The 144,179-nt window shown below is 38.2% G+C and overlaps 2 protein-coding genes across 2 annotated transcripts in view; both read right to left on the bottom strand.

Moving 5' to 3' along the window:
- The window catches only part of sec63 (SEC63 homolog, protein translocation regulator), a 131,322-nt gene extending 107,211 nt beyond the window's left edge, over positions 1–24,111 (bottom strand). The window contains exon 1 of the mRNA XM_028797624.2: positions 23,875–24,111. Within this exon, the coding sequence (XP_028653457.1) occupies positions 23,875–23,998 (124 nt within the window). The 5' untranslated portion in view covers positions 23,999–24,111. The remainder of the gene's footprint in view (positions 1–23,874) is intronic.
- Positions 24,112–81,371: 57,260 nt separating this feature from the next.
- On the bottom strand, positions 81,372–123,597 carry ostm1 (osteoclastogenesis associated transmembrane protein 1). The gene is made up of 6 exons (XM_028797623.2): positions 123,168–123,597; positions 120,158–120,272; positions 118,360–118,451; positions 102,590–102,703; positions 95,344–95,509; positions 81,372–82,547 (listed from the first exon to the last, which is right to left on the bottom strand). Exons 1-6 carry the CDS (start codon positions 123,489–123,491, stop codon positions 82,492–82,494), a joined length of 867 nt encoding a protein of 288 aa, XP_028653456.1. The 5' UTR covers positions 123,492–123,597; the 3' UTR covers positions 81,372–82,491.
- Positions 123,598–144,179: the final 20,582 nt, after the last annotated feature.

Here is a 144,179-nt window from a genome sequence, read left to right as displayed (position 1 = left end):
AGCCCTGGCGTTCCGACCCTTGGTTACCGAAACTGGCTCTTGGGACATGGAATGTTACCTCTCTGGCAGGGATGGAGCCTGAACTGTTGCGAGAGGTTGAGAGGTACCGGCTAGATATAGTCGCACTCACCTCTACGTACGGTCTGGGCTCTGGAACCATTCCTCTTGAGAGAGGCTGGACTTTGTTCCACTCTTGAGTTGCTGTGGGTGAAAGTCGTCGGGCAGGAGTGGGCTTGCTTCTGGCTCCTCGGCTCGAGGCCTGCACGTTGGGGTTCTCCCCGCTGGACGAGAGGGTTGCTTCCCTGCGGCTTCGAGATGGAAAAAGGCTCTGACTGTTGTTTGCGCTTATGCGCCGACCGGCAGTTCAGAGTACCCAGCCTTCTTGGAGTCCCTGGAGGAAGCACTGCGAAGCGCAGCTCCTGGGCACTCTATCGTCCTGCTGGGAGACTTAAATGCTCACGTCGGCAACGATAGTGAAACCTGGAGAGGTGTGATTGGGAGGAATGGCCTCCCCGATCTAAACTCGAGTGGTGTACAGTTGTTGGACTTCTGTGCTGGCCATGGACTGTCCATAATGAACACCACGTTGGAGCATAAGGGTGTCCATAAGCGCCAGGATGCCCAAGGTCGCAGCTTGATGATCGACTTTGTAATCATGTTATCGGATCTGCGACCTTATGTCTTGGACACTCGGGTGAAGAGAGAGGCTGGGCTGTCAACTGATCACCACCTGGTGGCAAGTTGGATCAGATGGCGGGAGAGGCTGCCTGACAGACCAGGCAGACCCAAACGTATAGTGAGGGTCTGCTGGGAACGTCTGGCAGAGGAACCAGTCAGAAAGCTCTTTAACTGCCACCTCCAGCAGAGCAATCTCATTCCGGGGGAGGCAAAGGACACCGAGTCTGAATGGGCCATGTTCCAAGCCTCCATTGTCGAAGCAGCAGAACGGAGCTGTGGCTGCAAGGTTGTCAGTGCCTCTCGTGGCGGCAATCCACTAACCAGGTGGTGGACACCTAAGGTTCGACAGGCCGTCAAGTTGAAGAAAGAGTCCTGTTGGGTCTGGTTGAGACTCCAGAGGCAGCTGAGTACCAACGGGCCAAGCGTGTGGCGGCATCGGCTGTTGCAGAGGCAAAAACTTGGGCATGGGAGGAGTTTGGGAAAGCCATGGAAAACGGCTTTCGGTCGGCACCAAGAAGGTTCTGGCAAACCATCAACCGCCTCAGGAGGGGAAAGCGGTGCTCCACCAACACTGTGTACAGTGGAGATGGGGCCCTGCTGACTTCAACTGCAGACGTTATTGACCGGTGGAAGGAATATTTCGAGGATCTTCTAAATCCCACCAGCATGTCTTCCTTAGTGGAAGCAGAGCTGGAGGACTCAGGGGCCGTCCATATCAGGGGCCGAGGTCACTTAGGTAGTTAAAAAGCTCCGAGGTGGCGGGGTCCCTGGGGTGGACTAGGTCCACCCTGGCTTCCTCAAGGCTCTGGATGTTGTGGGGCTGTCCTGGTTGACACGTCCCTGCAGCATCGCATGGACATCGGGGGCAGTGCCTCTGGATTGGCAAACCGGGGTGGTGGTCCCCCTTTTTAAGAAGGGTGACCGGAGGATGTGCTCCAACTATAGGGGGAATCACACTCCTCAGCCTCCCCAGTAAGGTCTATTCAGGGTTGCTGGAGAACAGAGTTCGGTCGATAGTCGAATCTCGGATTCAAGAGGAACAATGCGGATTCCGTCCTGGCTGTGGAACACTGGACCAGCTCTACACCCTGGCCAGGATCCTGGACGGGGCATGGGAGTTTGCCCAACCAGTCCACATGTGTTTTGTGGATTTGGAGAAGGCATTCGACTGTGTCCCTCGAAGCATCCTGTGGGTTGTGCTCCAAGAGTACGGGGTACAAGGCTTGTTGTTACGAGCCATTCAGTCCCTGTATAGGAGGAGCAGGAGCCTGGTCCGCATTGCCGGTAATAAGTCAAACTCATTTCCTGTTGAGGATGGACTCCGCCAGGGCTGCCCTTTGTCACCGATTCTGTTTATAAGTTTTATGGATAGAATTTCTAGGCGCAGCCAAGGAACAGTGGGGGTCTGGTTCGGGGACCTCAGAATCTCGTCTCTGCTATTTGCGGATGATGTGGTTCCGATGGCTTAATCGGACAGTGACATCCAGCTCTCACTGGAGTGGTTCGCAGCCATGTGTGAAGTGGCAGGGATGAGATTCAGCACTTCTAAATCCGAGGCCATGGTTCTCTACTGGAAAAGGGTGGAATGCTCTCTCCGGGTTGGGAACACACTACTGCCTCAAGTGGAGGAGTTCAAGTATCTCAGGGTCTTGTTCACGAGTGAGGGAAGAATGGAGCGGGAGGTTGACAGACGGACCAGTGTGGCATCTACAGTAATGCGGGCTCTGCAACGGTCCGTCGTGGTGAAGAGAGAGCTGAGCCAAAAGGCAAGGCTGTCCATTTACTAGTCAATCTACGTTCTTACCCTTACCTATGGCCACGAGCTTTGGATAGTGACCGAAAGAGCAAGATCACGGATACAAGCAGCCGAAATGAGTTTTCTCCGCAGGGTGGCTTGACTTTTCCTTAGTGATAGGGTGAGGAGTTCAGTTATCCGGGAGAGACTCGGAGTAGAGTCGCTGCTCCTTCACGTTCAGAGGAGTCAATTGAGGTGGTTTGGGCATCTGGTCAGGATGCCCCCTGGACACCTCCCCTAGGGGGTGTTCTGGGCATGTCCCACTGGGAGAAGGCCACGGGGCAGACCCAGGACCCGCTGGAAGGATTACTTCTCCTGGCTGGCCTGTAAATGCCTCGGGGTCCCCCCAGAGGAGCTGGAGGAGGTGGCCAGGGATAGGGAATTCTGGGCTTCCCTGCTTAGGATGCTGCCCCCACGACCCGACTTCGGATAAGCAGTGGGCAATGGATGGATGGATAGTTCTTCTGTTACTTTGTTTCTCAGTGTGTAGTTATATAGTGGGCTGTAGGTGTGGTCAATTTAGGCATGTTATGTTGATACTTGTGATCATGATTATTATTATTTCAGTGTACTTTGCTTTGTAGTTTAATGCTATAGCTGTGCTTGATTTGTATACATTCTCTCAATAGAGTGGAACCTCTGTTCACGAACGTTTCGGTACACGTACAAATCGGTTTACGACAAAAAGTTCGCCAAACTTTTGCCTCGGTTCACGACCACACACTCGGTATACAAACAAGCCAGGTTCCCTTTCGGTTTGTACATGTTCCTGTTCAGCGAGCAAGAGAGAGTGCGAGAGGGCGCGACACACACGCACACACACACACAGAGGCAGCACAAGAGAGAGCCGCGCACACACACACAGGCAGCGGGAGAGATAGAGCTGCGCATACACACAGGCAGAGAGAGAGAGAGAGAGAGAGAGAGAGAGAGAGAGAGAGCCGCAGAGCCATGCACACACACAGGCAGAGCCAGAGAGAGACAGACGCACGCACACGCACACACAGGCAGTGCGAGAGAGACACAGACACACACACACACTCCAGGCTCGCAAAAGAGAGAGAGAGCGAGCGAGCGAGAGCGAGAGAGAGAGAGAGAGAGAGAGAGAGAGAGAGGTAAGCATAAGGTAGAGAAGGCTTGTTTTTGTTTTCAGTTCTGTTTACAGTGATTGGTTCGTAGCCTGCATTGTTGCAATGTTACTTTTCTTGGTGGTTTATTAAATTACGGATTTTTCAAATGTTAATTTTTTCCCCTGTGCTTAAAACTCATTAAAAAAAAAAAAAAAAGTGTTTTTAGCGAGCGGTTCCTAGCACTATAGCGCGAACTATTGCAGTGTTAGTTTTCTCTGTTGTTCAAGGTTTTCTCAGTGTTATTCAATGTTTTTACATTTAATTTACTATTACACTGTGCATTCTATGGTGTAATTAACTATATTTGTGCTTAAAAATGAAAAATATATATATATTTACATACAGTTTGTACGGTCTGGAACGGATTAATTGTATTTACATACAATCCTATGGGGGAAATTGCTTCGGTTCACGACCAAATCGGTTTACGACCATAGTTTTGGAACGAATTATGGTCGTGAACCGAGGTTCCACTGTACTGTCTAAAAATCCATCAGGCACATCCCTGCACCTCCTATTTTCCAACAAATTCTATATTACTTATATATCTGCTATCTTTTTATTATACTGCCTACTTTACATATTGATACATACTGAAACCCTATTTGTCCTGTAAAACCCATTGTAATGACACATGTTGTAAAAAAAGTGCTAAATAAAGTACAAAATATGAAAGAGAGATATTAACAGAGTTTAATTTTTGTCAGCCTAACCAGAGACTAAGAAAGTAACGCCAACAGACTCTTCAAAATAAGCTCTTTAAAAAGGCCATAAGACATAAATGAAAGATGGTTATCACAGTTAAAATTATTTTTCACAAAGGGTGCTATAGATAAAGAACACAATACAAGTAGCAATTGAAATTTTACAATCCTAGTTGCTACCCTCAAGTGGGTATTACCTTGGATACATTTAGTTAAAAGGTACTTGAAATTACAATGAACAAAATGGCTTGTTTTTCCAAATCCTTGCACAACTTTCCTTTAGCTTTTGTGCTTCTTATGTGATACTTAAAACGTAAATACTAAAATTTCATAAATGTGTCTTGAAAATTAAAGTAAATTATAAGCTGATTAGTGTCTAGTTTTGTCACTGTTAAAGCCCTGTCACATTGATATTACCAGCAATTTTATTTCACACACTTCATTGACATAATAATCTTAGCAAGTCTGAACCAGCTGTAGCACACTCACATGGCCATGGTCATATAGTTTGACACCCTCAGCAACTCATTCAAACCAGTCAGTTTGTAAGAGTAGGCTTGCGTGTATAAGTGAGCAGACAACCAATTAACGCTCACTCAGAAGTTCCTGAAATATAATGCAGCTATGAGGAATAAGGAACATGGGTGTTTTAGACCTCACAAACAAAAGAGAGGCTTGACTGTCTCATGTCTCGTATGTTACACTCCTTTACAGAATGGAGTGGAAAAAAACAAAAAAAAAAAAGATGAAGAAAACAGGCCAGACTGCGGCCAAGGTTGCTGAACTTGAAAAGCATTTGTATACACTTTCCCTTTCAGGCTGCAAGTTATTGAGTGAAAGAAAACAGGGGTGAACTCCTGATACTTTGGAAATGTGAAACTGTACTGGAAAGTCATCACTGAGTCAGCCAATTTCTCATTCCCTGCAATTTCTATTACCTTATATACTCGAATATAAGCCGAGTTTTTCAGCACTCAAAATGTCCTGCAAGCGAGGGAGCGCGAGAGAGACACAGACAGACACACACAAGTGTGCGTGCCCCACGAGAGAGACACACACGCGCCGCGCGCACGAGAGAGAGAGAGAGACAGACAGACACACACACACACGTGCATGCACCATGAGAGAGAGAGAGAGAGAGAGAGAGAGAGAGAGAGAGAGAGAGGGTTGGCTGCATAAGGCAGAGAAGGCAGTTAAAGAATGCACCCGGCTTGTTTTAAAAGATTTAAATTAATGAATGGTAATTTTATTGGTATTTATTTTGATTATTGAAACTTACCAGTAGCTGCTGCATTTCCCACGCTAGGCTTATACTCGAGTCAATATGTTTTTCCAGTTTTTGTAGGTAAAATTAGGTACCTCGGCTTATATTCCAGTCGGCTTATACTCAAGTATATACGGTATCTTATTTGACCACAGGCAACCTGCAATTCCCCTGTATCTAAAGTTGTTATACAACTGCACTAATAAATTTACCTTTGTGTCATGTATCTGATATTTAATTTTTTTTTTTATTTTATTGATTTTATTGAAATCACACAACATTCCTTACAAATAGATCAATTTTTACAAAAATAGGATTGAAAACAAACCAACCCCCCACTCCTGAGAAAGAATGCATGGCCAGCAGAGTAAAACTTAAAGCTAGTAAAAATAAGTAAATAGATGAATTAATAAGTGAATAAAGATAAATGGAGAAGAAAAAGAAAAGGGGAAAGAATCTGCTTCCTCAGTGCTTTAAAAGCTTATTCTAAAAGGTTATTGATTAGATCATGCCAGGTTTTGAAAAAGTTCTGCACAGATCTAGCGTTTCTGGACACGACTCGACCCAGACCCGCAGGGTAATGACCTCAAAACCCGGACCCAAGACCCGGGCTTTAAACCCCCGGGTTCGGGAACCTAGAATTTATTTCAAGTTTTAAAATTAAATAATTTTTGTAAAAATCAAAATGTATTATTATGTTTAAATTGTACCTAACAATATTTAGAAAAAAAACAAGAATAAAATAAATAACATGAAATATTTGACCAACGAGTGCGTGTTTGAAATAGGTTTTTACTTGCTTTTGCTTGCATACCCCGGGCGAACTGCACCATAACAGAGCTATAATTAGATTCTAGAATCAATCGATTCCAGACGTACAGACGTTTGCGTTTAGTTACGGGTAACTTTAAAACGCGGTAATTCGGTAGTACTATTAACAATTGGACGAAATATTAAATAAATAATATGATAATTAATAAATATATAGGATACGTAACAGCATTTATAATTATTTAGCATTTAAACTTACCCGTAACTAAACGCACACGTCTGTAGTGCAGCAAGCACTAGATTTCAAAGCGAGAGATAACGTTGCGTGCTCGATATACCACAAAAGCAGAATGATTTATGGCTTTTTTTTTTTATTCTTGTCGGGTCCGATGTCGGGTTGGGCATGTAGCTTGGCCTTTAGTATGTCACCGACAGCGGGACTGAGAAGGCTTATCACTGCATACGATCCGTCATCGGCCACTTACAAGAAAGGTAATTATCAAATGAAATGGTCTTAAATATAAATATAATGATTTTATCCTATTTAGATTATGATCGACTAAATTATTTCTAATTATTTAAAATATTTTTAATTTTTAGTGCAACCATGTCACACAAGAAAACATCGAAAGTTTGGGACTATTTCACACCGTTGGCATCTTCATCAAAAAAACAAAACAAAGCAAGTTGCTACGTGTGCAAATCCAATATATCTATTCTCAATTCAAGTACATCAGCATTATTGAAACATCTTAAAACACATGATATTCATCCAAATAAAGAAAAACGAGGCAGAGAAACGACAGTTGATTCTGTGATTGAGGACCCTATTAAAAAACAAAAGACCGTATTAGATTTTGTTCAACGGAAAAGTTTAGAAGAAATCGTAGTGAAATTGGCCGCTGTAGATGGCATATCCATAACAGCAATCACTAGATCTGAGTTTATTCGGGAGTCTATAGCAAATCGTGGATATAAGTTGCCGAAAAATGAGAGTGACATTATGAATCTGATTCGCAAACATTATGAAGTCAAGAAATCGGTAATTATTTCAGAATTGTTGGAGAAAATATCTAATAATCAATGCTTCAGTTTAACACTAGATGAATGGACCAGCACACGAACTAAGAAATACATAAATATAAATTTTCATGGTGCCCAACAGAAGATTCGTATAATCTCGGGCTTGTACGAATCATTGGATCTTGTACAGCAACAAACTTACTCGAAGCTAAACATTTAAAATGAAATAGATTACCAGCAACATGTTGTCGGATCCACAGGAGACGGTGCTTCTGTTATGACCAAATTCGGTAAATTATGTCCTACATTTTACCAACTTTGTCTTAACCACGGTATTCACCTCGGAGTGTGTGATACTTTATATAAAACAAAACCAACTGCGATTATGGATATGGAACGCGAAGCAGAAACAAATGATGATGCGTAAGATGATGATCTCTATGATGATTTGGATGTTGAAATGTTCTGAAGAAGAAAACCTTGTGGAAGCAAACAACATTGATTAGATTATCACTGATGTTCGAAAGGTGGTAAAGTATTTTAAATCTTCTTCTATTAGAAATGGAATCCTACAAGACAAAATTAAGGCAGAGCCTGATCACACCAAAGAGCTAATTTTAGACTGCAAAACTCGGAGTTCTTTGATGAATATGGCAAGTGTTTTCGTGAAATATCAGCAATTCATTGAACAGGCTTTGTTAGAATTAAACTGTTCACATATGCTGGATTTAATAGATTTTGAAGTGCTCAAAAACTTAATAAATGTACTTGAACCTGCCAAATTAGCAGTCGAAGTCCTAAGTCGTAACGATACAACTCTATTCAGCCGACCACACTTTTGAATTATATGAAAAAAAAAGATTGCAGATTGCAAAAGTCAAATAGCGAGTGAATTGCTGCAAAACATCGAAAAATGGCTGAATGATAGAATGCATTCGAATTTGATCAATTTGTTCAAGTCACTTAAAAACGCAAATATTGTTCCTTAAAAAAAAGCCTTATGTTTAGCTACACAGCTAATGAATAGGCTTTTCTGAAATTCGGTCTCGGAAGTAAATTCCATGGACAATTTGCAAGGACCAATGTTAATCGACGAAGATGAAACAGTATTAACAATGGAGGAAGAGTTAAATTTAATTCTGAAAAATGCAGAAAAAAACTGATGATACCCAAGCTGATGATTTCGGAAATCTACGAAAGGACTTTTTACTTTTCAAAAACACCAAAAAGCGAACCATTAATCTTCAGAGGCTCTATGACGCGCTATGCACAGTGAAACCTACTTCAACAGATAACGAAAGAACATTCTCGGTGTCTGCAAATTTTTGCACCAAACTTAGATCGGCATTGGGGGATAAGTCCCTTAATGCTTTGGTGTTCCTTAAATATTATTATATTAGAGCTAATAAAAACAAATACTTGTAAACTTTATGTAGATAATAATACACCTTTTGTATCAAATGTAAAATTCTGATTTTTTTAATACAATGATTTTGGACCCGAAACCCGACCCGGACTCGCCTGTGTTTCTAAAATACTGGACCCGGAATCGTCGGGTTTTAAAAAGCCGGGTTTTCAGAAACGCTACACAGATCCTCTAAGTGAGAATTGGATTTTTTTCCAATTTCTAGTATAAAATATCGGTTACCCACCGACTTAAAAGAGGAGAGTTAGGATTCTTCCAGTTGAGAAAGATAAGTCTACATGCCAATAATTTCTTGAGCGCAGCAATCATTACCTTCAGTTCGCACAGATCGTTTCAGACTTCACGCTCCACAGGTGAAGCGGCAAGCCCCATTACAGCTAATGCTCCTGGCTCGCGAGGAGTAGATGACAACGCAGACGGCAAGGCCATTTCCAGTTTCAAGTAATCTTCTGGAATCGACGAGCTATCGTGACCTGCATCACTTGCACATTCGCTCCCACTTTCGCTCTCAACTGGAGACGATGAAGTGGCCCGGGGTCCCAGGAAATCTGTGCTTTCGCCCGTCTGCTCCGGATCAGTCTCTGTAAGGCCATATCTTGAGGTTGTACTTGGACTTGATGCCGGTCTAGACTTGGGTGTATCTTTCGGTTTCTTTTCCGTTTCTTTCTGAGCCCTTTTCTTACCGCTCATGTTTATACAGTTAGGTCCATAAATATTTGGACAGACAATTTTTTTCTAATTTTGTTTCTGTACATTACCACAATGAATTTTAAATGAAACAACTCAGATGTAGTTGAAGTGCAGACTTTCAGCTTTAATTCAGTGGGGTGAACAAAATGATTGCATAAAAATGTGAGGCAGCTAAAGCATTTTTTAATACATTCCCTTCATTTCAGGGGCTCAAAAGTAATTGGACAATTGACTCAAAGGCTATTTCATGGGCAGGTGTGGGCAAGTCCATCGTTATGTCATTATCAATTAAGAAGATAAAAGGCCTGGAGTTGATCTGAGGTATGGTGCTTGCACGTGGAAGATTTTGCTGTGAACAGACAACATGCGGTCAAAACATGCTCTCCATGCAGGTGAAAGAAGCCATCCTTAAGCTGCGAAAACAGAAAAAACCCATCTGAGAAATTGCTAGAATATTACGAGTGGCAAAATCTAGTTTGGTACATCCTGAGAAAGAAAGCAAGCACTGGTAAACTCAAAGCAACACAAAAAGACCTGGACGTCCACGGAAGACAACAGTTGTGGATGATCGCCAGAATTATTTCCATGGTGAAGAGAAACCCCTTCACAACAGCCAACCAAGTGAACAACACTCTCCAGGGGGTAGGCGTATGTATATCCAAGTCTACCATAAAGAGAAAACTGCATGAAAGTAAATACAGAGGGTGCACTGCAAGGTGCAAGCCACTCATAAGCCCGAAGAATAGAAAGGCTATGTTGGACTTTGCTAAAGAACATCTAAAAAAGCCAGCACAGTTCTGAAAAAACATTCTCTGGACAGATGAAACTAAGATCAACCTCTACCAGAATGATGGCAAGAAAAAAGTATGAAGAAGGAGTGGAACAGCTCATTATCCAAAGCACACCATATCATCTGTTAAACACGGTGGAGGCAGTGTGATGTTTTGGGTGTGCATGGCTGCCAGTGGCACTGGGACACTAGTGTTTATTGATGATGTGACACAGGACAGAAGCAGCCGAATGAATTCTGAGGTGTTCAGAGACATACTGTCTGCTCAAATCCAGCTAAGTGCAGTCAAATTGATTGGGCGGCGTTTCATTATACAGACGGACAATGACCCAAAACATACAGCCAAAGCAACCCAGGAGTTTATTAAAGCAAAGAAGTGGAAAATTCTTGAATGGCCAAGTCAGTCACCTGATTTTAACCCAATTGAGCATGCATTTCACTTGTTGAAGACTAAACTACAGACAGAAAGGCCCACAAACAAACAGTAACTGAAAGCCGCTGCAGTAAAGGCCTGGCAGAGCGTTAAAAAGGAGGAAACCCAGCATCTGGTGATGTCCAGGAGTTCAAGACTTCAGGCTGTCATTGCTAGCAAAGGGTTTTCAACCAAGTATTAGAAATGAACATTTTATTTCCAGTTATTTAATTTGTCCAATTACTTTTGAGCCCCTGAAATGAAGGGATTGTGTTAAAAAAATGCTTTAGTTGCCTCACATTTTTATGCAATCGTTTTGTTCAGCCCACTGAATTAAAGCTGAAAGTCTGCACTTCAACTGCATCTGAGTTGTTTCATTTAAAATTCATTGTGGTAATGTACAGAACCAAAATTAGAAAAAAGTTGTCTCTGTCCAAATATTTATGGACCTAACTGTATATGCTTGCATATACAATGGAACCTTGGATCACAACCATAATTCGTTCCAAAACTGTGGTCGTAACCCGATTTGGTCGTGACCCGAAGTAATTTCCCCCATAGGATTGTATGTAAATACAATTAATCCGTTCCAGACCGTACGAACTGTATGTAAAAATATTTTTTTTCAAGATTTTTAAGCACAAATATAGTTAATAATACCATAGAATGCACAGCGTAATAGTAAACTAAATGTAAAAACATTGAATAACACTGAGAAAACTAACATTGCAAGAGTTTGCGCTATAGCGCTACAAACTGCTCGCTAAAACCACTTTTTTTTTTTTTAATGAGTTTTAAGCACAGGGAAAAAAATGAACATTTGAAAAATCCGTAATTTAATAAACAACCAAGAAAAGTAACATTGCAACAATGCACGCTACCAACCGATCACTGTAAACAGAAGTGAAGGTTAAAATCCAATAGAAAAAAAAGTCTTCATTAAATACAACGAGGTTAAAACAATGCTCGAATCAGAGTCTCTCTCTCTCTCTTCCATCACCCCACCAGAAAGGAGAGACTGAACACGTGCGGAAATCATCGACGCAAACAAACCGAAAGGGAAACTGGCATGTTCGTCTACAGTGTGTGTGGTCGTGAACAGATGCAAAAGTTTGGCAAACTTTTTGGTCGTAACCCGATTTGTACGTGTTCAGAGACGTTCGTGAACAAGGTTCCACTGTACTATAATAGAACCTCCTCAAGTTGGGTAAATGCAGGATACCTCGGGATAATAAAAATAAGAGAAAAATGAACACCGCCGATAACGGGGTTCCGTTTCAGATGTCCATCTCCTGCAATGGACGAGACCAACTCCTTTTGAGTGCTAAATTATATAAAAGTTTAAGCACTTCCAACTAATGATTACGGAAGCTCTGAACTGCACATGATATGCACGTGGGTGACAGTCTTTCTCAGCAACACACAGTGAAGGCTAAGAACCAGCAAAATGCAAGCCAATTGCTTTCAACTGAACCAACTTAGACTACCAGCCCAGCCTGAACTCCTTTTGGGTATGGCTGGCTCTGTTGAGTTGTTTCTCTAGATTCTAATCTTGACTTGCACATTTTAAATGTAAACTAAAGGGGGATTTCAGACTCCAGGGGGAATGAAAGTGTGTTGGTAAAGAGGTTCTAAAGCCCAGTTTAAAAAACACTCATTTTGATATTTCAGGCATTTTTTAAATGTCAAAACTTATTTTTATGATGTTTACAGTAGTTTATAAAATAGCAGATAAGAGTTTATGTAAGTGAATGGCTGATAACTATTTCTGTTAACTTTAAACAGTTACTTTTTTTATGCAGAGATTTTCACTCAGGTTTTGGGCAAAAACACAGACATGCTGAGGAAATATTGCCTCAGTAGAATAATTTAGAAAAATAAATACAACGTAAAATAGGCTGAGAAAATTTTATTTTTTAGTTGTATTAGCATGTAATGTACAAAGCATCTATTGCAAAAGCCATATCGGCCTGTCTGTTTGACTGCCTGCCTGTCTGTATGAAGCAACTTGGGCACCTCCATGGAGCAGTTTTGTTGAAATGTGACACACCAATTCTTCAAAAAAAATTTGTTGATACAGATCAGTTTTCACGTGGGTATTTTGAAAAGATCATATTGCTTTGAAATTTCATTATATTCGGCTGAAAAGCATAAACAAATTTGCAAACTTGTCCATCTTATATAACGAAGAACTGCTCTGTGCGACTTCAATACAAATTTCACCTCGACAGCGTTTGCTTGAACGTGTATATTTTGTATATTTTCTTCTTTTACACAGACAGCTGCTAATATACCCAAGGTAAGCGTGTCAGACACCAAAAAGAGCAGTCGCATGCAAACAACTCAGACATAAGCACTTTCTCATGCTGTCACTTATCTGGAAACAAACCACACAGGTGGCACAGTGGTAGCACTACTGCCTCACATTAAGGAGATCAAGTGTTCACGTTCCGGGTCCTCCCTGTGGGGTAGTACTTTGAGTATAGCACTATATACACGTAAAGAAATATTATTATTAAATGGAAGGGAAAGCAATTATTACACAATATTGAAGACTAAATAGAACTAATATCTGCAGGTTATTATTGTAAAGAACCAACATTATCAACTTTGTGCTAAACAGAGTTTGATCTAATTAAACAACACAGATGTCTAGCGTTCCTAACAGATATAAATATGAATGGATTAAGAAATGGACAGTGTCATCGGAAGGTGGGACTTAATCCTCAGATTCCTGGCATCCAGTCCCTGATGTGTCAGTTGCAGATATACACGAACAATTGCAGCAAGCCCCTCAACTTCCTGCCCATCATACACAAAATAGCCCCCTTAACAATGGTAAATATTTTGTCAAGATACACTTACAACTCTCGCAAAACCCAAAGGACAGATCCCCACTCTCACATTTTACATTAGAACAATTTAGACAAAAACAGGCCATTCAGCCCAACAAAACTCGCCAGCCCTATCCACTTAATTCTTCTAAAAAAACCATCAACTCTAGTTTTGAAAGTCCCTAAAGTCTTACCGTCTACCACACTACTTTGCAGCTTACTCCAAGTGTCTATGGTTCTCTATGTAAAGAAAAACTTCCTAATATTTGTGCGAAATTTACTCTTAACAAGCTGCCAAATGTGTCCCCTTGTTCTCGATTAACTCATTTTAAAATAACACTCTCATTCCACTGTACTAATTCCCTTCATAATTTTAAACATTTCAATTATGTCATCTCTTAATCTTCTTTTCTTAACTGAAAAGGCTCAGCTCTTTTAATCTTTCTTCATAATTCATCCCCTGTAGCTCTTCTCTGGACTTTTTCTAAGCTGCTATGTCCTTTTTGTAGCCTGAAGACAAAAACTACACACAGTATACCAGATGCGGTCTCACCAGTGCATTATAAAGCTTGAGCATAACCTCCTTGGACTTGTACTCTGCACAACGTGTATATAACATAAGAATCTGTTAGCCTTCTTAATGGCTTCTGAACACTGTTTGGAAGTTGATAGAGTACAGTCCACTACAACTAATAAATCTTTCTCATAAAGTGTACTCTTCATTTTCAGGCCTCCCATTGTGTATTCAAACCTAACATTTTTACTTCCTATGTGTAATACTTTACATTTACTACATTTAAACTTCATTTGCCACAAATTTGTCCAAGCCTGTATGCTGTCCTAGTCCCTCTGTAATGAATTGACGGATTCCAGATTATCTGCCAATCCACCTATCTTGGTACCATCTGCAAACTTAACCAGCTTGTTACTTATATTCCTATCCAAATCATTTATATACTGTTTATTAAAAATAGAAGTAGTGATGTGGAACAACAATCTTAAAATCAGCCAGTTCTGATAAAGTTCCTCGCACCATCACTCTTCACTTCCTATGTCTGAGCAAATTATGCATCTAAAAACCTCACTCTGAACTCCCACTTTTTAGTTTGATGCCCAACCTTTCATGTGGCACCTTATCAAATACTTTCTGAAAGTCAAGATAAATATCATAAGCACCACTTTGATGATATCATTTTGTTGCTTCCTCTAGCATGTTAGTAAAACATGACTTCCCTCTTCCAAATGCTAACAGTTCAGAAAAACTCCCATACTTGCCATGTGCTGCTCAATCTTATCCTTAATAATTCCTTCCATTAATTTACCTGTGACACATGTTAAGCTTACTGGCCTATAGCTATTTGGATCTGCCCAGTCACCCTTGTTTATATAACGAGATAATATTTGCCATTTTCCAGTCCTTCAGAATTTCCCCAGTGTGCAGCAACTACCCAAAAACATGTGTGTCAAAGGTTTACATACATATTTGCTAACCTCCTTAAGAACTAGATGGTAAATATTATCTGATCCTGGAGATTTGTTTGATTTCAGCCTATTTAATATAAGAAGTACTTCTCCCTCTACAATTTCCAAATCACTCAGTACCTCCTTAGTAGTTTCATTTACTGCTGGGAGGTTATCTACTTCCTCACTTGTAAAGACTTCAGAAAAATGCTTATTTAGAGCATAAGCTATTGCACTTTCTGTATTTTTTAAATCCTCTTTACTCTTCCTGATGCACTTCACCTCCTCATTGACTGTTCTTTTACTACTAAAACACTGAAAGAATCTCTTTGGGTCGTCTTTCGCCTCATCTGCTCTACTCCTTTCCAACTTTCTTTTAGCTTCCCTAAGATCCTTCTTAATGGTTGCCCTCATGCTCTCATATCTCCTATGATTCACATTGTTAGCTATTAGCCTTACATGCCTTATACTGCTGCTTTTTCCTTTGCAGTTTCTTTTTTAGCTCCCTATTAAGCCACTGATAAATTTGGAATTAATAGGAAATTTAACAAAACTTAAGTATGTACTTATCCTGCATTACATGTAAAACATTTTGAAACCTATTCCACTGCTCCACAATTGTCTACTTAAAAGCTTATCCCAGTCTATTATCAGACATTACCACATTTGCTCAAAATCTGTCCTACCAAACCAAACGTAAACTTAACAGTTTTAGTGTTTGCAGCCACACTCTTACAAAACACTGAGAATTCTATTGTATGATAATATGGTCACGACTCCTAGTGGTTCAAACACTTCTACATCCTTAATTCTATCCAGATTACAAAAAAAATAATCCAGACAGACTTCAGCCCACATTGGTGCTTTATCATACTGTCTTAAAAAAAACAGTCACTGATTACTTCTAAAAACTCCTGCTCTTGTGCTTCACTATTTGCAAGGTTATCCACGTTAATATTTGGATAGTTAAAGTCCCTTTTTAATATTACAAAAAGGATGTATTGAAATTAGTCTTCATTTGGCGGTCTATAACACACTCCTAAAATAAAACCTCTTTCCCTAATGCTTCCCAGGCAAAGCCACAATGTCCTCACTAAGATGGGACTCGTCATCTAACTGAAGAGGACTCAAGTTTAAATTCTCTGTGATATGAACAGCAACCCCACCTCCTTTTCTGTTCTGTCTATCCTTTCCAGCAGCTCCGTGTACAACTTTATATTTCTACCTTTTTCTCTATTTCTCTGATCACCCCAACCACTTTCTTTTATGTGGACTCGTTTCCTGGACATTTCATACTACTTTTTACTACTTGGACATGGATTTTTACACGCCGAGACTCGTCTATTCAGGTAGTCAACTTCAAGCGCTGAGAACAAAGGCACGTGCCGGTGTGGTTCCCCATTTACCTGACGAGGTAAGAAGGTTGTATCGTGGCAGCAGAGCAGGCACTAAGGTAAAGGCTAAGCAGCTAGCGAGGAAGTGGTGATACAAGCCTTCGGTGCCTTCTGTGATCCTGGGAAATGTGACCTCACTACCAAATAAGATGGACGAACTGGCTGCGCTGGTGAAAAATGTCAGGACCTACAGAGAATGCAGTTTGTTGTATTTTTGTGAAACGTGGCTAACAACTAACATCCCAAATGCTAACGTGGACCTACCCGGGTTTAGCACAGTTAGAACGGAGAGAGACGCAAATACCTGCGGGAAGCAGAAAGGAGGAGGACTCACTTGCTATGTGAATACAAGGTTGTGCAACTCTGGACATGCAAACGTCATAATCTCCACTTACTGCAGGGACATCAAACTGTTGGCCATAAGTCTGCATCCCTATTACTTGCCCAGAGAGATTGGACACGTCATTGTTGTTATTGTTTACATCCCTCCTCGGGCGGACATGGAGATAGTGGGTGACGTCATCCATTCTGCTGTTGCTAAACTACAAATACAGCACCCCGAGGCGCTTGTGCTAATTGCTGGAGACTTTAACCATGTGACGCTGGACAAAACATTACCTGCCTTCTCCCAGTATGTGGATTGTAACACCGGGGGAAATAGGACTATTGACCTACTGTATGCAAACATTAAAGACGCATACAGCGCCACCCCGCTGCCTGTGCTTGGGAAAGCAGATCATAACCTGCTTCTGCTTCAGCCTCACTACAAACCAAGAGTGAGGGAGCTACCTACAACCACACGCTCATTCAGGAAGTGGTCCCCTGAGGCAGAGCAGGCTCTGAGAGACTGCTTTGGAACTACGGACTGGGATATCCTGCAGGGATCATATAGTAACATTGAGGAGGTTTTTGACTGCACTAATAATAATTCATTACATTTATATTGCGCTTTTCTCAGTACTCAAAGCACTATCGACTACATGAACTTCTGTATGGACATTGTAGTTCCAGCAAGAACAGTATGCTGCTATGCTAACAACAAGCCATGGATTACAAGTGACATCAAGGGCCTTTTGAACCAGAAGAAAATGGCTTTTAAAGGCGGTGATCAGCATCAGCTCAAGCTCATGCAGAAGGAACTCCGAGTCCAGCTCAGGGCGGCGGAGGAGCAGTACAGGAGAAGGCTGGAGCAGAAGTTGCAGAATAACAGCATGAAGGAAGTGTGAGATGGAATGAAGATCATCACTGGCTGCAGCTCGAAGCGGGGTGCCACCATCGAGAGAGATGTGGAGACGGCAAACCTGATGAACAACTTCTTTAACAGGTTTGACCACCCTAACCCACTCTCACCTCAGAGTACTGCACCCTCCACCCATCCTTCTGCTGATACCAGCATGAATCAGCTGGCATCTCCTGCAGATGTAGCTACAATACATACAAGTAGGAATCGTGCAAAACCCCACTCTTTGGATTTTAATCCATGTGTAACCGCACACGACAATCACAGTGAGGGCAAATGGAACTGCAGCTGATCTGCAGGTTGATAATTAAACCACACTGGTCACAAACACCAAGGATGGAGCAAGATTAAAGTTTGTTCAGTGCTGATTACTTAGCAGTGTAACACACAATAGTCTGAGTGTACATTACAGTTTATCTACACACTAAAGCAAAATCACCTGTATGGGTACCTTCAGATTAGGAGTAAAGTCACTATAACTACTGTCACCTTTCATATTTCCATTATTTTCCAAGTTCCTTCTTATTTTTATAATATTTATAAATTACTATGTTTTAACTAATATTAATAGTTAGATGGAGAATTTATTTCAGTTTCTTTTCTCCTTTCATAGGGTAATGTTGATACTGGTTTTATATGAGTATTGGTAATTTTGTACTAATAGGTATTTTTTCATTTGCTAAATATTGGATGCAACTCAACTGTATTAGATGCTACATTTAACAAAATTAAACAACAGCTAGTCACAGACCCTCCACCACTAACACATATCAATCCAATGCCATTTTCAAATTACTTGAGTAGAAATACTCTGTCTGTAAAAGCTATTGAGCCACAATAAGCCTATTTGTGCAATATTTTTAACTCCAATGTAAAGTGCCATTAAAAAGCATGGATTTAATATAGTCTACCAACACGTAACTGCACTATATTATCACTATTATTTATAATACATTTTTGTTTATAAAATTATTTTGTAACAATAAATCATAATAACTTACTCCTGGAAGAAGTAAATAAAAAACGTGAAATGCTTCGACTTTCATCTCAGTTAACTTAGCCACCGAACATACCTGAAAGGTACACCATGCATACCATTTTCTAACTTATTTTTTAATCCATACCCCTACTGCTTTTTCTGTTAAGAGTGTTATTTTCTGTGGTTTTAAGACATAGGGCTGTCTTAAAAATTCTCTGATTTTGGGCCACAGTACTGCAGACTGATTAGCTCTGCTAATTTACTGATTTAGCATTCTAAGATCAATCCAGCAGCTGCTGGTCTGTGTGGAGTTCACAAGTTCTTCTTGTGCCTCTTTGCTTTTTCCTGAATTGGACCAAATGGGTTTGAGAATGGCAATAACTATTATTAGTTTTCCAGTGAATATATTTGCTTTGAGATTACCATGAACTGCTTCTAAAACCAAACAACATTCCTGGAATACCATAAGAGAATGTAAAATAAAATGTAGCTTCAGAGAAGGGCTACAAGAAGAGGTCCATGGCAAAGTGCAGTTTTAAATAAATAATTGGGTCCCAGAATGTGAAGGCTCCAAACGGGTGTGGGTGTGTGCTTGCCAGCACTCATTCCAGGGTCGACTGGGGTGCTTGGCTGATCGCGCATTCATGTGCACATGAGAGTGCCTCATTCACATGTCCGAGCAGGTGGAAGACTGCACCTGCATCCAATCAGGCAGGAAAAAAAAAGCCTGCACATTAGAGAGGGGGAAAAAGAAGATCGAAAGAGTCAAAGAAAAGAGAAGAGAATGAACGTAGGTTATGGAGGAAGAAAGAGGCAGGATGGTGAGGTGCCTGTGTGGTTATGAATGATGGCAGGTGGTTGAGAATATGACCCAAGGGAGCAAGCAGTAGGCCTATGTGTGAGTGTGGGGTTAGAGAATGGGCATTCTGACTGAGCACGAAGAGGAGTAGGAATGGTCCCATTGTAAATGCCAAAGGATTGGCTGAAGGCGAGACACAAGTGGGGTTTGGTGTGGAGTCCTACAGATGCAGACAGGCAGTAGGAACCCAAACCCAGGATTACTGCACCTGGCAGAGGGTGTCTCCTCATGCTGCAAGGTCCTGATGGGATAAGCCGAGGATACGCCAGAAGGGATTTTGGACACCACTGGAGGCTGAAATTGTGCTTTGGTAGTTCAAAAACCCCAAACTTTAAAAAGCAGCTTGATATTAATATTTCAGGCATTTTTATGTCACGATTTATTATTGCTTATTTCTACAGTAGTTTATATAATTCTGAACATATTAATTGAAAGTTTCTTGTACGTAACGTTTTTTCATTGTGTGGTTCAGAACTTCCAAAAATTATAAATACAGTGATCCCTCGCTATATCGCGCTTCGCCTTTCGCGGCTTCACTCCATCGCGGATTTTATATGTAAGCATATTTAAATATATATCGCGGATTTTTTGCTGGTTCGCGGATATCTGCGGACAATGGGTCTTTTAATTTCTGGTACATGCTTCCTCAGTTGGTTTGCCCAGTTGATTTCATACAAGGGACGCTATTGGCAGATGGCTGAGAAGCTAGATTGCTTACTTTTCTCTCTCTCTCTTGCGCTGACTATCTGTGATCCTGACGTATGGGGATTGAGCAGGGGGGCTGTTCGCACACCTAGACGATACGGACGCTCATCTAAAAATGCTGAAAGATTATCTTCACGTTGCTATCTTTTGTGCAGCTGCTTCCTGAAACGACATGCTGCACAGTGCTTCGCATACTTAAAAGCTCGAAGGGCACGTATTGATTTTTGACTGAAAAACAAACTCTCTCTCTCTCTCTCTCTCTCTCCCTGCTCCTGACGGAGGGGGTGTGAGCTGCCGCCTTCAACAGCTTTGTGCCGCGGTGCTTCGCATACTTAAAAGCCAAACAGCCCTATTGATTTGTTTGCTAGAGATTGTTTTCTCTATCTATGTGACATTCTGTGCCCCTGACACGCACTCCTTTGAAGAGGAAGATATGTTTGCATTCTTTTAATTGTGAGACAGAACTGTCATCTCTGTCTTGTCATGGAGCACAGTTTAAACTTTTGAAAAAGAGACAAATGTTTGTATGCAGTGTTTGAATAACGTTCCTGTCTCTCTACAACCTCCTGTGTTTCTGCGCAAATCTGTGACTCAAGCATGACAATATAAAAATAACCATATAAACATATGGTTTCTACTTTGCGGATTTTCTAATTTCGCGGGTGGCTCTGGAACACAACCCCCGCGATGGAGGAGGGATTACTGTATGCTTTTGACATGCCATATGAAAAAGAAGACACTCACATTCAGAGTATGGGATGTCACAAAAAACAATACTCTAGTACAAATATTCCAAAAATGTAATACCACCAGCTTTTTTCCCCCCCCAATATCGGTAATACTGAGAATGATGGTATTGCACTCATATGTGACAGCAAGCAGACAAATTATTCCAAAGTAAAAACTATATAGAAAAAGGTCTCCCTGTGGTAATGATACAGCACTGCATCAACACATGTTGAAAAAAAAAAATGAGCAGGGAGCACATCCACAAAATGCTCTGGAAAATGTCAGCATGCAAATGCAGGAATTGTAAGTTATTAAAAAAAAAACAGATTAAATTAAGAAAAAGATTTGTGTGTAATTTGAGAATGAAATAAAATCAAATCGATAAAATGAGGTGTAATCACTTAACTTATTTTGTCATGCACTTTTCAAAGAGTAGATAAATAGATAACGAGATTAATCGCTTTTAAGCAGTGTCCTACACAGCTCCTGTCAATGAACAAAAGGTCTGCATTAATTCCCTTATTGTAATGAGCACTTCTACAGATGTCCATCAGTCCAAGCATCTGTCCATTTTCTAACCACTGTTAACAGGTCAGGGTCGCATTGGGATACAACATACACACACTCACAGTTGTGCATATAGGACTGTAAATGGACTGGCATCACAAACAACAGTTGCAGCAAGATTCAAATGAAGTGGCTATTTGGCTTGTCTACAGTGGTGATGACATGAGCAGCCTTATGTGTTAATAACAAAATAAAATTTTTTTAGTGGTTTAATGCTTCGAAGGACAAAGCAAATCTGCATTTGGAATTTGAAAAAAAAAAACAAGCAAATATCCTTGATACACTGTTTGAATCAGCATTTGAATGCTAGATAAAATAAATCGCAGGAGTACAATATACCACCATGATCAGTATCATATCAAGCCCCGACCTTTTCTCCAAAAACAATAAAAACATAACGAAAGGCTATTTCACAGCACAGTCTTTTAGGATTACTATACAAAGAACAAAAAACTTTTTTTTTTCAAATTATTACTATTTATTTATTTATCTATTTATAGCATTGTATAGTTGTTTACCTTTTTGTACTTATCCCGTGTTTACAATATGCATATATCGTAATATATACAATATATTGTATATATTGTAACTGCAGTCCTGGAGAATGTTATTTCTTGACAATGTATGCTGCAATACTGTGCATGGATGGTATTACGATAAAGCCACCTGACTTCCCCTGACTTTAAAAAATTTGCAGAAAAACAGATTGTCCAAATAAATTTAAAGTAGGTGCCCTATTACTCAGCAGCAAAGCAAATAAACAGCAACCAAACTGAAGTATCATTAGTTTCTTTACAAATTGATGGAAGAAATTCTTTGTGGTTTGCCAAGGTCTTTCAAAAATACATAAGCAATGTTATATATAGATATACCTATATCTATATACAGTATATATCTATATACATCTATATATCTATATCTAGATAGGATAGATACACACACACTGCATCATAATTCCGCAGATGGTACAACACTACTACCTACCAATCTTGGAGATCTTGGTTACTTTTCTACCTATATGAGGTTTTCAAAAATTTTTTTTTTTTTTTATCAAACTCTGTGGTGCAGGTTATATTGATATGTTATAAATGGCAATTTTAGGTAGTGTATCATTATAGTTTAAAAGTGAAATTCTCTCAATAATACAGAATCTTAATAAAATTACTCTGTATATTACAATATACCTTACAAAACAGACCATAAAAGTACTGCTCAAGTGACAGATCTGAAAATACTGAGGCAAGCTTAAAAATAATTTTAATTTGTGCATCTTGCAAGCAGAAGTAATAAATTAATCAGGTGCTTTTTCCAGGGTTCTAGCAACTTGGCATACAATAAGTTAATCACAACTACAGTATATAATAATTCTTATTGCAAAAATTAATAATTCTTACCTGTAAGGTAACTAGCTACCGCCATGGCCTTTTATATGTATACATTTCTCTTCACATACATGCAATGACAGTAATTATATTCAAGAGAATCAATATGCTCTTTCTTCTACGCACTCCTCTTAAACATTCTAACGTTCCAATGACTGAAAAAGTGTGAATGCTCAATAATTAACGATTGCTAGCTAGGAAGCAACAACGCGACTGTTACTTGCAAATGAGGCGAGTAAGGACTAAGGCTTCAGTAGATAACTCGTCTTGTCTATAGCGTGTGCATGGATGCTCCGTGACTCTAAGCCTGCAAATGTATGGATGCAATTATATGGCAAGCAGCTACGAACAGTGAAAGATCACCTCTGCTCTTGCATCAGGTTTTACACGATCTCATTAATACCACAGAAGCCTGCTCATTTTTTTATCTTCATTATTGCATTCTAACACTGTTCTAAGTCAGCATAGCAAACACATGATTAATGCTTAGATAAGGGAGGGAAAAACAAAACTTCCATAGATTTGGAAACGATACAAAAAGTAGGTGTAAAACATTCTTTTTACACTCAGTGGTGGACTCTCTACATTGCTACAATATATCCCTTCCATCTTACAGCAGCAATCTCTTATGAAAGACACGAAACAGTAATTCAGTCCTGTGTTTAAAGTAGAGGCAGCAGTTACTACTGTCATGTGCACACAACACCACAAAAACAGCAAAAAGTGTTCAGTGCGTTCTACAAAAAGAAATGTCAGTACGTGGGCCTCTTATATTATTAACTTTGTAAATACTGTATAAAGGATTGCTGCTTATCAACAGAAGCATCAGAGGATCTGAATCATCGCGGACTTTACGCCAGGTCGCCCAAAAATTAACCTACAGCAGAGGCGGCCAAACGAAGTAAAGTCGGTCTTCCCGTAACCTACTGTATAAAGATTAAACGCCTTATGCTACATGCTAGGCCGGTCGCATTGGAAGGCGCATCCGGCACCTGGATTACTTCGTGTCTCCACTAAGATACACACAGCTTCCCGTATTACCTGCATTCTGATCCCGGGGCCATAAGTAGTATGTCGCCGGTATAACAATAAGTCCGACGAAAGAGGTGAGGAAATAGAAGAAAGTGTTGCCGCTGTCATCGTACTGAAACTGCTGCCCTGCCATAGCGGTTTTCCTCACTCTTCAGCAGCCACTTCCTCGGACTCGGAGAACAGCGCCAGTACGCGACACGTGGCTTACGCATGCGTGCACGCCTCCGTGGCCTAACGTGCCTCTCTACAGCTTCCCTAAACAAATGATTGACGATTAACACTCCCAACTGATTAGCTCTCGCACTGCGCCCCTCGCCAGATGATTGGCTCTCTGTAAAATGATTGACTGGCGCTCTATCAACCGCTGAAGTACAGTACTATATTTATATTCTTAAAAGTCGGCCAGTATATACACTTTTAACTAGAAGAGATCATTTAAACTTGACAGAAAGAATTTATAATTCGTTGGTAAACTTATTAAACACAATATGCCAATGTACAAAGAGTTTCATATGTTATGAATGCAAGAGTACCCTGTAAGAGCAACGCAGTCAGAGTGAACCCATGATTGGAATACAGTTATTACTTTTTTTAAACGAATATAATCATTCATTAGCATTTCTTCGAAGAGAAACAGAGTGGTAATATAGTGTCTAATTTAAATATCTTTTTCTAGACATTTTTTGACAAAATACTGTACATTACAAAAAATTTTTAAAAATATGTAACGTATCATGCGCTTTAAAAATATTATAATAGAAACTTCTATTTTTAAATTAAAAAAACAGATTTTTTTAATGTGACTTAAAATTTTTGGTCACTAAATTAAAAAATGAAAAAACCTTTTTCTCCATTACATAAAATTTTTTTCACAAAGCACATTTTTTAGTTGACAGGTGTAGGTTTCTATCATTGTCGCACTATTATTAATTAACGTAATATCAGTATTTCATTTTAATGATAATTTTTTTCTAAAATTAGAGCTGATGTTTAATGCAAAACATATTAAGGTCAGAATATAACAGCATTTGAAGCCCGTTAGAGATAAAAACCTATAACATTCAGGCACACCTTTCTCTTGATACTGAAGCACAGAAGAAATGTTGAATTTTTCAAGAAAAACAGATATTCGGTTTACTGTACTGAAGTAAGTGACCTGCGCTGAAACCTGACAGAGATTACAATGCAGAAGAATGGAGTCTGTTTATAGACTCATCTGAAAGAAGCCTAAAAGGCATAATGATAATAGATAGATAGATAGATAGATACTTTATTAATCCCGAAATAAGCACACTTTCATTCTGAAAACTGCTTTGTCAACAATTCTGTGCATCGTGATAGTTTTATTACAGTTTTGACAATGGGTGCTGGATTTGGCCAAACTGTTTGGAAAAGCCTAAAGTTTCCTTTCTGCTTTACAGTTATTATTTAATGATAAAACCGTCTGCCTAAAGAAATAGATAATTTAATGTAATTATATTAATAGAATTAAACAGTTTTAGTCTATTTCATGATGTTGTTATTTCACATCATTAGTTAGTAAATTATGCTCCTGAGTGGTAGGAATAAAAAATACCATATTTTGCATTATGTATATTTATTTTACTGTTGTTATTAGCAGAATAATGATTACCATTTTACGAAGTTGGTTAATATGATGCTGCTAGGCACATAGACTTAGGCTTGATGATGTGTGTTAGTTCATAGAAGCCAATTTATTTAAGGTCAAGCTACCTGTTAGGAGTCCTAGATTTTGTTTATATAAAGGATAAACCGCAAAAATAAACTCTAGCACAAAACCATTTACAAAAAATAAAATAAAATCAGGATTTATCCACACTTTGTTTAGTGACAGACTTCTGTTTTTCTCCAGTGATTTTATTTGCCACCCTCAAATACTGTATTACTGTATTTTGACCCTAGCTATTGTTTGTGCATTCTTTGTTTGCCTTTAAAATCTGTTCCATTCAGATTTTCATTTTTATATTGATCTGTTTATGGAGAGATTGAAATGGCAGTGACACATACTACCACCATAAACAAAATACAATAAATCCAGCATTTAATAACAAACTAGAATCTTCTACTACCTTGATGATTCGCAAACAGTAGTTATTTCACTATCAGTTTGCATTACTGATTCTAATCTAGTGTGATTCTTTATTGACCTATAATTAAAATAATTTACATTTTGATAAGTAATGCATTTTTTTTGCCTGAATTGTCTTTTAGGAAAATCCCAACAAACCTGAACTGCCAGGTATTGGTATCATAAGTTCTAATTACCACAGTCATTAGGCTTACCCTACCAGAAATTAGTCTTTATATATTCCTACTATTTAGGGTATTTGAATCTATGGTGACCGGCTCCTGCGTAGTCAAAGCAGATATTTCTTGAGTCATTCATTGCCATTCATTGCTTTCACTGTTCTAACCATGTCCATAAGGTTAGCTGAATGTCGTTTGCAAGTTAAGATTTCACTGGCCTGTATTTTCTCTTAATAATCTCTTTTTCATTGTTTAGCCCCTTGCATTATAGAATCAGTTTTAATGGGTAAATAAATACACTCAAAATAATCTCATGTATTTTGAGTCACTAAAACTGGTGCCACCATACATGACTTCGAGTTGGAGGGTATTATGCATGGGTCTGTACTTTAGTATATTTTATGTTTTATTGTTATCTTTGTATTATTATTTTTACTAGCCATGTAATTTGTCAAAGACAGGTAATAGAATACATTTAAAAATATGTGACATTTCTTGACCTGTGTGCAACTTCAACACGTTTCCTCTGTACCCTCATGTGTCTGGAATTCTCTTGACCGGCACTCCATTTGTCGAGTGTGTTCCCGCAAAGCCTGCTTTTCAGATTCTGTTATTTTGAGATGCCTTGCTCGCCCCCTGTCCACTTTTATACTTCCCATATTTGAAGGTGACTCATAGAGTACCTCCTTCAAAGCCAAACTCACCATTTAGATGCTATGAGGGACTGGACACACACAGAGATCTTAGTGCTTTATTATATAGTAGATATTTTATGTTATTCTGGTTAGTGTTGTTTATAATTTCATAATTATGTCCTGTGACTTTAAATGTACCTCCATTTCTTGTATTTTATGGATAGGGCCACCTTAACATCAACACTCTTGAGATCTCCCATTGGCTATTTAGGCCAGGGTATAGAAGATTCACATCAGGAAATAATAGTGTTTGTTAGAACATGTTTCATTTTGTAGGTATTGGTATTTTTCTTTTTGAATGTATTGTGTTTTTGAGCTTTGTCGCAGTCTGTTTTGTTATTACTGTTAGCTGGATTACATATCAAAATTTGTTTTCTGTTGATTGCCTTTATATGCAAATCATTTTGCTTTTTTTGCTCTGTTGAACATTTTTGCTTTATTTTCTATTATTTTCTAATAAAATCCTTTTATTTATAAATATTCTTTGTTTGCCCCTTTGTTATGGTTAACCCTCCTCCATTTCTGGGGCTTTCTGGATGTTTTGAGGCATTTTCTATTAGACTGCTAAGCTAGAAGCCAGTAAGATGGCCTGAATGAGCCTCTTGTGGACTGGCCTGTGAAGTTCCTAGCCTGCTTGGTGGCTGTATTTTTACAGATGTTATATCTGTTTTACTATGTTTGGGACACCAGCTCACAACAGAGGAGATGTCAAACGTGGTGACTTCAGTTTCAGATCTTGTCACCTAATAACAACTAGGAATAGCATGGGGTGAAAAGCTATAAAACTCTTTATATGACTTTCTAGCACAGTTTCATATTTCCAAAGTATTATAATCTCATCCCTTTTTTCTGACAGAAAAATAATGCTTAACCCAACCACACCAGTGCTATGCAAATGCGTTCATGGTACAGTGTGTTCAGCCTCAATTTCAACCTTTCTTTTTAATTTTTTGTATGTAAATCACAAACACCATATAGGTTAGGCTGTCTTCTGTTTGCAAAGTCCAAAATATACACTTGCTCCCTTTCTTTGTGGCTGCATTGCCTGCTTTGCATATAGTGGTCTTGCATACAAAGAACACTCCCTTCAGACTTAGATTTTGTCAAGGTAAGTCATAGACTGGTCAGATTGAGTCACTGGCTATGTCATATTAAATGATTACAACTGCCCCAGAAGTCTATGACTGAAAAATGCTTGGAAAAACCATGTTCTGTGATGATGACAGAGTCTTAAATCATCTTTAAATTCATTCTACAAAACTTTTGGAAAAAAAGCCTTTTATTGGCTTTTATGGACAAACCCACGTACATAAACTATAATACTTCTACAAGAGACAATCCTCACAATGTAATCAGTATTAAATGATGATATTACATTATAAAAAATATCAGAAAGATGAAATAAGGGGGGGCGGCACGGTGGCGCAGTGGGTAGCGCTGCTGCCTCGCAGTTGGGAGACCTGCAGACCCGGGTTCGCTTCCCGGGTCCTCCCTGCGTGGAGTTTGCATGTTCTCCCCGTGTCTGCGTGGGTTTCCTCCGGGCGCTCCGGTTTCCTCCCACAATCCAAAGACATGCAGGCTAGGTGGATTGGCGATTCTAAATTGGCCCTAGTGTGTGCTTGGTGTGTGGGTGTGTTTGTGTGTGTCCTGCGGTGGGTTGGCACCCTGCCCAGGATTGGTTCCCTGCCTTGTGCCCTGTGTTGGCTGGGATGGGCTCCAGCAGACCCCCGTGACCCTGTGTTCGGATTCAGCGGGTTGGAAAATGGATGGATGGATGAAATAAGGGGGCAGCATGGTGGCACAGTGGGTAGCGCTGCTGCCCCGCAGTTGTGAGACCTGGGGACCTGGGTTTGCTTCCCGGGTCCTCCCTGCGTGGAGTTTGTATGTTCTCCCTGTGTCTGCGTGGGTTTCCTCCGGGCGCTCCGGTTTCCTCCCACAGTCCAAAGGCATGCAGGTTAGGTGGACTGACGATTCTAAATTGGCCCTAGTGTGTGCTTGGTGTGTGGGTGTGTTTGTGTGTGTTCTGCGGTGGGTTGGCACCCTGCCCGGGATTGGTTCCTGCCTTGTGCCCTGTGTTGGCTGTGATTGGCTCCAGCAGACCCCCGTGACCCTGTGTTCGGATTCAGCGGGTTGGATAATGGATGGATGGATGGATAAAATAAGGCAAATAAATGGAATAAAGCAAATAAATACTAAATTTAAACCGAAAGGGCACAATGCTCAAAAGAAAACTAACAACACAACTAAACACCAAAGAAAGAAACAAACTTCCAAAAACCTTTAGGACTATGACAAAAAGTCAAATGTGAAAGGTAACAGTAATCTAAATTTCAAACCCACAAATCAAAAACTAGAAGTTCTAAACAGATTAGTGAAACTAGAAAGGTAAATACCACCACCCTCCCAAAAAATATGAAAAAAAAAAAACAAAAAAGGGTGAAAGGAAAGAGTGGAGGCTAGCTGTATTATCATTTTTCTAACACTGCTCCCAGATTTTTAAATTCATTATAAGTTGATTAATAAATGTATTACTCCGTTTCAAATTTAGTACCCAGTTGGTTGCCACTGATTTTCTTCAGAAGCCATAGAAGGCTCTACACTCACAGAGGAAATCAAACAATTAAATCCTACCAAAAACATGAAGTGGTCTTTTTCCTGCCATTAATATTCCTTCTGCCTCCAGTTTTGAAAACATTCATTATATAACAGTTTTTTGGTATTCAGATTCTATTTACTTATACTAAATATAAATGAAAATGTTAATTTAGATTAATTATTTTTATTATTATTAATTATTTTTGTGCAATTACTGGACAATAGGTATACATGTCAAAATGTCTGAAATGTGTTTTCTTTTGAGCTGAAAATTTTAAAAGTCATGTTCATGAAATTATGAAAAATAATTCAAACTGCTAAGGCAAGATTTGGGTTTACCCAAATAAGTAATTTACCTCTTAGTATTGTGCGAATTTGGCAGTCAGACTAATTTCGTCTCATGCTACTGTATGCATGTCTTCTTTGGCCACTCTCTTGGTTTTCTCACTGCTGATGTTCTATAATTATATTTAGCCAGGGGAATAGAAATGCTATTCTATTTCTCAATCACTTAGTCTTTGTCATAACATAAAGTGGATGTCGGTACAAATCATTTTCAGATAGGAATTTTAAAAATGGCCACCTGATTGAGTCATATTTACTTATAGGAATACCACTGGAAAATGTGTAGGAATTCTCAGTAATTGATACAGTGATTTAGGTGTATATGCTTAACTATGCATTACTTTAACTTATTTCAGATATTACATACATTGTTTATTAAGCAGTACAACAACTGTAATATAGTATTTTTTGATTGATTGGATTTAAATAATATAACATTCTTAGACCCAGTTAATCCACTTCAGGGTCACGGGTGGCCAAAGCCTATCCTGGAAGCACTGGACAGTAGGCAAGAACCAGACTTGGATGGAAAGCCAGTACATTGTGGGTCTAGCTCATGCAGACACCAACGCAAGCCTAGTTTAAAATTACCAATTAACCTAATAGACACATCTTGGGGAACAAGTGGTCAGGGAGAGTGTGTGACTAATTTACCTAGAGAGGAAAAAAAACAAAAAACAGTGCAGATACTGGGAGAATATGCAGACTTTATTTGGGCTCAGGATTCAAACCCAGAATGCTAAATATGTCAGGCAGCAGCACTTACGACTGTGCCAATATGGGGCTACTCCTCTAAAATACTTCCTTTGAAAATGAGCAGGGAAGCCTGGAGAAACAGTGATCTCTGTAAAAATGTTAGTGTAAGAATTGATCTCACATTCAAATTCACTATAGCAGCTGGGTATGGGTAGGTGGAGACAATCTCAGCAGCAATGGATATGCAGTTATGCAACTTCATTGCAAAATGAAGTGTGTACTTGCATTTCTCTCAATCCATGTAGTATCACCAATCAAACTAAAAATATCTCCTTCAACTGTGAAGGGAACAGGGTTTGAATTAGGGTTCAAACACTTTCAAGTGGCAATGGTACCCACTGTATGACTAGACCATTCCAGTGGCCACAAATACACGATTATTTAGGAATTTCAGAACATTAAAAGTTATGATTATGGTCTTTGATGCTTACACTTTTTGGATATAATGCTGTGGAAAAATTAAACACTTGAATGCTAAGTAGGTTCAGTGCTTTGGGTTGATAAGTGGGAGGTACACTATTTAAAATCTAATTAAGCCAGACTTGAATTGGGATGCATGGTCTCATAGTATTTTTGAATCACAACTCCAGATTCTTAGATCCCTTCCCACCACTGGGTTCCCTAGTTTCATTGCACATACCAAAGCTGTGTATCTTACATTAGGCTTTGAAGAAGAGTCAAAAATGCAAAAATGTGATAATATTTCAGCTCACAGAATGCTCGTCCTTGACAGGTAGCTTGAGGAAGGTGCCCGTAGGTGATAGTAGACCTATAATGTTTAAGCAGAAAGTCACTGAAGAGGTTCTTGAGGAGCCTAGGAAATAGAAGAATAAAAGAGATTAAGGTGCTTTGTTTAAGGGAAGCGGCACGGTGGCGCTGCATCACAGTATGGAGACCTGGGTTCGCTTCCCGGGTTCTCCCCGTGTCTGCGTGGGTTTCATCTGGGTGCTCCGGTTTCCTCCCACAGTCCAAAGGTTAGGTGCGTTGGCGATCCTAAATTGTCCTTGGTGTGTGGGTTGGTGCCCTGCCTGGGGTTTGTTTCCTGCCTTGCGCCCTGTGTTAGCTGGGATTTGCTCCAGCAGACCCCCGTGACCCTGTAGTTAGGATATAGCGGGTTGGATAATGGATTGATGGATGTTTAAGGGAGCAGGAGCTCATTCCATTTATCATATAGGTGCAAATGAAGATATAGGTATCAAGTTGCAGACCTGGCTGCTTTTGTGTTTTTTTATTTTATTAGTTTTTTAAATTTTGTATTGCTTTCCTGGTGATCTCTGGATCCAAGATGGTCATGATATCTTGAGGTTATGGGGGTGTGGATATATAATATGCCATATTGCTTTTATGATGTCACATCGGACATTTTCCACCAGTTTAAAGGAAGGCCAGGAACAACAATAGGATTCACAGCTTTTCTGATTAATTTAGATTGATGGTTTTTCCTTTTATCAGCATTCTGGTGATGCTGTACATCTTTACTTTTCTTCTTGTCAACACCAAAATCTTTGGTGATACATTTTGTGTATGTCAACTTATATATATTGTCACACATGTGCGAATAGGAGACAGTTTAAGGGCTTTGTTGGTGGTTGTTCTCTACTGATCCAGTGATTGGCTCTGTGTAGTAACATCCTCTCTTTACCTCCTTTTGCAGACAGGAAGATCGATAGCTTTCCTCCTCCGACATCACTTTCGGTGTCCATTCTGCTGGACCTACCTCTGCTTGCCGTGTTGCCATATAACCAGAAGAATCAACAACTTGGGTAGTCCACTAAATGAGACTTGCATCTGAAGAAGACTTTCTTTAATTTCATCTTTTCAATTATACAGGGTTTGCCTAAGGGTGCCCCAGCACTTTGATGGTTTCTGACAATATTTTAAGAAAGAAAGAAAGAAAGAAAGAAAGAAAGAAAGAAAGAAAGAAAGAAAGAAAAGGAGGTAAGGTAATTTGAGAGTCTTAGAGGAATGGTTTCTTGTTAAGAATGACATGTTGAATTGAGCTTGTTTAAAATTTTGTGGGCTTATATTCCCATTTTTAGCCATCCTAAAATTACAATGAAAAGCCTTTTGAAGAAGTACTAATGATCAAAGTTCAACAGACACTCTGGAAGAAGTGACAATAATTTTAGCAATTTAAACTCTGAAATAAAGACTTTTACTTGACTTCAAAGATTCCTACAGATTCCATATGCTCAAATACATCCATCCATCCATCCATTTTCCAACCCGCTGAATCCGAACACAGGGTCACGGGGATCTGCTGGAGCCAATCCCAGCCAACACAGGGCACAAGGCAGGAACCAATCCTGGGCAGGGTGCCAACCCACCGCAGTGCTCAAATACATGGTCAAAGCAATTCCACCAGTTTTAAAAATTAAAAAGAGTAAACATACTGCAATTCACTTGTTTGTCCAACTACAGATCTAAGACATGGTGCCATTTGAAAACACTGTGAAGTTCTGAAACTGAACAAGAAAGGGGTATTCTATGGTTCTCATTTTGTAAGTGGCCAAAGATTAACCCCTGTATACACAATAAGGTGAATTACAAGTCTCTGTCAAGTGTGGTTTATAGAGTAGGTTGCTGGTTTTAGAAACAAGTCAAAATGGATGCTGGAAACATCAAAATGAAGTATCATACTATAACAGAACATCTAATACAAGAGAACAATATGCCTTTGGAGATCCATTTTTCACCTGGTGAATGTGTACCAGGACTAATCTTCTTGATATGGCAGAAGAATTCCTTTGTTCCTGGATGTCTGTCAAAGATAACACAAGATGTGGCCTTCCTTGGGCATTCATGACAGAAAATGTTGGAGTAACATGGAGTAAATCTTAAAGGAGAACTAAATGATGGTGCTTGAAATAACACGCAATATAGTGATTAGTTGCAAGTCATGTGCATCCACCCTTTCTGAAAATTGAACATTAGCAAGATCTGTGCATCTTGGTAGTACAAAATGTTGACTGCTGGGTATCAGTATAGTCAGTGGTAAACCTTTGCAACAGATAAACAATTTTACCTTTATATTAGGTAAAGCAAAAAGAACTAAAGAAAAAATTATTTCTAAAGCTATGTTTTAATATTTCTAGCAATAATCAGGGAAATGAGCAAAGCTGTTTACCAATTTCATACCAATGCCCCTTCCTACACTGCACAGGAAGCAAAAACTTCTTTGTGAAGCTGTGGATTCAAAAATATGCCTTACCCACCCTATTCTCCAGACTTGGCCATTTTCAACTACCATCTCTTCCCCAAGCTAAAGTTTTACTTCCATGTGCTATGCCAGTGATGAAAGTGTTAAGTCAGCTACCTTAGTCTTCAAACTCTTTGTAAAAGCAATTCAAGTGTAATTTTAAATTCATTTGGGTGTCTTTCCCTTTAATTGAGATACACAAACCCTGCTGCCCACGTTAATTTGATGAATGTATGAGCCCTTGCATAATGTACCACTCATGCTCAGAACATAACATACCCTTACAAAATGCGTAGTGCTCCTTTACAGACTTCTGACAGCAATCTAATTCCATACTCTTGTTACTGTCAGAGCCAGACTTGAAGTACACTCAAACAACTTTCCCATTTATGGCCAATTCTATGCTATGTATCCATTTTCAAAATCTTGTTCTTTGTTACCACCTAACAACTATTACCAAAATATGTTTAAGGCTGTCTAACAGAGATGGCCATTGAGAGGTACTTGGCGGACCAAGAAATGTTTAATTCCAGAAAAGCTGGTATTTTTTGTTACTGTTTCTAAAGTTAGCTCTTTGGTAAAGTATTACCTTTTAGGTTGGTTGGAGAATTCCCACAAGCAGAATTCCTCCCAGTTTGAAGCAGTATATGATGCTACTCATTATCTCATGGTCTTTTATTGAGCGTGAATATGCTCTCTCCACTTCTGTTTGCCCTCTGTTGGTGTGTTTTGGCTACTGCTCTTCTTTTTTACTTCCTGTGGAGAAAACAGGAAAGGACAAATATTCTTTTTAGTGGTCTTCCCCTTCTTTCTCTGTGCTGCTCATGAGTAGGAGGAGTAAGCTGTCACAAAATCACCTTTTCTTAATCTTCCTAATATTTGGGGTTTCGTTTGAAGAACTGCTGTAGCTGCAGCTTCCTTGGCACAGCAAGGATTCTATTTACTGAGAGTAAATAGTGTGGAATGTAAGATAAGTGACATTGAAAAACAATACTGTGGAAGAGCAAGCAAAAGCTCAAAAAGATCACAGCCAAATTCCCAGATGTGACTCCCTCTGGTCATATGCAAAGGCTCAGATAGGTCCCCCTGCTGGCACTGATGCAGATGTCACCTCTGGAAAAGCCCCTCCTAGGACCTCCGGGAGTTAAACTGGAAAGATTCCTCCTGGGACCTCAGGCAAGAAAACTGGAAACACCACTCTGAGGTCCTTAGTCTGCAAGTCTAGATGGGCCTCTGCTGATGTCAAAAACAACTTGATGGCTAGATAAACACCCTACTGAGACAATTGGAGCACTGGGAAAACTCCTGGGAATAACTAAGAATGGCATTTTGAATTCATTAGCACTATAAACTATAGTTGGTGGCTCTACCTGGTTAGTGGTGCAGACTGGAAATGGTAGTCCATAGATTGCAGTTAATGGCTGTACCTGGACAGTGGTGATGATTTGTGAGGACTGGAGGTTCTGGTTTGCATGTAAAGACTGGAGACTATAGGTTGGGTGTGAACACTGGTATGTCAGGCTAAGTTTTAGTTTTTTTCTTTTGTGCCTAATTATTTTTACTTTCAATGGCATTAATTGATTTTTGGTAAAGAGAGCTCCCCTATTTATTCTCCTTAATGCTAACAGTAAAATGATGAATTCATTACTTTTGCATTATGAATTAAACATCATAAGTATGTTTTCTTTCAGTCTAAATTCCTCATTGACTGATAGCACATCATTCACATTTTTAATTTTATCTAAAATTTTTTGTCAGAGTCAATAAACTTTTAGTACTACTATTTAATTTTGATTTAGGCCTAACAACTCAAGAAAAAGGCTCCAGTGGCCTAAACACTCAAAAAAACCCAAAAAAGTCAAATGGGTCTAGTGCATAAATATTTAAAAAGGCCTAATACAAAGCCCAAAAGAGGGAGAGGGGAACTACTAAAGCCAACCTGGCTCAAATAAACAAAATTTATAAAATATATATGAAATATATTATATATTATTTATATATATGCAGTGTGCTTCTTGGCATCGGAGAAGGAGAGCAAAGTTGTGTACTAACTTAGACCAATTTGTGAACAGGCTTAACGGACTTAATAAAGTGGGTAATATTTTAAAGTGAATTTCACATGTATCAGACAGACTGTTATGGACATGAAAAAGCACTTAAATGCCTTAAAATATGGAAACCATATTTTATATATATTTGGACTTCAATATAGTGTGATACTGAATTAAATATATTTAACTCAATACCACACAAAAAGAGAAGCAGTGCATCAATATGTGCAATAAAAGAAATAGAAAAATCTGGAGAAACATGTATTTAACCATTAATCTTGAGTCAATGTCCCTAATTAAGAAATTGCTCGGCTGCCGGTTTGAAAAGTGTGCATTAAAAGATGCTGTAATTTTCATCCATGCTGTACTGCTTTGCAATTTTATGGAGATATCGTTGCAGGTGTCCAGATTTGGTATGAGATCTCTCACGATATGTATTATAGAGAACTTGTTCTCTACTGTGAAGTTTGCGCTGTGATGAGAAATTCTTTACAAATGTTGTCAAGCCTCTGAATAGTTATTTTATATGCCTTGATGTCTATAGGATTATTTTGGATTTTAGGAAAACCTTTGCACATAATTAATGAGAAGTATCAAATCTTCCCTATTATCGACTTAATTGGGAAATGTTTTCCAGTAAGACCAGACTAAGACCCCTACAGGCCGCAGGGTGTCACACACATTGATTTACAGTGTATGAAGATCACATTTAAAATTGAAACAAGCCAAGGAGTGGACCTGCTCAGAGATATGAGTTCAGTGTTACATGTACATTATATTGAGCATGAGGGGTAATCCCCCTCAGAGATTTAAGCGAGCACTCACTCATACATTATATACATTCAGCCATTCAAAGTCACAATATGTGTCAATTTATCAAAGTAAAATGTTATCCAGAGGGCAGAGTAAATCTAAGTTCAAAACCCTAAATTAATTCTTTCTTTAATGGTTTGTGTTTTTTTACTTTTTTGAGTTTTCCCTTAATATTTCAAAATTCAGACATCTCATTGAGAGTACTTCCATCTTTAAAAAATGGAAATTCATTCATCTAGTCAACCATAAAAATAATAGTTTTTCATAAAATAAGTTGTTCTAAAGTAAACAATCATGATTCAAGCAGATTCTTAACAGTCAGGAGATAATGATTTAAAAACGGCATGTGTACTTGTGCCTTTACCATTTTTGTGTCACACAGTGTTACACAGTGTTAATTTACCTGTGCATCACATGTTCTGGGTGTCATCCTCGACAGTACTCTATCTTTCCAATGTCACATTAATAACATCACCCGGTCTGCTTACTTACACCTACGTAATATTAATCGCATTTGCCCCTCCCTCACTCCTCATACCACTGCCATTCTTGTTCATAGTCTTGTCACTTCTCGGCTGGACTACTGCAATTCACTCCTCTTTGGTCTCCCTAATAAATCTCTTCATAAGCTTCAGTTAGTCCAGAATTCTGCAGCACGTATCATCACTCGAACCCCATCTATTCACCATATTACTCCGGTCTTGCAGCAGCTTCATTGGCTCCTGATCAAGTTTCGTACTGATTTTAAGATTCTGCTATTAACATTTAAGGCCATCCATAACCTCGCCCCTCCATATCTGTCTGACCTTCTTCATGTTGCCATTCCATCCCGTAACCTTAGATCCTCTTCCTCCACCCATCTGTCCGTCCCTCCCGCCCGTCTAACCACCATGGGGGGCAGAGCTTTCAGCCGTTCTGCTCCCAAGCTCTAGAATTCATTACCTGCGGATCTCTGAAATATCAAATCATATTCATCCTTCAAATGTAAACTTAAAACACATCTGTTTAAAATGGCTTTTTCTTTATCCTCCTGATTATAGTGGTTTTGTTTGGTTTTAATTTTTAGATTTTCTGATGTTGTAAGTTGTTTATAATTGTGTCTTTTATTTATTTATTTATTGTTTGTTCGGTGTCCTTGAGTTCTCTGAAAGGCGCCTTGTATAAATAAAATGTATTATTATTATTATTATGTTGACTTACGTATTACAAATATGTGCACACATGTGCCATGGCAGTGATGTTGCATCCACCAAGGTGCCCCAGATGTAACACCACAATGGACATTTTAGCCTTTTGTTGGTTCATAGTTTCCATCTAAATGCACCTGGCCATGATCATTGTGCTAGTAAAAGAGACTGAGAAAAATTACTAAGATTCTAGCACTGAATCTCTGATATGGATATTACGTTATATTTTGCTGCGTTTTGCCTTTTAGATTTTTCTTCGCAGGAAGTTTTGGCAACAGGTTTCAAGTATGAATATAAGCATTGTAAAATGAAGTCTCACCTGTACCACCTAATGATTGATTGATTGATATTTTACTTGCATGTATTGTGAATATTCTGGGATTATTGTGAAAAAGAATAACTGGGAGGTGATAACTACACAAAGAACAAAGAATGAAAGATGGAAGAGTAAGTCAAAGGTAAATAAAATAAGGTAAATAATGCAGAGTGGCACATTTCAAAAAGAAACTAGAATAATCTTGCAAAACAGAATAACAGACATAAAGCAAAGGTGAACCTCTTTTTACTACTTGTAAATTTCTGGCTAAACTACTTTGAAATCACAAGAAAGATCTTTTTTATCTACTGAGGGACAAATGAATGTGCTGGCAACTTGGCGCCACCAAATTTATACACAACCAAACATTAAGTCATTGGGGTGACAACTGTGCTCACATGACATCTGTACAATGCTGCAAAAACAAAAAATAAACTAAAAGCTTATAATAAGGACAACTAAAAAATTAAACAAAGCAACACAGAAATTCTCTATGAAAAAATAATACAGCAGGTTAAATAAAAAACATATATGAATGGACCAGGAAACCCAAAAATAAAAGGACCACAATCATAACTGTATGATGGCAAATTGTTTTAACTGTAGCATGTGCATTATCTACAGTATATGGGGGTAAATCAAAATGACCACAATGAATAAAAGCTAACATGAAAAAGCACTTTTGCAGTGGCTTATGGGTAGTTTGAACACACACAACACAGTGCTCTGCCATTAGTCTAGCTAAAACCAAGCTCATATAAACATGGACACTCCACCGTGGTATTGCGCCATTGTTGGACAACAAGTCATAGTGAGATGGGCAGTGGGAGTGAAACTTGCTGAAATCCACCAAAGGATGTTGGCTTAGTATGGAAGTGAGAACAGAATGACTCAACGAAAAGTTTATGAATAGGTAGAAAGGTTTAAAGCCGGAAGAACAAGTGTAACCAACGAAGCTTGATCTGGTTGTCTATTAACATCACACACACAAGCCCACATCAACATGGTGAATGACTTCATTAGAGATGACCGATGGATTACGTTGCCCACTGTTGCTGCACATTTGGATATCAGCAATGGATCTGCACATGCCATAGAAAATGACTTGGGGTACCATAAAGTTTGCAGAAGATGGATACCCAAACAGCTTACTATTCTACATAAACCAACATCCTTTGATGAATTTCAGCAGGTTTTACTACTTCTGTTCAAAGAAATCTTACTATGGTGCACTGTAACAACTTTAACAACAGTGCAATCCTGCAGCAGAATTTCCTTGTTTATTTGACCTTGGCTTCAACTTGGCTAACAGAAAAGCGCTGCGCTGTGTGTGTTCAAGCTACCCATAAGCCATCATGAACGTGTTGTATTGTATAAGCTTCCACCTATTGCAGTTACCACGTAATTTTCATATTGGCTTTACTTTACGATTTTCCCTCATACATTTATTCCAGGTAATATTTTTTAGTTTAATGCCATGGAACTAAAACTTCACCATTCAGAACATTGAGTATCTTTAATCCATGTTATTCATATGACAATGTACCATTTTTTTCCAATTTACTAATTTTATCTGCATGTATTTAAGTAGTGCACAATGCTTGCAGTCTTGGATTAAGTGACTATATTGTCTAGCTGCAAAATTATTTTCCTATTTACATCTGAGATTTGGTGAAATTATACATATATTCATTTTATATCCCCTTGGTATAAATGGAAGTTCTAACATTTCATTTCTACTGTTTAGTTTTCTGTTAAAGTAAGGCAATATGCTCTCATTACATACTGAAAAGCCCCATAAATACTGCCAAACTTAGATACATTTAAAAATAAAATGTAGATAAAGTACAGTCTCAGCTGTTAGTTCTGACTGGGCACATTGGCTTTTTTTTTTACCAAAGTGTCTTTCAGCATTTTCAAAAGGAGCAATTATCTCTTCAGTAATACACAATATTTACCATACAAAAGCCCCGAAAAGGATAAAATGGACAACTGCACCACCTACAATTATTCTGTGTCCCTCCCTCTGTGCAGGCATGAATTGTTGAAAAGCGCTTGTCAGTAATATCATCCTCAAACCCTTGTGCACCTGGCCTAAGACAGCCTGTTGTCAAAGGACCTCACAATTTGAGATTCTCATGTAGAGCAACACAAGTAGTTTGTATTTAGACTTGTAATATTATATAGCAGCCCTCTTAGATACAATACAAGGGCATTCAAATTTCCTGACAGCATTTAGTTTTAGATTGCACATCTCTTATCAAATTTTATTTAACATTGTCCATGTACTATGATCATAGAATTTATAACAGCATTCCAGAAACAAAAGAACATTCTTTCTTAAAGATTGTCCATTTTGGTTAATTTGCAGATGCATCATAACTGGTGGGAAAAACAATCAATGTCTCTGTGAGATACATGCCTCTAGAATATGACACTTGATTAATTAAGTTATGTAAAGTAGCCCCTGAAAATTTTGCATTTATAATCTTCTAGGTCTAGTGGATATTATGGGTAAATGTCTAATTTATAAGCTTTAGTGGAACTTAGCAGAGTAAGTGGAACAGAAGTGCTTGATCCCCTGAGCAAAGACAATCATGTGTTTAAATTTGGAATACCATTTGAAAATTCACGAATGCACAACTAAACAAAGACAAAAGTTGGAAAACTTGGAAAATAAAGAATGAGAAAACACAAAAACCCTCTTTCAGTGAAAAAGAGACGGTGGTATTTATTTAAGCACAAAAATAATACATAACAAACCCAAAAGAAATAGCCTTGAATAAGTGAATGAGGAAAGCCAAAAACGTAGGAACATAAGGTTACAAAAACCAAATTACAAATTAAGCACAAACCAAGAGACACTTAAGAAAATGTAAACATTCTGAAATCCACTTAATCTTTTTCTGGATTACAAGGGACTGGACATTATCCTGGAAGAATCAGCAGGGACCAAACCTGGATGGGATTAATCATTATCATAAATCGTAGCAATTTATCATCTCTTTAAATATTACCCAATAAAGAATAAAAGACCATTTCAAAATATTCTGTGTTTTTTTAAAATTTGCAATACTGTCAAGCCCATCAATATTATCTTCCTCCTCCCTTATATATATATACAGTATATATATATATATATATACAGTATATATATATATATATACAGTATATATATATATATATATATATATATATATATATATATATATATATATATATATACAGTATATATATATATATATATATACAGTATATATATATATATATATATATATATATACAGTATATATATATATATATATATATATATATATATATATTCAATTTCAGCATTGTTACTTTTATACTTGTTGCTCAAGTTTAGGATTCTGTCCTCCATGGTAACAGCATTGTGTTTCTAATCCAGGCTTTTTATTGCTGCATCTTCCTACAACTCACATAGAAAAGTCCATCCATCCATCCATTTTCCAACCTGCTGAATCCAAACACAGGGTCACGGGGGTCTGCAAGGCAGGAACCAATCCCAGGCAGGGTGCCAACCCACTGCAGGACACACACAAACACACCCACACACCAAGCACACACTAGGGCCAATTTAGAATCGCCAATCCACCTAACCTGCATGTCTTTGGACTGTGGGAGGAAACCGGAGCACCCGGAGAAAACCCACGCAGACACGGGGAGAACATGCAAACTCCACGCAGGAAGGACCCGGAAAGCAAACCCGGGTCTCCTAACTGCGAGGCAGCAGCGCTACCACTGCGCTACCCCATAGAAAAGTCTGATTTAAAAAAAAAAATTCAGTAAAAGCCTTGGGTTGATTGGAAGACCACCCTGTAATCATAAATTGTTGTGAAAGAGGCTTTTAAATTAAATGCAGTTTATTAATTCACTTTTTCAAATTGTGAACTATTAATTTTTCTTCTGTGCTTTTTTATATATTTCCATTTGTGTTTAATCAGTTTCTACCTTGTTCTCAGTTTGTTTTAACAAGTCTGTAATTTTATGTGTACTAATTCTGTATTCAGTAATAATTAGTAAAATACTTGTATTTTAACTGAGAATTGTTCACAGAGCTTTGCACCTGCACTCAGTGAAGAGCGCTATACAGAAAAATAATGTAATGTCATTGCGATTATAATTTGGCCATTTCTATGGTATGGCTGAGTAAAGCTAGTACAGTAGCTGTTTAGGGAAGGCTTAAAGGATAAGTTAAGTGTTTTTCAAGTCAAAGTTATTTCTTTAAAAACTTGTTACAGATGCATTTGCCACATGAAATTGTTTTCTAAAGTTAAGTGTTTTCTATTGATTTAAAAAAATACTGTACCTAGCCAGCACTGGCATTTTATACTGGAACCTTATATAGCAAGAATAAAAGCCTTAAAACTTATCGAGTACATCCACTCTGAAGCAGCAAAATTTTCAAAATAAGAAAACATGCTTTCCATATTTCTGACACATTTGTGACAACAAAATGAATCTAGAAATAATCATTTTATCACATATTCCTGGTACTATTTTTCTTGAGATAAGGATATGTTTTCTATTCACATGTGTGACAGCAGTGACCCTCCTAGGAGGAGTTCTCACATAAATATGGAAATAAATCAACACGACACTAAGCACATGGCACTAACAGTTCACTGTGATTTTGTCTTTAACGGGAACACATGTTCTGAGACGAAATGTTATTTGCATGCACAGTTGGTCTTTTTTAAAAATGGCTTAATCTCATAATATTGGTGTTATTTTTTGTTTGAAAATGATATGTATGAGCTATTTTACAATGTGTGTGTAATCGCAAGATGCAAATCAATGCTCAGCAATGTCTTGACATGAAAGAATATACGTATTTGGTAAGTTATTAGGGTTTTATTTTCTGGAGTTGTTCCAGGCCCCATAGGTTACATTGTAAAACATTAGGACCGGCTGTGTATTTTTTTAAATTATAGAAAACTTACAACATTAGGACACAATTTTGCCTGGCAAATGCTTATATACCATGTTTCTGAAGAAGTAACTTAGACTTGAGAAATATTGAACAGCATATCCCTTAAGAGATAGCATAGCTGTGTGTATCTTGGTGACTTATTTTAATGTATTATATTACCTTATGGGTAAATTTATAAGATTAATGTCTTTGAAAATTTAAAAAATTGACTTAATTGATTATGATTTCTTGTTCGCCCTTCAACCAAACATTTGATCAATAATTCGTTCCTGACTACAGTTTCAGTTTAGCATCACTGCCACCCAAGAAACATTTTACTACTGATTTTCTTTTTTCAGTGAAAGGCCCTTGTGCTGTCCACAAGACATGCTCTAGTGCTGCCACTGTCTGAATGTGACTTACAGTTAGTTTCAATGATCATAATCATTTCTCTTTATGATCTAATGCACTTACATTAACCAATTGTTAGTAATAACTGAATGATTGCCTGAGATGGTCAACCTTCTTTTAATTTTGGTGGGTGTACTTTGGAATGTGAGGATGAAATCAATCCATCCATCCATCCATCCAATGCCCTAATTCCCTTACAGAATTGTGTTATATAGATTTGTCTATCAGTAGTATCAGATGCAGGGCAGGACCAACCCTAGATGGGATGCTCACCTACACACAAACTCTCTTGTTTCAGGTCACAAATTAATATGTATGTCTTTGGGTTGCGGGAAACAAAATGGATGAATATAATAAGAATATGCAATCTCCACCCAGACAGTGATTGTGCTTACACATCAAAATTTTACATTTTTGTCATCAGACATTCAAAGTTCATCATTCCATGCACCAACAGTAATCATCCATCCATCTATTTTCCAACCCGCTGAATCCGAACACAGGGTCACGGGGGTCTGCTGGAGCCAATCCCAGCCAACACAGGGCACAAGGCAGGAACCAATCCCGGGCAGGGTGCCAACCCACCGTAGGACACACACAAACACACCAAGCACACACTAGGGCCAATTTAGAATTGCCAATCCAACTAACCTGCATGTCTTTGGACTGTGGGAGGAAACCGGAGCGCCCGGAGGAAACCCACGCAGACACGGGGAGAACATGCAAACTCCACGCAGGGAGGACCCGGGAAGCGAACCCAGGTCCCCAGGTCTCCCAACTGCGAGGCAGCAGCGCTACCCACTGCGCCACCGTGCCGCCCAACAGTAATCATTATTTGATTAAATGGAAACAGAAAGCAAACAATGAAGGTAAACAAAAATCTGTTTGTACATAGAAATTAAATAAATTAATCAGTATTATACAACACAGTACATAGAATTATACACACCAAGGAACTTATATCAAACAAGGATACATTTCAAAAGAGCTAGTAAATATTAGACAACAAATATTTGGTTTGCCATGTGATCTTATACTACTTTTTGCCTTCAACAACCCAGACTGACTCCAGGAATAAAGACAATTCATGTTTGGAGTTATTTTCAGTATGACCAAGTAGAGAAAGTGGTCATGTAGTACAACATGAGATGTAGAGCTTGAGTGAAATGGGCCAATGCCACTGACAAAGGTTGAAATGGGAGAAACTGCTTTATTTGACTGCCTCAAAGCTATTCTGCTGAATTATTAGAAATGTTTGTAATTCATAATTTTTTACAAGGTATTTGTTGTTCTACAAATAAGTCTGTCATAAAGGGAAAGCCTTGAGTTCAACAACTAAAAGGTGAAGATACATTTTTGTTGGCTTTTTAATGTTTTTCACAAGATTTTAAAGATCACTATAAAATTCTTAAAATCAAGAATTAAGAAAATTAAAAAATAGAAATTAAGAAAGCAGGTCAAATAGCCACAAACACGTAGATTCATAATTACAAATCCAAAGCTCAGCCATTTTGCTTTGCTGCCTATTACACTAATGCCATTGCTGATCATGAACCACTAGGTGGAACTAAAACAACACGCCATTGGGGAAAAGTGTGAATACAGCAGAAAAAAAATGAAGACTTGGAAAACAAGCTGCCCCTCTTACCTATAACGGTTATATTACTTAGACCCTTTTTTTCAGTCGTTTTGAAATACTGGGAGATATTTCACAATTTTAAAGCCAGTTATTTACATAGATTATTCCCATCAAACTTGTTGTGATAGGTCCTGTCAAACTATGGAGCTGAGGGGCTTTAAAAAAACCACTGCTTTATTTGTCAGCTGTGTTCCTTACACTCAAGCACACACACTTACATTAAGGATAGATTAGAAGGAAATTAGCACAGCAATGCAATGTTGAATGGTGTTGCTTCCACAGGACTTAGTTCAAATTCCAGCTTGGCTGCTGTGTTTGAGGAATTGAGGAGTTATGCACATTAGATGGTATGATTGGCCAGGAAGGGGTTGGTATTGCAGACAGAAATATGTTATGAAAGTGAATAAAATGTAGTCATTACAGTTATATAAGATGAGGCTGTAGGGGTGGGTAAGGAACTAAATGGGATCTGAGAGTTAAGTGGAGGGGAAAGCACATGAAGACAACAGGATAAATGCAAGACAAACTCCAGGTTGATAGCTGGCAGTTTAGAAGCTGAAGTTTGGGTTTGCAAGGACACCTGGGACTGGTATTGCCAGTGTTAGGATGGCAGCTAAAAGAGCTCCACATGTCTCAGAAATAGTTCACAGCTGGGGTTTAAAAGCCAGTTTCGACTGACACTAAACAAACTTGGGGTCAGCAGTGAAGTGGGCAAATGTCCAACTAGAGGGTGGAAGAAAGGGCAGAGTTAGAAAGTATGGTAGATGAGGAAAACTGCTGGTTTCTTCAGGTGGGTATGCCAGCTAGATATGCCTCCCAATAGACACAGGTTTTCGTTTTCTATTTGTGTCATTTTTGTTTTGGATACATAGAAGTGCCTGAGGAACATTGTGAGCACAACTAAACTAGGAGATGATGAAGCAGATAAGCCATGGTCACAGTACCAAAAACACCAAACAAACCTGAGAAACCAGAGGATAAGAAAAAATCAAAAATCAAATGGAGAAAAGAGGTCAGAACCAGTACACAAAACCTACTGCTAAGATTGAACTTACTAAAACTAAGGATATCAAAGAGGAATCACCATCATATTTATAATATCACTTCCCGTGATGTCGTCAACATGATGATCGCAGTCAAAATGACCAAATAACCAGGGGTCATGTAAACAAAGAATAGTAACACAGAAGTGAAAATTAACATTTTACATTCACCAATCATGAAAATAAGTGTCAAAACATGTATAAATCAGACAATTCTATAGTTTTATACTTTGTTACTTCTTCCATTATCGTTCTTTGTGTTCTTCATTATTATTACTATGAACACTATTTATATCGTACTACCCAGCACCTCTTTGGCATCCATTCTGGGTCCAGAGATTGGTCAGAGAAACCTCTAACCTTCCATATTGGATAACTGACCCATTATAAATGATTCTATGCATTAGCGTGCCCTGTGGTCTAGTGGCAACCCATCTATGTTTGGGCCTTGCTTTGCATCCATTTCAGCTAAGGATGAACTCATTCAAATACATTTATAGATAATGCAGATTGTGAAGAATGGAAGTACAGAGAAGTAACATCATTTATTTTGATAAACACCTGCAGCTCATGTGTCATATAAAGGGAGAACTTTTCAGATTTTCTCATGGGACTTTTTCTTCTACCCTCTGCTGAATCTTTGCTTGTATCTATTCTTTGCTTTTCAGTAATGAGAGATTCATTCAGAATATCTTTACTACTTTTTCCACGATCTATGCATCTTCTGTGTCTTGTAAGCTTATCATGCAAAATGAAAGTAGTAAGAAGCAATGGATGCCCAGCATGGGTCGAATATCATGATTAGTCATTCACACTTTCTTTTATATAGCATCTTTTATCCTACAGAGTGTCACACATTTATTTTGGAATATAAAAATAACTTATGTGTATAATAAATACAATCATAATCTTCCCCCATCTATTAGTTTTTTTTTTAATCTACTTAATATAGTTCAGGGTTGATATGACAGGTCTTCTTTACAATTGTAATGATATAACTGAAGAGCGAGAATGAATACCATTGAGAGAAAGGCAGTGCGGCACACAGTCCATGACTGGGATGACACACCAAATGATTCTCAGCTTTGGCAGAGTAGAAGAACCACAAGAACAATGAGTTTGGAGTTAAGAGGTGTGTCTATTGCAGAGACTCATGGCTGAGTAGAAAAGGCCAAACAAATAACAATGTGTCATAATTAGAATGCTTAATTCACTTCTGCTTACATTTGTGTACTCACCTTCAAGTGGCTAATTAAATTGGAAACAATGTGAAAGAATGGTTAGCGGAAATTGTTAAGTAAACTTAAGAAAAGGTATCCATTCCTATGAATAAAACACAAAAGTCCTTACTAAAATAAAGTTAAACAAACAAAATAGACATATGGAGAACTGGCCACACATTAATAAACGTGAAGGCACTGTGGATCCATAGAAATGAGTTTGTGGAACACTGCTTTAGAATGCAAGCAAGTGTGAACCTGGTAAGAGTTTCCTAGCATCGCAGTCTCTTCAGAATCCCAGTATCTGCAGACAAGTTTCAACCAAACAAGGTCAAAAATACGGTCAGATAATGTAACACAAAATATAAATGCAGGAATATATTTGGTGCTTGTTGCTCTGGTTAGCAGCTCATTCAACAGAGAGAATAAAACTACAAATAAACTTGCATCAAAATTTGAAAAAGAAAATGATAAACAAAAATGACTATTGGCATCTTTCACATGTTTGATTAATTCAACCTTCGTTTAGCTTGTTGCAGTGTGATCCTGTGGTGTTGTGTTATGCAGGATGAAGTTCTGTTTGCTGTGATCAGTTGCTTATGCAAGCACAGGCTTATTTATTGTGAATCAAAAATAATATGCATGTTTTTGTGGTTTTCAGTGTGTGTGTCAGCTCAAGCACTTAATAGTGCCGCCTTATATGTGTTTAACCGATACAACTCACTTTTGTGTTATTCCACTGCAATTCAGTGGTGTTGTGCTGTGCTTAAAGAGGTTCTGATTGCTGTAATCTGTGTATTCTCAGACCTGTTTCTCTTAAAGCAAAAATAATATGGGTTCTCTGTATTGTACAGTCAGGTCCATGAAGTATTTGGACAGTGTTACAATTTACATAAATATAGCTGTGTACACCACCACAACGGGTTTGAAATTAAGCAATCATTATATGAGTGAAGTGTAAACTTTTCACTTTAATTTAAGGGACATACCAAAAATATCGTATGAGCTATTAAGGAATGACAGACATTTTTCTGCATAGAACCCCCCCTCAAAAGTATTTGGACATTTTACTGACAAGCTGTTCTATAGCCAGAAGGGAGCAGTTCCCTCATAATTTCATTTATTATTAAGAAGGTAAACAAATTCTCAATATGAGGTCCAAAAAGCTGTCCATACAAGTAAAAATAGTCCATCATTAGGCTAAGAAAACAAAACAAACTGTTTAGAGAGATAGTAGAAACAACGAGAAGTAGTCAAATCAACCATTTGGTACATTCTTAAAAAGAAGTAATATACTGGTGAATTCAGCAACACCAGAAGGTCTGGGAAATCATAGAAGACAGTGGTGCTAAATGATTGCAGAATCCTGTCCTTGGTGAAGAAGAACCCCATCACAACATTTAGCCAAACAAAGAACTCTCTTCGGGAGGTAGATCTGTCATTGCCAAAAGTCTACAATCAAGAGAAGACTTCATGAAAATAAAGACAGAGGGTTTACCACAAGGTACAAATCACTGGTAAACCTCAAGCATGGGAAGGACAGATTAGAGTTTGCCCAAAAAACATTTTTTTATAAGCCTTTCCATTTCTGGAACAATATTCTTTGGGCAATGTTGGAAAAAGAAGAGTATGGAGAAGAGAAGAAACAGCTCATGATCCAATGAATACCGTATCATCTGTGAAAGATGGTAAAGGCAGTGTTACACCATTATGAAAATCTTAGATGCCACAGAGAAGACGTTGAGATGGCTTTGGATCAAGCTAAGGGACTACAGAAGATATTTGGACATGAGCCGGGACCTGATCATTTCCAGCAGAGTTGCCTAGATGAGTGTCTGATGTTGAAAGACCCAAAACACCCAATGACCCCAAGTAACATCACTGATGATTTCTCCAAGATGCAACACAATGTGTGAGCCAAATCAAATCAGTAGTTCTTAATTAACCCATTGTAAGTGTGAATGTTCCCCTGTACAGGGTTGTACCCAGTGCTGCGAGGATAAGCTCTGGCTCCTCATAACCATGAGTACTGAGTACTGTGTCTTTATGAACAATTGGTGAGAACATTTCCTTTCAAATTTTAAAGAAATAAATCAGTTATAGCCCATCCATCCATCCATTTTGTAGACCGACTTAAGCAGCCATATGTAGGAAAGCAGTGATGGTACTAGTAATAGATGCACTATCTATATGGTGGGTCTAGTAGCTATGCATTATGTTTTGTTATTTTCCATCCACATTCTTTTGGATACTAAATGTGATATGTGTAATATTAAAACTGACTTATGACTGACAATTATACAGCCACTTTTTCTGTTTACTCATCTGATGTCTTGCTTCATGAATATCAGGATGATATATGACCTAGAGATTAATGTTCAAATACTGTTTGTGAGCGGATATTCTTCTATAGAAAATCAGTTTTAGCCTGTATAATAGTCAACTACCAGGACTGTGCAGAACATTTGTGTAGAAGACGGTGGTTGCTGGATAGGAATACTAACGAAAATCTGAGTAAATTGAATTGAACTCATTTATGTAAGAATCTATGCATGCAAGAATCAAATTTAAAGGCTCAGGAAAAGCTCAATTAAAATAGACAAAGCAGAATGTTGCAGTGTCCTGTTCTGATTGCCTATGAAACATCAGCATCAAAACTAAACGGCAACGTGCAAGTGTCTGAGACTTTACACGCACTGCAATAAAAAGAGCAAAAGTGACATAAATGACTGGACATGTATTTCACAAAGGAGCAATCTAAGGTTGAGGATGAAAGGAACTGAAATTTATTTTAAGGTTATATATAGTATAAAACTTTTTTCACAAATATAAAATTATATGAAACATCTAATTAAGCTGCTAAGCTTTGAAATAATATGTCTGGTAGGACAAAACGGAGGTCATAGGAAGCAAATATTGTAGCATGTCAGTACACAGAAATTGTCACTAATCTTTCAGCATATTACTAGAACAGTACTGGAATAAAAAACACAAAATGAAGCACATGCCAAAACCAGTAAATGTTTCCCTACCTGATTTTCTTTTTTGTTTTGTTTTCAAGAGTTAAGCCATTAATAAAGAGCTACTAAAATTCTAACATATGCTACCATCTTTTTTGCTACAGCCATGCTGTCATGCTCCCATACCCCACCGAAAAAACGATGAAAGATCAAACCAACCTGAAATAACAAAACAAAACAAAAAAAGCGTCATAAATGAAACATTAATGTGTTTCCAACACTGATTTTACAAAAAACATTTTTTGTCTAATTGTAATTATTATGCTTCTGCACATAGAAAGGCTGTGTAGTCTAGTGAGTTGTGATGAGATCCAGCATGTCAGTTTGCCGAAATCACAGAAGTGTTTGGGAACTTTGATGAACTCCATTAAATGCATTAAAGTGAAAGAGGAAGGAGGAGCTGAACAAGTTTTGAATGAATTATAATGGTACAGTGATGTTTTAAGTGCCCCAGAGAGCTAGAGAGGCATCTGCCAACTAAGCTGGACTGATTATTGTGGCCAAAAATGTGATTTGAGCTGTGAGGCAGCAGTGTTAACCACTGCACCACCATGTCTCAAACAACAAAAGATACAGAATCAGAATCAGAATCAGAATCAGCTTTATTGGCCAAATATATGTACACATACAAGGAATTGGACTCCGGTTTTACCTAGTATTGTCCCTGATGCTGTGAGATTGACTTAAGTGTTCATGAGAGTGATGGCCTGAGGAAAGAAACTGTTCACATGTCTGGTAGTTTTGGCGTACAGTGCTCTGTAGCGCCTACCAGAGGGAAGAAGTTAAAAAAGGTTGTAACCAGGGTGTGATGGGTCCGCAATGATGTTTTCTGCCCGTTTCCTGACTCGAGATCTGTATAAGTCTTGAATGGAGGGCAGATCAACACCAATGATTTTTTCTGCAATCCTGACTGTCCGTTGAAGTCTGTTCCTGTCCTGTTTTGTGGCTGAGCCAAACCAGACTGTGATAGATGAACAGAGAACAGACTGGATTACTGCAGAGTAAAATTGGATGAGCAGCTCCTGAGGCAGGTTGAACTTCCTGAGCTGGCGCAGGAAGTACAACCTCTGCTGGGCCTTTTTAACAATTGTGTTTATGTTTAGTTCCCACTTTAGGTCCTGGGAAATTGTGGATCCCAGAAACCTAAAGTTTTCCACAGCAGACACAATGTTGTTGAGTAGTGTGAGAGGGGGCAGCACTGGGGGGCTCCTCCTGAAGTCCACTGTCATCTCCACAGTTTTAAGCTTGTTCAGCTCCAGGTTGTTTTTACCGCACCAGAGGGCCAGCTGTTCGACCTCTCGTCTGTATACAGACTCGTCACTGTCCTTGATGAGGCCAATGACTGTCAGATCATCTGCGAACTTCAGGATTTTAACAGACGGGTCTCTTGAGGTGCAGTCAGGCAGCAGCATGAGACCGGCTCATTCCTTTGTTTGAAGTCAGCAGTTGGGTCAGCAGTCATGTCTTTTTTGTTTCCAATCTCTGTGCAGATGCTTTGCACTTCTTTCTTCTGTGAAGTAGAAAGAAACACTTTGTAAACAGTAATAAATCATTCATTATTTTTATTATTTCACAAGGTCACTATTGTTTTTTTTCTTAGGGAGGGGCTGGATTCCTTTAAGGTTTCGTTTTGGATGGTAGCTCCAGCATGTGGCTAATTATGCATTCAAATTATGCACTCTGGCTCCACACAGAGATTGTATTATATGTCCAGTGGCAGTACTCATAATATTCTTAATATGGTCAGCTATTATACCCCTCAAATTAAAATACTGGACATTTTATTTTATTTTATTATTTTGTTAGAAATTCATGCATTGTGGGAGGTAGAGTACTTATCGGGATGTGATGACATATATGCCTGAAGCAGCTACAGTACACATGAATAGAAGTTCTGCGCATAGCTGCTACAGCTCTGTGATGTCAAGCTGGCCTTGGAAAGAAGTTGCTGGGACAAAAATGATTGCCTAAGCTGGCCGCAGGATGAATTTCCAGAAAAATATTTGTCAATATTGTCAAACAGAGCATGTTTGCTATGAAAAATGCTTTGGCAAATTTCACTAATCAACACTACTAGTGAGTAACAAGTTATTGCAGATTGGATCTCACCTTTTGCTCAAACAGTGACCTTAAATAATTTATATATGTGTGAGATGTGACAGTTTAATTCCCATAACGGCCATGTGCGCAGTACTACTAAAGTACTACTAAAACGTTGGAGCTATTGAAAGTAGCATAGGGTTAGTATGGTATGAAAAAGTCAAGTGACTTTGAGTGGCAGAACAGGTTTAAGGAGGGGTGAGAAGATGTGAATGACACAAATGACGATGCCCTACAGTATTATGCAGTCACGTTTGCAACTTTCTGGCTAAGAAATCAATTACCAAACTGGATCATCTGCCCTGTTCACCTGACTTGTGATTTCTCGCTCTTCCCAAAAATAAAAGCTACTATAAAAGAATGAAAATTTTCAGACATTTCTGACATCCAACGTAACAAAACAAAGGAACTCATGGGCATTCCAGAAGCAGAGTTCCTGGCATGTTTCCAGCAATGGCAACATCCATCCATCTATCATCCATCCCGCTATATCCTAACACAGGGTCACGGGGGTCTGCTGGAGCAAATCCCAGCCAACACAGGGCGCAAGGCAGGAAACAAACCCCGGGCAGGGCACCAACCCACACACCAAGGACACACTAAGGAGAATTTAGGATTGCCAATGCACCTAACCTTTGGACAGCACAGGGCACAAGGCAGGAACAAATCCTGGGCAGGGCACCAGCCCACCGCAGGGCAGACAGACACACACACACACACACACACACACACACACACACACACACACACACACACACACACACACACACACATCCCAAGCACACACTAGGGACAATTTAGGATCGCCAATGCACCTAACCTGCATGTCTTTGGACAGTGGAAGGAAACCGGAACACCTGGAGGAAACCCACACAGACACGGGGAGAACACATCTAACTAAATGCCTACCTGCAGAAGGAGATTACTTTGAATGTGACAGTAGTTGCTGGTGCATAGATACACATTTTTCATTCTGGAAATTAAATTGTGAAAATTGTAGGCAGCAGCAAAGTTCAACCAATATTTAATACCTCAGTGTGGTGCTTGTACTTAAAAAGCTTTGCACTCTGTTAATAACCTGCTTTTGAAATGTTATTCTTTCACTTATTTTCACTTATAATTATGATACATTGCTTGTTTTTACTTTTTACTATACAGTACTTTCGTGCCTTTTGTATTTATTCAAATGTAGTATCAGTTTCTGAGAAAGATATTTATTAAGGTGTGCATGGAGAAACACTCAGAAAATTTTTCGGCCTAAGGGATTTTTAACAAAAAGAGGTGCAAAACACTGATTATTGTATAAAAAATATCTTAAGTTATAAAATGTGTTATCACACACTGGCATTTGGGAAATCACACAGTCACTGGATCCCAGACACACTGGAGCAGCTGATCTGCTCATCTCTGGGACTTTTCTGTCTCTCTAACCTTCCAACCTCCAAGTTCATGCACACTCCAACAGCACCTGGAGAAGATAACAGTCTGACAGCATTTCAGATAACTGCTGCATTTGCCACTGTTGAATTTTCAGTGCGGTTTTCTGAGCAGAGCCTAAATTATATGTTAAATGCTTGCTTAATACAAGCATAAATCATTATTTATGTCATGATTGTATTTTTTTGTTGCCTTTATTGTATTAAGGAGGCACCGTACTACTTTCCTCAACGCATTTCCCAGCATTGAACCTGGTCCAGTCATGGAGCTAATGCTTGCTCTTGGACACAAAATACTTTTGCACTTGGAATGCTGTTCCTTATTTGTTTTACTCATTATGTGCTTCATGAATAAGTCCAGAGAGTAATTTATTTAATAGACTCATTCTGAAATAAAGGTGAAGGGAACAATAATTCAAATTACTAGATTTTCTTACAGTAGATGAAAGCTGCCGACGCCTGGAAATCTCGCCAGTTTAAAGAAAGCGTGTATTGCTAATGCAGCACAAGTTATTTCTGTTAAAAAATTGCAGGCATGTTCAACTGGCTGTTAGTCTTTCACTTGATCTACAAACTAAAGGCCATTAAACAATAAATGATTTTTTCCAATAATTTTCAGTTGCAGACTTTATTTAAATGATATTAGCAAGTTGGAGGTAGTATTGGTGCGCTCCCATAACCACCTTTTGTGTAGTCTGACATCCCCAGTGACTCAATATGACCAAATCAAATGAAGGTGCAGGCTCTGTTATGGAAGAGCTGACAACCTATGTGTGCTCACCCTGAGGTATAATGCGTGCAAACAGAAGAGAGGTACGTCTCCTTGATGTATCATGTTTTATATACTACAGTAAAAAGGAAATAATCAAAAAAAGAAAAGTAATTGCACTTACTGTACCTGAAAAGCATTTGTACAGCAAGCTATTGACTGTCAAAAAAAGAAGTGAGCTCGGAATTCTCTGAAAATGTAAATTTGGGAATATACTATAGTGTAATTCATAAAAAATGTTCTAGGCTAGAAATGCGTCGACCATTCCCTTCAAGGAACTAATGTGTGCCCATAGATTAAATGTCACTGCTTTCAGTGAGCCTAATAGTTTGAAAGCAAACAAGTTCAGTTGACACACAAGATTACATTTTATCTTCATACACAATGAGTCTATAGGCAGTAACCTAGGGATTGTAGACTGACTATTGTAAATGGGAGTACAAAAGGTAAGTGGTCAGTAAGAAATTATGTCTAAAGATTAACTGGGGCTAATGGAGGGTCAACCAGATGACTTAAGCAAAGAGAACTAATGGATTTACTGTAAAATAAAAGCCAGTGGTCAATATAGTTAGGGAAAAAGGTAACACTAATTACTAACTGGCCGGCAAATGTCTGTCCATAGTTAATGAGGGCTAACAGGTAGTGTGACTTGGGCTCAGAATTCTAATTACTGTTAACCATGATTCAGACTCGAGTGATGTTTAATGATCTGCTTTACATTTGTAAGCATGAATAACACTTGAGACAGTATTCTGCTGCCATCTAGTGGATACAGTACAGTAATCCCTCGCTATATCGCGCTTCGCCTTTCGCGGCTTCACTCCATCGCGGATTTTATATGTAAGCATATTTAAATATATATCACGGATTTTTTGCTGGTTCACGGATTTCTGCGGACAATGGGTCTTTTAATTTCTGGTACATGCTTCCTCAGTTGGTTTGCCCAGTTGATTTCATACAAGGGACGCTATTGGCAGATGGCTGAGAAGCTACCCAACTTACTTTTCTCTCTCTCTCTCTTGCGCTGACATTCACTGATCCTGACGTAGGGGGATTGAGCAGGGGGGCTGTTCGCACACCTAGACGATACGGACGCTCGTCTAAAAATGCTGAAAGACTATCTTCACGTTGCTCCCTTGTGTGCAGCTGCTTCGTGAAGCGACATGCTGCACGGTGCTTCGCATACTTAAAAGCTCGAAGGGAACGTATTGATTTTTGATTGTTTGTTTTTCTCTGTCTCTCTTCTCTCTCTCTCTCTCTCTCTCTCCCTGCTCCTGACGGAGGGGTGTGAGCTGCCGCCTTCAACAGCTTTGTGCCACGGTGCTTCGCATACTTAAAAGCCAAACAGCCCTATTGATTTGTTTGCTTCTCTCTCTCTTTCTGACATTTTGTGCTCCTGACGCACACTCCTTTGAAGAGGAAGATATGTTTGCATTCTTTTAATTGTGAGACGGAACTGTCATCTCTGTCTTGTCATGGAGCACAGTTTAAACTTTTGAAAAAGAGACAAATGTTTGATTTGCAGTGTTTGAATAAAGCTCCTGTCTCTCTACAACCTCCTGTGTTTCTGTGCAAATCTGTGACCCAAGCATGACAATATAAAAATAACCATATATACATATGGTTTCTACTTTGCGGATTTTCACCTTTCGCGGGGGGTTCTGGAACGCAACCCCCACGATGGAGGAGGGATTACTGTATCATCATGCTGCAACAAATTATTAATATTTGTTTGCATTTTGCCACTATAACATCACTTACCCATATTCATGAGTGGGCTGTAGTCTTCAACCAAAACACAATAGCATGTAATTGAGAGGCTGTAAAGTCAGCTTTAGAACAAACTGAAATTGTGCCATTAGTTAAGTCAAGTGATAGTGATGACAATGTAAATTGGTCATCAGATGTTGACACAGATAGGGAAACTGATGATATGGCACTGTATGACCAAACCACTGGGATATGCCTGGTGATTCACTCGTGTAATGCTGCAGTAAGGTGCAGTATCTATGTGCCAAAAAGGCAAAATGATTGCGATCATATAGAATGATAAGAAAGACATTAGCCCCCTGAGTACTGTTCACAATGGAGCAACTGTCAATGTTCATGTCAGGGAAATTTAGAAATCATTAAGCCTGTGGTAGCCTGCAGTGACACAAAGGGCATGGTAATCGTGGGGATCAGGCACTGACATTCTACCCACTCATATGCAAGCAACAGGAAAAATATTATAAAACGTACATAAAGAAAACACACTTCTGCTCTCCCAGTTGTGACACTGGGCTATGTGTTATTGACCGTTTCAAAAAAATTTCACAAGAATGACGTGTACTAAATCTGCCTTAGTGTAGCAGTGGACACTAGTCAGACCCTTCCTACTGTATGTTGATGTTTTGGTATTTACATGTTTCTCTTACACTTAATTACACTGTCTATATTTGAGAAAAGATTCAAAGTTTTTGAGTAGCGTTTCTGGGGGTAAACAGAACAACAGCAGGACTATTGCAAAATAATGAAATATTAGCAAATAAGGATATAAAAGAGCATACAATTCAGCTACTCATTAAAAACCATTCCTATAGACGGAGAGAAAGACATCCCCTGTTGTCTGTGCCATGCCTCCAACTCCTCTGAAAATGGATTTGCAGTCGTCAAAGACTCCACTGGAAGATTGTAAGACAATATATATACAGAAAAGCAAGTTAAATATATCCTTTAATTTATACCACAATTTCTTCTCTTAATATCTCCACCATGGGTACTGGGAGGAATATATGGTCTCGAGTATGACTACAGTTTTAAAAGAACACATTTCCAGGAAGCATATGCCCCCTGCTGGATGCAGCAACAAGGTCAGCAATTCCAATTTGACATCTCCTTCCACTAGAAGTTACATAATGTGATGTCAGCTTAAAACTGTAATATTTGCTTAATATAATAGAACAATAATAATAATATATCAATAGAACATTGCTATGACCCTCAGGCCTTACTATTTTAATTTAGACAGCACTACAAGATATTGGTCTTTGTCTATTCACATTTCTGGGATGGGACTAGAGCCCAGTTTCCTGGAACTGTGAAGTTTCAATGCTAACTACTGTGCTAAAATAATACAAAACAAGAGATTTCTCTATAATATCTGTTTTTACCTCACACAACTGTAATACTTTCATAGTCAACAAGAGAAATGTCGGCTCCAGTATGCTTTAATGCACATCCCTGAAATTAAGCAAAAGCAGCCCTGGTCCTGGAGCTGTGTTTTCCAAAGCTTGGCACAATAACACTGCCAGGACACTCTGAACAACAGAAAAATGGTGATAATGTTACTGAAGCTCTTTGAAAATCCTAAATGGTCATTGTGTGTTAAGAGGCCAGCCATAATGGTGCTTTTAAGTGTAGCAGTGCTGTTGATAAGAGCACGTGCAGGAAGGAGCAGGAATTAAGAATGTAAAAGTTCATTTTCTCACAAAACAAGGTCATTCTCTCCACTGTTATAAAAGACTATTTATACCAATCAATAAATGTTCTAGCTGGCAGCTCTGTGTCTGAGAGGAACAGCAGCGTGAACACAGTTATGGCTCACCATACCACAGGTAATCTGCCCAGAAGGTCTGTTGGTTGTAATTCTGGCTCTTCCCCTCGAATGATAACTTATTTTGTTTTTAATGCATCACCCTTGTGGCTCTTTTCAATGGCAAATCTTTGCAACGTGGCGGTGTGGTCTGCTTATAGTGGATGATGTCTTTTGAGCAGCTAGAATGGTGATTTTCTGAGACAATGCTCCTCATCAGCGATACAGTATGCACTAAAAGCCAGCTCCATTTCTTACGTTTTATGCCTGCCATCTCTTAGGTAAAGCCTTTTTTTGCTATGCAAACCCCTTAAGCTGTCAATTAGTTAACTGGCTAATAGAGATAAGCTACCCCAGAAGCTTTCAGAAAAGAATATCATGCTTTGTTTGAGGAGAAAAACATATGCCTGGGATATATAATTAGAAAAAAAAGTCCCCTAAAGAGAGAACATGTGCAGGCGAATAAAGGAGCTTATTATACCTGCAAGGGGTCAAAGTCTCCAGATCTGTAGCTTATAGTATTATGATAGATTACAGAATCAATGGATGGATGGATGCATTATGCTGGTCATTCTGTTCTTAAGCGAACGCTAGCAGGGAGCGAGGCACTTGAAGCTCTTGAGCAGAGTGTTCCCATTGGCTTCCTTTCTGAAGGTCTCATGACAGGTCAGCTGTTGGTGACATCACTACTGTTAGATCATATGTCAGAACCTTGGATGCCTGACTTTTGTCCTCTTATTGCTGCGGCTCTCAACTCTAATCTGCCCGTGGCAGACTCAGCAGAGAGATTCATAATGAGTAGCAACACAGCGGGTGACCAGTGGTCCTGCCTCTTTGGACTCTTTACTTGTGGTTCAGACAAGTGCAGCCAGCATCTGGAGAGGACGGCTTTGAGCTCTGCACTATGCCAAAGGAAGAGAATTATAAACTATATCAATATTCACTTAAGGGATCTGTAACACAAGAAATGAGGCAAGCACTTGTTATTGTAGCGTAGCCTAGTGCATTAATTAATGGAAAGCTTCTGTGGACATAGAGTTAATGAAAGATGTTCAGATGGCCAACTCTGAAACTGTTTAAAAGTCAAATTAGAATTTGACTGTGTGGGCAGCACAGTGATCTAGTGCCTCGAAGTTTCAAGTAATTAGTTCAAGCCCTTCTGACTCAAAATTGACTCTGTACATGCCCTCAAGCTATCACTACACGCACAATATTAGTACTGTCCTACTACAATTTATTTTTCAAAAAACACTGACAGACAAAAGCTCAAAACTTCTTAGGAATGACGTCTGACTTGACCCAGACACTGGGTTTGAAACCAGATTTTAATGCTTGCTGTGCTGTCCACCTCCAGTCGTTTTCAATCTAATTGCTATGATCCCATTGTTTTTTTTATTTCTCATAGCCTTAATTTATTTTTTTCTGATCTTCATATGGGTTTTTGACTGGGAGGATTAATAATGTCTGGTTTATTTTTGTAATAAAAGTTTATTTACCTTTATTCAAAATATTGTCTGATACCATTGTGAGGTTTCTAAACTCTTTTGTGGCTCCCCCCACCAGGATGACATGCCGAAGAGCATCCCGAAGTGTAATCACTGAGTCTGTGAAAGACACCTTATCCACTGCCGGGGCAACCGCAGGCTCCCAGTGTTACAGTATAGCAAATCCGAGCCGATCGCAGTCGCTCTATGAGCACCTGTCATTGATGGATGATGAAGGGAACATTATAAATGCAGGGAACAGTATTACTTGGCCACTAACCTGGTCACAACCCTACCTGATTGCTGTGCCTGTGTATAGGAGAGCGGTAGAGATGCCGCTACAATAAATAACCGTGCTGTACCTGTTTCAAACTGAATAAAAGCTGATTTTGCTAAAGTACTGAGACTCAGCTTCGTGTTTTGGTGTGCAAGACAGGGACTCACACATCACACCATTTTGTTTTGTTATGGGTGCTGCCATTCCACAAGCCCAATAAGAATACATTCAAAACTACAACACCGTGAAAAAGGGTCCAGAGTTGTGAGCTACCTTCATTTAACTGGAGGAACTGATTTAACAATATTTTAGCAAAGAATAGATACAGTGCATCCGGAAAGTATTCCACATTTTGTAATGTTACAGCCTTATTCCAAAATGGAGTCCTCTGTAACCTTCCCCAGATTTGTGCCTCGAGGCTAGGTGTGCCAAGCTTGTGGCATCATATTCAAAAAGACTTGAGGCTGTAATTGCTGCCAAAGGTGCATCGACAAAGTATTGAGCTGTGAATACTTATGTACATGTGCTTTCTCAATTTTTTTATTTTTAATAAATTTGCATAAATCTCAAGTAAACTTTTTTCATGTTGTCATTATGGGGTGTTGTGTTTAGAATTCTGAGGAAAAAATGAATTTAATCCATTTTGGAATAAGGCTGTAACATAACAAAATGTGGAAAAAGTGATGCGCTGTGAATACTTTCCAGATGCACTGTATGTATAATGTGACAAGAGTGATTCTACTTAAAGTACCATCGAGGATCATTAACTGTTAAATAAACGTGCCTATCATTAGGCTTTACTCACATTCAGCGTGTGTGTCTTGGTATTTCTATCTCTGTGCTTCTTACAATATTTGTCTTGATGTTGTTACAAAGTGACAACAATTATGTGCAGCTTAGTGTCCTATCCTACTTTATTATGTTTCTCTACGTTTTCTCCTTCTACTTTGAATATTATTATCATCATCTTAGTGGTGAAACCTTATATTCAAATGTGCACTCCAACTCTTTGCTGGGAGTAGGTGTAGGATGCTTCATAACTACTTCAAATGTCCATCTCTGGGGTAGGAGAAATTTTAATCCTAGTCAGACTTTTAGTCCAATTTCTTGGACTAATTGTGAGACGTCTGATAAGTACTGGCATGGTTCTGTTTTTTGGTGTAGGACATTGATTTCTGAAAACATTAATTTTCGAATATATCTTCCCAAGGTGTCATTCTGTTTTTACTATTGGTGTCACCATTATATGCTGTTTGCAATGCAGGGTTGCAAGGCTCTTGCTAGGGAAGACCTCTGGGAGTATGTGACTCGTCACATAATTATCATGATAGTATATAGTCAGTGTCATACACTCTTTTACTGCCTGAGTTTGGGACTAAGTTAAAAATTTAAACTCTGCTGTCATTGTTGTTCATGATCTCTCTGATCTTTCTTGCTACAAACTGCTTTCAGTTCTTCAACTTTGATCTACATCTGACAAGCTACATGGAAAATGGTTTTTGACTTACTACATTTATTTGAATCTCATCTTTCAGGTTTCCCCCTTTTTACATTATTACTATCACATTCCACCTCCTGACTCCATCCTTCTTAGAACTGCAGTCATATCAAGAGTGAGCAGGGCTCCACATACTGTACAGTACATAAATGCTGGAAGGTAAGCTACTACCGAAGGCCGCCTTGGTGTATTTCGGTAAGTCACGTAACAGCACCATGTTTTCTTCTTCACTCATTTCATTTCTACCATACAACTCAGGCATAACAGTATATTGATTTTTTTATGAAAACTTGACTATGTGTTTATTATTAATTTAGCCTTTGATTAAAAACATGAAGACAAGGGTATAAAATCAGCCTCTTTATAACCTGTGCTCATTATAGTCAATACTCTATCCATTTCTTACTTTTTCATTAATACATAGTATAATAAAATAAGGCCTGAGGCACAGAAATAGATACTGTGTATCTCAGCATCATATGATATTACACTTGGTGCAAATGGCATAAAAAGTGAACAAAGCTTACATTTATGTTTATCTGTCCTGCTGCCCTTCTTTTCTTATGAACATTTTGACATCTGAAAACACAACAAAGAAATGGTAAGTAATCCTTCACACTGTTTAGTTAGTTAGTGGGTAAGCCAGAAATGTTGTATGGTTGACAGCACAATGAAATAATATACATAGATGCAATTAAAAATCAACATGTTGGGTTATTCTTAATGCCTTCTCTGGGCAACTTTCCCATTCACCTAATCTCCACAAAAGAGCTTTCATAGGAACTGACTGTTGAATAATGCAATACTAAGTCAGAACTTATTTGAAAAATTAACAGGAATCTGTAAACTGATTCAATATATCGTTTCCTCTTTAATCCCCTTGTTATTGTTTTTCTTATAATACACCATAATACAAAGTTAGGACAATGTTAATAAAAATTAGATGAGAATAAGATACTTGTTGAAAATTATATGATATGCAGGAAAAGTATTAGCATTTATATTTAATCAGAGTATAGCATCAAGTCAATGAAACTTCAGGGATATTGATCTGGTCAGTTAAGTAGCAGAGGTGGTTGTTAATCAGTTTCAGTTGCTTTGGTGTTAATGAAATTAACAACAGGTGCACTAGAGGGGCAACAATGAGACAACCCCCAAAACAGGAATGGTTTAACAGGTGGATGCCACTGACATTTTTCCCTTCTCATCTTTTCTGATTGATTTTTCACTAGTTTTGCATTTGGCTATGGTCAGTGTCACTACTGGTAGCATGAGGCAATACCTGGACCCTACAGAGGTTGCACAGGTAGTCCAACTTCTCCAGGATGGAACCTCAATATGTGCCTTTGCCAGAAGGTTTGCTGTGTCTCCCAGCACAGTCACAAGGGCATGGAGGAGATTCCAGGAGACAGGCAGTTACTCTAGGAGAGCTGGACAGGACCATAGAAGGTCCTTAACCCATCAGCAGGACTGGTATCTGCTCCTGTGGGTAAGGAGGAACAGGATGAGCACTGCAACAGCCCTACAAAATGACCGCCAGCAGGCCACTGGTGTGAATGTCTCTGACCAAACAATCAGAAACAGACTTCATGAGGATGGCCTGAGGGCCCAACATCCTCTAGTGGGCCCTGTGCTCACTGCCCAGCACTGTGGAGCTTGATTGGCATTTGCCATAGAATACCAGAATTGTCAGGTCCACTACTGGTGCCCTGAGCATCATTCAGCATGACTGTTTGGTTGTGGGAGGCATATCCATGGAGGGATGCACAGACCTCTACAGGCTAGACAATGGCACCTTGACTGTCATTAGTTATCGGGATGAAATCCTTGGACCCATTTTCAGACCCTGTGCTGGTGCAGTGGGTCCTATGTTCCTCCTGGTGCACGACAATGTCCGGCCTCATGTGGCAAGAGTATCCAAGCAGTTCCTGGAGGATGAAGTAATTGATACCATTGACTGGCTCACCTGACCTAAATCCAATAGAGCACCTCTGAGACATTATATTTTGGTCCATACGATGCCGCCAGGTTGCATCTCAGATTGTCCAGGAGCTCAGTGATGCCCTAGTCCAGATCTAGGAGGAGATTCCCCCATGACACCATGCATCGTCTCATTAGGAGCATGCCCCGATATTGTCAGGCATACATACAAGCACGTGGGGGCGATACAAACTACTGAGTACGATTTGGAGTTGCTGCAATGAAATTTTGGCAAAATGGACTAGCCTGCCACATCATTTTTTCACTTTGATTTTCGGGGCGTCTTTGAATTCAGCCCTCTGTAGGTTGATAATTTTAATTTCCATCAAATGATGTGGCATGTTTTCGTTCCTAACACATTACCCAGTTCATATCAGTATAGATATCCAGCAGGATTTTTTTCCCATTGGGATCTGATGTGTTTTCCACGTGTTCCTTTATTTTTTTTGAGCAGTTAGAGAGAGAGAGATAGAGAGAGATAGAAGTGACCATTATTACATACTTCCTTTCAGTATAATAAAATGTCACAGTGTAGGGTTTGTAATTTGGAAAAATTAGAGAACTAGTTAAGAGACTATGACTACGATCACCAGAGCCCTTAAGCTGTCCCCCATGTGCACGTGTGTGACAGGCATCCTCATACACATTCACATGGCCAGTTAACAGTCCCTAATCAACCTAATTGTCATTCTTCTGGATATGGGAAGACACCAGAGTACCTAGTGAAATGTAAACATGAGAAGGTAGTGCAAGGTGTGTACACAAAGTGACAGGTGCAGGAATTAATTTCAGGTTTCTGAATCTGTAAGGAAGAACTGCAACTGGAAGACTGTCTCATTACCCATAGCATAGAAATCTGCCTCCATTTTATAAGTAAATTCAATATTAAACAACATTTTATAAGGGAAGGAGAAATTGACATAAACAGAAAGTGTGCCAATTTTCAAATAGTTTGTCATCAGTTTATTTTGAAGTGTTGAGATGTTTTCTTAGTCACACTGGAATTGGACTATTGCCGAGTTAAAATTCCTAATAAATTGCTGAAAACAACTTTAAAATAACCAATACATTGTTGCACCACCTTGAATGGAAGTGTTAATTGCTTCAATTTCGCTGATGTCCCTAATGTTTCCTCAGAATAATTTTTTTTCCCCAAGAATACCTAGCTATGAAAACATCATTGTAACTGGGTAGAAGAGCATTTTTTTCTTCCTACTGGACATGTACAGAAGGTGTATTGACGCCTGGTGCTGCCTCTTGCTCCAGAAGCCAGTTACAAGAATTCATTAACGATTTTACAAGTTTACGTCCTTCTCTTAGGTTTTCAGTCAATGTTTCCACCACAACTCTACAATTTTTAGATATCAGTCTTTCTATAAGTTGTCTAGGAATTAAAACCTCTGCCAACTCACTCACAAAGTTACCTTATCTACAGCCTCTTCCATTCCTGGCATGCTAAAACCTCTTTCACAGTTCCTTAGCCCCCACTCTGTTGCTTCTGCAGTGATGAGGTAGACTTCTATAATGAAGCAGTCAGAATGAGGAGGTTTTTCATAGATAGGGGATAATCACTCCTGGAGTAGATCTCATCGCCTCCACTCTAAATGGAACCCCAATAATGAAACCTCCCATTCCACCTTAATACTATTTCTGTCTCCCACAGGTCATCAAAAAAGATTTCTTCATTTTGCTGAATGATCCATCCAGAGAAGCCTTTTTTCCTAACCCTCCCTTGATCTCTTCCTGTTGACCACCTAACCCATGCAAACTTCTTGTGCACAACTCACTTAACAGAGTTAAGTGACTTTCCAATATCAGGCACTTTGCACTGTAATATGTGCTGCTGTGTCACTTGTAAATATGTCACCAGCAATACCCTTGTATTTGGTTCCTCTGGTAAATTCAGTATTAAACAATAAGCCTCTTGCCAGTCTAAAAATTTTATTAACCACATTTCTTGTAGGAAGTGTCAAGCTGTCCACATACATGAAACAGAGACCCAGCTAGCAGACCATTTCAGGGAACACATCTGAACCATTTTAACTCAAAGACCTTACATAGTCTATTGGAGAACACTTTATACCCCTTGATCAGAGCCACACTAATCTCTCTGTGTTCTTTCACAAGACTTCAAAGACACTTTTCAAAGAAAAACAGAAGAAGCTAATCTCATTTTTAGCCTGGGATCAGATATTTCTCCCAGTCTCTATGACCATCTAGTGTTTTACTCTCCCTTCATCTTCTCAAATGGCAGCATTTTCACACCTACTCTCACCTTTTCTCCTTTCATTCACCCTTACTTTATTCCTTCCTTCCCCCTATATATGTTACCTGCTTTTTCCTTTTAAGCTGCACACCTGTTGAAGACTATACAGTTGAAATGGAGTGTCTTTAATCTCCTTTCCTTTTCAGTGTGGAAATAACCTTTAACCTTTTTCTTTTAATTGCTGAGTGTGCATGAAATTAATGAAATTCACACTTCAACAGGTTTTCAAATAATATGAATGTGCAATATATTTTGCATTTAGAAAACAAGCTGTATTTTATTAACACAGACTAGTAAATATATACTTGACAAAATGTATTGGATATTCATAGAGGTTAAAATGTCAGAGAGCCACAAAGGCAGAGTTACCAGACGTCCCAATTTGAGCGGGACTGTCCTGAGTTCAACAGACAAAACCTGAGTCCCGCATTGCCTCTGAAAATCTCAATTGAACAAAAGTTGTATGTAGAAAAAAAAACCTTAATTCAATTTTTATATTGAATATCTAGTTAAAGAGGCTTGCTAAATTTTTGTAGACAGCCTGGTGTACCACCTTTCATGAATAAAATTTGTAACTGTCATCTGAATCCGAGTGTTTCAATCGTGTGTCTTCGGGTACATTGTGTGCTCATGTCATCGTATGTTTCTTGTGCTCATCATGGCTGCTCTTGCTTGTGTGTAATTTGTGTTGAAAGTGAAATGATACTGATAAAATACTTTTCGACTAACAAGGTAGTTCATATCTGCATTCTATTTACATATATCGTGTTGTATTATATGAAACATTCAACATGTTACAAGTTGTATCAATCATACCCACACCTAAATTTTGACTGAAAAAGAAAGAATAACCGAGGTTATGTACAAAACCATGCAAAATGTTTACCGTATATTCATATTTGTTGTGATCTGAAAGTCCCAAAAGCTCAGGTACCAAAACAATTCCATGGTGGCCCACTAGAGAGGAGAAACACTGTCAAAATACCCTGAACTAGAAACAAAAAGGCCCAAGAACAAATCTTTATTTTCACAAAAGGCTGTGCAAACCCTAAAGCTCCAAAGAACACAAGGTGATACCTGAATGGCAAGACAATATACAGTAAACAAAGTCCCAATACAGAATCCAAAAATCATGGTCATAAAACAGAGCAGAGGTTCAAAAATATCAAAAAGCACACAAACAAAAGCTGAATCTAAGAGACAAAGTCAAAAGCAGCACACAGGGTTGAAATTCCACAAACACAAAGAAAAGCAGTAACACATAACCTCACCAAAACACTCTCCTCTCCTAGTGCATTTATTGAACCACCAGGAACTATGGGAGGCCCTCCCTTAAACAGGATAGTGGGCTTGTTTCTAGTGGTGACTGGCAGATGGACCAGATCCTTGGGGAGCCACCCACAAAACACAAGGGACATAATCAAGGCTATATCCACTTATAAACAAACACAAAGAAAAATCTAAATAATAAACATTAATACAAATAAATGGCATAATATAACACAAAACAAACAAGAAACACCACTTTGAACCCCAACCAGGGGAGACATGCTGGCTGAAACATGACAGAAATATTGCATTACTACTTGTACTAAGTGCTTCCATCCATCCATCCATTGTCCAACCCACTGAATCCGAACACAGGGTCACGGGGGTCTGCTGGAGCCAATCCCAGCCAACACAGGGCACAAGGCAGGAAAAAATCCTGGGCAGGGTGCCAACCCACCGCAGTACTAAGTGCTTGTGTAAGTTAAATAAGCAAAAATGTTGACTGATGAAAAGCACCCACCTTTTATTTTACGAGTGATGTATGAGAGACTTATTTTTTACTTTTTAGTACACTTTTTAACTTAATATAAGCCTGGTTTTAAAAAGTATTTTTTTATATATACTGTATATTATTTTCAACTTTTTAGTCTTGGGTTTGTTTTAGTATAATTTTGTAATCAATATTTTAACACTTCCTTTAATATTTCTATCCATTACTAGTGCCATCTATTGGTGAAATCTTTAACTATTCTTCATATGAAAATTTCATTTCTTAGTAAACATGGATTAATTGATCAATTGGTGAAATTGATTACTGATTCATGTATTGTCATCAGAAGTGAGTAAGTGTGCAAAATTTCAACTCATTTGGACAATAGGAAGTGGGTTAAATATCGATTACAAGATTTGTATGAGAAAACAATCGGGTGAAGTTAAAAGAAGCCTGGTATTAAAAAAAAAACAACGTTATTACGATGATAAGATTTATTTGTTTTGTTTCATATAAAAGTTTTTATCTAAAATTTCATTTTAGAAAATGAAATATTTTAACATGTAAATATTTTTCATCCTTATACTTAATATCGTTTTATTTTGGTCACTCAAAATGGTGGCTTGTCCCAGTCTGTAGTCACTTCATTTGGAGTAGTTTACAGAGTAATGTGCCTTCTGATGAGTGACAATACAAGCCAGCATCTTCCTCTGGAGTCTTCCTCTGCAGTGTCCTACATACAGTATGTGTGATCTAACAAACAGCTGACTGACAAGTGTATAGGAAGGCATTTTGCATGGCCTGTTACTTAAAATATTAAGGGCTCTTGGGATAGAGTCCTTGGCAAAGCTATTGTTTACTCTGTCAAATGTAAGCCATTACTGAAACAATGACCATTGTCCTAGATCACATGGAGTAGAGGAGACGTGACCTATTTACAGTGTGAAAGTAAGTGCAGGGCATAACAAGTGCTTTATCTTAACATATGGGAGCATATGGGACTCTAGTCCTTTTTTGGTATAATCAGTAGACTGCTGTGACCGAAGAGTAAAGACTGAACTTTTTTTTGTTCCCAAAATCTTAACTTCTTCCTTTGAATCATTTTGTTGTAAATTTTTTCGATGAGTTTAGGCTATCGTCTTCTTTCAGCATTTTCTGCTCAGCTATTTGGTCAATGTCCTTACATTCTGCTCAGTTAATTTTAGTTTATTGTGGAGTTCATGGTTGCCAGATAGATGCCCAGGCACTTAAGCAGCAGAGCAATCCAAAACAAAATGCTCAGAGGAACATACAGCTGAAATGAGCCTCTTCTCTTCAAATTAGCTTTGTGTTTGGACCAAAAATATTCTCATTAACCCTGTCTAATGCTTGATGACTCGTTCAACATTCAGATGACCCATAAGAAAATGTTAGTGTTGCATTTATGGTCATTTGGGAAAGCAGAGGTGCAGTTGATGCTAATTGAATCTAGAGATACAACTGGATCTTTTGTTGCTCTTTGGTGGTACTATTTGTACCTCCTTCAGCACTTCTCAGAGTGTGGGCTGCACAGTCCGATTCCACTGGTTTTGCAATGTTCTCTATTCGTAGATCTACCATATTGTGGAATGATTAACTTAAAAAAGAATTTCAGTGCATTTAAAACTACTCCCAGATACATGAGTATGAACCATCTGTCAATTTGTATATTTTTCTAACAGGCTTAGCCAGCATCCATTGCTAGACATAGGATCTGCTAGCACTGCAACACACAACATCATTCATACCCTGGCTGTTTAAAGCCATGCCTTGCAGTAGTCTGTATCCTTACTTTAGATTATTTAGAAACAAATGAATACATCAGAAAATGACTTTAGAATAGCGATTAGAATTTTATATTTTAAAACTAAAAATGTTTGGGTCTTGATTTGAATCTTTCATACTTTATCATGTTTCCAACTCCAGCCTAGCCTTGGACTTGTTTATTTTGCCACTGAAGAAAGCCCTTCACTTCCCTAATAATAATAATAATTCTCTACATTTATATAGCGCTTTTCTCACTACTCAAAGTGCTCTCCACACAGGGAGGACCCGGGAAGCGATTCCACAATCTCCTTATTATCCTAAATCATTTGCCCATGTGGCTTACTGTTCCTCTAACAACAAAGTATAGTATTACAAAACTTTTCCAGCACTGACTGGATTGCAATCACACATTGATAAAAATGCATAACCACTGTCACAGGTGGCTGGGTGTGGTCGGCATTCGGCTGCCTATAAAAGGGTCTGCCTCCCGATAATCAAGGCTGGAGTCGGGTGAGGAGGTGGACGAAGAGAGGCCTGAAGAGTGAAAGAGAAAAAGAGATGGCTGTTGGTGAAGCCGGGACTGTTGAGAGGCTGTGGGGGGTGTTTGGTGGCGGTGCACATAGTGACTTGTAAATAATAGACTGTGAATAAACATGTGATGATGGCTAAGAACATGTCTGCCTGTCTGTGTCTGGGCTGTACCCTTTCACATCACTCTAAAATGAACACATATGATGCCCTGCTGCCCACAACCATGGCAACTACCCTTCTGTGGTCTGTAACTGATGATGGATAAAGGTAAGTGAGGGCAAAACAACAAGCTGAAGGTTCAAGCTACATAAGTGCATACTTATTACGAGGCAAAAAGCAACAAGCAGTGTCAAAGTGTGGTACATTAAGTTTTTTTCAAATAAATAATTATCAATAAATAATCCATAAAACAGTGCCGTGAAGTCAACATTCATCAAGTCCAAAAAGAATCCAATAAATAAATAAATAAAGCCATGAGATTTAAATGTTGATCCATGATCAGTCTCCACACGGACTCGTTATCCAAATTCTCTTTCAGCTTCCCCCTCTCTCCTCTCAATGCTCATTGAAGAGGTCCGAGACATCAGCAAACCATTCAGTTACCTCATGAAGCTCTTGAAGCCCCCAATCACTCCTGCTCCATCACCGTTTCACTTTGATCATCCCTGGAACGACACTACTCCCTCGTTGCACTGCAGGACTTATCCTGACCAGTTCCCTCTCCTTCTCTCACACTGGTTTAACTTGACAATCCTTCTCTTTCTCCTCACTAAATTTCTCAGGCTTTTTAAACCTTTGCAAAACACGGACATGATGTCAGGTGTATACTAACTACTGCTTGAGGTGAGACTTATTGTGATTCATTGATTTTGAACACAGCCACGTCTATGATTATTAAAGGATGTGCACACTAATACAACCAGGATTTTGTAGGTTTTTTCCCTTTATCACTAAATAGTTTTCACCTTATTTGTATAGATTACAATTTTGCAATAAAGGTGGAACAAGTTCTGACAGGATTTACCTTGTTCTTCATTCTTTTTTAAAACTCAAAATCAATGATTTTGGCAGGGGTGTGTGGACTTTTTATGTGCACTACACACACAAGACAGAATGCTCAAGCCTCAGCTGGATAAAACCACCTTGGCTTCTTGTTGATTTACGATCTTATAAAGCACTGAAATTAAATGACCCAGAATACAGTTCTTTTCTAAACTGCTTATTCCTTATAATCATTTGCTTAAATGGAGGTCCTCTGATGCTGGTCTTTGCACTGTTACTTTTGCATTGGGGCACTCGGTGCGAAAAACTCCCACTCTGTCTGTGATGGAGACGCTCTGTTAATTTATGTCTTTCCAAAAGTATGTTTATATATAGAATCTGTGCCCCGTTAACTATTTTTACATACAGTGCAAACTGTACTGTTTATATCAACTTCATTAAAATGTTTATACCCTCAATTCTAATTTGACTGTTAATATTCATAGTGTTACAAAGGACTGGTGCCTCATCCTGGACAGGTCCCTGCTGCTGCTGCTGCTGCTAAAAGAGCCTCTGGTCGCCATGGCCTGAACTCAATTAAACAGGTTTTACAATGTTAGAGAATACAGAGTGACTATGCTCAAGATTTTAATCTGCAATTCAACAGTTTGTTCATTGATTGAATATCAGAAGGACCTCTCCAGAATATCCTTGCATTGTAGCACTGCAATTAGTGAACCTGAATAAGTGTTATGACTTTCAAACCTACTTAGCAACATTGTGTTCAAAAGCCACCGATTACAGTGTCAAAGCTGTCATTCTTGAACTCTGCTCATACAAGTACGCTGTGCCAGCAAGAATAAAAGATTGTTTTCAGCAGTTTGCATCATATGACTCGGCCCATCGATATAATACTATTAGAAGCACTAACTATGCTACTGTTGAAACCACAAAGGCCAAGAACATTAAACTGATTTGATATGATTATTTAGCCAAGTAACTTTATCCCATATATCAGATGTAAAGCTAATTACAGCACTGGAGGATAGGGAAACACATAGTAGCCATGCAAATGAAAAAGCTACTTACTCAATAAGGGTTTGCGCTTTCCAGGAAGCTACTCACACAGGCAGAAAAAGCGACGACTTTAAATATTCAGATTCTAAAAAGAAATACATGTCCAGTGATATAAATACTATGGTTATAATTTATGCACTTATAGTATTGATAACAGGAGACGACCAATACAAATACAAAACTAAAAGGTACTAAACAGAACTGGAATGAAATCATCTGTAATTTTATATATATATATTATATATATATATATATATAAATATATAATATATATATACACACACACATACATACATATATACAGTTAGGTCCATAAATATTTGGACAGAGACAACTTTTTTCTAATTTTGGTTCTGTACATTACCACAATGAATTTTAAATGAAACAACTCAGATGCAGTTGAAGTGCAGACTTTCAGCTTTAATTCAGTGGGGTGAAGAAAACGATTGCATAAAAATGTGAGGCAACTAAAGCATTTTTTTAACACAATCCCTTCATTTCAGGGGCTCAAAAGTAATTGAACAATTGACTCAAAGGCTATTTCATGGGCAGGTGTAGGAAAGTCCGTTGTTATATCATTATCAGTTAAGAAGATAAAAGGCCTGGAGTTGATTTGAGGTGTGGTGCTTGCATGTGGAAGATTTTGCTGTGAACAGACAACATGCGGTCAAAGGAGCTCTCCATGCAGGTGAAAGAAGCCATCCTTAAGCTGCGAAAAGAGAAAAAAACCCATCCGAGAAATTGCTACAATATTATGAGTGGCAAAATCTACAGTTTGGTACATCCTGAGAAAGAAAGCAAGCACTGGTGAACTCAGCAACGCAAAAAGACCTGGATGTCCACAGAAGACAACAGTGGTGGATGATCGCAGAATCACTTCCATGGTGAAGAGAAACTCCTTCACAACAGCCAACCAAGTGAACAACACTCTCTAGGGTTAGGCGTATCGATATCCAAGTCTACCATAAAGAGAAGACTGCATGAAAGTAAATACAGAGGGTGCACTGCAAGGTGCAAGCCACTCATAAGCCTCAAGAATAGAAAGGCTATATTGGACTTTGCTAAAGAACATCTAAAAAAGCCAGCACAGTTCTGGAAAAACATTCTTTGGACAGATGAAGCCAAGATCAACCTCTACCAGAATGATGGCAAGAAAAAAGTATGGAGAAGGCGTGGAACAGCTCATTATCCAAAGCATACCTCATCATCTGTAAAACACGGTGGAGGCAGTGTGATGGCTTGGGCGTGCATGGCTGCCAGTGGCACTGGGACACTAGTGTTTATTGATGATGTGACACAGGACAGAAGCAGCCGAATGAATTCTGAGGTGTTCAGAGACATACTGTCTGCTCAAATCCAGCTAAATGCAGTCAAATTGATTGGGCGGCATTTCATGATACAGATGGACAATGACCCAAAACATACAGCCAAAGCAACCCAGGAGTTTATTAAAGCAAAGAAGTGGAAAATTCTTGAATGGCCAAGTCAGTCACCTGGGGCCTCATGTATAACGCCGTGCGTAGAACTCATACTATAACATGGCGTAAGCACAAAAGCGGGATTGTGCGTACGCACAGAAAAATCCAGATGCAGGAATCTGTGCGCACGCATACTTTCACGTTCTTCCACTACATAAATCCCAATTTGCGTGAAAAGTAACGCACGTGCACGCGCCTTCTGTCCCGCCCCAACTCCTCCCAGAATTACGCCTCTTTGAATATGCAAATCAATATAAATAGCCTTCTGTGAAAAGACAATGGGAAAAGCACGGGAGAAAATATAAGAATTTCAGCGAATACCAAGTGGAGGCAAAGGAAAAACATACTATTTGTTGGTTTAAACAGTGGTATAATCAACAAAAGGAAGCTGATCGAGTGACAGAGTGTCGGAGAAACTCAACTTCACAAAGTCACACAGTGCCCGAAATAGAAAAGAAATCACATATCAAAGTCGCCGTGAAAAAGCGAGTCGTAGCCCACCGTCTGAGTGTCATATGAATGCTTATTAGGGTACAGACAAAAAAAGGCACACAGTGGGGAAAAAAGCACGAAATGTCAACTTTAATCTCGAAATTTCCACTTTAATCACGTAGTTTATTTTGCTATTAAAGTAGAACATCATAAACTTCATCTTAAAATCGTTTAATTTACTAGTTTCTCAAATCCCATTGTAACTAAAGTGGCATATTAAATGCTTTGTTCTGTATTTGATCTTCTATGTGCTCTGTGTGTATGAATCACTACCTGCTTTTTAAACGGGCTTTCTCTTTCTCCGACAGGACACAGAATCCATTACATTCGTGATATTACAGCTCTCTGAATAATTAAAATACTGAGATGTATACGTGATATCTTTTTCATGATGATAGGAATGAAAGCATGTTATTAAACATGGGAACACGGTGGCGCAGTGCTTGTTCATGTCTCACGCAAGAGGCTTGCTGCGCCATGCGCGACCTTCAATGAAATAATTTATCACAGCAGTACTGTCTCTTTCAAACATACTAACCTCCAATTCCTGTCCTTACTTTTCTTTCTCCAAAAACTCAATCGCCACACAATAAGCTATGTAATAGACGTAAAGCCATCTGTAAGCTTAGAACTTCGATTCTTCAAAACTTTTAAGGAACATTGAAATATCTTAGTAGTACATGTTTAATTATTATATCCGTCTATCTTTCCAGTGTCGCGTCAGCACAAGAATACAGCGCAAGTCAGGAACAATTACTGAACTAGCTAGCGCTGCGGCACCGTGTCCTCACATGTTTAATTATTAACAATACAGATTATTTAAATGAAGTTAAAGTTTTATCTGTATAATATAATCAACATGTTTTGCTGCATTTCGTCTTAGAAATGAATACCGTCATCATATGTAAATACGCCCTTTATAAAGTGGCGCAGGTTGTGCAATATTATAACTGTAGTGCAAGTTTACAGTGGGGTAATTGTACTTATAAGTCCAAACATTTCTACAAGGAGCACTTGATGGACTGATTGAGTGTGTTTAGAGTTCTTGGGATGAAACTGTTTCTAAACCGCGAAGTCCGTACAGGGACTAAAGTGTTTGCTGTGGCTCAGGCAGCATCTGCTTCATGCTGTGTACCGATAATTCTCTTTACAATCAACTGCTGCTGTGATTTCCCACTCAGATACAGTGATATAAATACTCCGAGTGGTGCAATGAGAGTAATGTGGAAAAAGATGATCTGCTGTGGCAACCCTTAACGGGATCAGCTGAAAGAAGATGCAGTGAGAGTTACAACGCTAAAGCAGTTATGGTATTTGGAATACTATGGCTATTCCCTGGACCATTATATTGCTGCAGGTTAATTACAATCAGATGCATTACACTAATAAACAATATGCAGTTAATTTCAGTGTATTTATAAAGCCGCGCCAGGAATGTGGATTTAAGAATGAAAGGATGAGCACACAGGAACAGTAGCACTGCTTTGACGCTGGGTGCCGCCAGTCTGCAAAACCGGGCGGAGAAATTGCGTACGCCAAGGAATGAGTTACCGTGGAAATGTGCGTGGCTTTACGCCAAGTTTAGGTTTTATACATCGCGATTTGAGCGTGGAAAGGTTCGTACGCAACATTTCTGTGCGTACGCACCGTTTATACATGAGGCCCCTGATCTTAACCCAATTGAGCATGCATTTCACTTGTTGAAGACTAAACTTCAGACAGAAAGGCCCACAAACAAACAGCAACTGAAAGCCGCTGCAGTAAAGGCCTGGCAGAGCATTAAAAAGGAGGAAACCCAGCATCTGGTGATGTCCATGAGTTCAAGACTTCAGGCTGTCATTGCCAGCAAAGGGTTTTCAACCAAGTATTAGAAATGAACATTTTATTTCCAGTTATTTAATTTGTCCAATTACTTTTGAGCCCCTGAAATGAAGGGATTGTGTTAAAAAATGCTTTAGTTGCCTCACATTTTTATGCAATCGTTTTGTTCACCCCACTGAATTAAAGCTGAAAGTCTGCACTTCAACTGCATCTGAGGTGTTTCATTTAAAATTCATTGTGGTAATGTACAGAACCAAAATTAGAAAAAAGTTGTCTCTGTCCAAATATTTATGGACCTAACTGTACATACGTATGTATGTATTATATATAAATATATATATAAAACTGCACTTCATAACTAAAGTATGCAAACTTGCTTTACATAAAAACAATTTATTTTAGAAAACTATGAAGTGTAATTTTACTGAAATGTTCCTATAATACCATGACATGTAGGCACTTCAGGAAAATGAACTAAACACTGCTTCTGTCATTACCAACCAACTGTAACACTTTTCAACATATACAGTAATATTACTTTTAATGTAATATTAAAGTAATTATTGAATTAATGCAATTTAATATAGACTTGGCTACCTTTGCAGCTTTATTGAGAAAAACGCTACCATAAGCATGTATTGCATTTTCTTCTTGTACTGAATGTCTAAGCCTGCACTTTTACCTGAATAGATCTTTAAAAACTACATAATGTCAACGACCATGAATAAATCAGTTAAGCTTGTGGTCTGTCATGAATAGCCTAATGTATAAACCACACTCTCTGGGTTTAAGAAAAAAATAGTAAAAATGCAGTACTCTGCACAAATGATCTCAAAAGATTTTTCAGAAAATTATGCATCTCCGTTTAAGATCCTACATCATAAAACAGTCCAGCAAATCTGGTCTATTTGTTGCAAATGAGAATGTCAATACAAAAAAGCTGAATTATTATTGTTTTTTTTAAACAAAATGATTTAAGTTCATGGTGTAAAAATGAGTACATCCCTATGAAGGTTTATGAATAACACCTGCTAAAATGCTAATGAACAGGAATTCAAGAACAGCCGAGTGATAACCACCAGATAACGGAATGTTAAGGCTTATATTTAACAAGTAAAACAACCTCCCATTCAAGGCTGATAATAATGGCACCACATAGAAATGTCACAAGACTTGAGAAAGTGATTCAGTGGCCATGCATGTCACCCAACAGAACACCTCTGGGGAGTTCTGAAAAGACAGTAAGTATCATTCTCCATCCAGCATCTCAACTCTGAAAGAGCTCATTCTCCAAGAATGGAGAAACACAGACATTGCAGTATGTTGCCACCTTGTTCACTTCATGTCTAGAAGACTTGGCGCTGCTCTTACAAATCATTGAGGCCGTACAAAATATTAGACTTGGTGGAATTTGTTGTAGGGTGTATTCATTTTTGCAACACCTCATTTGAATAATAATAATTATTCTCTATACTAATGATGTTGATGACCAAGCTTTTATGTTGTTAATAACACATATGTTTAATAAAACTCTGCCAAAATTCTGCAAATTGTTCTGGTGTTCAATGAGAAATAAATTTAAAAATTACATTTTCAAAAGGGGTGCACTCATTTTTGCCGAGTACTGTAAATATGCAGGTATTTTTAAATGCATACACCAAGGGCAAAATATGAAGACAAGACATCTAATTAAGCAAGAAATTCAACCAACCAGAATTTGACCACTGCCGCTCTAATTTGATGGTTGACATAACACTACTCAAACAAACATTTCATTCTTCTTCATTGGAAAAATAAATAAATAAATAGAATGTTTTTACAAATCTGGGGGGTATTTTTCATACGTGGATTACTTGTTTAGCCGGGTGTAATTGTTGACGATTTGGCCTGATCCTGGATCTGTCGGTTTTTCTTGCTGGAAGTATTGTCATAGCAACACATCCTAATCCTCAAACCTGCTCAGAGCAGGTTTGTTCTACGTAAACAAGGATTAGCTCACACACTTAATCAGTGTCCGTGCGTGGAATTCATTCAGTCATGACTCTGCCGTTCATGAATGAGCGACCAATTGATATCGGTACGTAAATTATAAGACAAGAATTTCATATAGAGAGGGGTTTGCGCAATCTGCAAGATCCTTTATTGCTTCCGGAGGAACTTCTTTTCGAAAAATACCGCTTTAGCCAGAGGGGAATATTGTACCTCAAAGATTTATTAGGACCTTATATTCGAAGTCAAACTCGGCGAAGTCGGGCTCTCACAACCACACAGACAGTATGCATTGCTTTGAGGTTTTTTGCAAGCGGCACTTTTTTTATATACTGTAGGCGATGCGGAAAATCTATCTAAAAGTGCAGTTTGCCAGGCAATTCGTAAAGTCTGTTTGGCTCTGAAAGATTTCCTTCGGGTTTTCATTGTCTTTCCTGGACACCTGCATGTGCAGACAAAAGAGGCGTTTCATGCCATTGCAGGTAGGTAATACACAGGCAAAAACACCCACAGTTCCATAAAGAATCTCACAATCAGCCTAACATTCTCATTACCCAGGATTTCCAAATGTGATTGGGGCACATGGGACTGATCAGAGTGGAGTTTGATCAAAAATTATTTGGAAAATGTACCTCTCCTCCTGATGAATAATCAGACACAGTGCCTTCATCAAATATTTGACCTTCGTCAATATATCCCTAGAACCTGTGTCTGACCAACGAGATGACATTTCCTGCAACTGACCCAACAAAAAAAAAAAAAAAAAAAGAGGGCTATATGGAACATACCTATAGCACACATGGAGGACAAATATATGCAATGACCATCCTTTACCTGAAATGAAGTGACCACTGCATCCTGCCATTGGTTCTGAGGAGGAGCTTCCCCGTGGAATGCCCTCAGAAACAGGGCGATGGGCATTTTGCTGGAGAGCCAGCTCTTCTGCAGGGGTTAGGTCTGGACCGCGTGGACCTCCACCTGTTTTTTGCTTGTCTGCCTTCTTATTAGCTTTAAAATTAATGTTCTTTACATTATACAGTATATGATTCTCTATGTCATCAATTCTTTAAATAGTTATATACCAATATTTACCAGTTTGAAGTATATTCTTGTACTTCACTTTAACCTGTTCCTGTGTTCTCCTTGTGCTCACGTTTGATCTGGAATTATGACGTATTAAATAATAATTAATCTGACACATAGGAAATGAAACACTGCTTTCAATAAGTACAATGCACACACGTTTAATTTGTTGGCCACGTTTTGCCAGCCGTCTTTTCTGGTTTGGGCTGCTTTTGCAGTGTTACCCCTTGTGCATATTAAATCTTGAAATCCTTTCGAGTAATTAATTAACTAAACACCCACACCCACACACACACAGCTTGTGTTAAAAAAAATGCGCCCGTTCTTTCGTCATTTTGTTGCAGCCTATCAAAGACTTGCTGATCATGTTTTCTAGACTCAATATATATGGGCTTTTCACTCAGTGCGGGCGCGCGCATTCATCTCAGATGATTAGATCCCGCTAGACTAATCTGCTACGCGGCTGCGTTTGAAAAACTGACTTATCCCAGATGAGTTTCACCGGCATTAACTCATCCAAGATGAGGCATCTAATCTCGGATGATTTAAGCGACGTACGGAAAATACCCCCCTGGTCTTAATAGCACCAATTCATTTGCCACAGTCTAATTTGTTCCTGAAAAAAGCCCCTCTCCACCCTTACAAAGTCACACATTCAGAATAACATTAGAAAGACAAGACGACAAACAAATATATATAAAATAATTTTATTTTAGACATCACTCTCCTGTATAGATAGAAGAAAAAAAAAAAAACATACAAAAGAACATTAAGAATATATTAAGGTAAAAACAGTCTATATTAAACAGTACACCTATGGTGTCAGATCTCAACTGCTTCCAATTCAAGCAAAGTGGTTATCAGTTTCAAATCAACTGATATTTTTCACCAAAACAGTAAATGCTAGTTACAGGGTTACCAAGGTGCTACCTTATAAATGCGTTTGTAAACATCCTAAATAAATCACTGGATAAATTAACATTCAAATTATTTATTCATTAAAGAAAAAAAAAACAAAACTATCTGTTCTGGGATATCAGAACCTCGCTGGCTACATAATTGAAATTACAATTTGTTTCTCAGGGAATCTAATGATGTAAAATATTAAAAATAAAAATGGGCAACACTTTTCTTATTCTTTCTATATTCACAAATAACAAGCATTATAGAAGCTATAGACCACAGTAGACTTTTTACCTTGAAAAAGAGTTGGTCAACAGCTTTGTCTGACCAAGACACTTCTCAATCTGAAAGGTGCATAGATCAGACATGTAAGAATTAAATAAGCTCCACTAAACCATTTTCACAGTAGACATATTAACTGTTAACAATTAACGGTTCTAACAGTTATAAATAAACCCAAATATAATTTCTAGTGAATATTATAAATGTTACAGGATTCAAAGGTTGCAGCGAACTCTTCAACCAATAAACAAAAAGATTAAAACCTGCATCAGTTTAAAAAAAATAAAAACTAAACCAATACTGCGCATCACCGGAGAATACCGTACCATATTATAAAAACTGCAATGCCAACAAAAAAATTTAAAAGGATTAATAAATCAATAAAATCTGTTAATGACGAGCAATTATTTTGTCTTAAATGCTACAAACATATGAAAAATGTGAGAAATTCTTGGAGTACAATATTTTAAACACCATATATATGATTTGGGATTGTCCCATACTATGACCATAGTGAGGAAAAAAATCTTTTGCCTATCTGTCAGACACGGCAGGAAACACTATTACTCCTGATCTTTTTACAGCCATATTTGGAGAATTTCCAGATGGGATAATATTGTGTAACATCTGTTGACACATTTTATATTACATTTCTTGCTCACCAACTTATATTTATTTGTAAATTTACTAATCCAACCGCTATAACGTAGTGGGATAAAGCAGGGGTCCCCAACCCCCAGTCCGCAGCCCACTACCGGGCCGCGAGAGAACTGCCGGCAACGGAGACTCACTCAGACTTTTCAGAACGCTTGGCGGGCGGGGCTTTGCAGCGGCGCAGAGATAGGAGAGAGACAGAGGTGAGAGAGTATTACAACAATGTATTTTTATGGTCCCGACAGTTTCCCCATATGACACGAGTCTATAGAAAGCGCATTACTACAAAGTACATTCAGCAGATGCTTTCATTACAACGAAGTGACTTTGAAATGCTTGAATGAATCTTCCACAGAGCAGTTAGATCTGTGGTCGCAGCTCAGTTGTGCACATTTGCACAACAATCCCCAAACAGAAACAAAGTAAAAAAAAAAAAATCTCTTTCTTCGAACTTTCCTCGTACTGTTTTTTTTTTTTTTTGCTGTTTTTTATTTTCTGTGGTTTTCAGTGAGACCTTTTGCTTATTGCTTGTCAACATTTGAAAAACATCCATTGGAATTTAACTCATTGTCACCCTCCTATAGAAACGGCAGACACGAAAAAAAAGATAGCACTGTTAATGTTTGTGATGTGCAATCTGTTGGAATGGCAAATGTAAAGCATATGTCTGTTATATGCAAAAAAAGAAGAAAAATCTCAGGTTGCAAACGTATGCGAACTGCTTAATAACTTAATAATAGAAATGTTATGTAAATTGTGTACAAAACTGCAAACCCCCACCCCCCCACACACACACACCCCCAACCGGTCCGTGGAAAAATTTGCATCTAATAAAGTGGTCCTTGCTGTCAAAAAGGTTGGGGACCACTGGGATAATGGATGTCCTATTCTCTTTGAATTTTAAACAAATTTAAGATTTTCATCTCAAGAACTGACCAAAGCTTGTTTAGAATTTGGCAGGAATTTATTAAAGGTCTCCTTATGTGAGTATGCTTAGCCTCTGTTAACCATTTAGAAACTTAATACAGTATGTAGTTGTTACTCATAGATATTAAGCTATGCAGTCTCATAACTTTCTAGAAGGGGTGGGGATGTAAATTATGCTATTACTTAATGTTTGATCAATTATTATGTGTTAAATTAACAACTTTATAAACTAATAATAATACATTTTCTTTATATAGTGCCTTTTCCATGCTCAAGGAGAAAGAAAAAAAAACACTACAGAGACCATAAAACAAATGTGTGTACTTACATAAGAAAACATTATAAAGGGGACACTTATTGCAATGCGCCTTTTACACCAACTTAAAAATTAAAATCTACTAACTTTAATTTAAATACTGAACAGCAATATATAAGTAAAAACAAGTGAAGCAATAATTAAGTTTTTAAATATCTGTATACATATGTAATGATTTAAATAAACATAATCTTAAATAAAAAAAAAGACACAGAATTGTAGTTTCCATAACTGGAAAATAACTTGATTAATGAAGAACTGAAAAATACATTTAAAAAAAGATTTTATTGGTGTCATTTCATAGTATTTTTTAAGAATAAGTTGTGTTTTAGTCTTCTAAGACCCATTACTTCTTACACACTTCACACTTTCTTTACTTTGCCAAGATTACTTAATTTTATGGGATAAAACCAAACCAAAAAACTGCTAATATAAATCAATACAAAATAACATGAATGGGCTCATGTTTCTTGCTTTCTCATCAGTACAGAATCAATTTTCAGCTTGTTCAGTACATAAAAAGGCATTTCATTTACTTCCCATCTAGCCCAGTTTCCTGCTTTCTCAGCTCTTCACAGACTAGGAAGCCAAAAACCTGTTTCTTCCATAAGTAACCCCTTCAAATATGCTTCATGTAGTTTAGCTCGTCTTGTCCCATCAATGGAGATTGTGCTCAGCTCTTCTTCTCTTGAATATTCATCAGATTACTACTTGATGCAGCACGTTTAGCTAGAAGGAGAGAAGAATGAAGAACATGACTGTTAAAAAGTGTGTGTGTGTAAATATATATATATATATATATATATATATATATATTAAAATGCTTTAAAAATGGCATAGTCTGTTATAGACTATATTAGACAATAAAATAAACTAAATTAAAAACAGTTCAAAGGGATTGTTTTTTAATATTACAAACTGTATGCAAGTTCCTTTTATAAACCCAAACTAATTAAAAAAACAAATATACAAATAAAAATATAAATGACTAACAGATGATTTTACAATCCATCATCAATAATTAAACTACCTAGCTCTAATGTATCACAGGAACAATGACAAATAATATTATAAGTAAATTGCATAATAACATTCTTAATTCGGCTTATTCTAATTCAGCAATGCTGGGGGCCTGGAGACAGAAACGGTCATGGAGGTGGCATGTGTTGATCACGGGGTACACTCAAACATTCACAATGCGTCAACATGCAGCTTGCATGTCATATGCATGTAGAAGTAAAAACCTCCACAGTGATAAGGGCAAAAAATGTACAAGCTTCACATAGACAGTGCCTGGGCTAGATCTGTACATAGAACTCTGGAGTAATAGTATTAATAATCACTGTTTCGCTCTGCTGCATAGCATTTCAAAATATGCATGCGTTTTCAAAATATATACCACAACGGCAAAATAATTATAAAAAAACAACAAAAACAAATAAACTGAGCATTAATTAATACAATTGTTTGGCAGTTGCTCATAAATGCATAAAAAAGATTTTATTCCTTGAATGAAAAGTGAGTGTTGAAAAAGGATTACACAATGTGTGTGTATATATGCAATTACACAATGCCTGTAAAATGTATTCACCCACTTGGAAATTTTATTGTTAAACATTGAATCACAATGGATTTAATGTGGCTTTTCTAACACTTAACAGAACATTTTAAAAATTAAAACAGAACCCTGTGAAATAGTCTAAATTAAATCAAAACATAAAACACAAAAAAGCCGATTGGATAAGTATTTACCTCCTTTATTACGACACACCTATATAATTACTGGTGCAGCCAACTGGCTTAAGGTCATCACTTAATTAGTTAAATGGAGATCATCTGCCTGGAGTCAAGGGGTTTTACATTGGTTGTGCTATAAATGCACCTGTATGTGGAAGATCCAATTGGTGTAGATTAAGGGTGTACTCACATAAGGCATGTTTGTTACATACTGTAACCAAGTGCGATTGCCCCTAGCCAATCATCCCATCTCTCCCCACCCTTATTTTATACTTACTTTGCAGTGTTTTGGAGTCGTGTAGAGTGGGATAATGCTCTGCCCTCAAACAGATTTGTTAAGTGTGCAGTGCTGTGTAATGATTCTTACAGTGACAAATGATGTTAAAGGAGGAATTTGAAGCTTTTCTTGCCAACTACAATTCACATTCACAATCCTGTTTTTAACTCAAATGGTATTGAACAAAATGAGAATTGCACTACCTGACTTGTCGCATCATTGACATCATGTCTGTTTTCAGTGCTCTGGCATGCTTTTCCCTAATGCTACTGAACCGGGCTCACCTCTTCCAAGTGGGTCAGGGCAGGGCACTGTACAGTTGGCCCGGCACAGAACGATCATACTAGTCAAATGAACTTGACTTTGAGGGGGGGTAAAAGACAGGAAAAGAGTTGGGGTCCACCCTGTATATTGTACACACTACAAACAAAAAAAAATTAGCTCCAGAGAACTGTCTGAGACAGCGTCCAGATAGGGACAGGATAGGAAGGGAAGATGCTGGGCTTTTATAGTTGCAGGGGAGGAAGAGGCAGGTCTGTGAGGGTTAGGGCTGACGTGAGGTCAGAAGGAGACGTGGCTAGGAAGAAAGTGCAGGAACCTAAGGAGCTTTATGTGAGTTTCTGTTCAGGTGATCTGCAGAAGAGGGAGAGAAAGGTTTGTGCACTTCATTAATTCCTGTTTTCTGCCCTAGGTTAAGCCCTTTGCCTGCCTCCCAAGTGCACGGAACAAAATGCCAATGTGAGTACACCCAAAATCAACTGTGATTCAGTGTTGTATAATAAAAAATATAAAATTCCAAGGCGGTGAAAACTTTATAGAAAAGAATATTTATATAAACTTTATATAAGGAATATTTATTACAAAGAATTGTGTAATACACTGTATATAACATATACTGTAAATAAAGTCAGAACCATGACAGTGATTCTTGCTGAAATATGAATACAGAAAAATCATACTTCCCTTTTTGACAAATAAAAATAAATAAAAATACTTGCTTAGGGTCTGTGTCATCACCCCCAAACCATTACTTCAATAAGCTTAAGCTTCAGCCATGGCCCCCAAACAATGAAAACCAATGACAAAACATATCTTACACACATTGTACTTTCCAGAAATTTCTGTATATCAAATCATGGCACTTTTTAAAATTATTAGTTGTTCAAAATGGTGCCATTGTGTTTGGTACACATTTTAAAAAATATAATGTAACAAATGTTTTCATTTTAGCTTAAACAAAGGGCATTTATTTAGGATTAAGAAAAACATGCTGTGCCACCACTGCACTAGGATTGAAGAAAAACAGCAGATATGTCCATAAAATACATGACAAGTCCCTTTTTGCTCTAGTTGTATATCAATTTACTTTTTGAAAGTTTTGCAAAATGTGTTTTACTCGCACTGTAGCAGTGTCTAACTGTTGGAGCATAACAACTTAGTTTCTTGTTTTTCCTCCTTAGGTATATGTTTGTGTTTTTTCACCATGTCACAGTTTCTCAGTCTCTTTTAAAACATATTTGTCAATGCAGTTTATGACTTTTTAAAATTAGTCATATTTTTTTCCTTTAATTGAGCTCCACAAACAGTCAGCCTACATCAATTAGGCACTTGCTCTTAATAATTAAGATACTACATATAGAACGTATGGCATGCTCAAAGCGCTACACAAACTCAGAATGAACAATAGGGCATATATAACATTTAATCCAAAAACATCTACATGAAACACTAAGTAAAGATAAATACAAAGCTTTGAAAACAGAATAAACACAAATAGAATAAGAGACAATAAACCAGAATAAAAATACAAAAAATCTTAGATATCATGAAACAAGCAACATCATTTGTGATATAGACTAGTGTTGTCACAGAGCAGCAACATAATCAACATGGGCAGGTATGTAAATGCGTTGGTTTGTGCGGCATGTTTTTCACGCATCACATTTTCACCATTTTTCAAGAGGGCAAGATGGCAGCACCTAGTTCTTCTACAGGCCTTTGCACCTCTAATTTATAGGAATACTACTATACAAAAGCCAAATAATACGGTGTTCATGTACACTTTGTAAATGTGAAATGGCATATCATAGCAGCACAACAGCAATACAGGAACATCTAAGATGGAACTATTCTGGAGATTTTTTTTTTTTTTTAACAGACACTACCAATTCAGTGCTGTAAGCTCTAGTTACTTTTGTCAGTTCTGATTGGTGTCTCGATGCATCCTACAGTTAGTTATTTTCCTCAACACTGGATATAATAAAGGACTGGTCATCCAGGCAACAATGCAGTAGCTAGGCAAGTGCCAAGTAACAGGACAATTTATTTCTTGGAGGAAGTTTGTAATTTGCCAAAAATAATCAAAAATTAATGAATGGATATGTATCTTCAGCGACTGATTATTGCAAGTTTTACAATACGTTATTCCCTTACTTAATGTTAGTTAGTTAGCAACTATCAATATATAATCATATATATACAGTATATATATTCTATGACTCCAGTAACAGAGGTGGCACAGAAACTAAAATATGCCACTAATATAATATGATTTATATGTTCTTTTTAAAGGACAAGGCAAAGCAGTACAGTTGATTTTTTCCGAAGAAGAAATACTATGTGCGCACCACAGATGGCTGCCGAGTTCTCAAAACAGCATCCTTCAGATGATTAATAAGGAAAAAAGCCCCTTGCTACTGTGGAGGGTGAGGGTTTCCATTTGATGATCAACACATTTCACCTAGGGAACACAATACTCTTAGGGCACAATTTTACAAGTTTGATGGAAAAAAATATCTGGATACTCTAGAGAGTATGAAAGCAGCATTCAAAAGCATGGAATCAAATTCAAAAATCACATTCGCCACAGATGCCTGGACAAGAATTGCCATAGAGGCATACATAGGACTGATTTATACTGCATGCGACGAGATGCATGCAACTGTGGACGATACTGCTATGCAAGCGGTGTACTGTTTATACTTGCGCATGTACTTTATGTAAATATGGAGGATTCCACCGGGTGGCAGTGGCATCATGGTGAGAAAACAACGGTTGGCTTTGCTGTGTTGTGAATTGCCCAAAACATCCACTAAACTCCCAGGACACCTTGTCACAATATCTCTGAAAAGAATGGATGTTTAATGATTACATTCATCAATTCAGGGACACACCCATTCTAACAAGTTTCTGGTGGGAGGCAAAAACAATCCCTGTACAGGGCATCAGCTCATTGCAAGGTGAATACAAGCTCATACACACACTAGCGTCACTGTAACATCACCAAAGCCCCAAACCTGCATGTCCTTGGAAGGAAACCAGAGCACACTGTGGAAACCCACCAGGAAAACATGCAAACTCTAGGCAGGAAACACCAGGGACGCGACCCCCTGCGAGGCAGCAGTGCTACCGCTCCTTCACTATGCCGCCCACACGTGTAATTATTAACTTCATTTAAATAATACTGTTAACAATTTATCTGTAAAATGTAACATACATGCTTTAACACATTTAATTGTGAAAATGATATAAAGTATAAAATTTATGGATTCTAAATGTGCAGAGAGCTGGAATATCAAATTTAATGTGTTCTGTGTGGCAGCTATATCAATCAAGTATTTACTCAACTATAATTTAAATAAACAAGTATTGGCATTCATAAATATCAAAATACAATGCAGGGCATGGATTTTTAATGTGTCACAGAGGAGGAGATTTCTCCAGTGTAACAAATGAAGAGTTTATAGTCTTTGGGAGATTTCATCATAGTGTCACATTAATTCAAATCTCAGAAACTCATGGTGTTTTAATATTCCAAATCTGTTCTTTTTTTATATATAAACATTTGTCCCAATTTTAAATCTTAAAAATACAAATCAGACAGAGCAACTGTAATCAAAGAGAGAAAGCAGTCTTAAACAGATAAGTTTTAAGTTTAGATTTGAAAAGTGAAAAAGAATCAATATTTCTAACCTTGGACAGTAGTGAGTTCCAGAGCTGCGGAGCAGATCAACTGAATACTCTGCTCCCCATGGTGGTAAGACGGACAAAGGCGACAGTCAAGTGGATGGAGGAAGAGGATCTAAGGGTGCGGGAGGGAATGGCAACATGAAGGACAGATATGAAGGGGCAAGGTTGTGGATAGCCTTAAATGTTAACAGGAGAATTTTTAAATCAATGCAGAACTTAACTGGAAGCCAGTGAAGCTGCTGCAAGACAGGACTGACATGGTGAATAGAGGGGGTTCTAGTAATAATATGGGCAGCAGAATTCTGGACCAGTTGAAGCTTATAGAGGGATTTGCAAGAGGGAACTGCAATAATCCAGGCGAGAAGTGACAAGACCATGAACAGGGACAGCAGTGGTATGGGGAGTGAGGGAGGGATGGATATGATTAATGTTATACAGGTGTAAATATGCAGTCAGGAGATGTTATTGATGTGGGACTGAAAAGAGTACTGTCAAGGATGATACCCAGACTCTTGACCTGTGGTGAAGTGGAAACATAGGAATTATCAATAACAAATGAAAAATGATCAGTTTTGGATAATGTTGATTTTGTACCAATGAACAGAACCTCCGTTTTATCACTGTTTAAGAAAATGTGAGGAAAACCAGGATTTAATTTCTGTTATGCAGTCAATAAGCGAGGAAGATGGGAAGGAAAAAGTAGGTTTGCTAGTGAGGTAGAGCTGGGTGTCATCAGTGTAACAGTGAAAAGTAATGTTATATTTACAAAAGATATTGCCGAAGGGAAGGAGGTAAATAATAAAGAGGAGGGGCCCCAGGACAGAGCCCTGGGGCACACCTGAAGTAACAGCGTAGGGTTGGGATATAAAAGTTTTAAGATGAATGAACTGAGTGCGGCCTAAGAGATAAAATCTGAACCAATCTAGTGGAATATGGGTAATGCCAATCGAAGATAATCTATTGAGAAGAGTGGTGTGACAAATGGTGTCTAAGGCTGCACTCAGATCAAGGAGGACGAGAATAGTGATTAAACCAGAATCAGCTGCTATAAGGAGGTCGTTAGTAATTTTGATGCTGTTTCTGTACTATGGAGGGAGCGAAAACCAGACTGGAACTGTTCATACAGATTATTTTGAGATAAATGGGAATGAAGTTGAATAGCTACTATTTTTTCGAGAATTTTGGAGATGAAGGGTAGGTTAGAAATAGCACGAAAATTACTGAAATCAATAGGATCGGCACCAGGTTTTTTCAGTACTGGGGTTTTTGGAGCAGTTTTGAAAGATGAAAGAACAGTCCCAGTATTGAGAGAGGAATGAATTATAGCAGATATAAGCGGGGCCAGAGAAGGGAGGCAAGCTATAACCAGAACTGTGGGAAGGGGATCCAACTGACAAGTGGATGGCTTAGACTTACAGATAAGATCTGAGATTTCTAAGAAAGTAGGAAGCTGCAAGGAGGAAAATGAGTGAGTAGGTGGATGAAATTCAAATGAAGTACTAGAGGAATCTGTACACAGATACGGGTGTATCCCGTGGATTTTTTCATTAAAAAAAGGACATAAGGTAATTACAAAAAGCAGCTCAATAAAGGGGAGATGGTAAAAAATCTGGGGTTGTGTGATATTATTAAGCAGTGAAAACTGCGACTTAGTGTTACCTTTACTGGAAGAAATTATATGAGTGTAATAGTTAGATTTGATTTGAGCAATATAAACATTGTAATATACTATATGGTTTTATGCATCTCCTTGTGAACAAAGAGTCCAGTTTTTTTATACAACTGTTCAAGTTGCCGGCCTTTGGCTTTCAATAGCCTAAGTTCAGGCATAAACCAGGGGGCAGAAAAAGAGAAAGAAACTAATCTAGTTTTTAACAGAGCGAGGGAGTTAAAAATACCATAGAGTCCAGTGTTATAGTGCGAGAGTAGTTCTTTAGAAGTGGACAGATTATGAATGTCCATGAGGGAATCAATACTAGAGGAAACAAAATCCGAATTAATATTATTAATATTACAGAAAAACACTCTTTCAATTACGAAGTTTCCCTGTCTTGTAAGTTTAACATTGAATGAGAGGAGAAAATGATCAGTTATGGGGAGTTCATCTGCTGTACAATCAAGGGAGGTAAGTCCAGAGCAGCAGATCAAGTCCAATATATGTCCTTTAGAAGGAGTGGGAACATCACTATGCTGCTGAAATCCAAAACTGTCAAGGCAGGATGTAAAGTCTCTAGTAAGAGGGACATCAATATTATCCATGTGTACATTAAAATCCCCCAGCAGTATTTTGTTTGGTTAGACAGTAGATAGGTGTGTAAGAAAAGCAGCAAAGTCATTCACTGGAGACAAGTACTGGAGTAGGCCCATTGCAGGCTGGATAGCGAGCAACAGGAGAGATCAAACTAACACGAACCAAACAAATAGCCCACCAGTCCACACTGCAGGCGAGGACACAGGCAACCCAGACATCCACAGAAAAAAAATGGGTAAGTCTCAAAACAGGGTTGGGCTGAAATTAGTCCATGCACAGAAGTGTCAACATGATCACCAGTCAAGCTAGAAATAACTGAAAAATAATGCATAAAGAATAAGCCTGCCAAATGAGAGCAGTTGCTCAGTGCATTAACTAATTGTAAAAACGTTAAAAAGTTACTGGCATGCAGCGGCAACCAGTCTCGCCAGTGTTCGCTCAACTGGAAGTTGACTGTAATGACTGTAATTTTGATATTAACTAATGCAGCAACTCACGTCATTGCTAGTACAGACGAGACAAACAGCCACTTCAGTTTAATCTCGCATTGATGTTTCTTGCTACAACTGTTATTTGCGCTCTTACAATTGCGTGACAAAAAAAGTTAAATGATTACACCTCAATTGATCAGTGTCATTTTCATTATTTCACTCTCAAAACATGCACAAATCTGTTTCTGAATTAATATCATAAGAGGAAAAAAGTGTCAATAACTTGAGCCTGTGTGTGGATTTTTTTTTTTTTTTAAGTAACAAGTATGATTGCTGCACTTGCACACTCCTCTACTATTTTTTTATCATCAACAGACATTTTAATAAGTAATTTTTACTTAGTTTTTCATCATGTGTTATTGTGCCTCCAGGAGTAATTTGTCTACTTACAGTCACACATGAGTGTAGTATCATCTTTCTTGGTTCTGATACTGTATTAAAAAAAAAAACCTGGCGCTGTTAAGTTTTCATAACTTTAGTACCGAATTAGTACTGAATTTCTGTTTTTCGTGCCACCCCTGCCTAAAAGTGTAAGATAAAGTGCAAGTTCTTGCATTTCAAGCAAAAGGAAAAAGAGATCTGACCTTCTTCAGGCAAGTATGACACAGTCACTCATCCTGTGTGCAGTCACAAGATTCAAATTGGAAATCCAGTGTGTTACAGTCTGACTACAGAGCATGCTTACATTTCCCCACTGTAATGCATAACTTAACCCTTGCTGTCTCCATGGCTCAGGATAGCTTTGTGTCACATACAGACACAGAAAAGAGACTCCGTTTGTACGTTGATCTAATTCAGACTGTCCTAGTTTGTTATATAATGCAAAGTATTACTTGCATTGATAGTTGTATGTGTTTAAGTGTTAACTAAACCATCCTTTGCACTGTTGCACTGTTAAACAGATCACATTTTGTGTTATTAAATTCATATTCAAATAAACATCATTGTTACTTGAACTTGAGTTTCAGCACTTATGTTGAGCTGCTAAGCAGATCTGATTTGTCATATCTGATTCTATCTGCTCTACCTTTGTTATAAAACCTTTATTCCTTAACTGGCTTTATTTTGATTTATACAGAAAGATTTTGAATTAGCATTCCTTTTTGCACTTTTACACAACACAGTGATGACATTCTAATGTTAAAAGTGTTTAATGTTTGCTTTTTGATGTTTAATTACTATATATTTAATGGTATAATGGTATAATATATTGATTGTTAAGTTAGTCACTAGATTAGACAACTAATCGAAAAATAATTGGTAGATTAATTAATAATAAAAACAGTCAGTCATTAGGTGCAGTCATAATATAGACACAAGTCATCCTGAGCATCCGGAAAAAAAGGGTAAGCTGAAAGAAGGGTCAGCATGTCAGGGTAAGTTGAATGCCTTCCTGAACAAATAAGTTTTTAGTTGTTTTTTGAAAGAATGAATTGAGTCAGCTGATCTCATTAAATTAGTGAGATCATCCCAAAGTATGGGTGCAGTGGAGCTGAAGGCTCTGTGACCTATAGAGCACAGTTTAGTTTTGGACACAATGAAATTGCCAGAATTGGTGGACCTTCGTGGGTGGAGGGAAGTATAGAGATGGAAGAGGTTAATTATGTACTTCAGGGCAAGGCCATTTATGGCTTTGTAGGTTATTAAGACAATTTTATATTCAATCCTGTATGACACAAGGAGTCAGTGAAGGTAGTGTTGTGGGTCTGAGTAAGGACTCATGCAGCAGAGTTTTGAACAAACTGGAGCAATGATAAAAAATCAGTAGGAACACCTTCCAGTAGGGAGTTACAGAAGTTGATGAGGGATATAATAAAAGCATGGATAAGGACAGCACTGAGCAAACACAAGATATGTTATGGAAGGGTCAGTAAGAAGGGTTCTTATTGTGATCTATTTGAATAGAATAAGAAAGGGAGGAATCAAACATGGCACCAAGATTTGTAGCAGAAAAAAAGAGGTACGATGACATCACCAAGAGTGATTGAAGAAGAGCTAATTTCTTTAAGCTGAGCTTTAGTGGCAATTAACATGATTTTGGTCACAAAGCTATGAACAATATGGCAAAGGGAAAGTATGTAGATACACAACAGCAGAGGGCCGAGGACAGAATCTTGAGGAACTCCTGGTGTGACTAGCTCTGAGCCAGCCCTGCTGTTGCCAAGATTAACAAACTTTTGCCTTAAAGTAAGATAGGATTTAAATCACTTGAAGGCAATGCCAGAGATACACAGAATGTTCACCATTGTGGACATTAGAATATCACGCATGACAGCATCAAATTCTACACTAAAATCTAAAAGAATTAAAATACTTGTTTGTCCAGCATCTGCTACCAGAATTAAATCATTAGTTACTCGAAGCAGAGCAGTTTCACAGCTATATAACATACTATAATATACGCAATGGAATTCCAGACAATACTTTCTAGTTTCTTTGCTTATGTTCATATTTAAAACCCTGCTGTTTCTAGCTGGCTTTCAGGATCATTAGGGAACATAGCCATGTGGTGTATGGATAGTATCAGGCTAAAGTCTTACTTGTTGACTTCCCCTTCGTTTCCACCAAGGAGTAGGTGGATGTAAGCAGCAATTTTTTCACTTACATTACCTTTTAGCACTACTTACTATTTGGAATTTAATTATATGCATAAAAGAACAAACTTGAAAATGTATATATTAAAGTGGCAGGTTTATTTAAACTGTTTACACATAAACAATGTATTACTTCACTGAAGAAGCTGAATGACGATCTAAATGTTTCACTTGGCTAGAAGTTTAAAAACATTGCACAGGCAACTAACTGTGCACCTTTTTTTAACAGTGCATTATACAGTATGCATCTAGGTTATTAATCATTTAAAAGTTAATTAAAATCACTACAAATCACAACAAATCACAACTCTGTATTGGCATTAGAATCTAAAAAAAAGTTTATCTCCTCACTACATTCTGGTCTTGCAGAAATGACTACTGGTTAGAAAAGTACTTCATTTTTTTCTTAAAAAGACAAATAGATGGATGGATTTCCAGTGAAACATTTGTAAGCTGAACAATGACACCCTCACTTACGTCCCTGCCAAAGGTGCTCTAATGCAAAGTCACTGAAATGTCTTCTTTGAGCAATGGCCATCAAAAAAGCATTTTTATAAACAATTTAAGTGTGACAAGATATGGATTGCTAAATTAGCTGTTCTTGCTAGAACTTAGATCAATTTTTTACATAAGCATTCAAAACTACCTGTACAACGGCCAAAAAAAATTTGCTTTCAAGAATTGCATTTGGCTCTCCAAATGCTAGAAACAGGCATGTCAGTAAAATTATATTTCAAAATTAAGACTTTTTATATGTCCTTCTGCAAATTTAAAATATGGATACGAGGGAAGTATGTGACTGTAGAAAAATGCAATGATTAGAAGCAACAAAAGTGTAGTAAAAATTTAAAGCAAAATTGCTTAATTGAATCAGGTCATGGTCAACCACTAAAAATGTAAGATACATACTGTGCATTTAGTACATTTCCAGTTTTATGACTAAATTACAGGTGCCAGACTAAGCTGCAATTATAAAAATAAAGTAACAAAAATTAAGCAGAAATACAGAACAATAAAACTAGCAGACAACTTTCATGTAAGACAATTTTCCTTTGACCGCCAATCACGCGTATATAATAAAGCATAACAAAGAGTCTTGTCTTTTAATGCAGGGTGCTTGGTCTCTATGTGGTGAAGCAGTTTTGAAGGCTTCATGGCCTCACTGAACAGCCAGTTGCCACATATTATACAGAGTGGGTTTGGAGCATGTGAATCGCCTGCCGTGATAAACCAGGAATTTAAGTAGAACTGTATTTTCTATTAAATGTAGCTTTCTTTTTGTTGCCAATCTTAAGAGTCTTTTCTGTCTCATCATTATGTATTTCCCCTTTTTCAAAGAAGCTCTCCGAAGACGTTTGTTTCTTTACTCATTTTAGGTAGGGTTAGCTTGTGGGCTTAATTTATCGGGCATCAAAACTGTGACCTCGGCATACACTGCAGTAAAGCTACCTGAAGGACAAGAACTTAAGGATTACAAGATTCTGAAAGTGCAACATAAAATTGAAAGCACAAATGATCACCAATCATCAACATGAAATTCATCTGCATTATTCCTGGTTGCTTTGTCACAAGTGGGGTTAAATATAAAACAGGCTAAGCCACATTAAATAATTATGCAGTTAGCATGTTTTAGGTGTAATGTTTAATTCTACCAGTATTTTATTTCACTTATTCTATAGGAAAGAGGAGAAAACCTGAAATTACATTCCTAATAAAAAAGCAAACAAAAAAAAACAATTTGCTTCATCCAACCACATTCGGCCTACATGCACAATGAAGATCCGATTATTAAAAAAAAAAAAAGGACATCTTTATTCTACTAGTGTGCTCAATGAATATGGGCAAAATAATAATTAAAAAATAATTTGGAACGAACACATTTATATAGTGCTCCTGAATCTGAGATATTTGATAAATCTGTTGACAACACTTAAACATAAACCATCATTTCAAGGTAAAAATGAAGAAAATACAACAGTATGAGATAATTTCATTAATTTTTGTTAACGTCATATCACAGCTCTACTCAAACTACTTGAACTGTTTACAACGATAAAACAATTTTCATAATCATTTCACTACCTTACTTGGACAATACAAAAGGATGACAGTGAAAAGTGGAGGCTTATTTTGAATAAGTAGTTATACAATGACTTTTGTGTTAACTAGCAGGATTTTGCATGGAGGCAGTAAGCTGGTTACTCACGGAGTATTAGTTTGCGTTTCTTTTGTTCCGAGTGAAGGAAGCTGCTCAAGTAGAAGATGATGGGAAGAAAAAGCATGAAGCTGGATACTGCAATGACAGGGACTGCCTCCAGTCGAGAGAATGAACAATTAAAGGTCTTGCTCCACATTTTGCGGGTCATATTCATCTGAAAACATTAAATGCAACAGGTAATGACATCACTGCTTCCAGTAGCATTTAGTGTAGTTTAATGTTGTATGTTGAAAGCAATTAGTCACAGCTCTTGCGTATAAAAAAAGCACTATGCAAAATTAAAATCTAATACATTTTCATTTTTACCATTTTTAAGGAAGCCACATTAAAAAGAGTTACCAGGAAATTTTTATTTAATTTTTTTTCTGTAACTCCTGTAATATGTAACTGCATACACATCCTTAATTCAAGATTTGGCAGATGCAAAGTAAGTAAAGTCTGACAAATAGGAATACAATAGAACTGCGTCTAATTTGTTTTCTGGGAAAACACAAACACAGACATGAAAACAGATTACAGGTTTTGGAAAACAGAAATTACATGCCAATTGTTATGACAAAAAAAAAAATCACTTTGCAGACAAAAAAAATACATTTAATTTACACTTTGAATTGTTAAGACAAGAATACTGTGAAGCAAAACAGGCATTAGCCATACTAACTTTTACAAAACATTATACATTATCAGTCAAATCATTCAGGTTGTTTGCATCATTCCTCTTGATGTAATATTCTTCTACCATTAAAAACAGTGCTAAGTAAGACTTCAATTTTTCTTTTACTTCACAATAAGAAGCCTGTCATTATCAGGCAGATACCCAGTAATTAAAACTGCAAAGCCAAAATTTGTTTCTCAATTTAAGCTTATATCTTGAATGACCCCTCATAAGTGCCGTTTCTCCCACATCTCTGATAGGATTTCAGCATTATAGGAGTTTGGCTTTAAAAGATAACAAATTGCCTTGTCAGGATGAAATCTAATCCTAGGGTGATGAAGGGGAAAAGGTATGCAATTTGTAAATCAATACAAGAGAACAATTTGAAAGAGCAACTCTATAGCAACAGCATAATAGAAGAATGTCATTTTGGATTTTATAAAGGACAATGGTTTTCAATAGCATTCTTGACTTCTCTGTGGAGGCTGCACTCCAAACAAGAAATGAAAAAGTTCCATCTATTCCTCCATTTCCCATATAATTTAATTGTACAATAGTTTATAAAACATGTAATAACATAATTGGATAAATTAGTCAATGTCTATTGTATATTATGCACAAGATCAGCCCATGTCAATACATATTTGTAGTAAGTCATTTCTCAGAATTTAAAAAAGTATACTTTTTATGCAAATGAAATGTCACTTCAAAAATTATAAGAGGAGAATCCATTTGAAAGTATTATAAATAGGAGAAATGCAAATACATCTTCAAGGTCAACGATCTATTTGAAAGGTGTAAATGTAAAGTACCTTACAGACAGGAATAGGTACTTTACTCACTTTGTGCAAAGTGCCAGAATTACATGTTATATACTGACCGTATCTATGCTGTGATTTGTTTCCAGAATTAATGGTTGAACCAGTGTCACACTAGTCAGAGATAAGGACCAAAGTAAGGGAGGGAAATCCACACTGGAGATGGGGATATACACCAACATACCAACATAGAAAGGAGCTTACTAGTGGCAATTGTAAGCTAAGAAACTGTAATGGGTTACAGTTATACAATAGAGGACAGACAACGCTGCTCTGAAACACAGTCCAGAATACCTCGGCCAATATGGGCCACTGTACACTCTTTTAGACAGAACAAGCATTTTAATGGGTACATTGGAGGGTGCAAGGGCACTAGAGAGTCTGCCTGAAATCTAACTCTACAGCAATCACAAACCTAAGTAGTGATCCAAGAACGAGGTTTAGAATTGCATCAAGGGAGAAATCATCAGTCTAGTGCTGAAGTAAAGACATCTGTGTGTATGTGAAGGAAAAAAGAAGGAAGTACAATAGTAGGATAATTGTATAGTAGAAAGGTTACATCACCTGAGACAAAAAGTCTATGTTTTGAGGGCATAGAAGGCAATAAACATTTTGTTTTGTTCTCTCTTATACTTAATTTATGCTCAATTTCTTTTTTTGGTGGCGGTTGTGTATTCTTCTTATATTCATGCAAGCTCCTCCACATAGTCCGGGTTTCCCCCTACATTCCAAAAATATGCATGTTAAGTTAACTGGCAACTCTACAATTGGCCTGGCTTGAGTGTGTGGGTCTGTGTGAGAGATCAACATTCCATCTAAAGCAGGTTTGTGCCTTCTGCCAAGGGCTGCACAAAAAGAATCCACCACCTTCAAAATTATTATGGATAAAAAAAGTTTAGAAAAATGTATGAATGGACAAAACAACTGATGGTTTGCAATCAAATAAAACTTCGTTGTTTGATTGGTTGGAAGAACAGCAGCAAATAATACATAGCTGATTGGTTAGATGAACACAACTGAGCAAGTAATACATAGCTGGTTTTCTATCTTTAAAGAACATGTTTGCAATTCATTGGTAGCTGGATGCTAGATAAAACAAGAAATATAAATCTGGGTCCTTAAGAACAAATGGGATAAAATTAATGAAAAGAAAAAGAAAAAAAATCACAACAGACAAACTAAAGACAATGGATTCAGAAAGTATTTAGGCCCCTTCACATGTTGCGTTTTAACGTGTTGTAGTTTTAATTTTAAATGCACAAACTTTGCTACTTTTTCTCAACAATCTATATTCAATAACCCATAATGGCAAAGTGCATGGCTTGAAACTTATTTTTGAAAACCCACAGTTTTAAAAAGCACTTTCATATTAATATTTCAGTCATTTTTCATTGTCATAACTTATTCTTTATGATGTTTACAGTAGTTTATAAATGTTTCAGTAGATAAAGGTATCATCAAGTCTTTAAAATAATTTTTTATTTCTGCTGCTTTAACATTAAATTTTTATCTTGCATGTAGAGATTTCCTCTCATACTTAGCCAAAAAAGCCAGACTTATCATAGAAAAATTGCATCAGCAGAGTAATACAAAACAATCTGCAGAATGTTATATTTTTTTCTTAGAATACTCTATTTTGTTTATTTTTGTCATCAATACTATAGTGTTATTCCTGTTAGATTATAATTTTCTGTAGCTTTAAGACAGCTGAGCAGTCATATGGCTCTTAAGTGTGAATGTAGTTATTTTAAGAAATATGAGATATATAATTGAAACATAGTGAACATATTCTTAGCTTAGGTGGCACAGTAGTGCACAATGATTAGTACTGCCACTTTACAGATCTAGTATACTACGCTAAAATCCACAACCTAATTTTCTGCAAGGAGTCTGCATGTTCTGCCATGATTCCCTGTGCTATTCTTCTGGGTACTCCAGTTATTCTCCTACATTCTCAAAGCCGTACAGGTTTGGTTAAATGATCCCAGTGCAAGTGTGAGTATGTGTGTGTGCAGCCTGTGATGTATGGAAAGGGTACCAGTTTCTTTTTCCTGTATTGCACCCAGTGCTGACAGGATGGGCTCTTGCTGCCTGCTCCTCTGAACTGGATTAAGCAGGTTTGAGAATATTATTAGTTTACCAGTGAACAGAATAATTTTTCTTTGAGATTACCACAAACTACTGTCAAAACCACAGGGTGTTTCTATAAAACCAAATGAGAAAATAAAAGCAAATTGTGTTATCATAAGGAAAGACGTCTTACAAAGTCCTTATTTTTCTGCTGAAATGTCCTTTTCATAGTTGGAAGACAGCCTTAACCAAGGGGATATCTACTGCTGATTTTCTTGAAAGTTATCTTTGAGCATTCTTTCTTATTTGTTTTATGTGTCTCTAAATGTACTTTTCAGAGCCAGGTTTAAAGGGAGTCAGCCCACCATAAACATTTTAAAGAAATGATGATTGCAGATCTCAATGAAGCGACAAATTGGCAGCAGTTAGTCTGTCAAATAAAAATGAGTGAAACTACAGTAAATGTAAATTCACTAAACAATCCAAGTAAATTTCTTTAGTAGATTTTCGTGCTAAAAAAAATCCAAATAGTCTGTTTATAGCCTTCAGTTTAAGAAAGTTTAGTTAAGTTTCTTCTAAAGCACATTTTGAAGAAAGTACACAGAGCGCTGCCTTTGATGTCTGCTGTGCAGTTGTGTGACCCTGTGCTCTAGTCAAGAACAACTGTAATAGATAACTAAAATCATACACAAGTGAGCTTAACAAAATGTACACAATGAAAATATTAATTTAAAATTAACAAATTAGGTACAATTGCAAAATATTAACTTAAGGCCCTGTCTTGGCTCTGAGCTACCCACTCATTTAAGTTGTGTTTTGTAGTGGCACTTAATTGACTTCAATATGATGTTTCATTCACATTCATTTTCCTCAGGTAAACACTAACCTGCAGCCTAGATTGTAGTTTTTGGTGGGCGGCAATTATTAGGCAGTCCAGAGTGTTTGTAACCTGTGGGGTTCGAGGTTCCTCCTTTGTTGGATACACAAAATTATGATCAGTTGGCTTTACTAAACCTGAACATTGACCTCATTATGTTAAAAATCCTCCTGATACGGCAACGTAGGCAGAGAAAACATCACCACCGCTACTGGATTCACCTTCTAACTGCACAGCATGTGTGTAATCTATGAAGAAATGCAAAAAAGAACAGCACCATATAACACTCCGGTCAACCAATATGTGAGTCAGTGTTAGCCCTGAAGAGCGGCTACTTGCCACCTTGAAGTAAGCAAATATACAATCAGAACTCGCATATGCACTCAACCACCGGCAATAATAATCCGTGGTAGCTAAAGTTATGTCATTAGCACAAACTTACAAACTGTTTTGAATTCTCTATTATCATCATTATTATTTGATGATAATGTGTGTGTGTGTGTATGTATATTAAATATGGCTTTAGGTTTCCAGTGTATGATGTGTGCTGATCATTCTACAAGTATACTGTACATTTACCAATATTTTAGCGGAAAAAAAAAAAAAAAAAAAAAAAAGCACACACCATGCACACATGTATGTGCATACGACTGGATAATTGACATGTGGATTATGCAACATGAATAACGGGAGATTTTCATTTTCTTTTTTCAACTGACTATATCATTTTTTTATACTTTACAGTGATCCCTCGCTACATCGCGCTTCGCCTTTCGCGGCTTCACTCTATCGCGGATTTTATATGTAAGCATATTTAAATATATATCGCGGATTTTTTGCTGGTTCGCAGATTTCTGCGGACAATGGGTCTTTTAATTTCTGGTACATGCATCCTCAGTTGGTTTGCCCAGTTGATTTCATACAAGGGACGCTATTGGCAGATGGCTGAGAAGCTACCCAGCTTACTTTTCTTTCTCTCTCTCTTGCGCTGACTATCTGTGATCCTGACGTAGGGGGTGTGAGCAGGGGGGCTGTTCGCACACCTAGACGATATGGACGCTCGTCTAAAAATGCTGAAAGATTATCTTCACGTTGCTACCTTCTGTGTGCAACTTTTAAGTATGCTGCACGGTGCTTCGCATACTTAAAAGCTCAAAGAGCACGTATTGATTTTTGACTTTGGGGTGTGAGCTGCCGCCTTCAACAGCTTTGTACCGGCGGTGCTTCGCATACTTAAGAGCCAAACAACCGTATTGATTTGTTTGCTTTACTGACTGTTTCCTTTGAAGAGGAAGATATGTTTGCATTCTTTTAATTGTGAGACAGAACTGTCATCTCTGTCTTGTCATGGAGCACAGTTTAAACTTTTGAAAAAGAGACAAATGTTTGTTTGCAGTGTTTGAATAACGTTCCTGTCTCTCTACAACCTCCTGTGTTTCTGCGCAAATCTGTGACCCAAGCATGACAATATAAAAATAACCATATAAACATATGGTTTCTACTTCACGGATTTTCTTATTTCGCGGGTGGCTCTGGAACGCAACCCCCGCGATGGAGGAGGGATTACTGTATTTGCCATTGTATAGCACTGGTCACTACTGGATTTTATTACAGAATATAATAATAAACTTTTTTCTCTCTATTCTATATGAAAACATGAGAAAAAAATGTTTCTCTGCCATCACCACAAACTTCATGGGGTACAATTAAATACAAAAAATCATTTTTGGGTGGAGTATTCCTTTAAACCCCATACAATATTTGTGGATAGCCCTGAACATGGCAGTTTACAGACACTTCCCATCCAATCTAACGGAGCTTGAGAAGAGCTCGAGCTGCCAGGAAAAATCGGACAAACTGACAAAATCCAGATGTGCAAAGCTTTTGAGACTTACCCAAGACGACTTCAAGATGTAACTCCTGCCAAAGGGGCTTCTACAAAAGTATTGAATTCATAGTCTGAATATTTATATGAATAAATTTGTTTTTTATTTTTAATAAGTCTGCAAACATTTCTGAAAACATTTTTCAAGTTGTCATTATTGGTTACCGAGTATAGATTGATAGGACATTTGCCTTTTTTTTTTTTTTTAACCTTTTATTAAGGTTGATGTATACAAGTGTCTGTAATATATATATATATATGTCCGTCAGGTTGCAGTGTCTCTACCATTCCAAAAGATGGCACAACAAAGATATGTATTAATAAAATGCATTCCAACAGATGGTGCTTCAGAATTGTTAACGCCGCTTTTGCGAATCCTATACCAAATACAACACAGACATATGCATTACATTTGTCATTCCAAAAGATGGCACATCACAAACACTTGTTGTAATACATTTCATTACTACACATATTTATGATGTTCCATCTTTTGGAATGATAAATGCAATGCATTTTATTACCACATGCATTACAAAATACATTCTAATAGATGATGTATTACAAATAAACACTGACGCTGAAGTCGATTACTTAGATTCCAACCCATCTTAGATGGGCAGCACAGCTAGATTAAAATTAAATCTACAACACAATAACATATGTAGAAACGTAAAGGGGTCAGAATACTTTCTGAATCCACCGTATGAACACTAAAAGCTGTAACAAAAAGTACCTTTAAAAGCTTCATCCAAAGATAAACACACACATTACTAAAAACTCTTGAAACTGCAGAGGCCAGATGTATAATTATACCATATAAATCGCTTAAACAGAGAAACAAAAACCTGTAGCTACTATGGCTCGCCACTACAAGAGTCACACATATATTAAATGAAAAGATACTTATATTTAATAGTACTACTCACCATATCTTCAATGTCTATGCAAAGACTGGAATTTTTACCCATCTTGTTGTATACTTCATTCAGATGGCTGTAATTTTCTTTGCATTGCTTACAAACATCACAATAATTGCCTGGCTAAAAAAAAAAAAAAAAAAACAAAGCATGGGAAAATGACTATCAATAAAATTCAGGACTTTATTGCAGTATGTTGTAAAAGGATAATGTAAAAAATACTTCCAATTTTTAGTAAAGACAATGAATAGAAAACTTAATATGTGCACCGTATCAATGCTCAAAACAAGTAAAAAGAGAATTAGAAAGTTACAAGCAACTATGAACTTATTCTATGCAGGTTAACAGAACATTATACTCATTAAAAGGACAAATCAAGGTACATGTTATTCCCCATCCTGTATTATTTAGTCTTTCAATCGTGCCTCTGTATATATAATACATACTTTACTTTTTTAGAAGCACAGAATATAACATACAGTACAATAATTCAGAGAAACCACTGCATTTAACCATTCAAACTTATGGAAATAAAACTTTCCAAGAGTACACTTAAAAACACAAATATCCAAAAAAGAGATATATTTTTGTCATATTAAGTATAAACAAATCTATTGACAGATTCATTAAATTGGCATTATGCACTAGGCTTGGAATACAACATTCATAAGAACTTATAAATGCACTTTAAGCACTTCCAGGTACTCCTTTAAAGTTGTAGTAGTTCAAACATGTCAAAACCAATACCTGGACCAAGAGTTGTACTGCATACTCAACCATCAGATATAGTCTCATCTTGTGGATGTTGTACAAAGTGAACTGGCATTAATGAAAAACTGCTGCAACGTGGTCAGTGAAGGACCACCTGGTAAATTCTAACGAAAACTACTTTGGCTTCAAACAACCAATGAACATCACAAATTTAGTGTTTAATGATTAGTTTTACTGCGGTGGGTTGGCACCCTGCCCGGGGTTGTTTCCTGCCTTGTGCCCTGTGTTGGCTGGGATTGGCTCCAGCAGACCCCCGTGACCCTGTGTTCGGATTCAGCGGGTTGGAAAATGGATGGATGGATGATTAGTTTTAAACAATCAAATATGCCATTTGGTACATTATACAATAGCTGAGCCACACAAATGTCTAACTAATGTAGACTTTTTGAAACATTAAAAAAATCTGCACAAACTGAGCTGCTTAATTTGAAAACTGTGGACTAGCCATGTGTGCACAGATAGCCAATTCCATGAAAAGTTGCTGCAACAATTGTGGTTACATTGCCTGTGAAAAGGCTAAAATGAACAGTCTGGTATTCTACCACAACCTAAAGGCATGTAGATTACATTTTCTAATAACTCTAAATTGAGTACGTGTGGATGTGTGTGAGCATCGCAACCTGCCCAAGGATGTTTCCTGCCTTGTATCCAGCAGGGGGCGCTAGCTCCCTTGTTGGAATGAGTACTTTTATAATTGCAGCTTGTTACATAACCCAAAACTATAATTACATATATATAATTATTTTCGTATTTGAAACGGAAATTACGTATGACCACACGATATGGAAATTACCTATGACCACAGAACATATTATAATACAGGAACTAATTACTTCATTTGTGGACGCCATTTTTATATCGTCTTTACGAATTGTTATTATTTGCGTGCGCCCCGCATAGCCCTCTCCCACCCCTCCTGTCTGGACTACAGCACTGAGCCATCTGCCGCCAGGCACGTTCTGACAGAGAAGTTTTATTTATTCGTCCATGTGACTGTTGCAGAAACTGCCACATTGTAACTTTTTTTTAGTTGGCAGTACTTGATAGTAGAAGAGATGAGGAAAACAGCTTTGCGTCTTTCTACTTTTTATCTGTGCCGAGCTGTAAACAATGTGAAGACGAGACCGCCTTCAGCTGCGAAGGGTCGTGAGAACAAAGTGGACGCTGGGAGATGCGGAATGTCAGGCTGCTCCACCGAGTCGAGAGCTTCGCAGTTTCGGGCAGCGTCCTCTCTTCTCGCACTGTTTGTGACACTTCAAGTCCCCCGTTGGCTCCTGGGAGAGTGGAAATCTTTGCCAATGACTGTAATCGGCGCCATCGAAACAGGACTCCGTTTGTAAATTGCCCTGCACAACTACTTACTGTCCCTTAAGGTGAGTTCAGGTCACTAAAACCCCACAACATTCAAGGTTGCTGTTGTGATTAATTATTTTAACAAGTAAATCACAGGCATGTAGTGCAAGGTTGTCAGGCAAAAATTTGGACGATCACATAGAAAATGTAATTTCTATACCACAGCAATCGTGTAGCACCTTTCACAAGGGATCTACTACTTACCTGTTGTGTTATAGTGCCTTTAAAATGTAGGTTTACCCGAAACCACTCCAGTAGTGCTCAATGTATCTTTACTTCTTAAATGTTAATGTTTTACTGTTTAATAACTTATAGACTACATTTTATTTTTTTCCCTTGCACTCAGTGAGCGAAGCCACTGGGTAATCAACTAGTCTTTATATATAATATGCTACCATGGCTGTTCATTTGTCTGTCCAGGATTTTAAATCACCTGTAGCTCGCTAACCGTTTGACCCAGAATTTGGTACACATATACTATGTGACGTCTACTATCCGCTTTCGGGGTGATGATTGACCTCCAAGGTTATTCCTCTTTTTATTTTATTGTAGAATCAACTCTCGGCAGCGACTAGCAGGGCGGCCGTTCTCATCCCTACCACCTTCGCGGTCACTTCCCCTACCTCTTCATATCTTAAATCATTCTTGAGGCAGATTGAGGACTTAAGTGCCAGTTTAAGTGAAAAATGAAAGAAAATGTACTAAGTAATTGCAACACAAACACTGACTTAATCAGTTTTAATGTGAAAACATGCCAATGGAAGAAGAGAAGAAGTGGGCCGCTGCTCAGGAAGCAGCAAACACATCAACTTCTGAGCAAACGAATGCTAAACATACAGAGAAGGAGGATGAAAACTATGAATGCTCAAGTCAAGTGTATTCTCAGCACGTTATTGTGCAGTGCACCGTTACTGGCATAGATATAATAGTTACTTGTATAGATATAATATAAAAAGGTGATACCCCTCCCTTAGTGATACGGCAGTAAGAAATCACATAGGAGAAAAAACTTAGCTTTCTTTAATTACGGTTTACACTGCATAACAAATGAAGGAAGTCATGACAAGACCCAGTTCGGGAGTTGGGGCCCGATGTACAGAGCCTGCCGTTTTCGTCGCTGTGTTGGAAGGATTTTCCGGATCGGATGAAGTTATCTCCCATCCGTCCATTGGCTTCAAAGGTGTGCCGGACAATGTTCCAAGGCTTTATATTCTTTCATGTGCAGGCCCCCACTTAGGTGAATCATGCCATTCCAAACAAGGCAAAGAGGATACAGTTTCATGTCGAGTTTGACACACAGAAATAGTATACAATGGTCATCAGTCTGACTGCCCATTTCACAGTTGTCCTTGTCTTGTCTTAAAATGCTTGCTTAGCAGTTCTAAATGATGAGCCCCTGTGCTAAATCTGTGTCCACTGTGCATGTGAGTAGAAAGAAAAGTAGATTTATAAAATATTTTTGTTCAGAGGACAGCGACATATTAAACTTATGTTACACTTGTGTCCAGTGCAGCCGGAATAGGCAACCGCTCCTAGTGACCCTGAACTCAAGAAGTCAGATAAAAAACTGATGAATGTTTGGATAGACAACTTTATCCTTATCCATTACAATCAAAGGATAGATCCAAAGCCTATGGATTAATCAGAATAAATGGCAAAAAAGGAAAAAGTGTTTCTTCTACAATTTTATTTTTCTTGTGTTAAACTCAGTTACTTTCTATACTTCCATCCATCCATCCATTGTCTCCCGCTTATCCGAGGTCGGGTCGCGGGGGCAGCAGGTTGAGCAGAGATGCCCAGACTTCCCTCTCCCCGGCCACTTCTTCTAGCTCTTCCGGGAGAATCCCAAGGCGTTCCCAGGCCAGTCGAGAGACACAGTCCCTCCAACGTGTCCTGGGTCTTCCCCGGGGCCTCCTCCCGGTTAGACGTGCCCGGAACACCTCACCAGGGAGGTGTCCAGGAGGCATCCTGATCAGATGCCCGAGCCACCTCATCTGACTCCTCTCGATGCGGAGGAGCAGCGGCTCTACTCTGAGCCCCTCCCGGATGACTGAGCTTCTCACCCTATCTTTAAGGGAAAGCCCAGACACCCTGCGGAGGAAACTCATTTCAGCCGCTTGTATTCGCGATCTCGTTCTTTCGGTCACTACCCATAGCTCATGACCATAGGTGAGGGTAGGAACATAGATCGACTGGTAAATTGAGAGCTTCGCCTTGCGGCTCAGCTCCTTTTTCACCACGACAGACCGATCCGCCTGTCGATCTCACGCTCCATTGTTTCCTCACTCGTGAACAAGACCCCGAGATACTTGAACTCCTCCACTTGGGGCAGGATCTCGCTACCAACCTTGAGAGGGCGCTCCACCCTTTTCCGGCCGAGGACCATGGTCTCGGATTTGGAGGTGCTGATTCTCATCCCAGCCGCTTCACACTCGGCTGTGAACCGATCCAGAGAGAGCTGAAGATCACGGCCTGATGAAGCAAACAGGACAACATCATCTGCAAAAAGCAGTGACCCAATCCTGAGCCCACCAAACCGGACCCCCTCAACGCCCTGGCTGCGCCTAGAAATTCTGTCCATAAAAGTTATGAACAGAATCGGTGACAAAGGGCAGCCCTGGCGGAGTCCAACTCTCACTGGAAACGGGTTTGACTTACTGCCGGCAATGCGGACCAAGCTCTGGCACCGATCGTACAGGGACCGAACAGCCCTTATCAGGGGGGCCGGTACCCCATACTCTCGGAGTACCCCCCACAGGATTCCCCGAGGGACACGGTCGAATGCCTTTTCCAAGTCCACAAAACACATGTAGACTGGTTGGGCAAACTCCCATGCACCCTCCAGGACCCTGCTAAGGGTATAGAGCTGGTCCACTGTTCCGCGACCAGGACGAAAACCACACTGTTTCTCCTGAATCCGAGGCTCGACTATCCGACGGACCCTCCTCTCCAGGACCCCTGAATAGACTTTTCCAGGGAGGCTGAGGAGTGTGATCCCTCTGTAGTTGGAACACACCCTCCGATCCCCCTTCTTAAAGAGGGGGACTACCACCCCGGTCTGCCAATCCAGAGGCACTGTCCCTGATGTCCATGCGATGTTGCAGAGGCGTGTCAACCAAGACAGTCCTACAACATCCAGAGCCTTGAGGAACTCCGGGCGTATCTCATCCACCCCCGGGGCCCTGCCACCAAGGAGTTTTTTGACCACCTCGTTGACCTCAGTCCCAGAGATGGGGGAGCCCACCTCTGAGTCCCCAGGCTCTGCTTCCTCATTGGAAGGCATGTTAACGGGATTGAGGAGGTTTTCGAAGTACTCCACGACCCACAACGTCCCGAGTAGAGGTCAGCAGCGCACCATCCCCACCATATACAGTGTTGACACTACACTGCCTCCCCTTCCTGAGACGCCGGATGGTGGACCAGAATCTCCTTGAAGCCGTCCGAAAGTCGTTCTCCATGGCCTCCCCAAACTCCTCCCACACCCGAGTTTCTGCCTCAGCAACCACCAAAGCCGCATTCCGCTTGGCCTGCCGGTACCTATCAGCTGCCTCCAGGGTCCCACAGGACAAAAGGGTCCTGTAGGACTCCTTCTTCAGCTTGACGGCATCCTTCACCGCCGGTGTCCACCAACGGGTTCGGGGATTGCCGCCACGACAGGCACCGACCACCTTGCGGCCACAGCTCCGGTCAGCTGCCTCAACAATAGAGGCACGGAACAAGGCCCATTCAGACTCAATGTCCCCCACCTCCCTCGGGATGTGGTCGAAGTTCTGCCGGAGGTGGGAGTTGAAGCTACTTCTGACAGGGGGCTCTGCCAGACGTTCCCAGCAGACCCTCACAACACGTTTGGGCCTACCACGCCTGACCGGCATCCTCCCCCACCATCGAAGCCAACTCACTACCAGGTGGTGATCAGTTGACAGCTCCGCCCCTCTCTTCACCCGAGTGACCAAGACATGTGGCCGCAAGTCCGACGACACGACCACAAAGTCGATCATCGAACTGAGGCCAGGGTGTCCTGGTGCCAAGTGCACATATGAACACCCCTATGCTTGAACATGGTGTTCGTTATGGACAATCCGTGACGAGCACAGAAGTCCAATAACAAAACACCGCTCGGGTTCAGATCGGGGGGGCCATTCCTCCCAATCACGCCCTTCCAGGTCTCACTGTCATTGCCCACGTGAGCATTGAAGTCTCCCAGCAGAACGAGGGAGTCCCCAGAAGGTATGCCCTCTAGCACCCCCTCCAGGGACTCCAAGAAGGGTGGGTACTCTGAACTGCTGTTCGGTGCATACGCACAAACAACAGTTAGGACCCGTCCCCCCACCCGAAGGCGAAGGGAGGCTACCCTCTTGTCCACCGGGGTAAACCCCAATGTACAGGCTCCAAGTCGGGGGGCAATAAGTATGCCCACACCCGCTCGGCGCCTCTCACCGGGGGAAACTCCAGAGTGGTACAGAGTCCAGCCCCTCTCAAGGAGATTGGTTCCAGAGTCCAAGCTGTGCGTCGAGGCGAGTCCGACTATATCCTAGCCGGAACCTCTCAACTTCGCGCACTAGCTCAGGCTCCTTCCCCTTCAGAGAGGTGACATTCCACGTCCCAAGAGCCAGCTTCTGTAGCCAAGGATCGGACCGCCAAGGTCCCCGCCTTCGGCCACCACCCAACTCACACTGCACCCGACCTCCTTGGCCCCTCCCATAGGTGGTGAGCCCTTTCTATACTTAAGTTGTGTTATTTCTCAATGGCAAACTTACATAGGCTTCATCTAGTACATTCTATTTATATGGTTTGAAACGGTTTGCCCTCCACACCTTACCAACTGCAAGGCAGATCATAAACTGAAATACAGTGATCCCTCGCTATATCGCGCTTCGCCTTTCGCGGCTTCACTCTATCGCGGATTTTATATGTAAGCATATTTAAATATATATCGCGGATTTTTTGCTGGTTCGCGGATTTCTGCGGACAATAGGTCTTTTAATTTCTGGTACATGCTTCCTCAGTTGGTTTGCCCAGTTGATTTCATACAAGGGACGCTATTGGCAGATGGCTGAGAAGCTACCCAACTTACTTTTCTCTCTCTCTTGCGCTGACTATCTGTGATCCTGACGTAGGGGGTGTGAGCAGGGAGGCTGTTCGCACACCTAGACGATACGGACGCTCGTCTAAAAATGCTGAAAGATTATCTTCACGTTGCTACCTTCTGTGTGCAGCTTTTAAGTATGCTGCACGGTGCTTCGCATACTTAAAAGCTCAAAGGGCACGTATTGATTTTTGACTTTGTCTGTCTGTCTCTCTCTCTCTCGCTCTCTCCCTGCTCCTGACGGAGGGGGTGTGAGCTGCCGCCTTCAACAGCTTTGTACCGGCGGTGCTTCGCATACTTAAGAGCCAAACAGCCCTATTGATTTGTTTGCTTTACTCTGTTTCCTTTGAAGAGGATGATATGTTTGCATTCTTTTAATTGTGAGACAGAACTGTCATCTCTGTCTTGTCATGGAGCACAGTTTAAACTTTTGAAAGAGAGACAAATGTTTGTTTGCAGTGTTTGAATAACGTTCCTGTCTCTCTACAACCTCCTGTGTTTCTGCGCAAATCTGTGACCCAAGCATGACAATATAAAAATAACCATATAAACATATGGTTTCTACTTCGCGGATTTTCTTATTTCGCGGGTGGCTCTGGAACGCAACCCCCGCGATGGAGGAGGGATTACTGTAGTCTTCAGTCAGAATGACAAAAAATAATTAGAATATTCCATTCTCAATTTACCTTTTCTTAGTTATAATAGAACCTCCCATAGACTATGCACTAATACATAAGCAAACATTTTAACATAATTAAGAAAATACTACTGTCAAATTAACATAACCTAACAAAAAAATGGCTCTTACATATCCAGCCCCTAATTGTTTATGCTGAGAGAAAAGACAATTACTACATTACTTGGGTAAGAGCCTGAACTTATTTATGAACACTTAAATATAATCTTAAATGTAAATTTACAAAGACAAGTTTAAGCACACAAAATTTAAAACCTATCATTTCAATTAGTTGTGGTTTCTTGGAGCAGACAAATCTCATTTATTAACGGGTCTTTCCAGTGCTGTTTTTCTTTGCAGACAGGTAAAAAGAGCAAGTACTAAACATTCTTCAGTAAGAGAAATATTCATTTGTTCTGGTCCTTTTGGCCCCTTGTGTTCTGGCTTTAGCAGGAAGCCTGGGCCTTGAATCCATGTCTTGAATCTATGGTCAATCCTCTTGATGCTTGGTCTGCTGGATTTAATGCTGATGTGCCATACCTTCAGTGTTAGGGCTGAGAGTGCTCCCTTACCACTGTGACTCTGTTGGCAGCATAGGTTTTGTAACGAGCACTTTCATTTGCAATGCGCCTTAACAGTGATGCTATTAGCCCAAAAGGTTGGCAGGGGAATTTACAGTTCACGTTTTAGCATCTAATCTATTTTCACTGCTCCCACAGCATCTGTTAATTCTTGCATTGGTCTAGTTAGAAGTTTCAGTGGTGCCACTCTTGACATTCCTATTAAAAATTAACAATCTCTCTTACATTTTTCTAAGTTAAAAAAGATAAGAAGTAGTGCCATATCCATCTTCAGAGGAGTCTCCAAAATTATGCATTTGTGCAGATTTTACGTGTCCAAACCCTGTGGGTTTGATGCGCCTGCTTACATTGTAATCCACAAGTAGCTGCAAATTGTCCATCCATTTTCTCCATTGCTGGACATACATAACATCCACTTCTTCATCCCATTCATGCTTCTCCTTACACAGGTCTCTTAAGATAAGCTTATCAGGCAAGACAACTGGTGCTAATAATCCAAGTGGGTCACATACTGAACTGACAACTGACAGAATACTACATCTTGTAGTCGGCTTATCTTATAACTTTATCTGGAACTTGAAACTGTCAGTTTGTGTGCACCATTGAACTCCTAGGGCTCTCGCAATCAGTCCTTTTGCTCAATAACTGTCTTCAAGTATGGACAACAAGACTGTTCTGCCATTACTCACATTCCAGTAACGGCACACTGCACGATAACGTGCTGTGAATACACTTGACTTGAGCATTCCTAGTTTTCATCCTCTCACTCTACGTTTAGCATTCGTTTACTCAGAGGTTGATGTGCTTGCTGCTTCCTGAGCAGCTCTTCTTTTCTCCACCCTAGCGGCCCACTTCTTCTCTTCTTTTGTCAGCATGTTTTTGCGTTAAAACTGATTACTAAGTAATTGCAACACAAACACTGACTTACATTTTATTTTATTTTTCACTTAAACTGGCACTTATCTTCAATCTGCCTCAAGAATGATTTAGGATATGAAGAGGTACGGGAAGTGACAGCAAAGGTGGTAGGAATAAGAATGGAGCCTGTACGCATGCGCCGAACAGCCCCCCTGCTGGCCGCTGCCAACAGTTGATCCTACAATAAAATAAAAAAAAAAAAAAAAAAAAAAAAAAAAAAAAAAAAGAGGAATAACCTTGGAGGTCAATCATCACCCCGAAAGCAGACATCACAAAGTATATGTATACCAAATTTCAGGTCAGTAGGTCAAACGGTTAGCGAGCTGCAGGTGATTTAAAATCGTGGACAGACAGACGAACAGCCACGATAGCATATTATATATAAGGATATTAGTCAGGTGAAATCCTCCTTTGAAACACAAGGGTTCTCTGGACAATTTTATGGCTTGTTCTTCGGTAGCAACGGACTACTGACAGTCATCAACACAGAAATTGTGAAGCACAGTGTTAATTGCTTCTTTGGAAACTGTGTCTCTTGCATCCTCAACTGTTCTTTATAAAGCATAAAAAGCTTTTGAGTGAAGTAGCAGCACCAAAGAGATACAGTGTATTTCACTGTAATTCCTCTAGTCTGTGATTCAGTATCTTCATTTGCAACCTGTACTCAGTAAAAAAAAAAAACTGATTTAACATCTGCTATTAATGCTACTGGCAGCTCTCTGAATCTGGTAAGAACTCCAATGAGAGTATTAGTTAAGGCAGGGCCTTTCAGGAACTGTTCATTCAGTTAAATCCCTTGATAAGTGGCTGTATAATCAAAAACACACTAATATTTTTCTCGGATGATATCCTGCATGGTCAGGAATGTACCACACTCTGTCTTCATTGAGTGATAATTGCACAGTGGGTACTTTAATAGCATATCACTTATCTAAGATGTCCTCATGGAATGTTAGGCTCTTTTTAAGTTTTCTCTTGTGGCCAATGGCACCCTGCTCTGCAATGCAACAATTGTTTACCATTTTAAGTGTCTCATCTTTCAAAGCCAGATTTAAGCAATAGGGTCCATCCACTAATTTTGCAGACTCTAAGACTATGAGCATGAACTTATTGCAGCTGTGCTCTGAAAGTCTGTATTGTATTGCTGGAGTAACATTTGTTCGGTTTCCATTATTGACACACAACTGACTGTATATCATTGCAGTCTTTCATTATCTGACCACTTTAGCAGATCACTTACAATCCATCGAAGAGTCATCTTCACAACATAAGGACCTTCACCTTTACTGTGTATGACTTGCCTTGGCTCCAAGGCTATAAGGATATTTGCACCCATTAACAAGCCCACTTCTGCTTTTATCTGTTCTTGATGCACATCAGTATCCAGCTTGGAATTAATGCATTATTGCAAAATGTTTACCAATAACAGTCATCCAGAAAATAGCCTGGGCTGCACTGGAATTGTGAGCAACTTACTGTCATCATGGAGATGCTCTCTCTTTGTTGTGTCTCAGTCTTCTGGATAATCGTTCAGACTTTTGTGAGGATATATTTCAATCATGCACTAGGAATGCTCCCTTTAAAGTATTTATATTCTTTTCTCTTCGTTTAGACAGTCAGAAAAAAAGAGGGCTTTCAGTCTTTTCAAAAGTTGAACTCTGATCAGCTAATGTGCCAAAGCATGCGAGCATTACAGTGCCTGTTAAGACTTTCAAGTTGTCGATGAATTCTTTTGTTGTGAGCCAACGTAAAGATTAAACAGGTAGTTTCAAACTAAAAGTGTAGCTGTGTCTTTTCCAGGTTCCCAAATTCAAGCAGCAACTGAGTTAGTAAAGGAGGATTTCAGCATGAGTCAAATGTGTAACAAAAGAAATTTCTCAGTCCAAAAAAGTTTGTTTTAAAAAGTTTACGGAAAACTTAAAAAGGAACAAATCACAAAAATTCAGAAAAAAGTTATTACACATGCATGATAAATGGCATAAAAAGGAAAAAGGTTTCCTCTATGATTGTATCTTTCTAATGTTAAGCTTCAGTTACTTTCTATACTTAAAGGTTGTGTTATTTCTCAATGGCAAACTTACATAGGCTTCACTTAGTACATTCCATACTAGATGTAGCTACACTGCCTTTTTGATGAAAAGACACTTGACGATGCAACCACACTACTGTTTCAAGTTTATCACCGCACTCCTTCTCTCTCATCTCTTTCCAGAGGGCCTTCTCTTTGCGCTCATTGGTTTGTGCCAATTGTTCCCATTATGCTATCACTCCTGCTGGCCGTCCTCAATTACATAGTCAGCTTGCACAGTCACCTTCCAATCAGGGCTCGGCGCTGCACCGCCACATGCTCGGTAGATCAATGCCAAGTCACTACATTACTAAAGCAAATCATGAGCCAACAGTGTGTGGGAACATTACTTTGAAAAGTAATTTAAATTACTGTTTTTTGTAATGTGTAAATGTTTTTGAGTTACAGTACATATTACAAAATGTAATGCATTACAAATACTTTGTTACTCTCTGTTGCAATTTCTTTTTCTGTATGAAAAGATGAACATTTCAATGGCAAGCATTTGTTACTGAATCTTAAGTCCACATAGGATCCTTAAAAAAAATGACCAAAAACACAGATAAATCTGGTAAATTTCTTGCATTTTAAAAATGTATTTAGTAATTCATATGAGTTGAATGCTGATAACATCCAACCTGTTTTTCCATCCTCAAAAATAAGCCCCCACAGATTTACAATATCAACACTAGCTATGGTGTCACCGGATCACACTTTTTTCAAAATATCTGTAGCAAATAGCTGGATGACAATTAGACTGATTTTTTATATTTAGTTTTCTGTTATGCCGGGCATACCCTGCAATTTTTACAAATCGGGATCAAGTGACTATTCACACTGCACAATTGCAAGTTTTATGTGTGTTCACAATGTGTAAGCACATTTGGTCCGATTAAGACCTCATGACATGGGTGTTCAGACTGTGTGTGTACATGGCCCAGACGGACAGTTTTTATCCATAAAAAACCCAACAACATAGGCCACAGGTTTCTTAAAAAGTCAACGTGTCAATGGACAAGTGGATAGCTGAGGCATAGAAAATGTAGAATATTTAGTAGAGAGAATTAGAGGTACCGATGTGTGTATTTCAGGTTTTTTCAGTAAAGGTTTCCTAAGATACTTTTGTATTTTGGTATTTAGTTTTATGTAAATTGCAAAATTATATTTACGACTTCTAAAACAAAATGTGAAAATGAGAATGACGACAATGCCCACTGTACCATATACTGTGATCAATGCACAATGAAATTTTATAGCAACATCAGAAAATCAGGTTGTGAGACTAATCACAGTACAAGACAGCCGACTGAAATTTCTGACATGACAGAAATTCTTTCTATTGTAACACAGCCCAACTGTGAAGATGGCATTGCAACCCCCTCATACTGTATGTGAAATGATGGTTGATGAAGTTGAAATGAGGGCCGACTTACAAAAGTCACTTGGCGACTGCAAATTAGTCTTAAAATCATGCCCAAAAAAAAAAAAAAAAATCACACATTATATGCCTGGCTGCACAATTGTGCCAGGCAATGAATTAACATAACATGTTTTATTTTTGTCTTACACTCAATGCTGCTGGGATGATCACTACCTCCCTGTGATCCAAAAACAAGGCAGATTAAATTAATCTCTCAGCACATGTAGGACTAAATGTATACCTAAGATTTTTATTCTCTTTTTTTTTTTTTATTTGACTGCACACTATGCAAGAAATTAGCTTCTTCCTCACTAACTGTCAACAAACAAATGGAATGCACTTGTGCGCAATGTTATGCAGCATTAGGCAACGTCTTAAAAAGGAAATACTTGTGTGATATAAAACAACTTTTCAATTTTTATAAGCTCTTACAGTAATGCAGCAACAAAACTTTTTTTTCAAGTATTGTATTAGGTTACTTGTAACATTACTTTCAAAAAGTGTTGTCAAGAACCAATTTCATTTAAAATTTCTACATTGGGCATTTTTCATGGCATCCTCGTTAAAAATTTGAGGGTCAGCCTACTCACGGATGGCTTTATCTGTCAGTATGTAGGTAGGCAGCAAAAGAATAAACACTACAATTGAAACAGAGTAATATTTCGATATTAAAAGAGTGAAAAGAAAAAACAAAACTATTATTACCAGGTAAACTCATGATGTATGAGCCACACTAAATACTTCTAGCACTAGAAACAAATGGGTGTACTCAATGCAGCATGAGAACAGAAACACACTGTAGTTTAGTAGTTCCATGTGGGATCAAATAGAAAAGGAAAATCTCCAGGTTTGCGTCTCCTCTGAAAGTTTTGTCAAATTATTTCAATAATGAAAAAATTTAAAACCCACAATCTTTATCGTTATAGTAGCCATACATTTATGACGTTACTACTACTCTTTTGACAACCCAAATCTATAACCACCTATTATAAATAGAGTTAGTAACAGAATAGAATGTTAAAGATGTAAAAAATGCTTTCTATGGTAAGACCATACTTTATTTGCTCAGAAACAGACACTAGACCAATTTGGAATTGCTAAACACCACAAAATACATGTTGTTGTAATGATGGAGAAAAACTGACCACCTAGAGAAAAACTGGTATAAATGGGAAAACATGCAAACTACAGACAGATAAGAAATGTGTGGAATAAGAACCCTGGACACTGCATTAACAAAGCAGCAGTGTTGAATGCACTGCTTGGCCACCCAAAAGAAAAAAAACAGCTACATATTAACAAGAAAGATCAAAAACGCCAAATAAATTTTTAAAGGTTCTGGCACAAGTAATTAATGTTTTTATTACAATACAGTAAGACTGAGTTTATTAACAACAAACAAGATGACCTATCAGTCATGGCTGCAAAGAAAACTCTCTAATTTAGCTAAGTGTTCATAAAAAGCAGTTTCCAGTGAAAATGTAAAAATTGATTTATAAAAAGGTTTTGTTTTTTGCAGTAAGAAAACAAAATTATGAATGAAAAATGATCTACTTAGGCATCCCTTTAATGTACTGTAAATACTACAGTATACAATATTACTCATATTGTCATGTGACACGACCTTAACAAAGGCTACTTTTGGTCTTAATAACCACTTTACTGATGTTTTGAAAGTGTGAACAAAATCAGAAGAAACCTTTGTTAATGTATTTTTACATAACAGAATTAGAGCAATAGATGCATCTTTGTAGTACATACACTCAAGTGTTACCTTTAAACTTTCGATTGACCTGAACCAACAAATATTAATCTCATTTTGCAAATACAATATAACTTGGATCCTTCAAAACTGATCTGTGAAGTATCAGAAATTAATATTATAAGTTCACACACTAAATGGTTATCTGAACCACCAGCTCCTCCTCTATAAGTTATGTAAAAAACATTTCCAAACATTACATTTCTGATTATTTTAACAGGTTACTTTTCTATGAATAAGGCCTCAAAGCCTTAAGAAAATGCTAATATGCTAGTGACATCAACATCTGAAACTTAAAATGAGGTTGAGGTTAGGAGCATGCGCTGATACAGCGCATTGCCGCACCCACCACATGACTCAGGATCCAGATTAGGACCCGAGTGCAGCTATGCAACGGGTGACACCTTGGCACCACACTAGATCAGATGGAGTGGAACAGTGCGAAGTTTTTTTATGGCAGCTGGAGTGCCAATTCTGCCACCAACCCCCAAGTTTTTCCCTGCAGGTTGGAGGGCCTACATGCAGGGCTGGATGCAGATTAATGTCATACCCAGGACGGAGCAATTGCAGGTTAAGGGTTTTGCTCAAGGGTGCTGGCACAAAATTACATTAACCACTATGCCACCATTAAGAATTTGTTTAGTTTTCATTGTTGTTTAGGAATATTCTGGTTTTACCTGGTTTAAAAGACCTACCGCCACATAGCTATTGAGAAATAATGTGGTTTGCTGTAATGTGTATATTATAAATATTCTGTGTTAAAATATTTTCAACGAAACGATTACATTTATTTGATATCAATGAAAACAATCATAAGAATTAAGGTATACATAAATTTAAGAACCACATAACATTTAAGAACTTGAAATTTTAAAATCAGAACACCTGGAACTTAAAAAAAAAAAAAAAAAGTAAGAATTGCCATTGTAAGATGTACAAGATTAAATTTACTTGTTTTTATACAATTCCTTGACTCAAAGTTTGAGAAAAATATTGCCCTACAGTATATTAGTTAAGACAAATGTATAGGAATATTATCTTCAAAAGCTCGATTAGACAAAGTAAAATTTGGTATGAAAGGAGACATAAGGAGACAAAAATAAATAAATAAATAAATAAATATGCACTGGGTGATATAGGTTACCTGCTGATAAGTATCAAAGCAGCTCTTCGTAATCTGAAGAACATTCAAAAAGTAAAGGGTATCATTCTTTATCACGGTGTCACTTACACAATCTAAAAAGATAAAAGTACAAATATAAATTAATATATTTTTATCTTGAAGGATGCTCAAATATACTTTACATTATAAAATAAATCCATACAAATAAGAAATGTCATTACTTCAGAAGTCCTGGAGTGTGTTGTTTTCTTTTTTCTTTAATCAGAGCAACAATATTCATTTGTGCTTTGTAATACAATGCTGAATATATTAGGCACAGTACATATCAGCTACTTTAAAGGCAAATTTGTTTGTATTCACAAAAATTATGAAACTAGTTAAATTTATACAAATATGACATAAAAACAAAAAAAATGAGTACTAGAGGTATTATGTACTACATACACTGTTAGCATGGTGATGCTTTAGTAGTAGTAGTATTGTGACATGTACAGATGAGTGCAGAGGCATGCATTATTTTTTCAATATTTGTTTATAGAAAGATCTATATTGTTGTCATTGAAATATTTTTGGTTACAAGGTCTGAAATCATTTTTTCTTGATGTCAAACTTTTTATCACCAAAAGCAGGAACAGTTCGTAAAAATTTGACACTCTCTTTATACACATCCTGATTTTTGTAAATTGTCTTTACTGTATGGTACACCACAATGTACTGTATTTACCGAGCATTCTTCTTTTATCAATCAACAATCATAACAGGAAAGCTAAATTTATTGAGTTAGCATGTAGTACAAACTGCATTGTCTAAGTGCTAGACCTGGTTGCTGCCTTTTCAAAACTTAAATTCCAAATTAATAACATATTTGTAAATTATCCCCATCATACAATGTGTATGCAGACACAAAGACCAAAAGATGACTCTCTGCTTTGATTATATGTGAAAAGACTGTTAACTTGAGGAGAACAGTCATGCCAATCCAGACATTTCCTATATCCCCTTTGTAATCAAAGCACACCGCTCCACCCATAACAGCAATGATGCACCACTCAATAGGAGGGCCATGTATGCTTACAGAAACAGGAATTTGTCCAGAAATTAAGTTTGTTTTTTTTTTTTTTAAGCACTCATGTTATTTTGACTTGTATGTAACTGTGGATGTTTAAAACAGCACACCTGTATTACAGTAAGAACTGCTGCACAAACAAATTCCTTAATGGACCTTAATGCAAGTATCTAGAGGGTCTTTTTCAGGCATTATGATAAGATAACGAACACTAAATAATCTGCAACGTGGCTGCAATTTTGCATGTATTGTGCCAAATGTAGATAGTGAGGCAGATGACAAGTATATTAACAAAGCACTTGATTTGTATGCTGTTCTACAGTGCTGGCCTCATCTAAGATCATCAACTTAGTATAATGACCAAGAAAATGGGATGGACAGTACAAATGTGTAAAATGAGTGTCTTCTCATTTACACTAAGCAATTATTCTGCGTCAAGAAATAAGCTGGGATCCAACTGAGAAGGCTTCAGTGTCTCATAAGGGTGCTCTCTAGATATCTCCCATATGAATCACTTTACAAAGGTAGGACATGATGGAGGGAACTCAACTTTCAGGTGGGCCAGAAATTTCTCGGGAAACACTAGTGACTGATTCTAAAAAGCCTGTTGTGTTCTTTAATGCGTTTAGAACCTCACCAGGTCAAACAGAAGAAAGAGAAAGTGCCAAAGAAAACAGCCATTGACTCATTCGAAAAAGTAGCTAATTGTTTATTCAGCTATTCTATATTTTTGTTTTAGAAACTTTAACTTACTTTCACACTCAGATTCTTCCCAGAGCTTATGAAAAAAATCATTAAAGACCACAAAAACCTGCAGCCGATCTGACTTTAGAAGGATTTGACTGCAGTTGTCTGTAGATCCTTTATCCTGAAAAACAGAAATAAATGTCAGTATACTACTTTTTAGCAAGTGGCCTAACACTGTATAATTGCAAAGAGCAAAATCAATTAAAAAAATGCAGTATTCATTAATATTCAGCATGAGACAATACACTTAGCTCATGATACAAATCAAATTGCAATTCAGGCTTCATTACCCAATATACCCAAAATGTCACTTTCATAAAATAAATGTACTGTATGTCTAATAATAAGTAATACTATACATTCATAAATCAAAACACTGCAAAATAACTTCAATATATTGTACTAATATACAAAATTTAACAAGTTTTTTGTAAGCTTTTATTATTTCAGTAACAATAATTGTAGATATTAATGAAAAATATTTGTATTGTAGTAACATGGGTCATATGTTGATCAACACAAGCAAGAAATAATTTCATTGTACTGCACTTGTGACAATAACGACCCTATCTATAAAGCTATTGAAGCACAAATCCAAATTTTGTTTTCTACATTAACATCAGCCATTGCTCCAAAAAGAGGCTGTCCTTTTACTTCCTGCTTAAATGCCTTACTGAGCTGTTAGCTATGGATCTATAAGGAACTTAAGTTACACTTCCTTTAAAGCAAAATGTGAATGGCAATACTGTACTATGCAGGACACTGAGGGCGCACCACTGTGACATTATCCACTGCAGTTGAAAACACTCTATTAATGTATACAAACACAACAGAGACAGACATATCATGTGACAGAAAAATAATCATTGCATATGTGGATACTTTCTCCCCCATCATGCTGTTCAGAGCAATTAAAGACACAGTATTGTAATATTCCTTCTTGCTGTAATCTACCAACTGTTTCTGAATATCTGTGTTTAGTTTACAACATTCTACGTTAATGACAAAATAATCTATGAGAATAAAGTGGAAATGTCAACTTTAATCTCGATGTATAGTTTTTTTTTTTCTTCACTGTGTCCGTATTTTTTTTTTCTTCACTGTGGCCCTAATACGCTTCCGTAGGGCTATACCACAAATAGCATTATAAACGCAAGTTGCAGTTTTATTATTTATGTATATAGCTTAGCTTGAAGCAAGGTCCATATTAATGCAGTTTGCCTTAATGATGGTTCAGTTGGTAAACATGTAATCATCAAGTTGCACTTGTTTTATTTTATTTTATTTTTATTTGGTGAATAGTGTGTAATGCACCTGGGCTTGAAGTCTTGGAAGTAATAATAATAGTGCAACTTCCAGTAATACTATTTATTTTATTGTTATTATTTATTAGTTTAAATATTATGCAGTTTAATGAGAGCAAAGTTGTTTAAAAAGTCACTTTAACATGTCAGTGGACAGAGATTGTTAACATTAACAAAGCGTAGTTGGTTTACAAAAAATATTTAGCAATACAACTTTTGACAAGCACCTCCGGATATTTTACTAAGTCTAAATGCCTCTTTGGATAGCTGAAAATATGTTGTCAAAATTTTAGTTTAAGTTGTTTGCAAACTTTGTTCAATAAAAAGGTTCTATATTTTGACTGCATCTGTCATACAGTGTGATTCCTTCTCTTCATTAGTGCCACCCCCTTGAAAACTTTATGGGGCCATGCAAACCTGTATTAATACTTGTGTGCACATTAAAATGTTTTTTTGTACAATGTACAATTCTCATGACAGTGGAATTGGTTAATCTTAGCCAGTAATTGCAGTGGAAAATGTGGTTAACATCCACTCATGCATGGGAAAAAAAATATCCAATACCGTGAAACTGGTATAATTTTGAAAAATACTGTGATATAGAATTTTGGTCATACCACCCAGCACTAGTATAAGCGTTCATAAATCACCTTTTACAACTTGCAAATATATTTGCAAGAGTGTTGGCCCTAAGGACACTGAAAGAATGGCTACAGAAAAGTGGGGCTTTTATATGTTAAATAAATTACAACACAGTTCTTTGAAGCAAAAGGCAGGGGCAACACCCAAAATGTCTTGGTTGTACTTTTAAATCATTGTAATGGTATCTTGACAAAATTAAAATGTATCAATTTCTATCAAAAACACGAACATTTCTGGGGATGTCTAAACGTTTGACTAATTTACACACTGGTAAAACTTACATCTTTATTAGTTTATATTGTTTGTGATGTGTGCATGTGTACGCTTATGAGGCGATACTGCTCTCATTTGGGACTTTTCACAAAGAATGGAAACAATTACGAACTGATGGAAGTTGTGTACTGTACACTAATCCTACAATTAGAAAATATAATTAATGTCTACGAATTGGTTTAAAAGTGGGGCCTTGAGGACACAACACCAGCGATTTTAAAATAAATATGGTCACACAAATGAGGTAAGTAAAAGTAACTGAAAGCAAATGACTGAAAAACTACATTCTTAACCCAAGTTAATGTTAAAATAACACCGCAAATCGAAAATCGGTATTCATTCTAGTCAGTTAATTAATATAATGGGATTTATCAAGACCTACTGAACAAAAATGAGTAAGACTGACAGATCGACCGAGCTACTTCTGGATTGTGGAATTGGATCCATAACTTTAGTTAGCGCGCTTTCGTGAATATTTTTTTAACTGTATCGTGATGTGCACTAATGAAGTGTTAAACGATGCAACATGGGATGAGTCAGTGTCATAAGTAAAGTTTCTCATCTGCGTTAAAAAGAGGAACAGCTGGTCTTGATGGAAATCGCTAATGGGAAGTACTCGGACCAACTTTACCAAAGTATCTGACTGGGTTATTAAAAGAGAGAAAACCCTACAGAAGCATTTAAATCATCTCTGAAAAGAGACACCATTGGAGTGGTCCGAAGTCTATAAAATGTAAAGAATCACGATTACTTTTTTAAAAATCCACGCTTAGTTATTCCGTATCGAGTGCACTTACCGGTAAAGAGATGATGCGGTACAAGGATTTGTAGTCATAAAACTCCTTGTAACAATTCAAACAGACCCCGACTGGCTGGGCATATCTCAAAGTACAGTTCACAAATGCGTTGCATTTCTGGGTGAGGTTTTCGGACAAAGCTTGACAATGGCTGTCGTCTATCGACAAAGGGAAGGAGTCAGAAAAGCCAGTTGCTGAAAGGCTCAACTCTGACAGAGACACGCGTTGTCTCCACTCCGCTACAGGCAAGCCAAGTCCGTCAGGCTGCAGTGCTTTTGAAAGGCCTATGTACACTGCTAAGATAATAAAGTCTGTAAACCGCATTTTACTCTTGTTGAGACAACTGATTTGCGCTGTTCCGTGCTCTGAGACAGGCAACTCAGGACAGCATTGATGCCAATTCACTTCCTGTTTTCGAGAGGCGCATTTTATCACGTGAGCTCTTCGAGCGATCATACGACCGACCATGGGCAGAACCACGTGACAATCCTCTACAGAGCCTGTGGCGTTTTGCTTTTCTCTCTGCTCTTTACGCGCCTCCGGCAGATTTATTAGATATAGATTTTTCGCTTTGATTACAACACTCGCTCATTCAGCGTTACTGTTATCAACTTTTTGAAATTTAAAGCATCACAATAGCATTTTGTATAAGATATGGCATTTTATCTAGCCATCTTTTAAACTCCATTAAACGTGTGTTTTCATGGGAAGGGCGGCTATTCCAGCAACACCGAGACCAACCCGGAACAAACACTCACTACGGGCACAATTAAGAGATGCCTAAAAATCTTAACAGACACAGGGAGAACACGCATATTTCACATTAAAAATGACTATGCCCAGATTCACGTTCAGCCTCCTCAAGATATGAGGCAGACCTGCCTACTACTGTCACACCATTTTGATCTAGAGCATATTAACTTAGTTTTATGCTCATTTTTGTGACGTTTCACTGTGGCTCCGATCAGTCAAATTGAGGATGGTCAGTTTCTTCTGCCACTTACACAGTGGATTGCTGATTAAATCATCCTTTGGGCCTTAATAAACAAGCACGTATTCTAGCCATTCATCACTTGTTTGAGCAGCTGATCACTTACATCTTTTTAACTCTCAGGCCTGGGTTTAGACCCCATGAACTTCTAATCTATAGGAAGCCCTGTTTGGAAAGTGTTAGCAGAGAATAAGGCTGTACTGTATAACAAATGAACAATGCAAGAATGCCACCAAGATTGGTGATAAATCCATTATGAGAGTAACAAAAGGGTTGCTCTATTATAACTTCAAAAATATACCTTAAATTGTCAGAATGCAAATGGGATTTTACAGGTTGACTACACAAGCCATCATACAGTATACTTCATTTACAGTCATGAATGGCACAATCAGAAACAGATTACAACAAAATCTAAACAGAAATTTCAAACTCATTTATAACTAATTTGTTTATTAGATGCATGCTATTATATTTAATGAAAAATATAATCTAGTGCATTTTTCTGCACATTGTAACTACCTGTGTATTTATTTGACTAGATACACAGCACCCAAGCTTGTTTTGGCATTGTCATTGGCTATAGCGAGCAGTTAAAAACAATCAAAACATCATTTATTCTTTCAATGTTTCTGCAGACTAGTGTTTATGCGCAGAATTTTACACATGAGTTATGAGGCATTTATACTTACACTAGCTGTGTTATCTGGCTTCACCTGGGAAACTGCATAAGACAATGGACTTTGGTTATAGTGCCATCAGTTGCATCAGATTTACTATGTAACAAAGTGCTTTCCTGTATGTTTTTTTTTTTTTTTTACAAAGGGCTAATATTATTGTCAGGCAGTGTGATGTTATGGTTAAGGCTTTGGACCTAGGAATTCAAACTCTTCGGTTGTGGGTTCAACTGACAAAAGATTCCATTGAAACTGTGCGGCCACAAGTCCATCACTTCACTAACTGAGCATCAATTGGAAATATCAATTGTATTTTAAGTGTTGTGAGTTACCTTGGATAAAGTCATCTGCTATGTAATAATAATAATATTAGGTTACTGGAGCGGCTTACTCTTTAACACGCTATTTACAATTGTCCATAAGGAAAGTATTCCAACCATAAATTAATTCTTGCTTTTTCTGATTTTCCTAGTAACTTGGCTTTTGTTGATTGTCATTGCAAAACACAACTTTACAGGTAAGTATATTCTTTTAAAGTGAAACAGGCAATCAGCAGGAATAACATGAAATCTGAGTATTATCATTTTTAGATATTCTCTTGTTTACGTTGTTCACTCAAGTATTTTTTTTTTGTGTTTTTCATCAGTTGTATTTTCAAGTTTGAATTTTTTTCTTGCCATAGCCATAGGCAGACAATTAAGTTCTAACACATTGCATTTTACTTTAACTTATTTCAAATAGCAATGACGTTCACAGGCTGCACATTTAGGCAGTCCAGGTAATGAATTGAATGTTTTCACTTTTGGCGCTGTTTTGTGCTTGAAGTGGAAAAAAATAACTGCCAGTACTGCTTCTTGAATGAACTGGGGTCCCCATTTAAAGTGTGAAAATGCAAATGTACATGTAAAGAATTTTGGAGAGCATGGGGGGTTTATTAACAAATAAAAAACATGAAAAATACAAGTCTTTTAGTCTCGTCCATTTTGAGAGATGGACGTCTGAGACGGAACTCTGTTAGCAGCTGTGTTATTTTTCCTTTTTTTTTTTTTTTTAAAAAAAAGTAAATATCCAGTATTTACTTAACCCGAGGGGCTTCATTACAGCGTATACAAGTATATCTAAGCATGACTGGCAGAAAAAAGGCTCAGAAAGAAATGGAAGAGATAGCTAAAGCTTCATCTAAGTCTAAACAGGCCTTAAGTTCAAGTTCAAGATACTGTCTGGCAGAGACTGACCTGGAACAGATAGGCAAAACAATGGATCTCCCGTGACCTGACACTGCAGCATCACCTCCACCCGAGAGCAAAAGTGGGAGCAAAAATGCAAGTTAGCTGGGCCAGGAGACTTCGTTGATTTCAGAAGGTTCATTGGAACTGAAAAAGGCCTTACTTTCCGTGCTGCAAGCTACCCATCAGGGGCCAGCGGCATTGACTCTGACTGGGCTTGCTACTTCATTCGCGGAGCAAAAGAGAAGACCAAAATGAACAGTTCAAGCTGAACGTAACAATCGCTGCAATAACTACTACATTCAGGGAGGGCATAAATGAGATAAAGAGCAATATAAAGAAGAATACAAAGGATAGAAGGAAAGACAATGAATGGATGATGAAAAATATAAAGGACATAAACATGACAAATGAGAAGCTGTTTCAGGATATTAAAGACTCAGAGAAGTAAGTTATTGTTTTGAGGTAACTTTTAAAGCTTTGAGAGAAAAATAGAGGAAAAAATAAAGGAACATGTGAGTAAGAAGAAAGAGAGTAATCTATTTCTGATCTATCCTTTTCATCCCCACAATTGTAAGTGCCAACACAACAATAGGCTTCAAAGCCATAACCTCTTGCAATATTGGAAATTCAAGTTAAAGCTATCCTATGTAATAATGTACAACCTTAATTTAAGATTATAAAATGACAACAAAAGTTCAGAAGCAATGTCTCTGTGACCAAACAGTAAATTCTTTAAGCTGGAATGCCAGAGGTTTCAATCAAGAATTAAAGTGAAAGAAGGTATTCTCTCACCTAACAGTTCTAAATGCCAAGATAGTAGTTTTACAGAAGACTCACTTAATCAACAAGGATCAGTTTCGGTTGCAAAGAGACTGGACTGGCCAAATATTCCACTCCAGCTATACAAAGAAAACTAGGTGTGGGAATCTTAATTCACAGAACAATTTAATTTGTAGTATCAGGTCCTGAAGGATGATATGTATGGTTATGGGTAATTTATTTAATTGTAAAGTGATTTTTATAAATATCTGTGCACCTGATATGGATGATAGAGACTTCATCCAAAACGTATTTGCATCCATTCCTAACTTGAACACTCACAAAATTATAATGGCTGGAGACTTTAATTGTGTTTTAAATCCAGACCTGGATAAGTCTTCAGCTACAGGGCTCACAACATCTAACACTGCAAAAATAATCACACAGATTTTAATTGATCATAACTTATCAGACCCATGGAGATTTCTAAATCCATAATTAAGAGCATACTCCTCCTTCTCACCAGTACATCATTGTTACTCAAGAATAGATTATTTCTTTATAGATAACAATTTCTTTCCCACAATCAAATCTTGCAAATACAATGCTATTGTTATCTCTGACCATGCCCCTCTGATCATAGAGCGCAAATCACTGTGCCCTACACACTCACCTTGTAGCTGACATCTTAACCCTCTACCATTAGTTGACGAGAACTGTACAGAATTTATATCCAAGCAAACTGATTTTTTTAGAGACAAATGCATCTTCTGAGGTTTCTGCAGGGATACTTTGAAGGCATTTTTCAAGAGGACATTTTATCTCATATCTTTCCCACAAAAATATAAAACCAAGAAGGCATCAGAGTTAATCAGTGAAATTACCAGAATAGAGCACTAACATGCCACGTCTCTAAATGAGGCACATTTTAGGAACAAACAGGCTTTGCGATCAGAACTCAACCGCTCGACAACAAAAGAAACAGAACAACTCATTTTTAAATTGTGACATTATTACTATGAACATAGAGAGAAGGCTAACAAGATCTTAGTACAACAAATCCATAAGCGGGAAGTTCACAATGCGATATCAGTATTCAACAACACAGACGGAGATAGAATCATTAGCCATGAAAATATAATGCACACATTTAGAGACTACTACAATTACACTCCAAATTTAATCTCCCATCAACACAATTTTTCCATTATTTCAAAATTAAAAACTTTGCTAAACGAAATCTGCCCAGTTTCACTCACCTCCCACCTATTTCTATTCCAGAAGAGATACTGATTAATCTTGGGGACTCAGACAGCATTTCTATAATATATAAAACGTTTTAAAGTCCCTTCCATTTGAAGATTATAGTGTACAGTGGGAAAAGGATCTCTTACTCAACATTTCAGAAAAGGAGTGGAAGGCAGCCACACACAATTTACTCTAGCTCCATATGTGCAAAGCATTCAATTGTTCAACTCATAATGTTTTATTGAGCATATCTATCTCGCTTAAAATTGTCCAAAATGTTTCCAGGGCAAGATTCAACCTGCGAACGTTGCAATCGAGCTCCATCTTCACTAGGCCACATGTTTTGGGCGTGTACCAAATTAACATCTTTCTGGACAAATTTTCTAAATGCCTATCAGACAGACCCTTCCTTCACAATCCTTCCTAACCCACTAACAACTGTGTTTGGTGTACTCCCAGATGGGCTTCTAGTGGAGAAGAACAAACAAACTAATTGCCTTTACTTCACTACTAGCATGTAGACTTATCTTGCTCAACTGGAAGAATCCTAACTCTCCTCTTTTAAGTCAGTGGGTAACTGATGTTACTGTATATACTATTTGAAATTGGAAAAATCACATTCTCACTTACAGGATCAGTTCAAAACTTTTCTAAAACCTGGCAGGACCTAATCAATAATATTTTAGAATAAGCATTCATATTGGGGGAAAAGACTCCTTTCTCTCTTTACTACTCTCAATTGTTTTACTGAGGCTGTTGGCCTTCCTCTCTTTTTCATGGTTGGGGGTTGATTTCAATTTAATTTAGATTTGACTTGATTTTATGGAATGTTATAACCATGTGTACAAAGTGAAGTGACACCTACACCAAAAGTTAAACCTGTAGGATTGTGATATAAAGTATCTCAAATACAGTGCAGTGCATCTGGAAAGTATTCACAGCGCATCACTTTTTCCACATTTTGTTATGTTACAGCCTTATTCCAAAATGGATTAAATTCATTTTTTTCCTCAGAATTCTACACACAACACCCCATAATGACAACGTGAAAAAACTTTACTTGAGGTTTTTGCAAATTTATTAAAAATAAAAAAATTGAGAAAGCACATGTATTCTCAGCCTTTGCCATGAAGCTCAAAATTAAGCTCAGGTGCATCCTGTTTCCCCTGATCATCCTTGAGATGTTTCTGCAGCTTAATTGGAGTCCACCTGTGGTAAATTCAGTTGATTGGACATGATTTGGAAAGGCACGCACCTGTCTATATAAGGTCCCACAGCTGACAATTCATGTCAGAGCACAAACCAAGCATGAAGTCAAAGGAATTGTCTGTAGACCTTCGAGACAGGATTGTCTCGAGGCACAAATCTGGGGAAGGTTACAGAAAAATTTCTGCTGCTTTGAAGGTCCCAATGAGCACAGTGGCCTCCATCATCCATAAGTGGAAAAAGTTCGAAACCACCAGGACTCTTCCTAGAGCTGGCCGGCCATCTAAACTGAGCGATCGGGGGAGAAGGGCCTTAGTCAGGGAGGTGACCAAGAACCCGATGGTCACTCTGTCAGAGCTCCAGAGGTCCTCTGTGGAGAGAGGAGAACCTTCCAGAAGGACAACCATCTCTGCAGCAATCAGGCCTGTATGGTAGAGTGGCCAGACGGAAGCCACTCCTTAGTAAAAGGCACATGGCAGCCCACCTGGAGTTTGCCAAAAGGCACCTGAAGGACTCTCAGACCATGAGAAAGAAAATTCTCTGGTCTGATGAGACAAAGATTGAACTCTTTGGTGTGAATGCTAGGCGTCACATTTGGAGGAAACCAGGCACCGCTCATCACCAGTCCAATACCATCCCTACAGTGAAGCATGGTGGTGGCAGCATCATGCTGTGGGGATGCTTTTCAGTGGCAGGGACTGGGAGACTAGTCAGGATAAAGGGAAAGATGACTGCAGCAATGTACAGAGACATCCTGGATAAAACCTGTTCCAGAGCGCTCTTGACCTCAGACTGGGGAGACGGTTCATCTTTCAGCAGGACAACGACCCTAAGCACACAGTCAAGATATCAAAGGAGTGGCTTCAGGACAACTCTGTGAATGTGCTTGAGTGGCCCAGCCAGAGCCCAGACTTGAATCCGATTGAACATCTCTGGAGAGATCTTAAAATGGCTGTGCACCGACGCTTCCCATCCAACCTGATGGAGCTTGAGAGGTACTGCAAAGAGGAATGGGCGAAACTAGCCAAGGATAGGTGTGCCAAGCTTGTGGCATCATATTCAAAAAGACTTGAGGCTGGAATTGCTGCCAAAGGTGCATCGACAAAGTATTGAGCAAAGGCTGTGAATACTTATGTACATGGGATTTCTCAGTTTTTTTATTTTTAATAAATTTGCAAAAACCTCAAGTAAACTTTTTTCATGTTGTCATTATAGGGTGTTGTGTGTAGAATTCTGAGGAAAAAAATGAATTTAATCCATTTTGGAATAAGGCTGTAACATAACAAAATGTGGAAAAAGTGATGCGCTGTGAATACTTTCCGGATGCACTGTAAATATGAATGTTTGTGATCTTAATATGTAGGCACGTGGTATGTTTGCCTTTCAAAATTTCTGATGGCAAATAACTAATTTGGTCTTTCATATTTTTGCTAAAATGAAATGTTGCAAAAATGTATACACCATATTGACAAAAACTTGGGTGTCTTTGTATAAAAGCTTCACAATACATTTTCAAGGTATATAAAGTCCCACTGACATATAAAACGCTTTATTTTCACAAAACTATATAAAAAGACACTTTCTAATATAATTCATTCAAAAATATTTTATCTTTACAGAGAGATGAACATTCTTCATCCATCCATCCATCCATTATCCAACCCGCTATATCCTAACTACAGGGTCACGGGGATCTGCTGGAGCCAATCCCAGCCAACACAGGGCGCAAGGCAGGAAACAAAACCTGGGCAGGGCGCCAGCCCACCGCAGGGTGTGCACACACACACACCCACACACCAAGCACACATTAGGGACAATTTAGAATCGCCAATGCACCTAACCTGCATGTCTTGAACTGTGGGAGGAAACTGGAGCACCCAGAGGAAACCCATGCAGACACGGGGAGAACATGCAAACTCCATGCAGGGAGGATCCAGGAAGTAAACCTGGGTCTCCTAACTATGAACATTCTTCCATTCTCAATTCTGTTTTGCTGCATTATTACAAAGTGTTGTTAATACACTAGTTCAAGTGTAAAAGATAAAAAATTGTCTTAAAATAAAATATAAAAATATCTTAAAATGTATTAAAGATACACATATAATAGAAGACAAAGGCTTTCTAAATGATGTTGCTAGAATTTTTTTTTTTAAAGGTAAACACCAGCATCATGTTGAAATAACAGTTGTAATGCAGATAGAGTCAAAGAGTGCCCTGGGTCTTTCTTTCTTTCTAAATCAAATATTTAAAGCTTGCCTTGATTAATATTGTGGAGTCAGAATCCCAAACAAATACTTCAAAGCTTTCTGTTTTTTCTACCAAGATATTAAAACTATTTCTTTCAGAAATGGTTCACATGTCCTGCGATGGGTTGGCACCCTACCCGGGATTGGTTCCTGCCTTGTGCCCTGTGTTGGCTGGGATTGGCTCCAGCAGACCCCCGTGACCCTGTGTTCGGATTCAGCGGGTTGGACAATGGATGGATGGATGAATGGTTCACATTTGCTTGCACTTGGACCCAAGTCTGCCCTATAGTAGCATCTCTCCTGTATGACCTGTTTAATGGAGTTTCACACAGGTAAGATACTGTTATATAAGTGATACAGACTTTAATGGTTCAGTAAAAAGTGGACATAAGAGACAATGAAAGATTCAAAGGACTTGACCTCACCTACTCCCAGTAAACAACCCTCAAATATATTAAAGATGCAAGCGCTTAGCCAAGACCCATTGCTTTTTTTCAAACTGTCCTCTCATCTGGGTCAGTAGTCTATGTGGCCTTCATTTCTTTCAACGATAAACACAAATTTTGTAGTGCAAAATATCCCTGGCCAGTCACAGTCCCTCATGACCCATTGACCATTTGTACTAAATTCCTGTCCACCTCTGTTCATGGCATCCCATTCTCTATTTCATACATGGTCATCAGGGGCAGTGACATGCCTCAGTCATTAATCCCATGACTCAAGTCACTCATCCGCTTCATCCATTGCTCATGATTTGTGTCACTGCCTGTCTCCCTGCTACCTTATCCTTCACTTTCTTTGCCAGACCCCTCCTCACTCGGGGGTTTGCTGCATTCACCTCCTTTGGGGGTGGTAGGTTTTGGCAGATGTTGTTTTCAGCAATTTCAGAGATGTCATAGGTCTTCCCACTCCACTATGTCCACAGAACTAATAAAGTCCATTTGGGTGTTTCTCTTACCAGACGAGCAGAAGATCGAAGCTATGACAGAAAACAGGTATTGGCATTCCCAACCATGGTTGCAGGTTCGACACCCGTGCATCTCCCTCACCTCACTTACTCCCCGAGTGCTCTACCGCACAATGTGACGTGCCCAAGCTGCGCCAATTACACACAAGGGAGGGGGGAATCCGTAGAAGCCATTGACGGAAGCAAACCTGAGGAGTGACATACAGAACGCAGAAGACACCCAAAGGCATCCAGCAACCAACCCTGAGCTGCATTATAGATGAAGCAGACTGGGCAAAGCCATGGCCATATGACGAATCAAATTAATTACACTTTCAAAAATAACTGTGCACGAAACTGAGACTCTAAACACCCAATTAAACTGCCTTTGCCAAGCTGCGCTTTCATTACGCTTTCTATTACAACGCCTCTAGTCTTTTGGATTTAATGCATTTAACTTGATAAGCGGGTTAGAAAATTGATGGATAGATCTGTGTCGAGTATAACCGTGGGCGTAATATAAAACACTTGACTGCCAGTGTGAAACGATAGCATTTGAATGGCGAAAGCTAAGAACTGCCATCATGCTTTCTGTCCCCCGAAGAAGTCATTTTTATTATCTTAGCGACTTAAGATAATACTCCACATATTTCCACAAATACTTTTCTATTTCTTTCACTTTTAGTATCTCTGTGTTAAACCCAATAGTGAATAAAATATAGCAAATGGAAATAGGTGGAGGAATTATACTGTGCAACAGACGTTGATAAAAAAAACTCACTGCTTGTTCGAGTCGCATTTCTGTCCGATTTAAATTGTCAAATTAATATTAATGATACTTTAATTTCATATGTGTGTTTTTTGTGCTACTGTGATGTGATGCACACGCCTGGCTGCAGGTAAAGCGTCTGTAACTGTAAATGGCAGAAACTGAGACCAGCGAGTTATTCTTTCTCATCAACCGGGAACAAATTCAAGAGGGGACAGTATCGCGGTCTCTGGCCTTTTAGACACAACAACACATTTCAGCGCTAGACATTGTGTTATGCAGTTAAATTGAAACGCCTGCTATTAATAAAGTATTTTTATGACATCGAGCAATACATGCCACTATACAAGTCGAGGAAGTAAAAGGACAGGGTGGAAGGTCGTTAAAATCTTCAACAAACAGGAGTTTAAACGTTGCCTCTAAATATACATATTGGAAAGAACTGATGCAAATCATACTAACATATTAAAAGTCAGACCCTCAAATGGACATTTCTTAGGAGCAACGCGACCGTCTTACCTCACGTATTTACCAATTGTCTTTTCCCTACTGACGACAATTTTCAAATGTGTGTACGAGGGGGGAACAATAATTACACTGTCGAGCCAAATGATCTGGGCTCAAATTCTGATTGTGTTAATTGTTCAAAACCCTTGAATCAACCCATTGCAGTCAATTGTCTCTTTAATGTGAAATTAGTGGCTCTTGATAACTTACCGTCCGTCGCAATCCTCCAGTCATCATGTTAAGTAAAGGATGAGAGTAAATTATTCTGATGTCTTTCTAAAGTACCCCCTAGGCACTGGGAATAAATGCCTGTGTTACCTTTTGCGACTTCTGATGGCTCTGTTTTCCATCTCTAGCAAGTTAGAAATGCGACTAATTGAATTATTCACGTTCCCGTCAAACGGATTCGGCCATATGTGACATATTGAAATACATACCTGAAAAGCTGAGAAAAAAGCGCATTACCCACTGCGAAAGCCTTTCAGACGCTATACTCTGTTCACAGATAATGGGAAGTAAAACCACGTATTTTAAAACACGGATAGATCTAAAATAATATTTCGGCACATCTGTTTAGTTCATCAAAGACGACAGAATAAAAACGTTGAAAATCATACTAAATACATTTAAGAAGAGCTCATTAGTTTCAATATAATTTTAATGAGCTTAACAACACAACATAGACGGATATTAGCCGCTATTTTACACATACAATTTCAACAATATTTTTATTTAAAAAAAACTGATAATAAAATTTACAGCCTGTGTTGTCTAAAAATGTTATTGTACACGCGTCTTTTAATTGTGGCGAATTACAATACGTTTCTTTATGCCAAAATTCATATTAATAAACCGTATGTGAAACACCCTAATTGTAAATTAAAAATATATATATATATATTTGAAAATACTTTCACTGCATATTTTAAATATAAAATGATTGAAAATGCATTACTTTTCATTTGCAGTTTTACATAACATATAGAGAAGGAACGGTTTCAGTAGTGTCAGGCAGGCACAAGGCACCGGGGTAAAGTTTAAAGCACGTATTAACTTTAAATATCCGTTTGAATTAATGCAATTACTGCTTCTTTCTTCTCGTATTTATTAGTTTGCTTTATCAATGGTAGAAAGGCGGAAATAGAAGCACTAAAGAAGCTCTCTAAAGTCTATAATGTTCATTCAAAAATGCCTACAACTTTGACATCACCTGCTTATGGAGAGATGCTACAGTTTGATCTGAAGATCTCTCTGATAAATAATCAGCATGCAGAAAGCTTTCAAATTTTTTTCCAGTAGTTTTTTTTAAGCCAATAGAGTTTTGAATGCAGCTTTATCATTTTTTATTGATTAGAGTAATCAAGATAAAAGATAGCTGGGTTAAGAGAAGTTCGGCATATCATTAAAGATAACAGTCAGTTAATTTTGATGCGGTGGTAATGGTGGCTGCAATGAAGAGTTCATTTGCATGAGACGCTGAGCCCAGTAACAAGAGGACAAAAATCACTAATTAGGATTGCAAAGTGTCTCCATCTTCTCAAGCACCCTTTAAGAGAAGGGATGATGCAAAGACCCCACTTTTATGTAAATCCGAGCAAGGACATAACAATTCAAAATGTTCCAAAAGGAGTGATTATTTTAATAAAAATGACAATCTGAATATTAGGTTTTTCTACTTCATCTCAAAGAAGACATTGATTTTTTAATTGATTAACTTCCTATGCCCTTAAAGATAATGTATTTCAAGAGAAAATGACAATATAGGAGATTTGGCGCCCGCAGAATGTATTTACTAAATACAAGGCCGCATCTTCTTATATTTCGTTAAAAAGGAGCATTATTATGGTAAACAGGATCGTGTGTCAGATGAAAGCTCATTTAGACACCGTTCTCATTTAGGGCAGTGTAAAATTAAGACTGCATTTTGTTTTTGCTTTTAACATGAAGCAGCTCCTCCTAAAAAGGCAACAATTGATTTATAATGCATCTGTGTTTTTTTTGTTTGTTTTTTTTTCTGTTTTGTTTAAGCTAATGAATTTATGACAAATGATAACAAAAGATAAATCCGTACTGCGTGCAGAGCATTGTACAGGAAAATATCAATTGTTTGTGATGATCGCTTACAGCAAAATCTACAGCGTTATATTAATACTTTAACTGTATAAATGGATCTACGCTTTTCATCTATAAACTTTTCAGTTACTTTGACACTGTGCTGGTTCATTTTATACGAGCGATTTAGCTGTCTAGGGACGTAATTAGAACGCTCAACAGAAAAATCGGTTACTATAAATTATATATATATATATATATATATATATATATATATATATATATATATATATATATATATATTCACAACTCTCCCTCTTCCATTCCCGCCTAGTTTTTAAAATGGGATTTATTAAACAAATCAACTCAGAGAACAGTTAAGTGTCGCTTTAAAACATTAACTTATAGAACACTTTCAGTTAGTTATAGGAGGTTGATTAATATATAATCAAGGTACTTATTATTATGTTCCGCTTAGTAATTATGAAAATGTCATAATTCTGTCCAGTTCAAAGTGCTGCCGCTAGCGACACAATCATGGGGGATATATGGTGCAATACTTACATCTTTTTTATGCGAGCTAAGACAGGCGATGAAAGTTAATCCTACATTTGCATTACGTTTGTCACTTCAGAAAGCATTCTGTGAATTGAATCCTGCACCTCTAAAGGTCAGAACAACACACACACACTCTCTCTCTCTCTTCTTTCTCCTCACACTCACACACATTTACACGCACACACACACGCACGCACACACATTTATTACAATTACTAGCAGTTAAAAGCATATTAGGTTTGAGCACTAACCAGCGTCTTTTCTTTCTCATCGTTTTCTTTAGGGGTTAACTCAAAACCTTTCTTGCCTTTTCCTCCAGTTCTTTCTCAATGGACAAAAAAGAAGAGGGGAAAAAAGGAAAAATAGCAGTAAAGTTATGCAGAAGTTATTCTATATCCCCTTAGCCAGTCTTAATCCCCGAAAACCTCTTTCTTTTATACCAGAACTGTGCCTCTTTTCTTGTTTTTTGCTTTCCATACAAAATAAAGTCAGTCTGTATTTAATGGTTATGGCTGGATGTGAGGGGGATTTTGCAAATGCGAGGCCTTTTGCTCTGAAATATTGCTCTCTACGTCGTGTGAGTCTACCAACCCACCACGACCTCATATTCTTCCTCGGGTGTCTGACTCGAATGACAAACTAGCTGATTTTTCAGTACATAGCTGGGAAATGTAGTGAGTGATAATAGAGATTTCTCTTTCATTTTTTACGCTTGACTTGGTTATTGTTGCTTTTCTTTTCCCGTGATTCCTTCAGAGGATTAGCTCTGACTTCCCCACTACTGGCGGTCAAAGTGGCCCAAACTCTGGATGACAATTGATGGGGATCAAGGGATTGCTATTCTGCGCCTATAAGAACTGATTTGTGCCGGAGAAACTCATCAAGACGAGGAATAATAACGGCATGTGGGGGAAAAGAGGAGCGCATTCACTTAAAGTGGATGCTCCCAACTTTGCTTTTATCACCGGGTGAAAAAAAAGATAAATAAGAATAACGAATTGCTTTTGGCAAACAGCTTCTTGTTTTTTTCTGTAGAGTCGAGTATATATGTAAAAAAGGAAGCTGGTAGGAAAAAGTTAAATATGAGAGTCACTTTCCAAAATGCATAGGCACATACACATTCACTTCACACTTTAGAGTAGCTTCCCTAATACCTGATGCTCTCGGGCAAAGCGATCGAGACGTACCATTTATTTTTGTTATACATTGTAACGTTTAAACTTGAGAACGTGACGATTGGGCATTTATTTTATTTCATTTTATTTTCCCCGAGACTGTTCGCATTCTTTCTTATATTATCTGATAATTCTGGTTCTCAGTTCACCTCATTAGGGCCCTGCTTTCCCCTGAATGGAGTTCGTGTCTTCTCCCCGTATCAGTACTGATTCTCTCTGGGGAATGTGGCTTTTCAGAAGTAACAAGTAGTGATGAAAATTTACAAATCTAATTTGAATCGGGGTATGATAGTTTGGCAGGGTGTGTGCAGGAGTATTGCTGCGACTGACTGTCATCCAGGCCGGGGTTGGGAACAGCCATGTACTCCAAGTCGATTTCTGTGACTATGCAGAGGAAATAAAGAAAGAAAGGGATGGGAAGATGACAAAAGAAATATCAGAAAACGAATGGATATTGTAAGTTATATGGAGAATGCAACATTCTGAGGCAATATTGGACGGAAAACGATTACTGAATAGAGTTGACGAACTGGAAATAGTGATGCAAAACACACGTTTCTTTCCTTTTTGGAGACATATTGTTACTTTCATTCTGTTACTTTAAATGTGTGTATATCGCATGGTATATCGATAAATTTCCACTGTCAGTTTATTTAGGCACAGTTCTGGTTTACACATCTAAAACATCAAATCAGATGATGTCTAGATAGAATGCAGGTAAGCGCGACATTGGAGTATATGCACCGTATAGTCGGCTGCAGGTTCGGATCTTTAATCTACACTCACAACGGATTTGTCTGATTGATAATTCTCTGTGATTGGCTAAGTGGGATTTTTATATTTTATAAGCTACGAATCCCGACCCAGACAAGCATATACGTGTTCCGTTCGTAGCCTACCCCCGTCTTCACTTCGGTTCTCCAAGGACTTGAAAGCATTATCAATGTAAGACTTGTAAATTGAGTTTAACTAAGTGTATGAATATGTCCGGCTAAGGATCGCCAAAGCTGGTTCTTACTACCAGAAACTCCTCAATAACACCCTCACCCTTCTACCCCACCGCTTCAAACCTGAACAGGATTAACCGGGCCCGATAATAATAATAATAGTTGGATATTTCTTCATTAGTGCAACTGTCCCACTGATCACTTGAACAGTCGTTTAATCTATCTGAAATACAGCGCATCTCAGTGAAGTGAAGCAAATAATTCGCGACTGTCAAGCGATTAATTGCATTCCATACAAATAACAGTGGATACAATCATCGACGTCTAACGTTTATTGCGCATTTCATGGCACGCCAATCAAAAATGCTTTCCACCATTTCAGATAAGCGATGTATTTCATTAATTTGAATTACAGTCGCGTCGGGGCTCTGTGTACCGCAAGTGTAGCAGAATGAAATTACGCACAACATCTCTTGTCCTTCCAGAAGGGTTCGTCGCGCCCTATTCTTCGAAAAGCAGCTAAGGTCTTATATAGAGTGGGTAACACGGTGCCGCAGTGCTTAACTACTCTTGATCTGCCTTTGCGCAACTTCTCTCAGTTTTCGCGTACTTTTACCGAATCCTCCGGTTTTTCTACAAACCCCAAATGATGCGCTTTTAAGTTGATTAACACCTTTAAATTGACTGAAAGTTGATGACTGTAGGCGTGTGTAAACTGGAACTGCGATATGGGGGCGTCCTCGGCCGATTTCTGCCTAAAGCCCGACGATGCAGCGTTTGGTACAGATCGACAGACCGATCGTAAAGGTGGTACTGGTCTAAGCAGGCTGTGCAAGTGGATAGAGGTGTAGTTTTTATTACGCTCGACTTTCATACGTATATGTTAATAAGATGACGAAAACGTTTTGTCACTTAATAATCGTGCTCCTGCAAACACAGTGTTGTAAGAACAGTCCAAACACTTCACATCTGCATCATGTTACCGAATTCATCATCACAGATCAGCCGAGTAGAATATTTGCCAAACATAAGAAGGCTGTGGTGCTGCTCGCTGCCGCAGCGAACCACACTGTCATCTCAAATGTTTTAGTTCGATTCCCATATGTGGTTACTCCTGATTGAAACCAGCATTTGATAATTGTCTTTAAGTGGGAGTTTCCGACAAAAACTGCAAGAATAACGACTCCAATGTTCTAGCCCGTGTCTGTGCATGGTTGCATTAAGTGATGCTCAGTCTAAAGCTGGTACCTTACTTTTTATTTTATGGTGTCATGCAGTACTTTAACTAAATCTTTCGGGAAATGATGCTGGTGTGAGTGGAATAACCCACAAACTTCCCGTGCAGTCGAGTTGTCAAAAGTCGCAAACGTAAATCTGTAGTATTAATATCAAACATAACAGCATTTGAACCCTCAATTGGCGTTAACAAAATCTTAGAATCAATGCAGGGAACATTTATGAAAGGAATTCTGCTGATTTCAATTCTGTAAACATAAAATCCAACCTTTTGTTAAAAATATTGGCAAACTGTGCCATTCATGTTATTAACAGGGCAAGTAAAATAATGTTTTGTGATTTTTTTTCTGTCGCCGTAACCGTACAATTTGCATTCAATAGTCAAAATTAACCGAGTACAATAAAACACGTTTCGGGTGAAAGTGCAGTTAATGCGACGCTGGTACGGAGCAGCCGGCTTTGGGCTGTCTGTGTAAACTGGGTGGCTCGATCTGTGAACACAGACAGGGAATAATTAACAAACACGCAGCCAGAAGAAGCGACACAAAGAGGGCTTTGACTTCCTCACTGCTGGTCGCCTCCAGAGATGGCATAGCGCTGATACCGCCCGACATAGTCCTGCATCTATCACCTCTCACTGCTCCTTAAACAACAGCCAGAGACGTCTTGTTTCATAACAAGACACGAAGCTGACTTCTTTCAGCTCCACTGAACTGAAAATAAAACCTCCAGTGATTGGAAAAAAAGCTTTGGGTGGTTGAGTGAGTGGGTGTGTGCCAGGGAAAATAAAGTTGTCCCTCCGCAATATATCGACACCAAGCTTTAAAGTTATATATATATATATATATATATATATATATATATATATATATATATATATATATATATATATATATATATATATATATAAACAGTATATATATATCAGTTGTCAAAGTGTAATCATTAGGATGTTTTTGTGTTTTTTGTATTCTTTCCACATTCCAAAGAAGAACAAACATAAAAAATAATTACAATTTAGGTGAATTTAGGATCCTATTTCTAAGCTATTTCTGATATTTAAAACGAGACCGACAGCTTTCAATATACCTGCGATTAATCAGGATCCTTGCACTCACAGTAGATCGGCTATACGTGACCAAAGTGACTCAATTAACGACAGCCAGGGTCTTACATGATGATGAACAATGGTACGATTATTATTATTATTATTATTATTATTATTATTATTATTATTGCTATTATTGAGCATTTTGTTGTTGCTATTGTTGCTGTTGTGGTCGGGGGTGTGATGGTGGTCGTGTTTACACACCCGCGAGAAGCTCAGGTCCACTTCTAAACATTATTAATATTTTCACTTCTAACATTCTTATAATTTAATAAGACTTTGCACAAGCACTTTACATGAACATTAATATTCAATAGCATAAAAAGTATAAGTTTTTTCTTTATATTGTGAAAATATATACAAATTCTGTTAATCAAGAGAGTAGTGAGTTATTTATTTATACTTATCTTTTATTTGGAAAAGAAACATGAAAACCTTGATAGGATATATTGATATACAATTTAAGGGGTTGGACTAGGGACTTGACCTTGAATTTGTGGGTTCAAATCCTACAACTGACACTGTGAGAATGAGAAAATCAGTTCACCTTCTGGACAAAATAATATATATATATATAACAACATCCAAATGCAACTGGTTACACACACACACACACACACATATATATGTAACCAATTGTATTTGAATGTTGTAAGTCGCATTGGTTAAAGTCATCAGTCAAATAACAACAACAATAATGATAATACACAGTACAAAAACAATGTATAGTTAAATTATAATTACTGCTGCATTAAGATAACCTGTCACATTATTGTTTAAGTTGATATACTGTAATTGATGCATACTGTAGCTGAAAGTCAATTTCTGTGCACTATCAATAAACTCACTTCATGCATTAGTATGCTTATTCTCTGGAATACCAGAAAGAAACTGATTGGATGACTTTTAGAGAAAAAAAAATCACATCAATAAATTTGAATGTTGTTTGTATGCTTACTGACAAATACCATTGGTACGAAACTTACAAAGCATTTTATTTCATTTGGAGAAGAAGCAAAAAAGCCTTAAGTGCATTCATATATTTTTCTTGTTAAATCTCTATTCTACAGTGATTATTTTTGGTAGTTATAATAATATTAATAAAACAATAACTTTAAGACTTAAGTATATACAATTGATGATGAGGATGATAATGATATATATATATATATATATATATATATATATATATATATATATATATATATATGTGGCATTCCCTTTTTTGAATTATGAACACATTAATTTCAAGTATGGGGCATTCTTATCATAATTAATATTCTTGTACATTTGAAATATAAGTTGTTATGACTTTTGGACAAATCAGTAAGCCCATTGAAATTTTATGAGCATGTTAAGAAATGCAATATTTGACAAGTGGAAGGCTGGCCTCAGTAGCCTGATACAACACTCAGGACTTAGTACGCAGACTTTGCCTTTGTTAGCCTTGTTGGGAGTGCCTTTAACGTGGTCCCCCTTTTAAAATCCCCCATACCTCCTTGTTAGTGGCCAGCTCTGAACTTTTGAAGAGCATTTTTGTGTGAGTCAGGGCTCATTCACTCGGGTTCTTTTGTAGGACTTTCTTCTTTTCAGTTCTCAGTGTGTTACACCAATTAAAGGACGACGTGCTGTAAATGTAATGGCCCGAGGAGTGATTGTTTTTGACAAGCAACAAAACACATAGATCCACCCCTTAGATTAGACTGTTGAAGGGGGGTTCATGCCGGTCAGTTGACTGAATGGTTCATGAACTGTAATTCGGGGACTGTGTGAAAGAAAGGTCCTTTTCTGAAAGGAAGAACGAGTAGCATCTAACGGGATGAAGGGCGCTATTGGACCTGCCATGTCATTTAAGAAATAGATGTCAGCTAGTTGCTTGCATGATACTAAACATACATGCTGAAAAAAAAGTTTTCAGCTCCAGTGGTCATGTTTGTTAACTAGTTGCCTCAGACAGCTGACAGATATGGACAAAAACAGAGTCACACATTGCCTGTCCGTATTGACAGTGATTTCTAAAGCAAAACAGTGTGAGAGAGTATGCTTCTTCTGAGAACAGCCTGCCCTTGTCATGTACAACCAACTAATGCATTCCCATGGAAGCTCAAAAAGCGCTCATACCAGGCCTCTATTTAGCAGCAACACACAGTGGCTTTACGCTTGAATTTCTGAGAAGTCAACTCATAAATGCAGACACACACACACACAATACACAGTCATCTAGAAAGGTACAACTTGTACTGTGAGGTAGGTGCCAAATCTAAAAATGTCATTAGGTTTTAAAAACCCTGAAGAATTATTGTGCTATTAGAATGGCAAGAAAAAGCTGAAAAAACCCAAATGACTTCATTAATTAATTGGTTATCACAGTTAATTAGGTAAAGGGTATTACTTTAGCTCAGATGTTTCCAATCCAACAGTTTAGTTATGTACAAAAAATAAGGCAAAAGAAATGACAAAAAAAACTTTACCATCTTGTCTTTTTTCTGTTACCTTAGCATACCATTTCCAAAATTTGAATCATTCAGTTTATTCAATGGTTTTACTGTACTCTCTATATAAAGCACTACCAACTGCTTTCTTTCTACCCTACAGTTTGCACCAGGGTCCAGAATCAAACTAAATAAAAATGGATCCAATAATTTCAGAGTTCATTATTGATGCTGCTGTCGTGACTTCATCTCAATGAATGATGCTTCTCACCTAGCTTTCCTTTTTTAAATATGTTTTCGTTTCTCAAATGAATCTGTATGCAAGTAGAAGAGCGTGAGTTTCTTCTGTTTACCCATTACCACGGGGATGGCCCTTAGCTACCCAAACCAAAAGGGTGCCTGAAAATGTATTTCATGTGTAATAAATCAGTTCATATCATAACTCAGAAACATATCATAAAATCCTGTAATAAAATGCTTCCTTCCTCTCTCATATGAATACAACCTATGAAGTCAGGCATGCAATAGTTACAGTATGTGATTGTGATCAAAGGTTCTCTAAAATGTGTCAATTGTCTCTGAAATAATACCCTCTGGAGACTACACACTCACGACAAATACAAATTAACTTATAAGTCAGTCATGTCTCTGCCTCAATCAACTAAACTTTAGATAGTCTTTATTCACAAGTGAGCCCATTTAACTGATTTTTTTTGATACAATCCTCCTTTTAGTAATCTCATGCCTGGCTGGGACACCCCTTCACCACATCTGCCAGGGGGACAAGGATGGGAAGCCCAGTATCTCCCACTGGACGCCAGATGGCAGCCTCCCTGGGTTGCAGCAGTGCCTCGGACTCCCCCAGGGCTTCATGGGGGTTAGAGTTCTGTGCAGCTCATTGAGGTTCCACAGGTACCGCCAGGGGG

This window comes from Erpetoichthys calabaricus, chromosome 3, assembly GCF_900747795.2.
Source record: "Erpetoichthys calabaricus chromosome 3, fErpCal1.3, whole genome shotgun sequence".
Classification (NCBI taxonomy): Eukaryota; Metazoa; Chordata; class Cladistia; order Polypteriformes; family Polypteridae; genus Erpetoichthys; species Erpetoichthys calabaricus.
The sequence above is the reverse complement of the archived record's forward strand: the minus strand, read 5'-3'. Positions and strand labels throughout refer to the sequence as shown.

What these genes read in the sequence shown, in the direction of transcription:
- ostm1 (XM_028797623.2), bottom strand. Translation starts at nt 123,491, where the DNA reads ATGCGGTTTACAGACTTTATTATCTTAGCAGTGTACATAGGCCTTTCA. An exon ending in ACCGCATCATCTCTTTACCG is followed by an intron (nt 120,273 to 123,167) that starts GTAAGTGCACTC and finishes TCTGTTTTTCAG; the next exon opens with GATAAAGGATCTACAGACAA. An exon ending in GAAACGCAAACTAATACTCC is followed by an intron (nt 82,548 to 95,343) that starts GTGAGTAACCAG and finishes CTCTCCTTCTAG; the next exon opens with CTAAACGTGCTGCATCAAGT.